At 37.0% G+C, this 141,600-nt stretch overlaps 3 protein-coding genes, 1 long non-coding RNA gene and 2 gene segments (V, D, J or C); 4 read left to right on the top strand and 2 right to left on the bottom strand.

Moving 5' to 3' along the window:
• Window positions 1–18,257: 18,257 nt before the first annotated feature.
• LOC129425384 (tryptase-like) lies at window positions 18,258–24,000 on the top strand. Its single transcript, XM_073863572.1, has 4 exons — window positions 18,258–19,081; window positions 19,176–19,437; window positions 19,564–19,721; window positions 23,548–24,000. The coding sequence occupies exons 1-4, from the start codon at window positions 18,842–18,844 to the stop codon at window positions 23,971–23,973; spliced, it is 1,086 nt and encodes a 361-aa protein (XP_073719673.1). The 5' UTR covers window positions 18,258–18,841; the 3' UTR covers window positions 23,974–24,000.
• Window positions 24,001–25,773: 1,773 nt separating this feature from the next.
• On the top strand, window positions 25,774–26,712 carry LOC141362116 (uncharacterized). The gene is made up of 4 exons (XR_012368094.1): window positions 25,774–25,837; window positions 26,136–26,247; window positions 26,315–26,467; window positions 26,544–26,712. It is a non-coding gene; the product is annotated as an uncharacterized lncRNA (long non-coding RNA).
• Window positions 26,713–31,828: 5,116 nt separating this feature from the next.
• slc12a7b (solute carrier family 12 member 7b) lies at window positions 31,829–94,419 on the top strand. 6 transcript variants are annotated; one of them, XM_055182966.2, is made up of 26 exons: window positions 31,829–32,082; window positions 64,946–65,040; window positions 65,498–65,629; window positions 67,207–67,353; window positions 69,342–69,396; window positions 70,406–70,536; window positions 70,646–70,887; window positions 71,029–71,240; window positions 71,319–71,483; window positions 73,259–73,357; window positions 73,529–73,586; window positions 73,809–73,983; window positions 74,070–74,188; window positions 74,266–74,364; window positions 76,891–77,010; window positions 77,158–77,262; window positions 82,289–82,457; window positions 83,059–83,254; window positions 83,350–83,516; window positions 83,607–83,738; window positions 83,822–83,929; window positions 85,671–85,790; window positions 86,299–86,474; window positions 88,255–88,269; window positions 88,905–89,038; window positions 91,496–94,419. In XM_055182966.2, exons 1-26 carry the CDS (start codon window positions 31,914–31,916, stop codon window positions 91,585–91,587), a joined length of 3,432 nt encoding a protein of 1,143 aa, XP_055038941.2. In that variant the 5' UTR covers window positions 31,829–31,913; the 3' UTR covers window positions 91,588–94,419. The 6 variants fall into 6 exon arrangements, with proteins under 6 accessions (XP_055038941.2, XP_055038942.2, XP_055038944.2 ...); XM_055182968.2 differs by lacking the exon at window positions 31,829–32,082 and adding an exon at window positions 46,166–46,404; XM_055182967.2 differs by lacking the exon at window positions 88,255–88,269.
• A 3,777-nt stretch (window positions 94,420–98,196) lies between these two features.
• On the top strand, window positions 98,197–123,776 carry gfod1 (glucose-fructose oxidoreductase domain containing 1). Its single transcript, XM_055182972.2, has 2 exons — window positions 98,197–99,426; window positions 116,948–123,776. The coding sequence occupies exons 1-2, from the start codon at window positions 99,174–99,176 to the stop codon at window positions 117,868–117,870; spliced, it is 1,176 nt and encodes a 391-aa protein (XP_055038947.1). The 5' UTR covers window positions 98,197–99,173; the 3' UTR covers window positions 117,871–123,776.
• Window positions 123,777–126,323: 2,547 nt separating this feature from the next.
• LOC129425838 (Ig lambda-2 chain C region-like) lies at window positions 126,324–128,666 on the bottom strand. The segment is given in 2 exon segments: window positions 126,324–126,752; window positions 128,528–128,666. Coding segments are annotated over 2 exon segments (444 nt in total).
• An 8,086-nt stretch (window positions 128,667–136,752) lies between these two features.
• LOC141362088 (Ig lambda-2 chain C region-like) lies at window positions 136,753–139,308 on the bottom strand. The segment is given in 3 exon segments: window positions 136,753–137,125; window positions 139,002–139,173; window positions 139,279–139,308. Coding segments are annotated over 3 exon segments (516 nt in total).
• Between the last annotated feature and the right edge of the window lie 2,292 nt (window positions 139,309–141,600).

Here is a 141,600-nt window from a genome sequence, read left to right as displayed (position 1 = left end):
GCATTTCAAATACAAAATTAAAGTAAAAATGAACATGCTGCAGCACGTGGAAACAGGCATACGCTGCGTCCCAAACCACCTACTTCCATTCTATATAGTAGGCAAAGAGTACGAGAAGTAGTGCTTTTCGCCTACTATATAGTATGGAAGTATGCGGTTTGGGTCGCAGCCTATTTTACCCGCAGCTTTTACTGTGTAGATGCTGGTCGCGCGCATTGGTCAAAAATAAAATAACACTTATTTTGAAATGCATTGTTGTAACGCGCACGTTACTAAGACTGTAACAAGTACAATATTACCAAAATTTTATTAGTAATCTGTTATATTACTGCGTTACAGCAAAAACTAATATATTACTGTAATGTATTATATTTTGTAATGCATTACTCCCAACACTGTATATATATATATATATATATATATATATATATATATATATATATATATTTATATAATATAAATGCTTATTTTTTATATATTTCGAAATATACAAGAAATGGCCAGAACATATATGGGTGAACTTTCTGTTGTATACTTTGGAATATATTTAAAGTTATATTAGAAAATAAATGTTTTGCCACATGGGTCTTTTCCAGGCCCAGCGCCATGAGGGTGTCATGTCCTCAGTGTGATGTTGTGTGTATGTGTGTCTGCGTTGTTGTTGTGGGGTTTTTGTTTTGACTGCTTGCCAAGCGCTCTGCTGTCAGTGCGCACCCGCCTCCTCTCCCATTCATTATCCTGTGTAGCTTCGCACCTGTCAGTCCTTACTCTAATCACCTTCTCTATTTAATTCTCTCGCTCTCTCTCTCTCTCTCTGTTGTCAGTCCGTTGTTGTAGCTTTGCCTCTCTGCGCTGATCTCCACAATCACAGTTATTCAATTCAATTCAATTCAATTCAATTTTATTTATATAGCGCTTTTCACAATACTCAATTGTTTCAAAGCAGTTTTACATTAATAGAAGCAGTAAAAACACAGAAAAACGACAGAAAGCATAACATAATACACAATAGCATAAGCAGTCAAATTTGCTGCGGCTATGACGCGACATTATGAGCGAGCATATTACTAATGTAACGTCTAGAAGACGCAGCTAAGTTAAGCCAAAGCAGGCTACCTCCCCGGGGTAAAAAAACCCCTAGGAGAAAAAAAACAAAAACCCTGGGTTGTTTAGCCGAGGAAATAAAAATAAAAGTCCTAGGAGGGAAAAACCCTTGGGAGATATACATGTATATACACACATATAAACGGATAAGGAGCTTAAGCGGAGATTAAGCGGAGATTAAGCAGAGATTAAGCGGATATTAAGCGGGTCCTGCCGGTGGTCGTTGGTCAGGCATCAGCTGGGCATCACATTGAAGGACGACCAGTAGATCAGAGGTGTGCCGACTTTCACATCTACCGGAACTGGGTCTGTTTGTCCCATTGTCCTCAGGGTCAATGGGACCCAGGGACAAGACAGGGAGAGAAAAACAAAATCATATTAGCGTAGGGGCCGTTCACATGTAATGCAAGTGTCACACAGTGATGTGGTTTAAATTAGCTTAGTTTCAGACAGACTAACTATTGAGGCATAATTGTTTTATCCACAGTTGAGGATTTTGCAAATTGGGGGCCCACTGCGACGGTATATATGGTAACTAAGGGTCACCTTCCGATTTTTAAAAGAAAATGAAACCTGTCGACCCGTTTGACTAAGGCCTGTAACCCCACTGCCGTCATTAATGCAGGTTCAGTGGCAAACGGGTCTATATTGCATACTATTCACAAGACACAAGAAAGCGCCAAAATCGCAACCCGACCATACGTGCCAACCCGTTTGACTAAGGCCGGAAGCCCCACTGTCGTCGTTAATGCAGGTTCAGTGGCAAACGGGTCTGTATGGCATACTATTCGCAATAGAAAGAAAGCGCCAAAATCACAACCCAACCATACGTGCCAACCCGTTTGACTAAGGCCAAAAGCCCCACTGTCGTCGTTAATGCAGGTTCAGTGGCAAACGGGTCTGTATGGCATACTATTTGCAATACAAAGAAAGCGCCAAAATCACAACCCAACCATACGTGCCAACCCGTTTGACTAAGGCTGGAGGCCCCACTGTCGTCGTTAATGCAGGTTCAGTGGCAAACTGGTCTATATTGCATACTATTCACAAGAACACGAAAGTTCCAAAATCGCAATCCGACTATAGGTTAAGATAAGGTTTTTATTTATTTATTTGGTTGGTTTGTGTTATGACCGCGAGTGCTTTGTTCCGTACAGATAACTATTTCGAGTTAAGTACTTTTACTAGACAAATTATGCGAATGCTTTGTTGAAGAGAAAAGTTTTAAGTCTAGATTTTAAATTATCGACTGTGTCTGATTCTCGGACATCGGTTGGTAAATCATTCCAGAGCTTAGGGGCTAAGTAGGAAAATGACCTTCCACTTTTAGACACTTTTGATAGTCTAGGGATAATCAAGAGACCAGAATTTTGCGACCGTAGTGTGCGTGATGGATTGTATTCTGATAGTTATTCTCTAAGATATGAGGGTGCTAGGCCATTTAAAGCTTTGTAGGTGATTAGTGATATTTTAAATTGTATGCGATATTTAACTGGTAGCCAGTGTAAAGATGCCAGAATTGGGCTTATGTGGTCATACTTTTTAGATCGAGTAAGTACCCTTGCGGAAGCGTTTTGAACTAGCTGAAGCTTGTTTACTTGATTTGCATGGCATCCCCCGAGTAGCGTGTTACAATAGTCTATTCTAGAGGTCATAAAAGCATGGATAAGCTTCTCTGCGTCAGATGTAGACAGTATATGGCGTATTTTCGAGATATTTCTAAGATGGAAGAATGCTGTGCGGCAGACGTTGGCGATATGACTATCGAAGGATAAGTTGCTGTCGAACATCACACCTAAGTTCCTAACCGAGGAAGATGGTACCACAGTGCAGCCATCTATGTGCAACTTGTAATCTGACATATTATGTTTGTAGCGATTCGGTTCAATAATAAGTATCTCTGTCTTATTGGAGTTCAGCTTAAGAAAGTTATGTGCCATCCAGTCACTAACATCGCTAAGTCAGTCTGTTAGCTTAGAAAACGTGTGTGTTTCGCTGGGATGTGAGGAGATGTAAAGCTGGGTATCATCCGCATAGCAGTGAAAACTTATGTTATGTTTCCTGATAATGTCTCCTAGAGGTAACATGTATAACGAGAACAGGATAGGACCTAAAACCGAACCCTGCGGTACACCGTATTTAACCAGGGAGTGATATGACTCTTCCTCGTTTACATAAACAAAGTGATAGCGATTGGTTAGATACGACCTAAACCAGGCTAACGCCTGACCACTGATACCAACATAGTTTTCTAGTCTATTGAGTAAGATTGTGTGATCTATTGTGTCAAAGGCTGCACTAAGGTCTAATAATATAAGAATTGAGATTTCACCACGATCGGATGTTAATAGGTCGTCATTTGTAACTCTAAGCAACGCTGTCTCTGTGCTATGGTGGGGCCTGAATCCTGATTGGAACTTTTCATACGTACTATTATTTGTCAAGAATGTGCGTAACTGGCTTGCCACTACTTTTTCTAATATTTTCGAAAGAAAAGGGAGATTTGAGATTGGTCTAAAGTTATTAAGCTCTCCCTGGTCAAGCTGCGGTTTTTTAATCAGCGGTTTAATAACTGCTAGTTTGAAAGCTGTTGGAACGTATCCTATTTCTAGCGATGAGTTAAAGATATTTAGAACCGGGGTTGACACTACAGGGAATACCTCTTTAAGCAGTTTTGTGGGAACGGGGTCTAATATACAGGATGATGATTTGGATGATGTAACTAGTCTAGAGAGCTCATCTATTGTAGTAGGTTTAAATGAATCAAGATGTTTGTATGGTAGTCTAGTGTTAAGTGAACTAACGGGTAGAGTGGTGGCTGCCTGGGTAGCTACGATGTTGTCCCTTATAGCCGTAATTTTGTTAGAAAAGAAGTTCATGAAGTCGTTACTATTGTGTTGAAGTTTACTATTGGTTTCTGTTTGTTCTTTATTTCTAGTCAGTTTTGCAACGGTGCTGAAGAGGAAACGAGGGTTATTATGATTCTCATTTATAAGCTTGCTAAGATAGGTAGATCTGGCGGTTTTAATAGCCTGTCTGTATTGTTTAACACACTCTTTCCATGCTGCACGCCATACCTCTAACTTTGTGCTTCTATAATTTCTTTCCATTTTCCTAGTTGCCTTTTTGAGTGCTGCGGTGTGATGATCATACCATGGAGCTGGCGTTTTTTCTTTGATTCTCTTTTTTCGAATGGGAGCAACGGCATCCAATGTGTTAGAAAACCTAAACAATGTCTGTTCTATTACAATATCTAGATTGTCACAGTTATCTGCTACATGTTTCATTTCGGACAGGTCTGGAAGAGTGCTAATAAATCTATCTTTAGTGGTGAAAATTATTGTTCTGGCTAATCTGTAGCATGTTGTGGATTGAGTGATCCTATCTAGAAGTACAGTGTATGACACAAGGTAATGGTCAGAAACTGCATCACTCTGAGGTGATATTTTGATGTCATTAATATTGAGCCCGAGTGACAGAATTAAGTCTAATGTGTGCTTACGAGTATGCGTTGGCCCTGTCACGTTTTGTCTAATATTGAGAGAATTTAGAACATCCATAAATGCACGTCCTAGTGCATCTTTTGGGTTATCCACATGAATATTAAAATCACCAACGATAAGAGCTTTATCTACAGTGACTACAAGCTCAGACAGGAAATCTGCTATTTCTTTAAGGAAATCTGCATGGTGGCCCGGAGGTCTATAGATTGTAGCTAAGGCAAAAGAGAGCTGTTTGTGGTTACGATCTGTTATTTCCATATTTAACAACATTAGTTCGAATGATTTAAATTTTACTTCAGATTTTTGGTTTACTTTAAAAATTTTGTTGTATATTGTAGCTACACCACCTCCTCTCCCCTTTAATCGAGGTTCGTGTTTATAATAATAGTCTTGTGGGGTGGATTCGTTTAAACTAATGTAGTCGTCTGCTTTAAGCCAGGTTTCTGTTACACAGAGTGCATCTAAGTTTTGGTCTGTAACTATTTCATTGACAATAGGTTCTTTATTGGTAAGCGATCTAATGTTCAGAAGGCCGAATTTTAACATTCGAGGTTCATCTGTTAATGTATTGTTTTCTAATTTTATATTAATCAGATTTGTACCAGATGTGGCAAGCGGTGCTCTGTATTTATTTGTTCGGGGAACAGATACAGTTGAAATGTGTTGATATTCTGGTAAGATTGACTCGAAGTGCTGGGATATAAGTGATCTTGACATATCACGGCAGCTAACAGATGGACGGTTAAGCCGATCCGTCTGTTGCCTGACTTGTACCCTGGATAGTCAGACTGTATTCGAAGTAAGACTATTGGTCAGATTTATAGAGAGAATCGCACTTCCTTCCTGAGATGGATGGAGGCCATCTCTCTTTAGCAGGTCAGGTCTCCCCCGAAAATGCTTCCAATTGTCTATAAACCCTACGTTATGCTGAGGGCACCATTTTGACATCCAGTCGTGAAGAGACAATAATCTACTTTAAGTTTCATCCCCCCGGTAGGCGGGGAGGGGACCAGAGCATATTACATTGTCTGACATTGTTTTAGCGATTTCACATATCTCTTTAATATTATCTTTGGTGATCTCTGACTGGCGGAGTCTGGTGTCATTCGTGCCGGCGTGAATAACAATTTTAGAAAACTTACGCTTAGCATTAGCCAGCACTTTAAGTTTTGATCTAATGTCTGAAGACCTGGCTCCCAGTATACAATCGACTATGGTGGCTGGTGCCTCAATGTTCGCGTTCCTAAGTATCGAATCTCCAATGACCAAGGCACTTTTAACAGACGTCTCAGTCGGTGTATTGCTTAGAATATCGAACCTGTTTGAAATTACCAGGGGGGTCTTGGGTGGGCACCGGAAACGACTTTGCCCCCTGACAGTCACCCAGTTAGTCGGCCCCCTTGACTCAGATGATGGAACCGAGCTGTGTGTATTACGTTTAACACTAGGCGCACCCGAAACAGTGTTTGTAGCATTAGCGGTATTAGCGTTTGTAGCATTAGCTGTATTAACGTTTGTAGCATTAGCGGTATTAGCGTTTGTAGCATTAGCGGTATTGCTGTCATCAACTAGCGTTTGCATGCGCGCTTCTAGTTCTGCAATCTTCTCCGTCAGCCTTACTACTTCAATACACTTAGCACAAGTAAACCCCTCTGTGCTGATGGAAGAAGCTAAACTGTACATGTGGCAAGTAATGCAGGTTACAATAACAAGCGGAGTCTTACCGCTTTCATGTTGGGTGATGGCGTCTTCGGTCGCCTGGACGCGGTCCGTGAAGCTGCATCGCGAGGGAAGCTCACTCGCAGCACGCCCCGATCGCCTGCGGACGTCTGTAGCCAGTGTGATGTGAGGCACGCTGAATCTGCGACGGCCGGGCAGCGGCTCCTCCACGGCTTCCCGATCGCTTTCATTCTGGGCGATGGCGTCTCCGTTCCCTCGAGCGCGGTCCGTGAAGCTGCACCGCGTAGGGTGTTCGCTTTTTGCACTTCTCGGTCGCTTGTGGATGTCTGGAGCCTGGGTGAACTGGGCGCTGTACGTCGCGTAGGATCTGCGATAACCGGGTATCAACTGCTCCACAGCTTCCCGCTCAGGTGAGGACAGGTCTGAATAGCATACAGTGGATGAGTCCGCCATTAGATCGGCAAAATGGTAACTAAAACCGGCACCTGTTTGTTGATGCTAGCGGGCTATATGCTAACACTGGGTGTTTAGCAGTGATAAATCGTTTCACGTGGTAGTACTGCTCAATAGTCGACACGGTAAAGTATTCTTGAGATAAACGAATATGTTATATTATATAAATAGGAACAAGGTAGTCAGAAAATAGGATTTGGATGATAAACTCGACGGAGCTCTGACGGAGCTCTGATGCCTGATGGAGCTCTGATGAAAAGTCAGTGTCCTTCAAATGTTTGAATGTTATCTAAGATTTCATGTTACGATCAAGATATTCAAAGGATTCTAGTTAGACTGTTTTTGCACTTTAATTACTCACCGTACCTTGTCTTGTCCAGGCTCCAGGGTTTCACTCATTGTTTGTGCACTTTCAATTCAATTCAATTCCATTTTATTTATATAGCGCTTTTCACAATTTGTGATTGTTTCAAAGCAGCTTTACAATAATAGAAGCAGTGGAAAGCATAGAAAAACGACAGATAGCACAACATAATACACGATAGCAAAAGCAGCTAAATTTCCTGCGGCTATGAATCAACATTGTAAGCGTGCGTATTGCTAATGTAACGTAAAGAAGAGGGTGCTAAGTTAAGCCCAAGAAGGCTGCCTCCCCGGGTTGAAAAACCCCCTAGGAGAAAAAAAACCCCAGGCTCAGCCGGGGAAGTAAAAAAAAGTGTTAGGAGGGAAAAACCCTTGGGAGATATATATTAATATATACATTGAAACGATTAAGGAGATTAGGCGGAGGTAAAGCGGGTTCTGCTGGTGGTCGTTGGTCATGCATCAGCTGGGCATCACGTTGACGGTCTGCCGGTGAGTCAGAGGTGTGCCGACTTTCACATTTACCGGAACTGGGTCTGTTTGTCTCAGTGTCCTCGGAGACAAGGACGAGACATGAAGAAAGAAAAACAAAACCCAATTAGCGTAGGGGCCATTCATATGTATACACATGTACATATACACAAACATGCATGCATGCATGCATGCATGCATGCATAAATACATACATACATACATACATACATACATACATACATACATACATACATATATATACATACACACACACACACATACACACATGTACATATACGTATTGAAGATACAACGTCATCCCAGTGACAGACTCTGCACAGTTTGGTTTAGGGAGAACGAGAAAAATGCACAGGCGAATGTTTTAGGAAATGGATGCAGTGACACCCTTTTAAGGACTGAAGTCCCGCCCCCTACTTCGCCACTGAGCTTTATTGAAATCCGGACAAGCAAGGGAGTAAAGGGGAGACGGGGACGTGACTGCGCCAGCCATCTTCCTGATGCCTGTCTGGGCTTCACAGTACTTCCCTACTCGACTCAGAAACCTCAGGTGGAGGGCCGAACAAGTGATAACATAATGCCATACATAATTTTCAATCACTCCTCTGCGCTTGGCAATTAATGGCCCGATTCGGGGTTTTATTGGTCTAGTGTTGAAGTTTTGGCCTTGTATTGTGGTTTGTATGTGCACAAAGTAGCGTTTCTTTTCCTTATATGTAGCCTTTTCTATTTTATACGTGACATTTGTTTTTGAAAGTTTATGCCTCGGCTCATGGTTTGCTGCACATATGTAAACAAGTAAGGAGAGATTAAACATTTTCTTAAGTTTATTAATAGCATTTACCATGCTTTGAAATGTTGACGAAAATGAGGATTTAGTTTATTTATTTATCAGGTTGTACAAGCTATCTATTGTGAGATGAGTACCATTACTAAAACAGTTATGTGAATGCCTTGTTAAAGAGAAAAGTTTTAAGTCTAGATTTAAAGGTATCTATTGTGTCTGATTCTCGGACAACGGTTGGTAAATCATTCCAGAGCTTAGGGGCTAAGTAGGAAAAGGATCTTCCACCTTTAGACACTTTTGATATTTTAGGGATGTAGTACAGCTGGTATATAATAAACTTTAAGTTTATTAATAAAGAGACACTGTAAAACAATTAAACCTCAGGTGGTGGTGTTAACCCAAATTTAACCCTCAGGTTGAACTGGTTTTAGACATGAAACTCTGTGCTCCTAATCTCTTCATCACAAATGCTTTTGCACTGTTAGCCTTCAGGCACACATCACTGGGTATCTGCTGAAATATGTATATATGTTGTTCTGAGATTGCAATTATATATTTATGTTTGGTTTCATTTTAAAGGTCATGGTGCGATGAGTAAAAAGGTCTCATTTCTATAAGTCTAAGATAAGATGGATCAAGGAATTATAATTTAGTATAAAAGATGCATTACTTGTACAGGTGGGGAATTGCCAGAAACTTCTGGCTAGTTTGACCAGGTGCTCTTTAGTATCATTTGGTACAGGTCAAACTGGATTTTGACCAGGTGTACTTTAGTATCACTTGGTACAGGTCAAACTGGGTTTTTATGTCTTTGTCTCAAGCTGTGTATAAAAGGTGGCCTGGCAAAATGTTCTGGGAGCCATTCTGTACCCAGAAGCTCCCACACTCTGTGTGTATTCAAACTTTATGGAGGCATCCTGTAACCAGGAGCTCCCACACTTTGTGTGTGTATTAAAACATCATGGAAGAAATCTTTAACAAGAATCTTCCTACACCATTTGGGTGTATTATATTAATGATAGAAGTACTCTGTAACCAGAGTGTCTATTGCCAGGTATGACTTTGTAACTTTTGCAACTGTTGATAATTTTAATTGGAATTGAATCATATTCTGTATTATATTATATTCTTTAAGCTGGAACCTGCCTGGTATAATAAATTGTTAAAATTGATTCATTTTAATTCTTCAGAAATTGTATTGATTTATTCTAATTCTTTCAGAAATTATTATGACTAGTATATTAGAAGGAGTCTGGTATTACCGCAAGATTATTCTGTCAGGATATGTTCACACTGGGGTTTTGATGGTCGAATGGAGCATGGGGCACATTCATTAAAACTCTCAGATTTATGTCTATCACCTGCCTTAGCAAGTTGCATGAGAGCTAAACTAAAGTAACTATTTTTATGATCGGAGCAAGCATGGAGCGGCCAGACATAAAAATATTAGTTTTCCCGCCAACCTCTGACTAAGATCAGACTGACAATTTTGTGTCCGTGAGATATACGCAACGGCCGGCGTATACTCTGTGCGATACCAGGTCCCTAATGAACGAATAACTTAGACTATGGGAATTTATAAATAATCAATATCTAAATTATGATCAACAGATAATTGGAATAATACACTACATTCTTACTTATAAATTGGAGTCAGATTATAATTTAACCACAGAGGTCAAAGAAATAAAGTAAATAAATGGAATTATTCTTCTAGAAGCGCTACGGAAGGAAAGAACACGTGATACCTTCACCACCGCATTGGACTTCGACGTTGGGCCAATTGGGTGGCGTCTTACAGGGATAACTAAGAGACCAGAGTTTTGCGAACGCAGTGCATGTGATGGATTGTATTCTGATAGTAATTCTCTAAGATATGAGGGTGCTAGGCCATTTAAGGCTTTGTAGGTGGTAAGTGATATTTTAAATTGTATGCGATATTTAACTGGTAGCCAGTGTAAAGATGCTAGAATTGGGCTTATGTGGTCATACTTCTTAGATCGAGTAAGCACTTTTGCAGAAGCGTTTTGAACCAGCTGTAGCTTGTTTACCTGATTTGCATGGCATCCCCCAAGTAGCGAGTTACAAAAGTCTATTCTAGAGGTCATCAAAGCATGGATAAGCTTCTCTGCGTCAGATGTAGACAGTATATGGCGTATTTTTGAGATATTTCTAAGATGGAAGAATGCTGTGCGGAAGACGTTGCCGATATGACTATCGGTGGATAAATTGCTGTCGAACATCACACTTAAGTTCCTAACCGAGGAAGATGGTACCACAGTGCAGCCATCTATGTGCAACTTGTAATCTGACATATTATGTTTGTAGCGATTCGGTTCAATAATAAGCATCTCTGTCTTATTGGAGTTGAGCTTAAGAAAGTTAAGTGCCATCCAGTCACTAACATCGCTAAGGCAGTCTGTTAGCTTAGAAAACGTGTGGGTTTCGCTGGGATCTGAGGAGATGTAAAGCTGGGTATCATCCGCATAGCAGTGAAAACTTCTCCTAGAGGTAACATATATAATGAGAACAGGAAAGGACCTAAAACCGAACCCTGCGGTACACCGTATTTAACCAGGGAGTGATATGACTCTTCCTCATTTACATAAACAAAGTGATAGCGATTGGTCAGATACGACCTAAACCAGGCTAACGCCTGACCACTGATACCAACATAGTTTTCTAGTCTATTGAGTAAGATTGTGTGGTCTATTGTGTCAAAGGCTGCGCTAAGGTCTAGTAATATAAGGATTGAGATTTCACCACGATCGGATGTTAACAGGAGGTCATTTGTAACTCTAAGCAGCGCTGTCTCTGTGCTATGGTGGGGCCTGAATCCTGATTGGAACTTTTCATACGTACTATTATTTGTCAAGAATGTGCGTAACTGGCTTGCCACTACTTTTTCTAATATTTTTGAAAGAAAAGGGAGATTTGAGATTGGTCTAAAGTTATTAAGCTCTCCCTGATCAAGCTGCGGTTTTTTAATCAGCGGTTTAATAACTGCTAGCTTGAAAGCTGTTGGAACGTATCCTATTTTTAGCGATGAGTTAAAGATATTTAGAACCGGGGTTGACACTACAGGGAATACCTCTTTAAGTAGTTTTGTGGGAACGGGGTCTAATATACAGGACGATGATTTGGATGATGTGACTAGTTTAGAGAGCTCATCTATTGTAGTAGGTTTAAATGAATCAAGATGTTCGTATGGTAATCTAGTGTTTAGTGAACTAATGGGTAGAGTGATGGCTGCTTGGGTAGCTACGATGTTTTCCCTAATAGCCGTAATTTTGTTAGAAAAGAAGTTCATGAAATCGTTACTATTGTGTTGGAGTTTACTATTGGTTTCTGTATGTTCTTTGTTTCTTGTCAGTTTTGCAACGGTGCTGAAGAGGAAACGAGGGTTATTATGATTCTCATTTATAAGCCTGCTAAGATATGTAGATCTGGCGGTTTGAATAGCCTGTCTGTAGTGTTTAACACTCTCTTTCCATGCTGCACGCCATACTTCTAACTTTGTGCTTCTATAATTTCTTTCCATTTTTCTAGCTGCCTTTTTAAGAGCTGCGGTGTGATGATCATACCATGGAGCTGGCGGTTTTTCTTTAAATCTCTTTTTTCGAATGGGAGCAACGGCATCCAATGTGTTAGAACAGACATTGTTCAGGTTTTCTATTACAGTATCTAGATCGTCACAGTTATCTGCTACATGTTTCATTTGGGACAGGTCTGGAAGAGTGCTAATAAATCTATCTTTAGTGGTGGAAATTATAGTTCTGGCTAGTCGGTAGCATGTTGTGGATTGAGTGATCCTATCTAGAAGTACAGTGTATGACACAAGGTAATGGTCAGAAACTGCATCACTCTGAGGTGATATTTCGATGTCATTAATATTGAGTCCAAGTGACAGAATTAAGTCTAATGTGTGCTTACGAGTATGCGTGGGCCCTGACACGTTTTGTTTAATACCGAGAGAATTTAGAACATCCATAAATGCATGTCCTAATGCATCTTTTGAGTTATCCACATGAATATTAAAATCACCAACGATAAGAGCTTTATCTACAGTGACTACAAGCTCAGACAGGAAATTTGCTATTTCTTTAAGGAAATCTGCATGGTGGCCCGGAGGTCTATAGATTGTAGCTAAGACAAAAGAAAGCTGTTTGTTGTTACGATCAGTTATTTCCATATTTAATAACGTTAGTTCAAATGAGTTAAATTTTAGTTCAGATTTCTGGTTAACTTTAAAAATTTTGTTGTATATTGTAGCTACACCACCCCTCTCCCCTTTAATCGAGGTTCGTGTTTATAATAATAGTCTTGTGGGGTGGATTCGTTTAAACTAATGTAGTCATCTGCTTTAAGCCAGGTTTCTGTTAAACAGAGTGCATCTAAGTTTTGGTCATTAATTTTTTCATTAACAATAGGTTCTTTATTGGTAAGCGATCTAATGTTAAGAAGGCCGAATTTTAACATTCGAGGTTCATCTTGTAATGTATTGTTTTCTAATTTTATGTTGATCAAATTTGTACGTGATGTGGCAAGCGGTGCTCTGTATTTGCTTGTTCGGGGAACAGATACAGTTGAAATGTGTTGATATTCTGGTAAGATCGACTCGAAGTGCTGGGATATATGTGATCTTGACATATCATGCCAGCTAACAGACGGACAGTTAAGCTGATCCGTCTGTTTCCTGACCTGGGCCCTGGATAGTCATACTATATCAGAATTAAGACTATTAATCAGATTTCTGGTGAGTATAGCACTTCCTTCTGATGTCGGATGACACCTCTGATCCTTCATTTGCCGCCAGCCGCATGAAGCACCCATTTGGGACCTCTTTTCTCCTCCCGGAAAGAGATTCTGCCCGCTACGGACAGCAGCAGCTTCGCACGCCTTGGTGTGCTTTGATCTTCACGCTTGCTGCGCTCTTGGACTCGGCTACTCATTTGGCCAGTGGATTATTCTTCAGGCTGCCTGCTGTTACCGTCTGGATATAAACAATATTTCTGTCTGGTGTTTAAATAAACTTTGAGTTTTTCACCCGCATTTGAGTCCTCGTTCTGTGAGTCATGACAGAGGGGGCATAAGGGGGCATTGGCCCCTCAGATCAGATTTTTGCCCCCTCTGTTTAATTTTTGTATTCGTGGTTACAAATAAAATTTTCAACCTTTTGAGTTAAATTTAACCTTATCCCCATATGGGATTTAGAATGTTCAGTGACGTGACATTACTGCCATATTCAAATGTCTTTCGCATTGGTAAACGCTGAGCCAGAAGGACGAGCTCATCAGCGCTGTCATATATCAATGCAGTGTTTTCAACCTCATAATTTTTATTTTAGATTTCAAACATTTAAATACACATAAGCACTGGTAAAACAATAGCCTACATTTAGTTTGTAAAATGCACACTGATATCTGTGGAAGCAGCAAAAAATCTATTCAAATAAGATAATAATTTGCAAATAATACATAAATATTATTTTCAAATAATAATAATTTGCCGACGTGTGTTATTCATATCAGACAAACACAGTGGAAGTAACTATAGAGTTTACTCTATTGTTATAAAGGTTATAATGATACCTGTTTGAAAGACGAGGATGTGCACCTGTCAATCAGCTATTACATAACAGAGTGAGGCCAGAGACAAACTCTTAAACAGGAAATAATAATTTGGGCATCTTTGAATAACTGTAAGAATACATTTCCTTTAAATATCATTTTTGTCATATAAACTTTTAAGAGATAATATTTGTTTTATCCACTTTTTTTGCTTATTTAGACTTGCGGTTAACAGCATGTTTGGCGCATTCAGCCTACTTCGGAGTTTATTTCAGTAATATTGCTGTTTTTCCGGTAATAATAATACAATTTACATGTCAGTCCTGCTTCCTTGTCTGTTTATTAATTTCATTATGCTGTTATGTTAAGTTATATGTGGATATTTATTACCATATGAGACGTCCATTGCCGTTATATGAATACTCTCGTCTAATATTCAAATCATATGCGGAATAATGTGTGCATCTTTATAACTAAGAATACAGTTTCTTTGAAAATAATTTTTGTCAAAGTTTTGAGAAATAAAGTTGTGGGGATATTTATTGCAGATGTTTATTGCCGTTGAATACTCTCGTCTATAATATGGAAATCACATAGGAAATATTTAATGTGGTATACTGCACAGTTACCCTGCTAATTTTAATTTATATGTGGAGATAAATAAACCTTTGCTGCTGATTTAATCTATTCATGTCCTGACCACCAGGCTACAGATTTTAAACCTCCTTAATCCACACGTACTACTCTATCAAGTAATATCTCATGATCTACCATAATTGTGAGTTTCTGGTCACCTGTGCTGTGCAGTTGCATATGGAGTGTTTTATGGAGCGCTGCATTTAAAAATATGTCTTTCCGCAGCTAGATCTCACTGTATCATTGATGGTATAAAGTTAAGCCCCCTCAACAAACATTTCATCCTGCAGCCGGGCCTGGTCTTTTCTTATGTGTTTTTTATGCTTTCATGTTTATTTCAGTGCAATTTTATCAATACACAAATATCTAGTTCTTATGCATCTTAAATATTGAAATGCGAATAAACAGCACTCAGTCCTTCTTATTCATTTAATACGGGGCATATTTTTGTGTTGTTTTATGTATTGGTTTTCAAATCTTTGTTGCTTGGGTTTGGGGTTAGAGCAACTAAGCGACCGTGGTTAAAAAATAGACAAAAACATAAAGAAGCCATATATATTAAATTACATCCTAAAGCAAATCCCAAACCGGTTTAAAAAACAGAAACAAACATTGTGTATTAAGTGAACAGGAAGGACTGTGTATCATATGCATGCTCTGGAATTTGGCGTATATATTGAATGAGTTTTCACACTGCGTGCTATTCATACGCATTTCCTAAGAATAGGTTAATTGTGGATGAAGGGTTGCTAGAGCAACTACACAAAGGTCCTAAAGATGTTGGTGCAACAATAAAGGCACCTGCGTGAAACACACACTGTAAAAAAAATGCAGCACAAAGTTAAAACAACTTTGCAATTCAGTTCAATCTATTATTTAAGTTTTGGTTTAAAAGGTTGACTTAACTTATAAATTTAAGTTGAAAATGTTTAACTTTTTTAAATTGAAGTAACATTAACATTTGTGTTGATTTGACAAAATGCTGCAAATTTTTACAGTGCGTGTGTGTGTGTACCTGGTAATTATCACGTTGTGGGGACCAATTGTCCCCACAAAGATAGGATTACCAGTATTTTGTGACCTTGTGGGGACATTTTGAGGTCCCCATGAGGAAGCTTATAAATCAAACAGAATGATGTATAGTGAAAATGTAAGGTATCAGAAAGTTTTCTGTGATGGTTGGGGTTAGGGGAAGGGAACAGAATATACAGTTTGTACAGTATAAAATGCATTACGTCTATAATGTCCCCACAAAACATCGAAACCAGAATGTGTGTGTGGGTCTGTGTGTGCGTGCGTGCGTGCGTGTGTGTGTGTGTGTGTGTGTGTGTGTGTGTGTGTGTGTGTGTGTGTGTGTGTGTGTGTTAAAAATACAAAGCAAAATGTACATATGTACATTAATTTTTTTGATCATTTTTGATGTACTGTAAATTCATTTGTATAGTTCTCAAAATGAAGAAGAGTTATTACATAAAAAATGGGGGGTGTTGTCTAAATACCTCTGTACTGTATAAAGCCTGAGGTACTACAGTAAAGCTGTCATTCATCAGCAGTCAGATCATGAGGATGAGGTTTAACACAGTTTTGTGTGTTTCTTGCGTCTTACTTCTCAATCTAGCAGGTAGGTGTGAGCGCTTACTGAAAATCTCAAACTATAAAAGATTTTTTCATGAATAATAATGGTCAGTTTTAACTAATAAACTAATAAATCCGCTTACCCGCCAGGCCCGGTACTAGGCTTGCTGGACTGGGGGGGCAGTCAGGATTTTTGGGTGGGCAGCCTCGACTAAAATGATTCATACACTAAAATTATGGATGTTTCAATCCAATATTACTTTGCATGTCTTATAATAAAAGGCCATTTATATGTCATTTTGCATGTTCAAATTTTAAAAGTAGATGCAATTAGATTAATGATTTATAATGTTATATTGATTACACTAGTTTGACACATTTAGTCACAGTTAATGAAATCAGGCAAGCAGGTGATATAAATATAAAGCTGTACATATAGCTATATTTTATTAATGTTTACACTGCATTTAATCTATTATTTCACTTATAGATAAATTAAAGCCATTCTTATACCTACCCTACCCAACATATACCTTTATTCTAAATAAACACTTGTTAGGAACTTTATTTCCACTTCTCAAACATTTTCTTCATTTAAAATAATGTATTTTCAATGTGATATATGTGATAAGCTGTACTGTCATTAATTCCTGACCCTATCATACATCCTGCTGCAGCAACCTCAAATATCACAACAAAGCACAACGCTTTAAATAATATATTTTGAAACATCATGTAAGCAATTTGACATGCATGACAAATTTGTCAAAGGTTATCCTGTTTGCCTATAACAGCACCAGACAAAAGCACAAGCCCTAAAATACTGTAAGTGTGATTTAAGACGAGACCAAAGATAAATCACACTGCTTTGTTCATAACACAGCAAATTAGATTTTATAAAACAACGCATTGCAACATTATAAAATACAACGTTTTACCTAACGATGACCTTGCGAAGTGAAAGCGACTCCTGAACTTAAAAGTCTGTAGATTTTTGCGTGTGAAGTTTTTCTCAATCTCGAGCTGAATGAGCTGATGATGAATGACGATGAAAAAACCGCTAAAATTTGATTTTAAAACTGCACGCGATGCTCAGCTGTTACAATACTGTATAACCATCTTATATCATTTATATCTACTATATAGTATGCCACAACCAAACTGCATATTCTAATTTTAATAAACAGAACTACGTCTAAACAAACACATTAAATGCTGCTGGAGACTTGCCATTGGCTGTTGTATTTGCATGAATAAATAATGAGGTGAGTCTAAGAAAGGATAAGGGGCTATTTTGGGCATGTTTTACTATAAAAAGTTTTAATTTAATATGTGTTGGGTTATTACGTTTATGTAATAATAAATTGCATTGTTTTTGATATATATTTTAAAGATGCGTTTTTTTAGTTACATAGAGAACAGTAGTACTTTTCCTGTGACTTAAATACTGCTGAAAAGACCCCCAAGGCTTGAATAAGCTAATCAGACGATAGTGGGCGGGAGCTGTAAACGCTGTAAAATCTGGCAGTAATGTCACGTCACTGAACATTCTAAATCCCATATGGGGATAAGGTTAAAGTATTATTTAACTCAAAAGGTTGAACATTTTATTTGTAACCATGAATACAAAAATTAAACAGAGGGGGCACAAATCAGAACTGAGGGGGCAATGCCCCCTTTTGCCCCTCGTGGCGCCGAGCCTGTGTTGATTTAAATAAAGTAGGGGTCAAAGAGCAATATGACTGATTGAAAAAAATTAAGTCTCTATATGAGAATAAAAGTCCCCATTAATAGTTGTTTCTATAAGTAAATGTGTTACAAAAACTGCAAAATGTACTCATACTTTGGGAGGAGTGGACTACTAGATGCTATTTAGTTCCTTTCAGTGTTGTCACTTTTCAACCAAAATATCAATATCACTTTCAAATCCAACAAAAATTTGGTCTGTTACACAGAGACTAAGACACTCTTATAGTTAATGACCACACTTTGTAAAAGAAGCGTTTAAGGTCAATTTTAAGGTGATATAGATTTTTATTCAATGTGTCTGGTTTGGCCGGTCTGGTTAGCAGACCAGAAAAGCAGATTTTTTTCACTAGCTGTTGAATCTGTTGAAGTTTGTTGATCAAGGATGTCTTGCTGGTCTATGGAAACTAACTGTGTTAATAAGTCCGAATGCATGAAATACCATTGAACCACCCCTTTAACTTAACCCAAAAAGTAAAGTGATATCCTGTGTTTTCTTCTTGAAAACTTCAGCTTATGTCAATCGTGATCATAGCAATGTTCTATTATTGTAAAAAGTAAAAAATTGGATCAACTTAAAATATTACTTCAGTTGATAACACATAAAAACCTGAAAAATAAAGTGGAGGTTTAAGGTAATCTTTTTTAAGTGTTACCAACTGAAATAAGATTTTAAGTTAATCCAACTTTTCATAGTGTAAATACTGGAAAACAGAAATAATTATAAAAAACCTTTCATCAGCTCTATATGTCAGCAGCTGCAGATTTTCTATATTTTTTTTTTTTGTCTGCGAGCTGCATAAACCACCAACAGATCTGTCAAACAGGCAGCATTAACTTTAAATCAGATTATTTGATTTTCTTGTTTTCTTCTCAATATAGGCTCTTTTTGTCAGCTAGATGGTAAGTAAATCTGATTATCAATACTTAAGATGTATTGCACACAAAATCTTTTCGGCACTTTTTTAGTTCTCTCATCTTCTGTTCTCTCATCAGTGTGTGGTCAAGCCCCCTTTAACACAAAGATTATTGGAGGAGGCGATGCAACCGCAGGGTCTTGGCCCTGGCACGTGGGCATTACCTCAGCTGAATTACAAGTTTCTCTGTGTGGTGGGAGTCTCATTAATAAAGACTGGGTTTTGTCTTCAACTTTCTGCATCAATTCGTATGAAGTCACCCAATTAGCTTAAATAAAATGTAAGTATCAAATCAACACTTTACACTGACTTCTATTTATATTGTAGAATGCCCACGTCAGTAGATCAGATTGTGATCTACTTGGGACGTCAGAGCCAGCGCGACCCAAACCCACATCAGATAAACAGAACAGTAATTAATGTCATCAATCATCCTGACTATAACCTAAGCACTAGAGACAATGACATAGCACTGCTTCAACTCTCATCTTCTGTGAATTTCACCGATTATATTCGACCGGTCTGTCTGGCTGCTGCTGGTAGTGTATTTGATGAAGGACTTTCAAGTTGGGCCACAGGATGGGGGGTCAATAGACGGGACATGAACGATTGTAAGTAAATGATGTTGTAAAAAATGACACACATCCAAGATTTGTAAAAGCAAGAAACAATAGTTTTTTTAAATAACGTTGTACAACATTTCCACTGAACTATAATGTATCTGTTTTTGTCTTAAGTCACAGACAGCGATCTTCCTAACATATTACAGGAAGTGGAGATTCCAATTGTGAGCAACCAGAACTGCAGTGTTGCCTATAATGGAAGCGGTGTCACTATCACAGACAACATGCTGTGTGCTGGACGGTTAAATGATGCATTTAAAGGTCCTTGTTTTGTAAGTGCCTTGAGGTAACCTGTAGTTTACAATATTCCTCTCAACCAGAAGATCTCAGTCTTTATCTTGAAACTGAATTGGGATTAAATTACAAACATATTACATCAAGCACTCATAAAAGATTTGATATCACACAGTGCCGACCAGTGACTTATTTTTTCATGGGCACTCGATGCGATGTATGTAGCCCATCATGTGTGTGGTTCTTTTTTCAAAATATGTGTTCTGCACGTTGAGTGAACCTGTGTGCATCACATGTCTTGTCAAAATAAGTGCCTGCTGCAGACGCGTCTAAAGGGTTTATGATAAAAGAGGCGCTCACATTTGCCAGATACTTGCATAATCTCATGCTTAATAAGAGTTTACTGTTAAGGGAGTGTCTTGCATGTATTTTGTGAACGTGAGCGTCTCTTTTATCATAAACGGTTTTGACGCGTGTGCAGCAGGCACTTGTTTTGACAAAACACGTGAAGCACATGGTTCACATGACGCAACAAACACATATTTTGAAAACACGAGCAACACACATCTACAAACACTTTTTTTGAATTAGCTCCCCTCGGATGAGCAGTCACGAGCCGCCACTGATATCACACCTCATTCATACAACTGTATCAACATATCCTCCAACCCATACGATTTGCTTTGGTCAATTGTCCATTTTGCCAGATACGACCAACAGATGCGTTAACTAAATTAGCGCCTCTACCTGCAGCAGGTGAAACTTAATATATTAGGGTATAAAATCATATTTTGGAGTATAATTTTGCTATGATGACATGTACTGGAATAAGATTTTCAATTTAAAGGGGGTGTTGCAGGTTAACCACCACTGTTGATTAATGGGTACATAAATCACTCAAGATATGTATATCATTTTTAAAATGTCTCAAAAATGGTTTTAAAGACCTTTTTTTTACGTTTTTGGTATTAACGGGTTTTTTTTACGGAATTCAGCGATGACGTCACGTTGGAGGGAAGTGGAAAAAGCCTCAGCCAGAGCCATAGAGATTAATGAGACATTTATTGCTGTTTAATACTTACGTATATAATATGGAAATCATATATACATAGTAGGAAATGTATAATGTGGTATAAAGTTACCATGCTAATTATTATTTATGATATATGTGGAGATAAATAAAACTTCGCAATCTGCTGATTTGATCCATTCATGTTCTGACCAGCATACAAGCTAGAGATTTTTAAACATCCTTAATCCACACTTACTAGTCTATCAAATAAAATCTAAAATATATTGTTTTGTGAAATAAAAGGATGCTTTGATATATTGTTTATGCGATCATAACGAATCACACGATCATTTTATACGCATACATACTGCATTTAAGCAGGCGTTCGTTTACATCAAAGGACGACAGGCTATGCCATTTGAGGAGGAACCGCTCATTGATCATCGTATTTTTATAAATCATGTACATGGTTGGACCTGCCGAATGGGTTGAGCACTTTTATATACTTTGTTGACCAGCGGGCTGCGGGAAGCGGCTGCACATCACGCCGCCAGACGGTGTTGCTAATATAACTCGAAATGTATAACTATTCTCTGTCTGCCTATCGCTCTATACTAGCCTATCTGTCTTTCTGTCTGTCTGTCTATATCTATGTATTTATCTATAATCTGCGCTATCTGAATACTTTACTTTACTCGTCTCTCTAGTCAATCTCAATGGTCTCAAGGCGGCTTTGCTAAATTCTCTCCCCAACGTGACGTAATACAGTGCATTGTGGGGGAAAGGAGAATCATTGCAAACCGCTGTACTTTTTCATATTATATTCCGTTTTCTGATACCAAAAAAACATAAAATACAATGGATAACAGTGTAAATGTTTAATATCAACAAGCAATTTGCACAAATTTGTTGAAAAATTTAACCTGCAACACGCCCTTTAAACAATCAGGATTAAATGTATTATTACACATTACTCAGGCATTTAGGGCAAATAACATACCCATTTATTTATTGTATTATATAAACACAGCATACAAAACAGTCACAACTTTTTTCAAAAAGTACTTAAAATATTCCAAGTGTACCGAGGTCAAACGATCGATTTATTTAAAGAAAAGATGCAAAAGTGATGACAATTCGCTGTAAATATCAGATCCGGTGTACACTGATTCACTGAAAAGTGATGATACGTCATCTTTGATTGTGAAATACCATTGGCTCTCGTGTGTCTCATGCCTGGTTGCATCATTACGTCAGCTAAGAACGTGGAAATCTATTGGCTCTCGGCAGATTGCGTCATAATGTTCCTGTGTATGATTGAATGAGATTCAATTGTTTGTAATATAGTTATACTGTGACTGTACTTTTACTGCGTGTTGTGCTTTATATGGTTGGGTTTAGGCTAAGGGTAAGATGCTCCTAAATATCTTTAAATTCATAAATGTTTATGAAACCATTTGTACGTTTACAAATTTAAAAAATTTGTATAATCTGACATATAAGGTAAAAAACCTTAAAACGTAACCCAGGTTGTATAAGATACTGGCGCAAGAGGGCACCAATGCCTTAACACACAACTTTATGTCGTAATAAGGTGCTTGCACAAACGACCTATGAGGTTATTATTTTTGGAGGACAGTCTCTACTGCAGGGCCAGTCACCTTTGGCCGTTTCTCGATCGGGGGGCTGCAGCCTCCGGAGGTCGCATATGCAGACTGCATACGGCATCAAGATTAAGTTAACTGAGCATTACATTCACAAATCATAAGCATATTACAACAATTTATGATTAACTAAGAATAATAGTCAACTTTATAATTATTACAATTCTAAAATAAGACTTAATGACGTATGCAGCCTGGAAATGCGACCTCCGGAGGCTGCAGACTTATTGAGAAACGACCATAGTCTGATTTAAATTCAGCGTGGTTACTTTTACCTTTCCACTGTACAAGACAACACAGAAAGGGGCTGTGTGGGGTACCAACCATCTGCGGGTGCGTAATTATCTGATCCAATTCGAGCTTTGGATGCATTAAAGAAAATAAACTTATGCGACTACTACACCGCATGTGACGAGGCGACCGGAAGTAATGTATTTCAGTGTGTTCCAATCAAAACTGTGTGCAAAGTTAAAATTATTAATTATTTTTTGTTTTACTTTATCAGTAACACTGGTAAGTAAATTATTAACTATACATATATTCGTAGATTAAAGGTTCTCTCCCATGACAGATTTACGATTAAACTACATTTTCATTACGACTGCCACTAGGGGGCGAACTCCCGACAGTTATATCTGTTTGTAATGTACAATGGAAAGGCTGTTTGGATTATATATCTATAAAATATTAAAAAAAGAAAAAATGTAGTACAATTTTAGTCATTAGGAGAAGACTTGGCTATATGTTGTGAGAACTTGACATGTAACAATTAATGAAAGTAAACAGTTATAAAAAAATATGTTTAGGAGTGTTGATCTTTTACACTTTTACTATTAACATTTGGCTCTTACATGTTAAACTGCAATTGTTTTTAAATATTAATAAAGAAAATATGAGTTTTCAGTAATTAAAAGGCTTTTAAATTTCAATTTTTTTTTGAAAATGCATGTTTTTAATGTTTTTTTTTTTTCAAATATACTACAACAAAAGTAACAAAAACGACAACAACACACACACAGACATGGTAAAAGTAAAAAACATATCAAAAGTAAAAATAGGGGTAAAAGTTTGGCCCACGTCATATTTACAATTTTAAAATCTGGCCCCCGAAGAAAAGTAGTTGAAGACCCCTGCTCTACTGTATAGTTTATCTGCAGATGTGTAAATATAAAGTGTTTGTCATTGCAGCTTGATGATGGAGGACCACTGGTCAGTAAGCAGGGATTACAGTGGATTCAGACTGGAATTACCATTATGGATGATGCATGTTTTGATAAAAACATTACTGGTGTGTTCACCAGAGTCTCTCAATATCAGGACTGGATCAACTCTCACATATCCAACGAAAAGCCTGGATTTATTAGAGTCAACTTTACCACCCCGACTCCTAATACCACTCCTGATCCCAATCCCATTCCTGATCCCAATCCCACTCCTGATCCCAATGCCACTCCTGATCCCATTCCCACTCCTGATCCCAATGCCACTCCTGATCCCATTCCCACTCTTTATTTTCCTGATATCTTCAGTGGAAGTTCACCCAGTCTTCAATTATTTCCTCTTTCCCTCACATTCTCCATCTTCTCTCTCATCTTCTGTCTCTTTATTATTTAAAGGTTGATGTACAAACATTGGTTGTGGTTTTTTGATGAAGATAAACTATAGATAAGGGAAAGAGCAGTTTGAACTGTCTTGTAGTTTGTTTTTATTTTCCTTTTTAAGAAAATAACTAGTTTAGATCATTTGATAGAAAACTTTATGGTTAAAATTCTGGGTTAATCAAGATGTGTATCTCAAGAAAGTACTGATTTGATATGTGATTTAAATTTACCTTTTGGAAACAAACTCTTATTATCTCCTTGGTTTAGCTCAGATGGTTTAATCACGATCTGCATTTCTGAGATCTCAACTCAATCTATATGTACTGCAATGTGATCTGATATAGTTTAGATTGTGATTAACTCTTGTTTACTCTTGTTGTTATCACTCAAACAAAATAAACTACTGGTTTTGCCAATGCTTATTCTATTGTCCATATTGTACTGTATGTATTTCACACAGTATTGCACTGCACATTGTGCCAAAAATATATAATTAAACATAAAAATAAAATAATTATAAAACATAAAGGAACATTAGGAATTAGGGAGAAGATTAAACAATCCTCATTTTGCACTGTTGGCATGCTTATTTGTATTGACTTTATGGACAAAAGAGACTTTTGAGATTAAAATATCAAGTGTAAACGTGAATGTGTCTCTCTCGTCCACTTGTGATCCGATCGACAAAAAAGCATCTTAATAGCAGGTGTAAACTGCCTCTCAGCCTCTCTCTAATACATAAAGAGCCACCAGATGTCCACAACACGCTAACAGACTTTAATGTGTAAGTTTTGGGAATATGGTAGAAAACCAGCACCTGTGTCACATATAGTCAAACTCTCTAGGCATGACATGAGCACACTGGAATGCTTAAGTTTGGCTAATGGCGACATTTAAAGTATATTATTCTGAGATAAACAACCAACCGAGCCTCATCCAAGTACTGCGAGTCATCATGACAGATGCAGTTTAATACCTACAAATGAATTCAATATAAATAAGCATTATTAATAACATCATAGAGATTTTATTAACAAATGCATTTTCATCTTGTTGGACTTGAACTTGTTTGAATGCATCTTGGCTTAAATTAGGAAAGGTTTTATTCTCGGAAGGTTTGCATTTATTTATTACAGTAATGAGAAAAAAAGGTAGAAACTAAAAGTACATACTGTAATTCAAACAAATAATTGAGGGGCTAATCCTGCATAGCATCAGGCCACTACGAACCCGTCTTCCTTGTTTCATTTCCAAAATTAGTCTTTCTGTGCTTTACCTATATCTATGTGGGTGATTTTACCAGACGTGGCCAGGATCATATATGATCCTGGCCACGTCTGGTAAAATCACCCACATCCTCATTTGAACAGATCATGCTATTCTACCCGTTTAGTATAATGGCCTAAGTCAAGAGCATGACTTAGGCTGTTTTATTTTTGTTTTAATTTTACAAGCCTTTCTAAATGGCATCTGCATCAAGAAGAACACAAATCTACTCAACCTCTGAAGTTAGTTCCATTTATTTGTGTTTTCTGAGAAACCTGATAAAATTACTTATTTTTAGGAAGGTGACGATATATTAATGTTTATATATAATTATATTTATATATTTATATGAAATTGCAATCAGCAGTGTTTGAAAGGCACAAGGCTGAAATCATTTCTGTTTTGAATGTGTGGTTCACAGTTTTGACAGCAGTGTGTTAGTGTGGCGTGAGGGTGGTCCTCTCGCGTCATGGCGTGGTTAGCCTATTGGCAACGCCCCTGGGCTATAAAAACAGGAGCGTATGCGTCACCTGGGATACGTCACTTGGGGGACTGCTACGTCGTTAACGCGATCCCGTCACTTCCGGAATTGGCTGTGTATTCTCGAGACGGTAAGGAATGGATGCACTGTTAGTTATTTTGTTTATGTGTGTGTTTGGTTACGAGAAGCACACCATCTGTTTTAGTGATGGGCAGTCCGGCTCTTTCCATTGATTCGGCTCTTTCGGCTCAAGCGCTGGCTCTACATTTTAGTGATGGCAGTCCGGCTCTTTTCATAGATTCGGCTCTTCTGGCTCGGCTCCCTGCATGCGTCTGAAGATTCGGCTCTGCTCGTTCGCTACAAAGAATCAGCTCTTAGAGCCGCTCGTTCGCGAACGACCCATCACTACTCTGTTTAATATGCTTTAGAGTCGCTGATTTGTTTGGCGAGTGCTTCCGCATTGATACTGCGTTCATCTTGGCGAGTGTCTCCGCATTAATACTGCGTTCATCACAACAGTCTGTACAAAGAGTGGAAAAGGTAGGATGAATGCTTTGTGGTCGATTAACTGGTAAATGCATAACTTACTAATTCGCTCTTTTTCCAGCTGTGCTATTTCGATAGCTGCTGGCATATTGTGTCTACCTTCATTCTCAGCTGTGAGATCTGATACTAGTGCGGAATTAAGGTGCTCCGTAAGGGCAGTTGTTGAAAGCAACTATTGTTGTCCGTTCGTCATAATTTAACCCTGTGGTGATCGGTAGGTATCTATGCATGCAACCATTGGATGAGAGTGATTTAATTCCAACAGAGTTATAGTTTTGTTTTGTTTATAGGTTTGGGGGCTATCTGGGTCGGGGTGCTCTCTATCCATTTACAGCTGCAGTGCTGTCCTGTTTCCAAAGTTTTATTTTCATTTGACTTTCTTTTGGTTTATGCTGCTTTGTTTTTGATTTATATAGTTTGATTCTAAAGTTGATTATTTTGGTTTCTACTTGAATTATATTTGTGATTTTGTCCTTATTTACTTTATATTTAATTTTTTTTTTTTTTTACATTCCGATTTATCATTTGTTTTACTAGTGACTCTGCTTCTCTTGATTTTTCATTAATTTATTTAGTTGTGTGTTTCTATGTAACCATTTATTTGTTGATTTATTGGTTGCAAAAGTTTGCTTTATTTAAATTTAATTGGGTCTTATAACCCAGCTCCTGAGGTGGCTTTATTTTGATGCATTTTTCTTTTTCGGCAGGGCTTGAGCACCAGGGGTACAGGACTAGCTTTGGTGGCGGTAAATTCTTCACAGTGTGTGTGGTTATCACCGTGTGAGTGTGCGTGTGTACACAGTGAAATGCAGTGGAATGCGGTGATTCACGGACCGGTGGTGCGATCTGATTATTAGCTGCCCCATCCTGGTAAGCTCTAGTCCCTGGCCTGACATTTGCTATAACCCCTAATCCATCGGGTTGAAATAAATGTTGTTTTTTATCTTTATCCTGCTTTTAATCAAGATTTGTTAATAAAGACTATTTTTGTATTTGTTACCCATGTCTCTGGCTCTAATTGGTGATATGAATTTGCGTTCGCCCTTGTACATGATTTAATTAAATTCTGTGAGTGAAATTCCCATAGTGGTGTAGTTGGCTATCTTGTTTGATTCTTACCTTTCCAAAATAAAAGTCTCCTTGTACTCCACGCCACATTAGCATTTGAACAAAGTGTTGTGAAGGTTGTGTTAAAGTCATGGGGTAAGTGTGTAGAGTTTTGAAAACTGTATTCAAGCAATGAAAAACGAACTAGAGTTTGGTCCACATGAACTGCTGCTGTGCAGACTGTAGCCGGAGTTCTGCACATGTGACTCCAATCGTGCCCACTGGCGTTTAGCAATCGAAAAAAACTGTAATTTACATACTAGTCACTCCATTATTTTAATTTTAAATGCTAAGGGGCGTGCACACCAAAGCTTTTTCACGCAGCTGAAAATGCTGACTGGCCGTTTTATTTCAGCCGACTGCCAGCTTTTTCACATGAGCTCTTTAATGGTACTTCTTGTTTGTTTCCCTGCTGAAAAATCCAGCTAAGACCAGCATAAGCTGGTGAGCTGGTTTTAGCTGTCTCCCAGCTTGGTTTTAGCTGGTTTTGCTGGTGTAGGAAGCTGGTTTTGCTGGTGTAGCAAGCTGGTCTAATTGTGTTTTGGTCACTTTTTAAGCTGGATAGCTGGACTTACCTGGTCCATCAGCATGACCAGCTTTGTCAGACTGGGAGGACCAGCGTAAACCAGCTAGTGCCATCTTAAACTAGCTAAAACCAGCTACCAGCTTATGCTGGTCTTAGCTGGATTTTTCAGTAGGGTTATCAGTCGATGTACTATGAGCCGGTTGGTTGTTATGATATTTGTCCTGCCCCTCCTCCACTGTGATTGGACAGCCGTGTGAGAACTGACATTAATGAGCTGAGCATTTTACCCAAAGTTGAATATTTTTCATTTCTCGGTGCTAAGCGAGGAAAAACCGCCGAGCACCAGATTTCAGCATGAAAAAACACACCAGCTGCTGTCTTTTTTGAAAAACGCAGCGCTTCCATTAAAAAACAATTGAAACATATGCCGCCATCGCCGTCATAAAAGCTTTGGTGTGCATGCCCCCTTAAGAATTTGGACAAGCAGATCTCAGCCCGTTCTCATTAAGTGCGTATAAATAGCAGGCAGTGTGAATAGTTGTGCCATATCCCAAATTCCAATTTTGCGTGCATATGATACACCAGTCCTTCCCGTTCATTTAATACGATGCATATTTTTGTGTCATTTTATCTCTCTTGTTTTTTTCTGTTTTTTTTACCATTGTCACTTGGGTTTGGGAGTATCAACTTTTTGTTACATAAAATGACATCCTAAAGCAAAGCACAAATGTAACCCCATTCTAACAAAACATACATCAATGGAAAGCTTATTTATTCAGCTTATTAAGTATAAATACATTTATAAAACGGACCCTTATGATTGATTTTGTGGTCCAGAATCACATTTATGTGCTTAGCAAAGTGAAAAGACTTATTTAATTTATTTTCAAAGTTAAGTTATGTCTCCATCTGCTGTTAAATAAGCCTATTGCAACTGTGGTGCATATTGGCATAAAGCATTTAGATAATTTTAGAAAATCATTGTTTATGTTTGACTTGCCTGACTTATCTGAATGACTGTACCAGTTTGCTTCTGTGGCTTTGAGTACAGCATAACAGTTTAAAACAGATCGCAGAAGGAAAATCTTATTTGATCAACACCAAAATCTTGATATATTAGTACACTGAAATGTTTGTTATGCATTCATACTTTTTTACTTTGCAGAGTAGAAAATAATTTCAAATTGTTCCTGATAAACAATCAACAATATTTAGTCAAATATAATTAGCCCCAGTCTCTCAATTTCTTTATTAATGTCTTTAAAGGCGATGTGGTTAAGGCGCCCTTTATACTGTGTGATCACTGAACCTGTACTAAATTCAATGTTTAAGTTCGTTTTAGTGACAAATTTAATTTAAACTGTACCCAGCGATGCATTTTTCATCAGGCAGGCATCTGTAATTTCTGGTCCTTAGACATTTACATAAACAAATATGCTGGTCAAAAAGGGTCAAACTAAATTAACCCAGAAAACACTTATATTTAAACCAAAAATGCAAAAACTGAACTAAAAAACAACTCAACCCTTTTTAAAAAATAACCCAGCATTTATTTATAATGTAGTTAACACCCTGAATTCAACTATAATAAAACCAGATCAATCAGCCATGCTTGGATTTCTGTTTTTACCAGCAGAGGTAGACAAATACCAGGCTCGCCAATCCACAAACCTGAGGGATGTAAACGTTAGCTGTAGCCCTTCTTAATGATAAACCACATAAATATGAATATTGTTGAATAATTTATTCAATTTATTAATAGCTAGAAGAAATAACTTATCACCAACTTCATCACCACATTGCAGCTGTCCATGAACTTTTGAACCACTGAATGCACACTTTTTGGGTTAGTTATAATTGTTTGTGAAACCAGTAGGGTAATACTTTGTAAAGGTAAAGATAATAATAATAACAAAAATGTATAACAAAAATGAAGGATGTATTTAAAAAGATGTTTATAAATTAAATACATTGTTAAAATAATGTATATTTATTAATTAAATACAGGATGAAGAAATAGGCCACATCTAGTACTGTAAATAATTGAGTGCCGCAGCAGGGATGACGTATTTTTAAAGACTAACCTAAAACACATAGTGGGACATTTATTTTTCCCATAGACTTTTGGATTATTGCAAAAAATAAGCTCTGTGTTTAACAAAAGTTTTATGGGTTAACCCCGCGCACGCCTATGCATAGAAATGTGGGATGAGATGATGAATACATCCGAAAGCTCTAAAATTCTTCATTCCAAGACAGGGAGGCATCAAGGCATCATGTTGTCCCACAATTCTATGCGTGGCCATGCACGGGGAATGTGATTCGTCGAGCCTGGTCAAGTTCGAAAAAATAAAATGGCGGCCAAGTAAGAGTCTTGGGCACAAATTTAGTTTAAATAATGTTATATTTTCACATTTTACACCTGCATTGATTGCATTTCTAGTGAGAAATTATTATTGTAGTTTTCAAATATGGGATTAGTTATCAAAAATGCGCTCTCTGTTTATATTTCAAGCAGAATTACATTACGCTGCCTATGAAGTCTGTCCGAATGCGTTTCCCAGAGCTGCCTTCATAACGCCGAAGTCATTGCCTCATGAGGCAGCGAGGCAAAAAGTCAGCTGCATAAGCTTTCAGACGCAGCCAAGGTATCTCAAGAGACAAGAAGTAAACCAAACATTAGATTCGGACGTGCCTTGATGCTCTCCTACCTTAGAATGGTGCCTCCGAAGGCAATATTTTAGAGCTGTGGGACGCAGCCAGCATGCTTCCCTGTACACAGAAACACCTGCCCCCCCCCCCCCCCCCCGACTTTAGGTGCACCCACTTATTCATGTCAATATACTGCAACCTAATCACAGTATTGCCTCATATGGCTAATGCAGTACACGAGTATGCTTACTGTATGCCATACTGAGATAGCAATACAGTATGAAAAATTCTAAAATGTAGATAGGAGACAAATATAAACACTGCATGAGTTGTAGTTACTTCTACAAGGAGACAAAGCTTAGAAATTGGATTTTGGACCAAACCTTTTTGTTTAGGTCTTTACAGCTCTTCTGAATAACCATGAGGCAGGTGGTCCCATAGAGAGGAACAGCAATGATTACAATGTTTCCACAAGTATGCACTTTTCTCCATCTTCTCTTGGCATATACATATCAGATTTTTCAAACATATCAGGTGGTAATGCAGGGGTGAGAATATGATTTGGGATGAAGGCTTCCAGATTACTGGGGTCACTGTTTAGTTTAAAGCATGGGTGGGGTTATTCTTATATTCAGGCATCATCAAAGTACTGTATGGCTCCTACAAATCACAAAATATCCACTTGTCTATAAATTTAGATCAGTCAATCATCATCCATATTTTTCTTTCTTATGTGTTTATTGTGTCTTTAGTGTGTATAAACTATATAATTAGTTTATACACACTTATGCACATTTTCAGGATCAAGCAGACGTCATCTCCACCCTCACTGTGTGATGTTTTTGGTCGGGGGTGGCATGTGAACCATCTGTCCCTCATTGTCCATCTCTTAAAATGAACCACAGCAGCTGAGACAAAAGACTGTGAGACTGGCAGACTGACCATTTGCATATCCACAGTTTTACTAAGCCTATCATTGTTAAACTGTGGTTACTATAGTGAGGCAATTATTAATTATTGTAAGGGTAACAACACTAACAACTTAGATTTTCAAAGGTGCATTCTGTCATAAAACATGTCATAAAAAATAAGAAACGAAATTAAAAACATTATTTTAATAACATAATTGTATCAATATAAATATTAAATAATTATTATTTTGTACATATTTTTAATCCAAACATTTAAATATCTCCTACTGCATGTGGTCTTATTATATAGGTTTCAACCAATGAGCGCGTCGCCTTCTACGCGTACGCGCCTCACACAAAGCGCGCACACAGACACAACTAACGGATTACCGGAGATGAATCACGGGCGTGAGGAGTCTGATCCATGAAGTTCCCTGAAACACCGGACAGGTCCGATAAGCAACATGAGCGAGAGATTTATGGTCGTGCCGGTCGATCAGGACGACGACGACGCGCGCGCAGGTGCTGACGGAGATTCCGTGTTTTTGGACACAGGTGCCGGTGAAGTGGAAATCGCACGGCGCCGGGGATCAGTGCCCATCCTCCAGTACAACAGAGAGCCCACCAGATACGGTGAGATGCGCATCTGACAGCGTCGAGTTTACGTGATAAGCGCTCAAATCTTGCACGCGTTTACACGAATTCAGTAGATGTCGCGCGCGTCGGTGTTTGACTGATCAGTCAGTAAACAAGATGTAAAAGTGAAGAAAACTTGGTTTAGTATGTATAGAACACATAAAGAGATCTGCGCGTTTACAATGATTGAGTTTATTGAGAGAGTTTTGTGTTTTTATATCCGTTTGTTTTGAAGCGTTACATTTCTCTCAGGAGGTTTAATTCTCTCAGGTCACGTTTCTTCTCTCTCGTCTTCAACACAAACTGATTTAAGTGTTTTCTGACAGGAATATCAAAAGTTGAAATGCTTAATTTGATAAATTCGTTATTTAGTTCACATTGTCTTTATTTGTAGTTTACTGTGTGCTATTAATTCAACTATTAGTATCAGCTGTCAGTCAAATATTGATCAAATATTCAGCAAAGATGAGTAATATTAGACCATGGTAAAGTGTACCATGGTAAATTACTACAGTTTATAGATCTTCTGCTTGTCAAGAAATTTTGCCTTTATGGTCAAGCAGATGTCATGTAGTTGAAGGATTTATTCGGTAAATTAAGTCTGATATGTGATTGATTTTAAACTCATAGGGGTGGTTTTTAGTCCCAGACTCAAATGCATGTTTAAGCTGCCTTCATTTAAAAACACCTTGCACTGGCGTATCTTAACATATATCAGTGTCATTGTTTTGTTTCAAAATGTTTTTATGAGGTATGTTTGTAAAAACATCTTTATGTTGACTGAATGAGAGCAAAGCTTCAGCAGGTCACAGTTTTTTATGAGCCATGAAGCTCATTTGGTTTTGCAGGAATAATTTTGGGCTCGTCATACTCAGCTGTCTTCATGAGTTTCCATGGTTAGACATCTACGTCTATCTGAAAATACTTAAACAAGGAATGATTTATGAGAGTCTGTTTTCATTTTATCTTAAGGCCTTTATTTGTTCATTAAATTGCATTTAAAATGACTGAGGTTAAGTAGTTTATGTGATTAAAAAAGAAGTCTACGTCTAACTGAATCCATCTAATGTCTTTTAAGAACATAATAACTCTCTAACCGGTGTCATATTTTATCTTTAATAGATATGAAAGCTTCCAGTTTGCCTCTCAATAAATTTAGCACTGGCAGTAATCGAAGGACTCTTTAAACTAAAGTGTATCGTGTCTACATTATAGCTCACGTCACAGTTTTTAAAGAAGTCTATAGTAGTCTAATTGTGAGAGTTGATCTCATGTTAATGTTATAAAGGTGGTCCAGGTGATCAGGAGTTCGCACTCACTTCATGTAATTTAATACAGTAAAAAAATCGAAGCTCAAAATCTTATTTCAAAAGTTTTCTTAAGTGTTAATTGTATTAAGGCTGTGTTATCAAAGGTAATTGTTTGTGATGGACACACTTTTTTGAGAAAAACATTAGTGTCATTTGGTTAGCGTGTAAAACGTCCTGCTGTTGGAAAAGTGCAAATAGGTGTCGTCTTCCAGATGGTTGGGCTGGGGGAGCGTTGGGTATGGTAAGCATTGGATTGGGTTACACACTCATTATGGGAGTGAAAAACATCACTATTCATATATTGCAATGCTCTCACAGACCTTTACTCTCAGACCAAGAACAATTCTGAGGCTTTACTTCTGCTTTATGCCTTATTAAGTACAGTTAACCATCATAAAACAAACAGCCACATGATGAATCAAAGTTCATTGTGGCCTCTCCATAGATTGTTGCAAACGCTCTCAGAAAAAAAAGGTACAAAAGTTGGGACAGTACCTTTCAAAAAGGTCCTAATATGTACAATTTTGGTACCTTTAAGCTACCAGCGTGTCTCTTTGAGGTATGCACCTTTTAGGTATAAGTGTACTTTTTGAAACTGTAACTTGTACTTTATTTTCTGAGAGTGCAGTTTTATGCATACATGGTATAAACATTCATTAAACAGCATAAAATGTTCACTGTTAAAAATGTCTGTATAAATTACAGTATTACTGGGTTTTACTGGCAACTAGCTGCCAGTAACTTACTGTAGATTTTTCATTACATTATGTTATTTACTGGCAACAATTTGTTCAAAGTTAAATGAACATGAAACATTTTCAATCTTTATCTTCTACAGTAAGTTACTGGCAACCAGCTGCACAATTACAGTTAATTTTTTTAAAGTGTAACATAAAAAGCATATTGTACATAACTAGTAACAACTACAAAACATTATTTTTGAAATGAAATGAAACAAAACAATTTTTGAAAAGTCATGCAGGCAATTAACTTTCATTCAATGTTTTCACTGTAAATTTTACACCATAACTTGTTTTTAAACTTATAAAAACAATTTTAATACAATATTTTACTGTAAAAGTACATGTGTACTGTGTGATACTGTAAAAAATTAGCTGTAATTATGCAGCTGGTTGCCAGTAACTTACTGTAGAAGGTAAAGGCTGAAAATGTTTCATGTTCATTTAACTTTGAACAAACTGTTGCCAGTAAATAACATACATGTCAAATTTACAGTAAATTACTGGCAGCCAGTTGCCAGTAAAACACTGTAATACTGTAATTTATACAGACATTTTTTACAGTGTATGGTACTTTGAACAGCCCTCCATTTTACATTATATTACAGTAGGGATGCTCATATCAGTTAATTTTCCCGACCGACAACCGTAGCTATTAATCCGAGCATTAACAGTTAACTTATAAGATTTTAATATGAAATTGTCATTGAGTAAAAATACAGTTGATGGTTGTCTGTGAACTAGTAAAAACAAAAGATTTAATTTGAACGTGCAAACAGCAGCGACAGATCAACAACAGAACCAGGATTCATAACATTATCAGATATTCACGCAACATTACCTTATTAAAAAGCACGCGATCAGTCCAGAGGATTAATATCCAAAAAGGGCAGATTGTCTCCGTTTCATCTACCACTAAAGCAGGATGCTTTTCAGAAAGTTTTGCTTTTGCGTCGTCTTTCTCCGTTTGTGCATAAAGAGAGATGTTTATGGACAGGGTCAGAGACCATCAGCGAACGTCTGTCCGGATGTGCGTGAGACGGACCGCGTTATCTTGCGTGGACACGCGCGCGTCTCCGTTCAGCTTCCAAACACGCATACAAATGATTACTTAATCAGACCTTCAAGGCAGCTATAATTTGTGTCATTTACAGGACATTCACAAATTAAAGATAGAAAAAAGTGGCGAAATGTCTGTCGGCTCATGACGACACGCACTATGTATTAACAAATATTTTTTTATTTTAACTGATAATGTTAATCGGTCATAAATTCTTACCTTCGGTTAACGGTTAAACGGTCAATGTGAGCATCCCTATATTACAGTAAAATTAAATGTAATGTCTTTTTAATTCTATCTCTGTTTATGTAAAGGTTTTATGGAGTTAACCAATTAACAGTTTTTACCATTTACGGTTTTATCGGACACAAGTGCGGTGATGCAATTACCCGTCTGGTCCGAACTTTACTTCCGGTTTCAGTTTTTTTAATGTCTGACTAGTTGCTAAACTAAACTCTTGAACAAATACCTTGTTGACAACAACAAATGTTTTGGTTTCCTAGGTAATCTACGTGTTGTTTATTTTGCTTGTTATATAAATAAACTACTTTAGGAGGACTTTGTTGTTATTTATTATTAGCGGAGTTTACCGGAAGTTACGTGTTGACCACGAAAGCTGCTTGTTTATGTTGTTACTGCTGAAACCGTCTATAGCATTCTTATATAATTTTTATGTTAAAATTTATTTTATTTACAGTGTGAGACTTTACTCTGAAACCTCTTTGCACAGGTGTCTTTTATGAACCCAGCACCACGGTATTATACTGTAAATATCCCAGTGCAAAGTTTTACGTGTACAGTGCACGCGTACCATTCTGAAGACGAAATTTGCATTACACGTGCTGTACACGGACCTCGTGTCTGTGTGAAAACAAAACTATACTTCTTAAATACTAATATAAATCAGGTTTGTTTGGGAAATAAAATGACTGTTCCAGGTTGGCATGTTTTGAACCTTGCAGGCAGTAATTCAAACTAAAAAAATATGTTCAAACTGATGTAAATTTGCAGCGAGTATTTAACTTGAGTTGCTTATAAGTTGTTGTGGGTTTGTTTCAAATAAAGTAGGCTGAATTATTTAAAAGGCCATATGACACTGCACATGTTTTAGTAAATATCACGTGACTTTCCAAAGACGTCAGTGCTGATTCAGCAACACTTTACCGAGCCGATATTCCTGAAAGTGCATTATGTTCATTTTCTTACGTCACATGTGTTTCCCGTGAAGTAATTTGAGACGAAAGCTTTACTGGTTTCAGCTCCGTGGGGTCATACATTAGTTCATGATGTCCACGTGTTGATGTTGGATGGATGAGAATGTGTAAATGAATGTGGTCTCCTGTATGTTATGTTATGCTATGATCCCATCGACTGGAGGTCATGTGTTGTTGGGTGGTTTCGAGGAGGGTAAAAAAGTAAAGAGGGAATTTATATTTAACGCATTTCTTCGTCAGGATACTGTTAAGGGCTGACTCAACAATCACATCCTTAACACTTATATTTGTGTTGGCTGTTTGTCTACATGTTCATAACAACAGTGGTGAGGTGTTCTTGTGCATCAGTCTTTCCAGTTTACTGCTAATCTTTTCCTCTCCTCGCATATAAACGAGATGCACGCCATCCAGTTTATTTTTGTGCCTTTGGGCAACGATAATTTTCAAGTCAAGGAGTTGTTTGTAACTTTATTGCTGTAATTGGCATCATACGATGACACATTTCTCCCAGTGCTCGTGTTCAGATGGTTGCTTTTGTTTACACTGGCTCTCTTTCAAACTGTAGTGAAATGCTTACATTGTCAACATTTAATGGCATCATACAAGCGCTTCAGATGCAAATAGTGTTTCAGAATTATTATGACAGTTCAGGTATTACCTTAAAGGTTCATGCTGATGGCAGTTAACAACACTGTCAAAGCAAATGTGAGTTGGCATTTTAAGGTGACGTTCGTGACAGATCTTTGGCTAATTTGTATAGTTGAGCAGACTTAATTTTTTTGCAAATGCTGCGGTGCGATTTGGTAGCTACCAATGGGCGTGCAGACAGCTCACACGATTCATAGTTTGATATAACGTCATACTGTAAATGATTAAGAACACTTATTAGAAACCAAGAGTACATGGATTACACAACATTTTCAACTTTTTACACACAACAAATGCGTTCTTTGGGCCTAAAATTGCAAACTTTTGAAAATGGGTTTCAAGTTTGTTTTTTAAAGAACATCTGATCTCTGTGTAATTGACAAAACGGAAAATTGTAACAACGGTGACAATGTTATGTGTTCAGACATCCAGTGACATCGCCAACTACTGGCCTGGAATGCATAATACAACGTTTTTAGTCATTTCCGGTTGTCAAAATGAGTATTATGCGAAAAACTGAATTTAAAAACTTTTACGTTTTTTACAATATTATTGCGTAAACATATCCTGAGTGACTCCTGTGATTAAGCTGCGTTTCCATCACCCTTTTAATTGCGCAAATTAACATTACAAATTAAAAATATGACCAATGGAAACACGTCAATTTCGCCAAAACTCCCATATATCGCAAAAAGTTTTAACTAGGGCTGTAACAATTAATCGTGTGTCCCATTTAAAATGCCTGTCTGAAATCAATTCTGAATCTCAAGGCTGCGATTCTGTGTTTCATGCACAGCTTGTGCGTGTACTACGGCATTTGGTCAGTAGGAAGTCCTTATCAATCTAAAATCATTATGAGTCTGAATCGTTTATAACGTGCATTTAAAAAAACAAAATCATTCAAAATTATTTATTATCATGAAAATACCTGAAACAATTTGAAGAACAGTGATATAAATATTCCTGTAGACATTTCCTGCAATAACGTTTGTAATGCTACTTCTTCTGTGGCACAAAGGGTGTTTTTGCACGAGAGCCCCCCTGGCTTTTGGATGTACCGGGATTTCACCGTAATTTATTAAAATTCATTCATTGAGAAAACACACATTTGCACGGTTAATCGTTACACCCCTAGTTTTTACGCTCGCATGATTTTCAGGTAATCGGAAATATATTTCGCAAAACCGCAATCGAAACAGTTTATTCACATTTTCAGGTTACCTGATGCAAGTTAGTCTCATAATTATTATTTGAAGATGACGTGGTATGAATCAAACCTCACAGAAACACTTCAATGCCTGTCTGCTCCCAAGTATAAATAGCTTTCCTTGCCGATTATTTTTGGATAACACTCCTACACCTCTTTTGATTTAAAATAATGTAATATTTCCTCCATGAAACATCTATACATTGTCGCTGCTAAGTAAAAGGGGCATTAATGTTTGGATAATAGTCTTATGTTTCCTTCGGTTAAAAATAATGCTTAGCAGTGGCGGCCGGTGACTTTTCGTGGGCGCTCAATGCGAAGTTCATTACAACATGTATGTAGCCCGTCATGTGTGTGGTTCCTTTTTTCAAAATATGTGTTCTGTGCGTCAAGTGCGTATATGTGCATCACGTGTGTTGTCAAAATAAATGGCTACTGCAGACGCGTCTAAAGGGTTTATGATAAAAGAGACGCTCGCGTTTGCCAGATACTCGCATAATCTCATGCGTAATCAGAGTTTAGTGTTAAGGGAGTGTCTTGGGTGTATTTTGTGAACGTGAGCGTCCCTGTTATCATAAACGGTTTTGACTAATTTTGACAAAACACGTGATGCACATGGTTCACATAACGCAACAAACACATATTTTTGAAAACGCAAGCAACACACATGAATTTGCACCCCTTGGATGAGCAGTCACGAGCCGCCACTGATGCCTAGTGCGGTGGATTTGATATTAGTAAACTTACCAACATCAGTCGACAGGATGTTGTAAATGACTTATAGGTTGAGTTTCAGTTGCTTATCATTGGTTAATGGAAATGCCGTTATTTTGCAATAGAAAATTACGTTAAAGTTTTGTGCAAATCACTACAGGAAACGCAGTTTGTGTAAAAGGAGCTTTAGAAAGTTTGTATCTGTGTAGACACAAGACTGCTGACTTGTGTTGCAAGAGATCTTTTGTCTCCATCTCTTCATCTTATAGTGTGTGTCGACTCTGGTTTGGAGACACATTAAGCCTTTCAATCACGTAATGAGTCATTTCATCTGAACTGTGTTAAGTCTTCTCTAAATAAACAAACTGAGACTCGAACTGAGGTCCACGGTTGAGAGTTTCCGCACTCATTCACATCATGGTAAAGAACAGAATGCTCTTGGCTCACGACCCTTTGTTTGTAATGTCTGCGTGCTTCGTCTCGCAAACATTGAAAGGAACTGGTGGTGCTTTATAAAGTTAGATAAACTTGCTGTCAAGATCAGCTTTATATTATATCTTCATTTGTGTTTGTGGATAAGAAGCACTATGTAGTTTTGCAAAATTAAAAGTTCATGTTGTTTCCAACACATATTACTTTCTTTTTGGAGCGTTGGTCGAGTGCGTTTTAAAGGGATAGTTCAACCAAAAATTTAAATTCTGTCATCATCTACTCTCATGTTGTTACAAAGCTGTATAAATTTGTCTGTCTGATGAACATGAATGAAGATATTTTGGGGAATGTTCTTAACCAGACCATTCATGAACCACATTCACTTCCATAGTAGGGAAAAATAATACTATGGAAGTGAATGGGGTTTATGATCGGTTTATGCATGTTTGTAACATCATGAGAGTAAGTAAATTATGACAATATTTTCATTTTTTGGTTGGTTAACTATCCCTTTAAAACCCATGGGATGTTCAGTAACCAGTATGATGCTGAAGAAAGCTGTCTACGTAGGAAGTAGTGAGCTCACTAGGTTTTGGAACACAATCACTGTCTAAAAACAGATCTGTGAGTCATGGCTAAAAATAAGTTGATAAACCTTTAATATCACGAACATGAGCTTTAGTTGTTGAGACTGTCGGGCTGTTTTGACCTTCGCCCTTTCCCCAGCATCCCATCATGTCTCATTTCAGAAAACTTCTCACAAAACTCTTGAAAAAGTAAGACACTGTGTGTTAAGCTGCAGAAGAAGTGTCACCTGATCCTGTCGTGTATGATCCGTGCATCTGTTGTGATATTTGAGATCTGTCATCACCTGGTTAAAGCTGCTCAAATAGTCTCCATCTGTTGACCGTGATATAGTTTTTAATAATTGTTTATATGAGCTGTATGGATTGGTGTAAATTCCTCATGTGTCATGTGAAACTGCGTGACATTTCTCTAGGATTCACCAAGTCCATTTTAGAAACATGAGATGCAGACAGTACACGTCATTTTCATTGCTTGACTGCGAGTCTGATTAAATCTAAAATAACTGGAACATTTGAGACTGTTTTGGTCTGGAAATATTACAGCAAGTCTATAGGATATAACACTGTGTTAAAATATGTGGAAAGTTAAATCAGGATTAGGGTGCGGTTTATAAGTGTTCCCATCCACTTTGTGGTCTCACTCAAGTGTTGTTACTCTGGCGTGGTACAGAATAATCGATTGTAATGAACGTTCAATGAAGCAGAATATGATAAAGAAATACTTGCAGAGATGTTTAGAGACCAGTTTGGTTTTCCATTGACTATCACAGGGTGGCAGCAGAGTTCTGTGTAAAGCAGAGGTCTTCAACCTTTTCAGACCAAGAACCCCTTAATGAATAGAGAGGAGGACCAGGGACCCCAAAACATGTATCAAATCAAGACTGAATTTACATACTTAAAGATATTTATGTTATGAAGATATTTAAAAAATGTTTTTTTGATATACACAGTCACATACTCTTAACATTCTACATACAGTATGGGAACCTTCATTTTAATCAAGTTTTTTATTACCCCGTATCTGGCACTGTCCCGTGAGCAGGACACCTGAGTTTACTTCAATATTTTGCATGTAAATTTTAATCTATCACAATAAATTTTATATCGTTGGAAAGGTATAATAATGCAGTTGTCATTTTTCAAAACCTTTTAGCAGTAATAATAATGCAGTAACAGTCATTTATTAATTTGTGACAATAGTATGCAGCACCTAGTGGCCGTTGTTGGTAAAACCACTGAAAGTGTAACACAAACCTAATTTTTTGTGATTTTTTTGCATAAAATATATACTTTATTACATCATTTTTATTTAGTACAATAAATGTAAACTGCTATGAACATTTATTTAATAGTTTCACCTCCACGAAGTGGACGAAAAAAGTCTGATTTTAAGACCCCTTTAGGGTAGAAAAAGTGCTATACAAATATACGACTCAAATATATTTATGTACCCCTCAATCATCTTAAACTAAGATCTCTCACTTTTATGCTTGTGTTGTGATGAGTGATTGTTTTAGCTTTTACATTTTTATTCATTGAATTCATTGTTTAAGGCACCACCAAGCTTGTCAATGTGGAGGAAATGAGATCAGACCCAACAGGCCGAGCTTTCTGGGCTGGTTTTGGTATTTGTTTGCATCTGTAGGAAGTTAGTTTCCTTTCACAAATGTTCGTCCTGTGGTGTGCACTGTACAGAAATTGCACACATTTGTACCTTTGGACATTTTGGTGTTGAAAGGTTGTGACGTCTATTGACATGAAATGGCACATTTAGATTTCCTCGTAGTTATAGCTTAAAAAATAATGTTGATTGATTGATAACCATGGATTTTATTTCAATCTGCTTTCCAGAAAGTGTTGCTGGCTGCTATACCTCGTGTTTATTTGGCTTTAGTTATAAAAGTGCACAAAACGTTATCCTACATTTGGATATATAGTAATATAGTATTGTACAGTGATGTCATATATTGTGTTGAAGTGAAACTTTGCAGGATTGAAATAATTTTATGTAACTTATGCCAGTTTTAGTTGCACAGAAAAGGGAAGCCCTATGCTTTTGCAATACTCTGACATGTGTTTTGAAATGACTTTGGTGTAAGATTTATGACCCACTTTATGTTCAGACCTCTTCGGATGGATGGACATAAATAAAAACAAAGGATAATTGGAAATGTCTTGGTGTTATGGAGATAAGAAAGCAAAATGTTTCACCTTTGGGCTGTTATGTTTACAGTCATGTGTCTGTGCATTAAATGGAGATGGTACACACATTATTTACCCAACTAGTAAAAAGACGAATAGGTCTGTAGGAAACTTTATGTAGCTTATTTTCATATACAGTACATTTTCTCTTTGTGTTTTGCAGAGAAAAGGAAAATGATAAGGCGTACATTGTTGCTTCCTATAACTTAAATTCAATATAATTCACAGAGGTTTTAAAATAGCTGTTAATGTTGAGCAATAATGGGTTTAAGAACACAGCATCAGTTTGTTTCATAACCACCATGTTATTGGCTGATTTCTGTGTTGGTGTTATTTTTATCATCATGACCTGATGGGTTTGACCGTCAAGTCCTTCAGCAGCGTGATGATGGTGTGATGGGTAATCTGAGGTCTGTCTGCTCTGAACACTGCAGTGTAATTGAATCTCAAGTGCTGGACTCCCAGAACAGCAGGACATGAGTGCATCTTTTGTGTGTGTTACCTCACGAGGGCTCTTTCAGATAAACCTGGTGCCTCACGGTCCTGCTCGGTTGGATGAATGTTCTGCATGTCAGGTTGACTGTGTGGAATGTAAAATAAATCACTACTGATAACAACACAGACTTATCTGCTTATCTTTTCTGGCTTAAAACCTCACGAAACACTTCCTGCATTATTCCTGCTATAGAAATAAATCTTTCAGAGCTTGTTGAGGAGAGATGGGCTTTTCCTTTCCTATATGATTTGGCTGGCAAATGATAAAAAGAAAACATTGGGTTTACATTGATTGAGAAATATAAGGCATAATATCACAGACTTCTGCAGAATATCATTGACATAGCAATGCTTATATTTAAATACATCTGTTTGGATGCATAACAAGATTTACTGGAGTAGTTAAGTGTTGTGTCTTCATTTATCTAATATCTGGTAGAGCTGTGATGATAAATCGCGTTTCCCATTAAAAAGACCTGTCTGAAATTGATTCTGAATCGCAAGGCTGCGATCATGTGTTTCATACGCAGGTTGTGCATAAACTACAGCGTTTCGGTCAATAAAAATTCCTTATCAATCTAACGTTAAAATCATCATGAGTCGTTTATAACGTGCATTTAAAAATAGCAACACTCATTAAACAAAATCATTCAAAATATTCTTTATTATCATGAAAATACCTGAACAATTTGAAGAACGTGGAATAGTGTTTGTAATGGTACTTCTTCTGTAGCACAATTGGAGTTTCTGCACGAGAGCGCCCTCTGGCTTTTGGATATACCGTAATTCATTAAAATTAATTCATTGAGAAAACGTGTATTTGCACGATTAATCGTTACAGCCCTAATACACAATTTGTCCTTAAGGTTTAATATTATACCCCAAAAGGTACAACATCTAAATGTGTAGGTACAAAAATTAACCTTTGAGGGTACCACCCCACATCAGTTAATGTAAAGTTTTATACCTATTTTAAGAACATGGCAGTTTTCCCAAACATGGCTTATCCTAGTCTCAGACTAAAATGCATGTTTGAGCTGCCTTAATTTAAAAACAGCTTGCACCGATGTATCTTAAAGTACATTGCTAAAAACCATGTTATTTTGTGTATGTGGTATAATACAATGTGTTTGCAAAAAACACATTATTCTCCACATACCGTACATTTTTGGAGCTCCAGATATCCCGTCTTCCTGAAACGGACTGTTTTGTACAAAACTCATCGATTTAAAAAGCTCTGTTTCTCTGATTGGCCAGCTAATCTGTACGTTGTGATTCGCACGAATAACTCTGACGTCAGCCAGAAATGTGACGCTCCTTACCATGTTTGAAAGATTCGGTCACAATGCAATACTAAGTAAGGAATAATTATACTACACTTATACCACGGTTACCAAAAACATTGCTCTGGTGTCTATTTTTAAGACATTTAAAAGGTTAGGTGTGTGGTTTACAGAAAAATAATAAACACTCATGGAACATTTCTCAGCCAATCAAAATAAAGCATTCAACAGACTCATGGTATAACAGGAGTTTACTTATAGGCTACAGTATTTACTACGTTACCAATCCCAGGAAGTAAACAATTGCCTATAATCTTACAATGTTTGTTGTAGTCCAAGAAAAGAGATTTAATTTGGAGATGATAACTCACGTCATCATTTACTTTGGTGTTTGTACCTTTTGCATATCATTAACATATACACACTTAATGTACACACCAAAGAAAATGTAAAATCGTGAATTGGACAATAGGTGCTCTTTAACATATACAGGATCAGTGAGATGCACACCAGTATTGTTTTTTTTTTGTAAGGTATGTTTGTAAAAACTACTTAAATGTCCTAATATAACTAAGGGCTAGTCATGGATTAATCTAAACCTTGTCCAGTAAACTTCCCCAAAGAGTAAGAGCTATAAATTCTTGTATAGCAGAGGCCAAGTCATCTCCTTTTAGATTTACAGAGATTACGGAAAATACGCGGAAAATGCATCCGTGATTTGTCTGGGATTGTTTGATTTTTGGTTTATTCACACTGCCAATCATTTTCTGGAATCTGTGCATGCATTCACACAAATACTGTAAAGATCCCGTAAAGACACAAGACGTATTTAAAGTCCTGCACTTGGTATGTTTTTTCCACAGCATCTGAAGTTTTCTAATTACCCGTGATTTCAAGATCATAAGGAGCGTGTGATGTTTGCAGACATTTCTCTTTATAAATGTTGATCTTTGTTGTCAGAGAGCTTAACCATTATTTCTTGTTGCCATATCACGCGTGTCCTCACTACTTCATGCCCCTTACGGCATTGTTTCTGCCTTGTTCACACAGAATGCTTTCCGTGAATTTTACGGTAATGTCTTATTTACAGGAGCAATACAAGAACATTTTCAGGATGTGTTTGTGTTCACAAAAGCCTCTCTGCTAATTTACCTAATTTTTCTGGGAACAAGGTGCTGTGCGAATGGGATATTAAACATGTTATTACATAAATGTTTGATCTTGATTGCTGACTTTCCTTTCCTGGCATAGTTTAAAACATTGTTAGGACATTTTGCTATAAAACCGCATGTTTACTGAGGACATATTGTTCTTAGTCTAAAAACATTGCATTGCAAGAATACAAAAGGTGTTCCCACATCTGTTGCGTAACACTTGAAGAATAACAAAATCCAATTTTACTATAAAAGTTTCTGTAGACGTTTCTCATCATCAGAACAGAATACAGATAAGACTACATGAACATTTTTCTCATACTTTAATTTAAACCTCTCCGTACATTTTTATAACCCACATGTCTATCAGAAGTTAATCTCAAACGTTTCAGGCTGCCAGTGCAGGCATGTCTTTGAAGTGCACGTTACGGTCATAAAAAAAAACATTTTATGTCACGTCACAGATTGTTTATCTAGACTAAACGTTCCTGTAATAAATAGCTATGCTGTTGGACTGCTTTATGATTGACTGTTGTAATCTTGGTCTTTATGTTTTACATGTGAGCAAGTGCCATTACAGGTGTGTGTAGGCTGGCAAAAACTTGTTTATAGCCACCTGTACTGCTTAAAGTGTTGTCATGATGTCATTTCTTTCATTCCAGTTTCATGTATAACAAATAAGTCAGCAAATGCTAGATTGAAAGTGTAGGAAAAAATGAAAGTGAATGGTGAGATTCAGAGCACATAAGTGCAAAGTTTAAAAGTATTTTGTAGTAAAAACCAAACTGAGTCAACTGCATTCCTGCCTAACCGTTATGTTCGTAACCCTAAAGTGATTCTAAATCCGTCTCTCCCGAACATCAAACGACTCACTGGAAGTTTCTTAATCAATAGCTTCCTTTATCTCGTGTCTTGTTGTGTCTGTGGAGGTTCACACAGCCAGAAGAAAAAAAGGAGGAGGAGGCTGAGGCCGGCCCACAGGGGCGGAGAAGTGCCGTCTCCTTATTTGGAGAATTCTGGTCACATGTGCAACCCGGTGTCTATGAGATATGAGCACAACTGAGAACTTCGAGCCACAACTTAAACAAGCCACCGCGAGAGGGTGAAACAGACGGAGGTCAGTTTGTGATAAGAAGTGGTCTCGCTCAAGAGACGCACGGTGAGAAAATGCCCACCAGCTTTACCGTGGTTCCCGTGGATGATGGCAGAAAGTCAGCGCAGGAAGACACGGATGATAGCAACGTCCTGAAAGAGGAAGATGAAGAAACCGAAGGTGAGCCGTGCCCTCGGGACTTTTCTGGAATCCTGTGTCTGTATCCAAACACAGCCCAGCTGGATATGCCTCGGGTTATCCAAACGGGTCGCTGGCTGTGGTTTCTTTGTCTTTGTGTCTCTTTCTCTCGGCATGACGTGAACACGCCTTCTCATTTTTTTCCTCTTTTCACACATGTGTGCTAAAAGCATGTGCTGAAGACAAGCTCATATGGGAGTGTTTTCACTTTGTTCCTCTTTGCTTCACATGTTCATTCATTCATTCATTTTACACACTGAACTTCATCAACTCACAAACTGAATTATGGCAGTATTTGCCTGTTTATCGCATCATTGATGGTGATGTTCTTGATGTGGCTATTATTATATTCAGCAACATGGCATCAGTTGTTGTTTCTGAGTGCCATCTAGTAATATTATACTTTCCTGAGTCAGGCAATACATGATTTTTTTATGATAAATGATTAAGCAGTATATAAAATCATTTTGATATTTATGAAGTAGTTTGTGACTATTAGGATCCTTGAGGAACACATCACAAGACTCATTGTTTGATCTCTGTCTCACATCCCACAAGTACGTTTGACATCGCTTTAACAGCGTCACTCATTTAAACTATTTATGACGTTTTGCATTTACTATTTTGAATCTAGTTATGTTTAAATTTGCGTACTTTAGATTGAAAGAATTCACTTATAAAGCAAACACAAATACATGTGTTTATGTACACATGTATTTTTTAAGCTAAATCGCTCAGCTCAAGTGCTTGCTCCAGGTCAGTACTGCGGTATGCTGATATGGACCAAAGGTCAATGAGTTCATCTGCTAATGAAGATCTCTAAGTAAGCGTAACTGTTTGTCATTGTACGGATTATTTTATGTTTTTTCTCTTGATAATCGATACCATACCTTTCAAATACGGCCTAAAGTTTACAGATTATGTAAGTTGTACGTTGTGCAATGGTTGTTTTTCTTCGCCGTCTCTCCTGTGAGGTGGGATACAGATTGCAGTCAATGTTATTGATCGACCTTGTTTTTGGCTTCCTGTTGATTCCCAATTGGGGAAGTTAAGACCCCACCCATCAAAATTCAGCAGAATAATTGTTTGTGTTTGTTTTATTTTGCACTGCCCAGTTCATGATGTCGAAATAAATTTGATTTCAAGCCAGTTCTCAGGGGTTGATGGGAATCTGGACTAACAGTTTACACTATAACCACAAAGCCTCCTTTCAGATAACTCCCTAAGTTTCTGCCCGATTACACATTACCGAGTCTGACAGCTGTATCCAATTATCCTCCAGCTCCACCCCATGAAAAAGACGACCTGAAATTGAATAACAGGGTAACTGTAAACCGTCTCAGCATCTGCTGTATCTGCTCAAAGCTTTCACGCTTCGGTCGGCCAGAATAAACACGCTCACGTGGACTTTTGTTTGGATTATGGAGTTGTCCAATAATTAAAGTTTGACCGAAACGTTCCGTTCAGGATTGCATGTACGTAAATGCAAATCGAACAACAACAGTGATTGTTGTGCAATAAAGTAAGCCAGCAGATATTGGCATTGTAGAAGGAAAACAGGTTTGGGGAAATCTGGGTTCATGTTTCTGACGTTTTGCTGATTCAGCTGCATGCGTTGACTAAAAACATCACATTTAAGTGATTCAATAGTGATGTATTTATACAGAGTCTGTGTGGGTTATAGTCACGAACAGATCACTTGTAAAACTGTGTCTTTAAAACCCATGATATGTTTATACTCTTTTATGTTTATAGCAGTCCAGATGTTTGTGTCTAAATGTGGGTATATGGGCAGTGGGAGTATCGTGGTATCTGTTGGTATGTAAAGGTCATTCTCTCATAGACAGATATAGCTTGTGCACATGCTTTCATCCCTTCATGTCACTCGCCGTTTACCACAACCGTCTATAAAAGGGAACTCCTGCTTTCTAAATGGATTTGTTTGCTTGTGAAGGATATTGAATAAGACAGAGTTCAAAAACAGAAAGATGTTGTTAAAGCATATGGCAGAAACTTATCCAAAGTGACTTATAGCCTACAGTGCATTACAAGGTGTAAATTTTTATCAATATGTGTGTCCCCAATGCTTCTATCAACCTAAAAAAAATGTAAAAAAACAACCAAGTAACTTAGTTTTGGTAAACAATTCTAAAAAAAATCACCAAAATGAAGTCCTTGGCAACTGCAGCCAGAAATATTTTTGTGATATATTAATGGGAAATTTACAAAATATCTTCAATGAACATACAAAAACAAGAAAATCGAGGTAAAGCAATTATTGTGCGATTAAAACATAAATTGCATGCTGCTGGACTGATGTGTTTGTAAGGCACATCGAAGGCACCACTGCTTTGACTCGTGTAGCCTATTGCAATACTTAATAAAAAGGTTAAATAAATGCATGTTTTCAAGTCACTAAGTAATCATGTTGAATAATCGTAATTATGATTTTTAACAAAATATTCATGTTTATAAATTTTGCACATAATCGAGCAGTCCTAATGGTTGATCTTTACTTGATATTCTAATGATTTTTGGCATAAAAAAAGTTTTACCCATGAATTTTTGCATTTTGCTACAAATAAAGAGTTTGGTTCCAAAACACAATAAATCCATTTTGACTAATTTCGGTAAAAATGTGTTTTCTATACCAAGAAAGTGACAAGATAAAAATCACAATTTTCTGTTACAAACTTTCACATAGCATCTTTAGGTTATAAAAACAAAGGTTTTTTTCAAAATTTATTTTATTTATTTATTTAATGTTTATTTGACATGGACAGATGCATAAAACATTGCTTTATAAAAAATACAAAGTAGATGTCATGCATACAGGTTTATAGCCAAGACTAATTTGCAACCCATGTCCCTGGTTAGGCTTGTAAGGTTAAAACAGAGATTACAAAGTATTAAAGCACAAATTTATAGCTATTAAAATACATACAATAAATACATAAATAATGTTGGCTTAAATAGATGTAGTAATCACTATAAAACAGAATCTAAACAAATTTAACATACAAGTACATTGAGTTGTAGCCTGTATAGTCAGTGTTCACAAAGTGGTTTCAGTTTCAGGCATTGCTTTAAATGTGTTTTAAAAACCTTGAGCTATAAATCTATTGAATCAATATATAAATGTGCATTCATCTTTGTCATGTTATATTCATTTAGTTGACTAGTGGTATACACTGATAAAAAAATAAACATTAATGACATTAATCAAAACGCTTACTTTGTCATATTAAGAACACTGTCATTGCTGCTGTCATCCTTGGGACGTCGTCGCTGAACTTTTTTGACAGCGATCAGCTGTAAAATGTTTTGGTCCTGCTCGATTTCCGTTGACTTTGCGTAAAATAATGAAAAGTTTTTCATAAGATCCTCTGGGGTCAATGTGTTAGCATGACAGCTACGTTACGACACATATCCATACGCCTCTTCATCATGTCACAGAAATGTCATCCACCAGCCCCTGTAACTTCAGCCAGATGTGAAACACGTAATGTAGAAATATGTGACCTTCAATCACACCACACCCGAGTTACACAACATCACAGCCTGCAGCTGCTTTAATACATGAGAACAAAACCAGAATCCATGCCCTCCACCCATACATTACTGTAAAGTACATACCGTGACAAACTGTTTCTGCACCGTCTGTTTTTGAATGAAATAAAAATCCAAATATAAAAACTCTAGTAATATAATGATCTTTAGACACATGCTGTTATTGTTTACTGTTATGATGTTTGGAAATGAACACATTAGCATATGCTATAGGCTCTTACAGTATACTTTATGCTATTTAACATGCATGGGCACCTGACAGCAAACATTACGGTTTTCTTTTTTCAATCTAAATGAAACAAATCCAGGTCCAGATTCTTCGAGAAGTTTCTTGAATAGTTTGATCTGAAGTTCTTGCATCTGTTGTTTCATACCGAACACTTTAGTTCCTGTTTCCTGGCCGGCTGTGTGTCCTCTGCTCTGCCCAACATGTGCTTCAGCTGATAAGAGTCGTTGTGCGTTTCCCTTTCAATCCGGCACAGTGACCTGACCGCTCAACATCCTTTAACACCACTTTCTCTTTCTCACGTTTCTCCTCTCCCGGTTTTCCTTTTGAATCCAATCAAGACAAACAGTTGTGACCCAGATTGTGAAAACCCATCTGGAGTCATTTTTACTTACAGTAATGTAAATAACATTTCTATTAACTCTATATGACGATAAAGTCATGCGATCTTTAACTGGAATGCCGCCCAAAAAACATAAAATTAAGATTACGTAGGGAAATATCATGTTGACTTGTAATGGACTGGATTTTTGACAGATCTGATCACTGCCAGTCTGTTTCAGCTCGATGCTCATTTAATGAACTCTTGTGTCTGTACTCAAATCTTGTTTATATGTTAGACGTGGGTTTGGTTACGGTGCTGCTTGGCTTTATCTGTTTTCACCTAAATATTGTTAGTATGCATTCTGAAATATTTGATTGATATATTAGTCTGAGTATAGGCCTACTAGATTGTATTATTTTTTAAGATAGTGTGAATGGTACTTTGGTAAATGTTCTGGGAGAAATGTTCTCAGAGTTTTCCTGAATTTAAGTCTAAGGAGTTTTTCATCCACGTTATTATAGAAATACTTCACTTTCATAAAAAAAATGCAGATAATTTACTCACCCTCATGCCATCCAAGATGTTTATGTCTGTTTTTGTTTTTTTCTTTTAGAAAAATATTCCAGGACTTTTCTCCATAAATTTAGTGAACCTCAACAGTTTACAGTTTCAATGCAGCTTTAAGAGCATAAGGGTCTTATCTAGCAAAATGATTGTCAAGTACTTTTAAACAACAACTTCTCGTCTTGCACTAGTTGTGTGATGCGCCAGCGCGACCTTACAAATTACATAATCATGTGGAAAAGGCATGTGTTACACATACGAAACACACACTTGTGGATCATTTTAAAGGGCACCTATTGTCCGATTCACGCTTTTAAATTTCCTTTGGGGGTCGTACATTTTGCATATCGTAAACGTACTAACACACACTTACACACCAAAGTAAACAGTGACGCGAGTTATCAACTCCAATGTAAATCTCTTTTCTTGGACTACAACAAACACACGGATTGTAAGCAACACTTTACTTCCTGGGATTGGTGATGTAGTAAAGACCGACATTATAATAATAGGCTTTATGCCCAGCTGCACTACTTCCTGAACTTCAGCCAGCTCCTTGTTTCCTGTCTGCCATTATTGGACAAACTGATTAATCCAGGTGCGTCTGATTATTGTTGTTGTGAGTACTGAGGTCAGGCACACCTGGATTAATCAGTTTGTCCAATAATGGCAGACAGGAAACAAGGAGCTGGCTGAAGTTCAGGAAGTAGTGCAGCTGGGCATAAAGCCCATTCCTCTCGCTTCTGACTCACAGCCTGTAAGTTAACTTCATTTAGCAGCTGTATCTTTCAAACATGGTAAGGAGCGTCACATTTTCGGCTGACGTCAAATGTTTTCAGACCAATCACAATGTACAGTTTAGCTGGCCAATCAGGGACAGTTTTGTATAAAATCTCTGCTTTTTAGGAAGAAAAGGAAATCTGGAGCTACAAAAGTGTACGGTATGTGGAAAATAATGTGTTTTTTTAACCAAATACACAAAATAACATTGTTTTTTAGCAATGAAATAGGTGCTCTTTAAACAATAAACTGACACAAAGACATGAATTAGTATCATGACACATACAACAACATCTGAACGCTCCACTTTCTCCACACTTATAAACACTTCAGCGGTAGTTTCACATACATCATGCATGACCTTTCGATGTTATTATTACATAATATGTAAGATCACGCTGGTGCATTACACGGCTAATGCAAGACGAGAAACACTTTTTTGGCTTTTGTTTTCGCTAGATAAGACTCTTATGTCTCGGTTGGGATCGTTTAGAGCCCTTTGAAGCTGCATTAAAACTGTAAACCGTTGAGGTCCACTAAAGTCTAAGAAAAATCCTGCAATGTTTTACTCAGAAAAATGAGTTCTAGACTGAACAAAGAAAGACATAAACATCTTGGATGACATGGGGGTGAGGAAATTATTTGATTCTTTTAAGTATTCCTCTGATTCTAATAATTTTGTAGGTAAAGTTACATCTTATCTCTTGACCTTTATTCATATCTCTAGGACAAAAACTGATGCATACTGAAGTTTGGCAATCACATGGAAATGTGTACATGAGGTGTACTGTACATACTGTATTCACAAAGAAAGCATCAGTGTGGTCTAAAGTTCGCTCTTGTTTTTCATACAGACCGTCTCTATGTTCTGGTCTTTGTCAGGATTGTAATCATAGACAGTTGTGTAGAGATTTCCAGCATTTTTGTGAACACGTGTAACTGTAATGTAAGCCAGTATATCACTTGATGGATCTTGATGTTGTTCTGTATATTTCCATGTTCTCTGTCAGTAGCCTCTTTTCTTTCGTTGAAACACTTTTTAAATCCTCTTGTTAGTGCCGCTGTGCTGATTCACTGCTCCCATTACCTCAAGATGAAATGACTTCTGCACTTTTACAGCTCTGGCTGACGCACAGAATTCACAGCTGCTTCTGGAGTCAATTAAAACATAAATGACCTTCTCTTGAAAGGAAAGAAATCATGTTTCATGTCTAAAAACTTTCTATAGGTTTACATTTTTAATTCTTTTAGAAAAGAGCAATTTGTTGTTGTACTGGACAGACGTCATCATAATTACAAAGCATGCAAACTACTTACTTACTTAATGAATACGGCACGTGATGTATGACGGTATGATTTGTTGTGCACATTACGTAGTCATCCAGGTATTTAATTCAAAAAGCATAGCATGCATACTACTGTATAATAATTGTACACTAAAAAATCCCAAAGCTGGGTTGAAATTAACCCAGCATTTTTAGGTTAATGCTGTTTTGAAGAGTGCGTATGACTGATTTATAGCTCATCCATCATTCACTGACCCCATCTGCTGGTCAACCTGTGTTGTTTATAGAATAGTTTACTAGTTTTTTTGGCCTTTATTTGGTTAATTGACTGATGCTCTTTGTTAAAATGCATTGCATTGCTTTTAAGTTTCATACAGTATATAGGCTTGTAGACAGCATCTGTATGTCTGATAGAGATTGATTTCTGTTGAGACCGTGTATAAAATAACATTCTTGTCTTCCTGCTCGTCTGCTGCTCGTTCAGAGGAAATGAATGTGATGGAGAGCTCGTGACCGATAAAAGTAATGATTGTTAGACAGATCGAAACCTCAGTGCTTGACCTCAGGCCAAAACCCCACGATGATGAAAGAACCACAGTCACCATTCAACATGACCACTGTTTTCATTACTACTGAAACTACTAAATTATAAATGGCATTTTATGGGAAACATTTATTGCAAATTTGAAAATAAGAGATAAAACGTAACTTTTAAAGGAATTATTAAAAATTATTATTAATAATTATTATGCAATTATTAAAAAAGAAATTAGTTTGAAGAACAAATTTATATATAATATTTATATAAATATTTATTATTTATTAAATGATTATTTGTGGTATTCTGGGGTGATAAAGAAGATGAGTTAACATTTGTAATGCGTCAGTGGTTTTGTATGTTAAGTGTTCTTAAGTGGAGTGTGTCAGATTGCTTATCAACCCCCACACATGCAGCCTCCGCAATCCCAGCATCCTCTGTTATATAATGAGCACTTCTTTAACCTGAAGGATTTTTATACAGCGTCATAGCAGAACCCTTAACACTTAACAGGTATAAATCCAAATACATGATGTATGTTTGATTTACAGTTTTGTGTCAGACTTTATACGTTGTACTTTTTTATTTTTTCATTTTCATTTGGTTTTATTCAAGCACTCCGGGTTCAGCTCCTCATGACACATTTGATGCTTGTACGAGTTATTTTTGTGTCTAATTTTGAGTCAGTTTTGTAAATAAAGTTTTTGTCCTGCGTGGGCTTTATCGGTGCTGCTATGTTTTATAAAAAGGATGGGATTTGGTTAATCTGGTTAAGTGATTACTGCCTAGTTCACATGATAGTGAAGAGACACTAAATGACCAACAGTCAATAATCACAAATGCAAAACTACTAAAATATAAAAACAATGCATTTGATTAAAAAAAAGTTTTTTTTTATTTCACCCATCACATACAGAAAATCTCCCCAGTTTTTTTACCATTAAACAGCTCTCTGAAATATTTGTGATTGCTCAGTTTAGATTTTTTTTTGTGTGTTTTTATGTTTTATGTACCGTGTTGGGTAACACCTTGATGTCCAACTTAAAATGTTTTGTTGCAAATCCGATATCCGAGATATTTATGCTTTTCGGGACATTTAAGTATTTTCATCTATATCTGTAGTGTAGTGGCATGTAGTTTTCTCATTTGTATGTGATTATATCTGATTTCAGTCCATTCAAACACCTAGATATCTCATCATCACTCGCTTGCTCTCTCTCTCCTCCCCCGCGTCCGGGTGAGTGGTTTAGTTCAGGGATCAAGCGTTCAGGGATTGACGTCTGTGTCGTTTCATTGGCACTGTCACAGACGCCGTTCATCCGAGCACACGCTAGCGTAGCGTCGTCCGTACCTCAGGTACCGGGGAGACCCCTATTGAGCGTCTCTTTGGGGACCCTCGTCTGACCCTCTCTCTCTCCATCAGCATGGAGCCGGGGGCAAACTCCCATCCGCAGGGTAAGTGAACGATATGAAGAAGGGATTTATGTTTTTTGATTTATGGTGGCTATATCTTTAAAGCTACTGATATATTCGACAACTTCTTTTGACAATAGATGTAAAACAGCCTTTTTTGAAACTTGTTGTTATTATTTTATCGAACTTAAACCAGTTGTCTGACTTCTGTTCAATTCTAGATTAACATAAATCTTTGTTAACTTCACAGATAGCTGGAAAAAGATATATGTTGGTGTTATAAGCTATTATATAACATGAATGACTTGCAGTTGTTTTGTCGTTCTTTGGTTTTTATAGACATGAATAGACTATTATGGAAACATTGATGATTTTTCTTTAATATTTTAGTTTTATATGCAGAACTGATCTTCATGCAGAGCCGATTTTATAAGGTTTTGAAGGCTGAGAGCAGCTGTGTTACACTAGCGTCTGTACTGGCATACGTTTATATCTGCCCTTATTTACTTTGCCTGACTTTGGTCCTTTAATTTCTTGACATCCGTGTTGGATAAAGGGATTGAAGTGACTCTGTCTGCCTCCGTCTCCTGTACAGTCATGGTAAAACATAGCTACTGTAGGCAGCTTACAGATCAGAAAGAGAGAGAGAGAGCTTAGCTGATATAAATAGAGTATGTGACCATTCATTACCATAGAGACTGTACTGTACCTACCTGTTAATGCCCTACCTAAAGCATCAATTACATCCTTTCATTGAAACGCTTTTGCTCTCAGATTTTAAAAGTGTAGATGTGCTTTACTAGAAAGGAAATGACGGATAAAAACCTCATCTTGTGGGTGAATGGTAAAGCAAAGGTGTGTTTGTGCTTTTAGCACCTGTAGATTTCATCCTGTCAGGTCCATAAATGTGTGCTGATGTTTATTTACAAGTTTATAAATACAATCTGGTATCTATACAGTAAATTTAGGTGTTTACTCATAGGGGGCTTTGAGTTCATCTTCTTCTGGTAGAGTACAACACAATCTCAAGACATGTCGTGGTATAGTCACAAAATATTTGCTTTATTTATTCGCGTTCATGGACACAGTTTTCCTCTTTTTTCATGTCATTGAGCATGAATGTCTTTGTCGTGTAATTTTATGTATTAGTTTCTGAAATTTTTTGTCCCTTCACATTTTAGACATTCTAACCAAACCCTAACCCCAGGTGACAATAGTTTCAAAATCGGATGAAAAAATTAAGAAACCAATACATAAAATGACATCCGAATCCAATCCCCAAATCTAACCCCAAGCGACAATGGTTTTAAAAAAAATAGAAAAACTTACAAACATAAAATTACACAAAAAAGTCATGCTTGGGGACTAAAAAAAAACAATAAATAGAAATTTGTGACACGAAAAAGACATTCATGGTCAATGACAAGAAAAAAAGAGCCAAATCATGTCCATGAACATGAATAAATAAATCAATAATAAATATTTCGTGACTATAGCACTAAATGCCTTGAGGTTGCACCGTAGCAAACACTGTTTGTGCAGGTGCAGGTGATAGTTTTTTAATGAATATTTTAATATTTTAAATTAGATAGTTGGGCGGTGTGCACCTTTAGTGATTGTGTGGTGTCATTAGTGAGTCTGGGTCTCAAATCTCTCGATGTCCAACACAGTGCTTTTGCTTTGATGTGTGGTCTGCTTTGGTCAGTAAATATTTCTGGTTAATTCCACATTTATCTTCAGAAAGTGTGGTGTTTAAGGACATAAATGAAATGGCTTGGTCACTTTTATCATAAAACACCTTTTGAGGAAGAATTAGTGAGGTGAGGATGTGAACAGGTGAAGCATAAAGATAAAGATCATGCTAAAGTTAAACCTCCAAGAAGAAGAAACTTACTAAACTGTATTGTTATTCTTAGCAATATTACACAAAGATATTATCATGAGACTTTGTCTAGATTGAAGCTTGTGAAGAACAAATTTGGAACAGATTTGACACAGTCAAGCTTAAATGGCATTGATATTGAAAACAGTCTTGTGTTTAATCCCTCTTCTGAATGAATGATGCACTGCTTTGCACTTCAGTTTGTTCGGTGGTGTTTAGTATAATTAGTAAGTTCACTACTGACTGCTTATGTTTCTATAGGATGGCCACATTGTGTGTGACACATTTTCTTTAGGATAGTTTTCAGTGGTTTCACTAACTACATTTCCATTAACCTTTGAAAATATGGCCAGTGGAAACATGTACATTTTCTGAAAACTCCCATTTATCACCAGAAAGTTTTTATGCACGCATGAGGTGGTTTTTCAGGCAATTCAGAAAAAGTGTATTCCGGAAAACTGCAATGAAAACAGTTTATTTATATTTTCATGTCACCTGATGTATGTAAGTCACATAATTATTTAAAGATGATGCGGTATGTACTAAAACCTCCCAGAAAAACCTCAATATGTGTCTGCTCCTAAGTATAAGGGGCTTTCCTTGGCATTCATGTTTGGATAACACTCTTACTGTGCGTTCACACCAGATGCGGAAGAAGCGGCAAAAAGTTGGACGCTTGAACATTTTGAGTTTACTCGCTTTATTCACACATGAAATTCTAGTCATTCAAGACATTTGCATCATTGGAGGGGCTGATGTAGCTCAAATTAAGTAAACTTACCAGATTGTTTCACCTCCTCACTCACTTTCTTCCAAACAAGATCCTTTTAATTCCTGTAAAATTGTCCTTTATTGTTGTTTTGTTTTTCTGCCTCTGCTCGCTTCCTGTAATCACGTTACTGCTAGAGCAAGCTCCTGATTGGTTAACGCGGCATGAAAGTTTAGATTTTTCAACTCGATCACGCAGCCATTCTCAATTCGCGCTTACCACGCCACAGGATGCCTATTCGTGTCTTTGCATTGACTTACCATGTAAATCACCTTGCCACCAATCGTCTGGTGTGAACGCATCATTACGTCTCCTTCGGTTAATAAAAGCCTAGTTTAGTGGATGTGATATATTTAAACCTACTAACATCATTAGACTTGATGTTTGGAATGACTTATCGTCAGAGGAAAAAAATTAAGTTTCAGCCGCATAATACCGGTTAATGAAAACGTCGTCATTTTCAAATAGTCTTTTGTCGACATTTAGAAAGTAACACTAAAGTTTTGCGCAAATCTGCAATGGATACGCAGCTACTCTTTGTGGGTGTATGTATGTGGTCAGTCTGATTCCTGTTGTAACATCAGCTATTTCCCATCATATGTGATGTCTATCAATAGATGTCTAGAGTCTACAGACAAATTTGACTTCATTTGACTTAATTTTAATGGAATTTATAAAGCATCACTGCTTGTAATTTGTTGTATCTGGTCGGCGGTAAGCAAGTAATCTCCTTGGAGAGAGTGTTGCTATATTTGATCTTTAACTTTATATGATGTCTGTTTGTAAAGACTTAAACCACAGTCCCGTTCATGCCTGGAAAAGATGCTCTCAAGCCAAAGACATACAGTGTGTCTGGGCTGATCGGATGAAGCGTGATCTTGTTGGTTATTTTGGCTGGTACCATCATACTGTAGCTGGCCAGTCCTGCTGTAATCTTAGCACAATGTGTAGACCGATCATAAACTTTTGACCAATTGAAAACTTTCCCTTTGCTGTTGGCTATGAGAAAATTGTATGCATTTTAGATAAAAGCAATTAGGCCACATTGCAGCAGGGTTGAAGATGCATTTGTTTGTTATCGAGGGATGTTGTGTTGTGTTTGAGTAATTGGTGTTTGATCATGAATTGGCACGGCTATGCATTTGTGACCCTGTACATAAAATCCAGGCTAAAGTTTGATTTCAATCAATGATTTTACTTTAATTGTAATCTTTGACATGACGTTACTCAGTCCATATTAAAAATATCAAGATTATATTTGCACCGAATGTACATTACTTATGTTAATGATTTGTGCATAAACAGTAAATCACAAAAAATTACTTTAGACTAAGTCACGTTTTCAGATGTTTGACCATGCAACGTGAAATGTGTTTGTAAACATACTGTATAAAGACAGAACAAAACCTGTAGACAAATATTCCGTTAATTTTGCTTTCTGAATACATTGTGTAGCGTGTGAACAGTTGAATGAAGCGACCTGACATGAGCAATGATGTAAGCGTCTCTCTAATCCAGGTCATTTTCTGTCACATGTAAATGAAAGTGGATCACATCTCTGGAGAATTCACTCTACTGTATCAGCATCTCCAGACAGTCACAGATGGACATCTGAATGAGATTGTACAATATACTGCATGTGAAAGGTTTAAGACATGAAGGATTTCACTTTGAAATGTTTTAATCAGGTCAGACATTTGTAAGCAATGCAAGCTATTTTAATTCCAGGTGTAATATTATTACTACTTATTTTGTGAGATAATCCTTTAATCTGAACCTAAAATACTGGATAACAAAATCAAGCACTTGCTGTTACTATGAATGTGAGACAATGAAATGCTCGATATGGCCGCTCTGACTAATGATTCTCTGTGGGAGGAGCTCTGTACAATCACGTGAGGTGTTTGCTAATCCATGTGCATGGGCAGTTACTGAAACAAACTCGAAAAAGCTACATTTTTATCACAAATTGAGCTTAAAGGGACAGTAAGTAGGGTTTAAGTGTTTTATTAATCAAAACCAATGTCTTTATTCATAAATATGTCCTCGTTGGTGTCAAATGACCTCTGCCAGTTATCTGACTTTTCTTTGTAAGCTTAGAATTTCTTCTCTTTACTTACATTGAACGTGTAAGTCCAAGATGGCTTCCATGTCGTTTCGCCGTATTGATAAACTATAATAGCAGAGAGTGACAAAAAGCACTAAAAGCGTTTCCATAACACGTTTTCATTCAGAACATGTGAACCAGCCAAAACAGACAAGGAGATCATTCATTACATAACGGCTACCGTAGTTGCAACACGCATTTGGAAAAGCGAGGCACTAGAGAGCACTGTTTGTTTGAATGCAAAATAAAATTTCCCCACTAGATGGGGGTAAATCCTACTTATTGTCCCTTTAATATGTATGTTATGGTACAGTTGATGTCAGGTTTAAATGTTGTTCAGAAATATGTTATTTAATTGTGATTTTAGCATGTGATTTTAGACATATGTCTTTCCCCATTCAAATAGATAAGATTTTTGTCTTGCATGACTGAAATAACTGCCGGGAGGTGTTGCAAACATCGCCTAGTGCGACTTTCCTAAACAGACTTTGTCCAAACTTAGTCACAATTAAATTGAACTGAAAAACTGTATATATATATTTTTGTTGTGGTATTTTTTACAAGATACTAATCCGTGAGCTTAAAAAAAAGCATGTGCCCTCATAATCTTTAAACAAAAACTCAAATCTCCTACTCTCTTCTAAACAATCTCTCTTGACTTCCGGTCATATGGTATGGCAGGTGGGCGGGGTCAAAGGGAAAAGATCGTAGTGATTAGCAAATAGCAACATGACCCAACATCCAACAATCCAATCAGTTCTCGATGGACAAATACAATTCCAGCCCTACCTTTTAGTATTTCAGAAGCTGTTTCACTCGGATATACGTTTCCACGGGGAAAATAAGACAATCACTACTTCAGTTTCATGGCGACTTTAATTGAAAATGAGCATTAACTCTTTCCCCGCCATTGACGAGTTATCTTGCCAATTAAGAGAAAACATTTACATGAAAAAACGTGTTTCTAATGAGTTTTTATGGTTAACTATAATACTGTGATTATCCACTAGCACTTACCCAATATATAAAAACCTGAAGCAAAACATTTTTTATAATCATTCTGAATCTGATCTCTAACAAAATTCCTTCACAAAAATGCAATTATTTTAGCCTTTTGGTTATATTTAAGAGTTTGGATATAGATAGGAAAATATAGATAGAATGAAACGTTTTTTTCCTCCACATTTTGTTTGTTTGTTAGAAAGCAAAGGGTCTGTTCTTTCATTTGATATATTTGTATGTTTATCTATTTTTAAAAGAAAATTTTCCTGGAAGGCATTTTGTGAAAATCACAAAAAATGCTGGCGGGAAACTTTTAAAAAAAGGCTGGCGGGAGTGAGTTAATCTTAGCTTTTCTTTCATAGAAAATGTGGAAATGCTTAAATTTGCTTTAATGTATTTCTAGATGAGTCTTCTTATTGACTTTTGAGCTCAAATGTTGTTGTTTGAAATTGCGCAATAAACGTCATGTCGGCTGCACAAGAGTTCATGTAGTCAAGTTTAAGTTGACCTGTAGTAACCCGTAGTACAAATCTCTGAGACTGCTGAAGGTTTGTGTTTACTCTTCTGCTAAACCAACAGCTTTTGAAACGTTTGCTTTGCGCAGTAGTGCTGATAAAACACATCGCTCATGTCTCAGTTTGGTGTTAGGATGGTTTTATGGTGGAGAGCTGTGAACTTTAAGTCATCAATAATAACAGCATGTAAGCATCATAAAGAGTGATGAATGTGTTTGTTCACACAATATATTGTGATACTCTGACAGTTCTAGTGCACACATGAATGATATCCAATCTGGTGAACGGTCACAACATTGATTCATAGTTGTTGGCCTTTTAACATGTACCATCAGTTGTACTCTTGGACTTTATTTAACAAAGTAAACTTGTCAAAGATATGTAATGTAGTGCGACCCTTTTGACTTCAGAAATGTTTGATTTAGGTTCTTGGAACATGACTGCAGTTTAAGTACATCACTGAATCTGAATTTTACTGACCGAAGAAACGAATAAACAATTTCATCTGAAAATATCAGCTGGACTGGTGTAGCTCAGTTCAGCTGTTTATTTAAAATCACTGCAATTTTAAATCTATTATAAGCTTAACTAAGTCATACAGTACATGCACTGTGAAATAAAGGAGCTTGAAAGGTTCTTCACAGTGATGTCATAGAAGAACCTTTTTGGTTCCCGAGAGAACCATTCATTATAGAACCATTTAATTCATACCATTATATAAATACAGAAAGGTTCTTCTGATCTTAAAGTCCACGTACAGTCTAATATTAAGTGAATTATGCTCTCAAATGGTCGGGGGGTGTTCACTGTAGGCGCTGAAACCACACCCACCACCGTTGTCATGAGCAATTGGGTCTCCCCCGAGGGGAAACCCTTCCGATCTCTCTGATGAAGCCAATACGGAAGTGACTTAAACTGCAATTCATCGACTGGCCGCTTGAGGCTGGCTGCAAAAGGGAGTTAATTTCCATATACCACCATGTTAAAGATGGCCGACTTTACAGTAGAAAAATAATGTTTACAGCCTGGTACACAAATAGTTTTTGGTCTGTATAGCTAATTTTGCCCTTCATGACAACTGTGAAGGGGGTGAATTTTTTGTAACTCCTCAGTTTAAATTATATTAAGCTTTAAAGTTCTGCATAATTAAGGGTGTGGCCACTTGAGTGAGGGGTGAACATCCACTGCCGTCACTAGAATCAAGCTAGATGGGCGTGGTTTCAGCAACCAGACATCCCACCTCTTTACCCACATCCCACCTCTTTACCCATTTTCTGCAAATGCAAATGATGCGCAATGACGCGTGGCCAAGATGGCGATGCCAGGCAACACCTACTTTAAGCTTCAAAAACGATCTTCAGAAACCAATGTGTGACGTCATGGACACTACGTCCATCTTTTTTACAATCTAGGGCTGTTTCTCAATTCCAAGAATGCAAAGAACGGACTTGCATTCTCATGGAGATTGGTCTTGCCAGCCGACCTCGGAAGAACGAACTCAGAAGGTTGCGAGAACATAGAACTCACTTGTGAGAATTGAGATGTGTGCGATCTTCCTGTTGGTCACCTGACCTCTGCCATTGTTTTGCACTCCATGCATCCTCGATATCAAGAACACATCCTGGTATTTTCTCGTGTCCTCTGTACTTGCGTTCTTGAGAATTGGAATTGAACTTCGATGGTTAATGATGATGTAGAGCGAGAACACGAGGACGCAAGATCGCTGAAGAACGCATATTAAGAATCAGCTTATGGTCTCCCCTGACATTTTGGAACCCCGACTGGTACCTAATGCCTGATCAAAATTTGTTTCTAATGGCTAAGCAAAGCTGCATTAGCGGCTATGGGTCTAGCATGCTAAATACTTTGTCCAGATGACAATCATTTAAATATTGTTTTAAAAAAACTTACAATTTATGTAGCAGAGACGTCAGCAGTTTGTTAGTCTGGTTAAAAATAATATTTTTGATTATATTAAATTATAAACGTACCCTATGAAAATTAACCATATTTATTATAATACTAAAAGTGTAGTAAGTCTCGTAAATTATCATTTTAAAGCATGGTTAAAATATATTATACCCATTAGTTGTGTGCTAAGCTAGTACGTAAAGCTAACTAAAATTATTTTATTTATTTGTTTAATCTCACTACCAATAGCCTAAATCATATACTACAATATGAAACACATAATTTAAAGGAATCAGTTGTAATTTTAACAAAGTTATAATAACATAAATCAGAACGTGATTTTGTAGGAATTGTAATTCGGCACTGAAAACAGTACCCACTAGAATTTTTTTTCAGCCATCGGAATCACGCAAGGTCTTAAGAAGACCAAATTGTCAGTGGAGACCCAATTGCTAATGACACCGTCTCTCTCAACCTTTAAATAGGCTACCACTACAATCTGAATGGATCCTTTGATTGTATTAGGGGGGGGGGGCCATGCTTGGTAGCTCCAGTGCTTCATCCAGCCACTGTTTTAGCCCTGCCCAAATAATCCTGAATTGTAAAAAAAAAAAACTATTTAACGGTGTAACTTCACAATTCAGTACTACATAGTTCACAGACTTTGTAATGACTTTATGGCCATTCAGCCATAAATTCTACTATGGCATCATAAAGCATCTTTATTTTTCTATGTGTATATTGTTTTTGTGAAGTTCTTTTATGATGTGCTGTTTTATGATGCGTTTTTGCATTCTCTTATACATTATACATGTACATCACTTTGGTACAACATCCTGTTGTTGAAAATGTGCTCTATAAATAAACTACTACTACTACTACTACAGACCTGCATGCACCAATCAGACAGAAAGAAACCCCGGTGGCCTCGCTCGCACCCTATTTGGCTCGCTGCTCCATTTATTTTAATTTGTTATCTTACGACGACACCAAGGTAACGCTACAGTGTGTATTTAAAATTGATTGACAGGTCTGGCACAACAAAAATTAACCTATCGCCCAGCACACAATGTCACAAGTGGTCTTGGCAAACAGAGATGGGGTTGAAAAAGGACTCAATGCACACATGCCAGATAGTTCGGACTTCTTGGGTCCATTTGGCAAAAACACATTAATTTTAAATTCTAGTGTACCCTTGAGGTTTTCTAACGGGGTTAAACTGGACTAAAGCTGCTCTGCTGCTTTAAACATCATTGAAGTTTGACCCGCGGATGATATTGATTTCCAATACAGTATGTTCCAAATATAGAAGAATCATTATGACCCAGTGCATCTGAACTGAACTCTGAACTCCTGACAATAACAGACAATAAACATCTCTCATATCCATACATCATTTTATACATCTACTGTATCTATCATCTTCTCTTTCAGGTTCTCTCTTCATCCATTACTCATTTTATCTATTAATGAAAATTGAGGATGGTTTTATCATAGTAAAGTGCTGAACTATGGTTACTATAGTAAAAACAATGGTTAATTTAGGGTTACTATGGTTTAACTACGAGTGATGGTTGCATGAATACTTTTTGTAAGATTTGTTTATTTTACATTATTTTTTGTTGTCTTCTTTAGGTGATGGAAACCCGAGGGAAAGCATTCCCTTCTTCCATAACACAGAAGATGAGAAAGGAAACCTCTATGATGGGAAAAACATGGCACTTTTCGAGGTACAGTACTGTCTGTGAACTTCACACAAGTCTTTTTTTAAATTAAAGTAATAGATTTTTTTACTAATAACTTTTTACTAGAGATGCACCGATATATCTGCCAATAACATGTATTTTTCATACTATAGGCTAAAATTAAAGCAGCTCAAATATGCATTTTGGTCTGGGACTAGGATAAGCCCTGTCTGGGAAACCACCCCTAAATGACCTTCAAATGGGCTTTAGTTTATATTGAGTTAAAACTCTCTAAACAGATCTGATGGGCATTCCTTGCCTGTTTTTTAAAGCATGGTTTAACTCTAGTCTGATGTCCTGACCACAAATAAAAGTGTTTATAGGTCATGGAGTTTCCTTTTCTGCATTTTAAGACTCGAGTAGAGCTGTTATTATGTCCTTTGATGATAAGACACATTTTAATGTCCTGGTTTTGTGACACACATGACCTTCACCCTTTCAGGAGGAGATGGACAGCAATCCCATGGTATCGTCGCTCCTCAGCAAACTGGCCAACTACACGAATCTCACGCAGGGCGTCCGGGAGCACGAGGAAGCTGATGAAGATGAAGGGGCCAAGAAGAAAAAAGTCAAGGTAACATCCATCAGCTTAGAGACGATTCATGAAAATGAGGACATGGTACAGCCGGCTGAAGTAAAGGAGGTTGTGAAGATAACTTAATTTGAAACACATGTCGCTTTCTGTCTGTGGTGTTTGAACTCGGTGTACAATATCATTGTACTTTAATATGAAACGACGCTTGCATTTTTTACATTCTTTAGGCCTTTGTTGTCTGTCTGTAGAAAATATGACAGGAAATTAAAGGCGGTTTTATTGTTTGATGTGAAATGATATCCAAGACAAAAACAATGTGCCAAATGTAGTAGTCAAAGAAACCTATAGACCAATAGAAACCCATTGTAGGCTAAGTGACTGAAGACAGTATGGCCTTGTACATACTGCAATTAAATTTGGTCTTCACTTCACCGTTTAGTGCTTAATGCTGTTTTGTACACACACTTTAGTAATTTACGGGATTGACAAATGCATGCTACAACCAAATTAACTCCCACAAAATGTAAAAAGTAGTGACAACCGCATTTACAGAAACTCTACATTACAGATGTTTACATAACTGAACTAAACAACTTGTTGTTGATAAAGTATTTAAACGTATATCATGGACCTAATAGTTTTTTTTTTTTTTTTTGAAAAAAAAAATGCCTAGGAGGGGAAAATGTCTTCTGTATGTGCGGTGCAGAAAATGAGAGAGGCACAAGCATTTTCTTACTAGTATTGCCAGATCTTGCATAAAAAATACAGCGAACAAGAAAAACACAATAATAAACCGAAATAAATCCAAATGCTTTTCCTTAAAGATTAAAATATTATGACTGGCAGCCAAAATACATAAACAGTTAAGCGCTAAAACGGTATGTACAAAAAAGATGAGGATCTGGCAACACTGCAAAACAGCGCTGAGAGAAGCAGCCTCACAAATGCGTATAACATGCAATGCCAAGATGGAGGTCTATTGCAAAACATAACGCTGTAATATCATTTTGGTCAAAGTTGTAAATGATAACCAAGCGAAATGGCAAAACCTTGCTATAGTTACCTCTGTGTCAATCTTCGCAGTTTCGGGAGTGAGTCTTGTTCAGATATTCAGATGCTCAGATTATGTTTTAAACTGTAATTCTTGTAAGGGATCAACGTTTGTCCTCTTGCATGAAATCAATCGATTTACTACTGAACTGAATCATTCTGGATTCAAAAGTGAAATGAACAAACGCAGTACTGGCTCTTGACCTTATAAACATTTAGTAATGTGCATTTATTGAAGTTATGCATGAGGCTTCTGGTTATGCACTTTTGTGTTTGTATTGTAATTTTTATTTGAATAATTTAGGCACAACTTGATTTGATTGGCAATGTTTGTCATGGACTATAAATGTAGATTATACCTTGAGTGTCCCGATTACATCATTTATGTCTTTTTTAAAGAGTAAAGCTGTCATTGAAAATCATTTCCATGCACATCCGCTGTTAACATTATAAATTCATCTGTTGTGCTTCATGTCTCATGCTGTAATGGTCAGGCATGTTGATGTCCCCATTAATCCCAAACAGGTGTTTCTTTAAACGCTGTTGTGTTTGTCTCTCATCTGTAGAGTCCACAGATGGGGACGTTTATCGGGGTTTACCTGCCCTGTCTGCAAAATATCCTGGGAGTGATTCTGTTCCTGCGAATGACGTGGATCGTGGGGACGGCAGGAATCCTGGAGGCCTTTATAATTGTGTCCATGTGCTGCACATGTGTAAGTTAAGGTTTTATTCTTTAAGAATTTACCAAATAAAATGAGTAAAACAGATTCTTGAAACTCTACAAATTTGACTAAAATGATCAGATTAAGATCTGTATCCTAATGTCATATTCTTCTTATTAACTCCTACGACTGGAGTTTGTGAAATGGGCATGTGAATTGGGATGGTCATGTGTTAATGGTTTAGGTTTGTGATGTCACAGCAAGCGGTTGTGGTTTAGTTTTTAATGAAAGGAAGTAGTTTACACAGGAGGACTGAAAGTTTCAGTGTTTTCATAGCACAATGAAGATGAAAAGAAAATGTGATTCCTGATGATATGATTTCTGTTTGTGTGTTTGTGTGTGTAATGGATCAGATCAATCAGTCCATCGATTTAAACCTTCCTCTGGTTTGAAGTTATGTTTGTGTGTCTGATGTTTGTTTATAAATCACATCAGACGTCTAATTCACATCCACCTTCACTTCCTGCTGACGTTTAATGACTCAAGTCATTTATAAATATATATTTTTATTATTCATTAACAATATGTATATTTAATCATTTTCTTCAATAATAACCACACAGCAACACCCTAACAACCAAGACGTTTACCCCGGCGTATGTTTTTAATTGTTTCCAATGGAAGCGTCGTGCTTTTTTTCTGCGCTCAGCGCTGAGCACCCAGAGTTAAAAAATGTTGAACTTTGCTTAAAATGCTCAGCTTGTTAATGTCACTTCTCACTTAGCCGTCCAATCACAGTGAAGGAGTGGCAGGACAGATATTACAACAACCAATCGGCGTATGATTCAACGTCTGAAAAACAAAGCAGAAGTGTCACAGCAACCAAACCCTTAGCTGAAAAATGCTGGCAAGCGCCCACAATCGGCGACCACCTGGTGTTTTCATCTGCGTTTAAATGTTTTGGTGTACACACTCCCTTGGCAGCAACATCCTAGCGACCACCTTATAATATATCATGCATATTGTTATATCATGCTAGCATTGTGCTAAACATCTCAGCCACGGCAAGCACCACTTTTTTAATTTAGACAATGTAGCTGTCTAGTTATAATATATTGATAATTTTGTTTAAACGATTTAGTTTAAAGTTAAATAAACATGAAACATTAACAAGTCTTTATCTTATAGAATAAAACTAAAATAACAGCTTCATGCAAAGCATTCTGGGAACTAAAATCTGAAGTAAAAAAGAAAAATGTTGATGTTGATTTCTGGTTGCTGTTAATTTATTGTTTTATTTTTTAAAGATAAAGACTTATTTGAAGAAACTGTTTCCAGTAAATAACATACAATTAAATCTACAGTAACTTACTGTCTATAACTACAGCGATTTTTTACAGTGCATGATTTTGTACCGTTACAGTAAAATGAAATCCGATTAAACAGATAAAAGAAATGAAATGAGTCTTGGTTAGTAAAGATGAGTTAGTGCCGGTTTATTTCGAGCATTAAGCTTGAAGTACATGTACTCTGATTGACTCCGGTCCAGAGAAAGAGATGCAGGGATTTACTGTAAACATGAAGCTCAAGGACATTCAAATACAGTGGCCAGGTTACATAACAGCACTGACCTTTATAAGCACCAAATGTTCCTGAAAATCATTATTACTGTAGCTTTATATCATTGTGTTCAAAGTCAACATATCATTGGAAATGAACCATTTTGGTTTTATATACCTGTACAGTAGTCCTGTTTTTTGTGTTTGTGTGTGTTCTGTCCTCCACAAACCCACAACAATTGAAAGACAAAAACATTTTAAAAGGTTTGGTCCCTGTTTTTTAATTTATAGATAATAACAAGTAAGATTTCAATAATATTTTGACTATTCAACTACTGTATGAAATGTTCAACTTCTGCCGCAGGCGACGGCAGTGACGCAGTGAATGGGAAGCGTGTGAATGTACTGTAACACTAAATATGATTTAGTGTAGTGATATTAAATTTGACACTAATAATATTTACTTGTGTTTGCTTTCAGACAATGCTCACAGCTATATCAATGAGTGCCATTGCTACAAACGGTGTTGTTCCAGGTAAAATACAAGAAGTTTCCTTATATGAAGTTTGCATGCATTTAAACTTGTAAACAGCATGCATGAGTAATTATTGTGAATTTTTTGTAGAAATGCACATTTGTATGGTCTGTCATTGTATGCAGAGTTATGATGTTTAGGTCTTTATTGTGATCAGCATGTGTAATGGTGTATTCACACAGAACATGAATTCAATGATTTGCGCAAGTAGATTGCGTATAAAGTCAATGCAAATACGCAAATAGATGCAGTCTTCATACTTTTATAGAAACAGGAATATAAAGGATCTTGCTTGGAAGAAAGTGAGTGAATGAATTAAACGTGCAAATGAAGCAGATTTCACACGCAAATGAAGCAAGTTACCGTACTTTCCGGACTATAAGCCGCACTGGGGTATAAGCCGCATCATTCAAAGACGAGACGAAACATATATAAGTCACAGTGAATACGTCGCGTTTATTTAGAAAATTATTTCACAAAATGGAAGCCGAAGAACAGACATTTAATCTGGAAAGGCAAGTTATTCAACTAAACAATAGCAGACAGAACAGCAGGCTGAATAGATGTCTGTATGTTAAAGTAATAATATCAGTTATTTAAACGATAAACCATAACATACAGAACTTACCTGGAAGGTTGAATAGTCTAAATTAACCGAACAGGCCAAGTAGCGTGAAGTTTGCATTCTCATCATTCCACATCACTGAATCCATTGAATTACATAAATACAGGAGCAGCATATGGCGAACTCTCATGGATGTAGTTGGTAATGTTGTCTCTTGCCTCATAAATGTCAAAATTAATTCATACTGACTTACAAGGCGCACCTGACTATAAGACGCAGCACCAGCCAAGATATGAAAAAATAAACGCGGCTTATAAACTAAAAAATACGGAAACTTAAAATGTTCAAGCGTCTAACTACACGTGAATAGTGCGATACTTCGTGTCTGGTGTGAATGCACAGTCAGGGTTCCAGTATGATGATGTTTTTGTGTTCTCACCAAAGCTGGAGGTTCTTACTACATGATCTCCAGATCTCTGGGTCCTGAGTTTGGAGGCGCTGTTGGACTCTGTTTCTATCTGGGTACCACATTCGCCGGGGCCATGTACATCCTCGGTACAATCGAGATACTGCTGGTAAGTGTTGAATTCATCCCCCTTCCTCTACTCAATCGTTTATGTCTTCCTCCTCTTTACACGGTTTTGTAAAATAACGTCTTTATGCTGTTTGTCTACTGTGTCACAGACGTATATAGTGCCCAATGCTGCCATCTTTAAAACAGATGATAAAGAGCTGCAGGCCGAGGCGATGCTGAACAACATGCGTGTGTATGGCACGTGTTGTCTGGCGCTCATGTCTCTGGTGGTGTTTGTCGGAGTGAAGTATGTGAACAAGCTGGCCTTGGTCTTCCTCGCCGCAGTCGTCCTCTCCATCCTGGCCATCTACGCCGGGGTCATCAAAACCATTTTTGAGCCTCCGGTTTTCCCGTAAGTTAGATGTTAGAGAACTTCTTTTTAACATACATTAGAGTCTGACCTCCTACTTTAATCGCCACAATTCTCCTGACAATAAACTCAAATTGAGTGCATCTTTTAAGCTTTTTCAAAACTCTCTTTTCTTATTTTCAGAGTTTGTTTGCTGGGCAACCGCACCCTTCAGAACCACAACTTTGACAAGTGCTTGAAGACAGAAATAATCGACAACGTGACGATGACCACAAAACTTTGGTCGCTCTTTTGTAAAGGGCCGGAGTTGAACGCCAGCTGTAATGAATACTTCTCCATGAATAACGTCACAGAGATTCAGGGCATCCCTGGACTCACCAGTGGAGTTATTTCAGGTCAGAGGACTTTAAGTGGATATCTAAATGTTTCTGAAATGAAAGATGTTGAATGCAGATTGTGTTTGATGTGTACAGAGAACATGTGGAGCAGTTATGGTCCTGCTGGGATGCTGGTGGAGAAATCTGTATCATCAGAAGAGTCGATTGACACATCACAGGACGTCTTAATGCCGTATGTCGTCAATGACATCACCACATTCTTCACTTTACTCGTGGGAATCTACTTTCCTTCTGTCACAGGTACAACAACATACATACACATTACATCACTCTCTCTCTCTCTTTATTTCATTTGTTTGTCCATTTGTTCATTCTTTTCTTTTTTAATTCATTCATTTTTTCCTTGATTTATTTTTTGTTTGTTTGTTCATTAGTTTTTTCCTTTGTTCATTCCTTTCTTTCTTTCTTTCTTTTTCATTTCGTTCGTCATCCGTTCTTTACTCTCATTCTTTTGTTTGTTCTTTCTTTTGTTTGTTCTGTCTTTCTTTTATTTGTTTGTTATTTTTCTTTTTTTGTTCATTCGTTTGTTTCTTCATTTATTATTTATTGTTTGTTCTTACATTCATTTGTTCTTTGGTCATTACTTTGTTCTTTTGTTCTTTCTTTCCTTCGTTCTTCATTTAATTTTTTCTTTTTTCTTTTGTTCGTTCTTTCTTTTGTTCGTTTTTTTCTTTCTTTATTTGTTCATTTGTTTGGTCATTTATTATTTCTGTTCTATTCTTTCAATCATTTGTTATTTGGTCATTCCGATCCTTCTTTAGTTTCTTCTTTCTTTTGTTCGTTCTTTCTTTTTTGACTTTGTTCATTTGTTTGTTTCTTCATTTATCGTTTCATTTTGATTCTTTCAATCATTTGTTCTTTGGTCATTCCTTTGTTTTTTCTTTCTTTCATTCATTCCTTCTTTCGTTCGTTCCTTCTTTCGTTCAAATTTTTTTCGTTCATTCCTTCTTTCATTTGTTTGTTTGTTCCTTCTTTCATTCGTTTGTTCTTTTGATGATTCTTTCTTTTGTTCGTTTTTTCCTTTTTCTTTGTTCATTTGTTTATTCATTCGTTTGTTCTTCATTTATTATTTCTTTTTGATTCTTTCAATCATTTGTTCTTTGGTCATTCCTTTGTTTTTTCTTTCTTTCATTCGTTCCTTCTTTCGTTCCTTCTTTTTTCGTTCGTTCCTTTTGTTCATTCTTTTTTCGTTCGTTCCTTCTTTGATTCATTTGTTCTTTTGTTGATTCTTTCTTTTGTTCGTTTTTTCATTTTTCTTTTCTTTGTTCAATTGTTTGTTCATTCGTTTGTTATTCATTTATTATTTCTTTTTGATTCTTTCAATCATTTGTTCTTTGGTCCTTTCTTTGTTTTTTCTTTCTTTCTTTTGTTCGTTCCTTCTTTCGTTCCTTTCTTCTTTCGTTTGTTCCTTCTTTCATTCGTCCCTTCTTTCATTCGTTTGTTCTTTTGTTCATTCTTTCCTTTTTCTTTTCTTTGTTCATTTGTTTGTTCATTTGTTTGTTCTTCATTATTTTTCTTTTTTATTCTTTCAATCATTTGCACATTCCTTGGTTTTTTGTTTTTTCTTTCTTTATTTCATTCTCTCTTCTCTTTCTTTTGTTTTATTTCATATTTTTCATGGACCGGTTTGGTCTGGTTCTAAATAGAGATTAGTTTTCTCACTGATATTGAGCTCAGCATGGCCGTGTGTGTGAATGCTCTGTAAACAGAACGATTGAGTTTCATAGTTCGCTGTATTATCAGCACATGTTCAGGACCTTTAGTGTAAAAACATGAAGTGAACTTTTGTTGAACCCTTGCCTTTGCGATATAAATTATTATTTGTTTTATCTTAATCTTATTCTTGTTTTTAATTTAAATATTAAGTGATCTTGATAATATTATGTGATGAAAATAGTTTTAATTTTCCTGTTAGACACCTGTTCAATCCTGACTAATGTAAAGTCTTCGTCACTAGAGGTTAATGAGGTTGAAAGCAAACAGATGTAATGTCTCTTTCCTCTTGTGTTCGGCAGGTATCATGGCAGGATCAAACAGGTCTGGAGATCTTAGAGATGCTCAGCGCTCCATTCCCATTGGAACAATCCTCGCCATAGCAACCACCACCATCATCTGTATCCTAAGTTTAGACCTGACGCCTTCCTGCTGAACATCCATTACATATATTAATGGAGCTGTAATCAAATCATTTAAAGCTATTACAAAATTTTCTTAAGTATATTCACTATATATAACTTTAAAATTGAGTTTCTCTTCAGAGTTGTTTTCTTGAGCATGTAACTCAGATCTTTCCTGTGTCGTGTTTTTTGGCGCCTGCATCGAGGGTGTGGTGCTTCGAGACAAGTGAGCTCTCTTTCTGTTTCTTGTTTTCTACCGTGTCCTCCTGGATGAACGTACAGGAAAACCACATTTATATAACACCCGATTTCAGTGGAAAACCTGTTTACAGGCATTTAGATGTTGTTGTGCAACAGTTTCCTCACTGCAGTCAGAGGACTCTTTATACAGCATAAAATATCCCAAGGTTTGAAACGCTGTGTTTACTTTATATTTACATCCTCTTAGGTTTGGAGATTCAGTCAAAGGAAACTTGGTGATTGGGACTCTGTCTTGGCCTTCGCCGTGGGTGATCGTGATTGGTTCATTCTTCTCCTGCTGTGGGGCGGGGCTTCAAAGTCTCACCGGCGCCCCCCGTCTGCTGCAGGCCATCGCCCGAGACGGCATAGTGCCTTTCCTAGAGGTCTGAACTAAACTCATACAATCTAGCACACATACAACCCTTACATACATTTACTACGGTTTGACTGTCATGTGATCGTTCATCAGGTGTTCGGTCACGGTAAAGCCAACGGAGAACCGACCTGGGCTCTCCTCCTGACGGCTTTCATCTGCGAGAGCGGGATTCTCATCGCTTCTCTCGATGCCGTCGCTCCCATCCTCTCAATGTAAGACTCATCTAAAGCTGTTTTATATTTACCGTGGTGACAGACCGTGTTTTCATGGTATTATTCTCTCTCTTCAGGTTTTTTCTGATGTGTTATCTGTTTGTGAACCTGGCGTGTGCTCTCCAGACACTGTTGAAAACACCAAACTGGAGACCTCGCTTCAAATACTACCACTGGTAAGATACTGAATACTTTACCAAAATAATAAATAATATTTGTTAAGATTAGTAAATGCCAGTGTTTTAGTTGAGACCACATAAACCAATACCAACAAAAGACCAAGATTAGAGGATGTTGAGACCAAGACAAGATCAAGTCCTTAAAAAATGGATGGAATCACATCTTGGATATTGTGGGCCTTTGTATTAATTTTGTTCTTTTTGGACAATCAGTACAGCAGTAACAAAAGATTTCAAATAAGTCAATAATTGCATTTTAAAGCCAGAAGTTTTACATCCAATCACATTAATGATGTTAACACAAATCAAACAACGCACCAGCAATTTTGTGTAATTCCCGCAGTTGTGGTCTTGATTGAGACCAAGTCTGAGATTAAGGCAAGACCGAGATTGAAGACAGTCGATACAGATACAAGACCAACACAATGGTCTTGAGACCGGTCTTGAGTACTACAACACTAGTAAATGCATTAGCTCGCATGAACTAACAATGAGCAGTATTGGTTTTTAGCATTTCTTAATCTTAATGTTAACTCTTGATATCAACAGTCGATATCAAGAATTTCATTTTCTTACTAGTAACAATCCCATTCATGATATCAGACATTAAAATTGTCATTACTGACAATTGAATTGTTGATATCAAGAATTAACATCGTTACTAGTGGAAATGTAATTCTTGATATTAACAATTGAATTTGAATGGCAGTCTATGGTGAGATTTCACTAGTGAAAAATACAATTACTGATATCAAGAATTATCATTGTTACAATTGGAAATGTAATTCTTGATAACAACAATTGCCACTGTTACTAGTTGAAATGTAATTTCTGATATCAAGAATAAAAATTTTAACTAGTGAAAATTGAATTGTTGATATCAAGAACTCAACAAATAAAAGTTACTGTTAGTTCATGTAAGCTAATGCATTAACTCATGTTAAAAAATACAACATTGTTAACACAGCTAATTTACAATAAGATTTTGAGCTAAATAAACAAGCTTTTTATTGATGTTTAGTTTGTTAGGATAGGACAATATTTGACCGAGATACAACGGTTTAAATATCTGGAATCTGAGGGTGCAAAGAAATCAAAATATTGAGAAAGTATTCGCTTTTAAAGTTATCCAAATAAAGTCCTTAGCACTGCATCCACTCACAGAAATATTTCATATATTTAAGATAAGAAATTTACAAAATATATTTTAATAACCTTGACATAAAAGAAAAATCTATCATTTTGTGGCTGTATTTATAAATGTATTTATGGCTGTTGCTTCAAATTTACACTCTTAGAAAGCATGTGTTAATTTTTACACATCTTTTTTTGTTAAGCTTTTAACACATTGTGTGTCATTTTGTGTTGATAAAATAAAATACAAAATGTGTATTTTTTTTTTTTCAATAGCAATAGTTTCAATAGTAACACACAGATAGTGTGTTGTCCCAGAATGTGTTGCTTTTAACACATTAGTTCTAATAGTGTACCTGTGTGACTTAAGGCTGGTTTTGTGTGCAAAAAACGATGAGGCATACTAAAAAGTGATCAAATATATTTTAAAACAAACATTAAGGTAAAGCGCTTTGACGGCCTAATACAAATGGAGTTTGATCTCTCTTAACCTCTGAACTGTTACGGCTCATTTCATCTGATCTGGTTGCCAGAGTGACTTTAAAAGTCAGGCTTTAAATGAACAGAGTCATTACAGAGTCATGAATCTCTCTGAGGACAAAAACACATACGAGACACAGACTGTTTTATGCCAGCTAGAAATCTTATGGGTAGGTTTGCACAAGCCTTTTGTAAGTTGTTGCATGAAGTCCACACCAAAAGCTTACTAACTTTATAACCAGTTTGTTATTAAATCTAAGTTTGTTGCAATGCAAAAATACGTAATAGTGCATAAGTTAGCTTAGTTTTGATTTAAAGAGGTACTAAGTTAAGCAACTAGTCCCTAAATATCAGTCTCATAAACTAAAAGTCAACATGTAATTAAATTCAAGGCCTTTTCTAGGCATAGGCATACCAGGCAGTCGCCTAGGGCGCCACCTGCTGATCACAAATTTACTATGTGTCACCATAATAACAATGGTATTTAATTTAATTAAAACTGTGGTGATAAATCTGCTGAACTCTTTGTTATATATGATCTTGTTTTGGGGGTGCCGATAGGGGTTTTGCCTAAGGCAGTGCTTCCTAAAGCTGGTCCTCGAGCACCCCCTCCTAAAAAGTTTTAGATGTCTCCTCTTATAAAACACTTGATTTAACTTATTAGTCTTCTTCTAAAATGGTAAACATGTTTCCCTAACAAGCTGATGAGTTAAATCAGGTGTGTTAAATAAGGAGACATCTAAAGCATTCTGGGAGGAGGTGCTCGAGGACCAGGATTGGGAAACACTGGCCTAAGGCATCAAAATGGCTAGAAACAGCCCTGTCTCCATTTGTTTTTAGTTTAAACACCCAAGAGAAACACATGAGATGTTATGTTTTAGTGAAATGCTGTACACCTGCTGTTCACAGGACTCTCTCATTTCTGGGTATGAGTTTATGTTTGGCTCTGATGTTCATCTCATCCTGGCACTACGCTCTGGTGGCGATGCTCATCGCTGGATGCATCTACAAATACATTGAATATCGCGGGTAAGAGCTGCAGGACGTCATTACAGCCCACGCCGCGAGTCTGTCTGTGCTTCAGATCAGATAATCCGATTACGGATGACGCGGCTTTAATCTCACAGAGTAAATGTCTGTCGTCAGTTTAAACTGATGGTGTGTCTGTGCGTGCAGGGCAGAGAAGGAATGGGGCGATGGGATTCGAGGTCTCTCTCTCAATGCCGCTCGCTACGCTCTCATTCGATTGGAGGAGTCGCCACCACACACTAAAAACTGGAGGTGAGGAATGTAATACACAAATATTTTACATAAGTTCCCATAAAAAGAGAAAAAATCCACACTGATAGGGAATAGGACAATATTTGGCCGAAATACAACTATTTCTGGAATCTGAGGGTGCAAAAATATGAAAATATTGAGAAACTCGCCTTTAAAGTTGCCTAAATGAAGTCCTTAGCACTGCATCCACTCACAGAAATAAAATTTTGATATAAAATATTTTCATGAAACATAATCTTTACATAATATCCTTATCCTGTGCTTTTGGTCATATAGCGGTGTTTGAGACCCTCTTTCTTTGCAACAGATAATCTGGCAGAAATGTACACTGAGGTCCAATCAGCTTTTAAGTTGTGCATCTGTGTATTTTTTTACTTTAATCATATGCTTTTTAATAAAGACGATTGTGGCATCTCACAGGAGGCTTTGACGTGCATGAAAAATGTATTCCACTTCTTAGAATATACCGGGAAACTTAGCGTACAACGACATTCTTCCCAAAATTTGTGAGATATGAATTTTGCTCTATATCACCCAGCCCTAATCTAAAGTATGATTCTGTGCATTCAGCAGATGTTTATTAGTATAAAGCCATATTCGAACATAAGGTATTTTCAGCATTTACAGGGGTAGTCAGTGGCTATGTTTACATGCACAAAATTTTATCAATCCGATTGAATTTAATTTAATGGTTACGACGATACAGTTTACATGCACCCTAAACATTGTAATCTGAATCAAATGTTTGTTTACATAATCAGATCTGTTCGCACAGCCAAGGTTGCCAGATTCGCATATCAAAACCATCCCAAATGGACATTCAAAACTAAACCAAAAGCATCCCAATGACTATTCACAGCCCAAATACCAAAAACTAATGAATTAAATACTTTCATCTTTAACCCGCAGAAAAAAAACAACAAGTGGAAACAGTTTAAACAGTAGCTCAAACCTAAACTCGAAAAAAAGCAGAGGACTTGGCAACGCTTCGCTGCGGACAGCATCTCTCGTCGAGTTCACGCTTTATCTCTGAATTAAAGTCAAAGCGGAGTTGGAGGAAGTTGTTCTTAAGAAGTTTTCACATATAGGTGATGTTTTAAAAGTCACAAAGCTATTTTATTGCTTTAAGTAGCCTAATGTTTTTAAAGTACATATAAATGCTGCAGAATGTACATCGCGTGACCCCATTAACGTTACCTTAATAATGCGTAATGCCACTATTGCATGTTTCTGTGATGTGAATCATGTGATATAAGAGTTTAATATAAGACGTGAACTTGAGCACAAATGTTCTGTGGATCGTAGTATTTTCTCAATCGGATGCAAAAATTCATTTTGCATCCGATTGAGAAAATGCTATGATTCACGCGTTTACATGTGTACTTTTCTCCTGCGGATCGGATCACAGATTGGAGTACACCACCCCCTTCAATACGATCCAAATTTGCATCCGATCGTCCTCAATCGTATTGATTCAGGTGTTTACATGAATGCTTTTCAATCCGATTGAGCCATCAATACGATTACAAACTTTTTATTTTGTTGCATGTAAATGTACCTAGTGATTTTATTGCCATCTGAATCCAGAATATCAGTGTTTTTCTCCGACCATCTGTGAAAAAATCTGCGGTTGTATAACCTACTGTTTTTTAAAGGACACCAAGGTCGTGTGGAAATTTAATTGCCGTCCGAATCCACATCTGAGTTTATTAAAAGGGATTAATGCAAAGTCATTCTGCACTTCCTTTTAGACCACTGAAAAGCACCTTCACGGACTTTGCGTTTATTCTGCATCAGTGAAGCGTCTTTCTTTGCATGCATTTCAAACATTGACACCTTCATAACGGAAATGATGAGAAGTATAAGGAACAAAGTTTAATCATCGCTCTTCTACAGCGAATGGGAACTGATATGAATAAAGAGAAGAAAATCACAAAAACTTTTAAAATGTTTATTATCATCAGCAACAAGTACTAAATACAATTTTAAAATGTATTCAATCACACAACATTGTTTATATACATATAATCAAGAATATGCACTGTAAAAAAAACTTTGCTGCCTTAAATTTTTTTGTTAAATCAACTCTGTCAACAGAAATTAGTTGTCACAACTTATAAATTTAAGTTGACTTTTCTCAACTATATTTTATAAGTTATAACAACTCACCTGTAGTTTTAACAACTCATCTGTAGTCAAGATAAATAAGAGTAAGTTGAAATGACTTGTAAATCCAAGTTGATTCAACAAAAAATTTTAAGGCAGCAAAGTATTTTTTATAGTGTGGGTCATGTGAATGATCATGCAATTCAATTTGTTTTGAATTATAAATTTGCACATCCACCACAAATGTATCTTCATCCGAATGCATGAGTTTTAAGGCAGATGAGACATTCAAATCTATTTTTACAGACATCCTCATTAAAAACAATTACTGTGTGAATAGGGCTTAAGAGATATAAGTGTGTTCCTGCGATTCAAACTCTTGACTCATATGTTGTTGACGTATATACTGTCATACCGCCAGCTTTAGTCTCCATTACTGTAATCCTCTGTGTCTCTCTTTATATATTGTCATCCTTTCCTCTGGCCATAATCCAGAGAGACTATCAGTATTAAATCTTTCCTAAAGCTCCCAGTAATCCTTTACTAAATAAAATGATTAAATAACGTCAGATCTGCACCGTGATACTGTAGATGATTTGTGTTTGGTTTGAAAGAGATCCTTCGTTCACAGATTTTCTGGATCATCATTCAGTGATAGTGTTTGTGTCACGTCTCATCTCGCTCTGTGTTATCAGCGTGAGTTTATAACAACAGATCCTGATACTGTCAGAATCTCTATGAGGAGTGAAACATTAATGATGATAATGCTGGAGATCCTGCTGAACTCGGGTTAACATCATTCACATGAAAGCATCACAACAAAGCATCTTTATATTGTTGTGTATAATCTATTAATCCCCTCAAATACAATGACAGTTTAATTTTAGAAAGGAAAATCTGTTCCAGTCTGTTCCTGTTATTTAAGCATTCAACATTATATTATAATATCCAACCTGTTGTTGAAATACTGCACTCTTGGGTAGGATTGGGTACCGTTGACATTTTAATCAGTACTAGTACCAGTATCGGTGTGTGTAATTCAGCAACCGTACCCAACGATTATAAGCAGCATTTTGGGATAATTTTGTGTCATTTTAAGCGCAAGAAAGCATGAGCTCAGTTAGACTTTGTGTGCTCTCTGAAGCCTTGAGATGCAGATTTCCAGGGGCGCGCACACAAAACTCACTGAGATCTAGGGTTAGGGTTGGGTTAATATTTAATATTTCAAATTGCCAAAGCATGCACTGTAAAAAAGTTGCTGTAATTATGCAGCTGGTTGCCAGTAACTTACTGTGGAAGATAAAGATTGAAAATGTTTCATGTTCATTTAACTTTTGAATAAACTGTTGCTAGTAAATAACATAAATGTAAAATCTACAGTAAGTTACTGGCAGCTAGTTGCCAGTAATACCCAGTAATACTGTAATTTATACAGAATTTTTTACAGTGTGTGAAAAAATGAAATGTTTGTAACGATCCAGCACATTTCCCTAAGTTGCAACCAAGTATCAAGAAATTACGTACCTATAGTCACATAAACGCAAAAAAAGTGTCACGAGTCTTTTGCGTGACACTGACACGGTTTTTTGCCTTTTTGCCTGAACATGTCATGCATTTCTGTTTACGTGTCACGTATTTGTTACTCAACTGTTTTGTCCTATTTTCTTACCATTGTCGCTTTGGTTTAGGGTCAGATTTACTTAAAATGACATCCTTACCCAAACCCAACTCTAACCCTAATGCCAGGCGACAACAGTTTAAAAATCATAAAATATTAAAAAAAATCAGGTATAAATCAATACTTAAAAGTGACATACTAACGCAAACACACAAAAAATGACGCGTCAATGGTTTGAAAATAGGACAAAACAGTTGAGTAACAAATACGTGAAAGTGAAACGTAAACAGAAATGCGTGACATGTTGACACAAAAAGGCGGAAAAAGACTCACAAATTTACGTGACTATAGGTACATAATTTTATGATACAGGGTAGTAATTTGCAGGGGTGACATCACAGAATCTTTCTACATACCCTTTGTAGTAGAGGTCTTCATGGGTCTACTTATATCCAAAAACTCGAGGTCCGACCTGAGACCTGAGCTGGTTTGGGTCTAAAAGTTTTGCGTTTGCTGTATACACGGGTCGGGTATAATAATAGCAGCATCGGGTCTCTGGTCATTTTAAATGAATGTTTTTTGACGGACAAACCCGAGAAGAACTATCTCACGTGTGTGCATTGAGGTCTTTTTTAACCCCTCTTCTGTTTGCCAAGAGCACTTGTGACATTGTGTGGCTGGTGGTGGGAAATTTTTTGTTGAGACAGACCTGTCAATCAATTTTGAATGCACATTTATACACCACGGTTACCTTGTTGTCATCAGATAATAAATGAAAATGAATGGATGCAAACTGGTTATATTCGGGTCTAGTCCACTGGTAAGGGTTGGACTCGGGTATAATTTTCTCGGGTTTGTCTCGTTTCAGTTTTTTTTTACAGTGTTCCTTTATAGCTCAGGGGTAAAGTATTGCGTTTACAGCGCAAAAGGTCATGGGTTTTAGACCCAGGGAACACACAGACTGATAAAAATGTAGGCTATACCTTGTAGTGCACTGTAAGTCGCTTTGAAAAAGCATCTGCCAAATGCATAAAAGTAAAATTAAAAAAAAAAAGATTTATACACGGTGGGTTTGGGTAAATAGTAATTTGGGTCATTTCGGGTCAGGTACATTTTTTTTGCACCCGAGAAGACCTCTTCTTTGTAGCTCTCTCTTGCACAGTGCTCTGTAGTAGTATCATAATTCGGTCGATGCTCTTAAATATGCCAAGTTCGATACCCAACTCTGCTCTTGAGGTTCTGTGTTTCTGTTCTGCTGTCTCAATGTTTTGCTATCCTGAAGTTTTGTGGTTCTGTTTCCAGGCCTCAGCTGCTGGTTCTGTTGAATCTGGACTCGGAGTTCACCGTGAAACATCCACGTCTTCTGTCCTTCACCACACAACTGAAGGCTGGTAAAGGTTTGACCATCGTGGGCTCAGTACTGGAGGGAACTTTCCTGACCAAAGAGGCCGAGGCCAAAAGAGCAGAACAGGTAGAAAATCCTAAATAATCTCAGAAGGATGTGTGAAGGTTTATCAATGACTGACACATGATTGATTTGTAACATAAACAGTATTGATAAAAAAAGTGCACAGGGTCAGGGTAGATCAGGGGTTTTTAAACTGTTAGTCAAGACCCTGGGATAAGGTGGGTCGGGCAAAGTTGCTGTGAATTACACAACGCATTTTAGTCTAGTTAACTAATAACTAGCATTGACAATGACTTTAATATGATATAAAATAATGTATTTTGATATTGCAGTTAAACTTGCATTTCATAAATATAATGACAAGGAAATTAAAAAACGACTAGCTTATAAAAGAGAAAAAAAGCGTTTCCTCATATTTCTATAAAAAAAATGTTGGTGGGTCCTGGGAAAGATTACACCAATGTGTGTCGCAAAATGAAACGCTTGGGAACCCCTTTAGTAGAGTTAGATATAGATGTAGCTGAATAGAGTTGCACTGACATCTAGTGGCAACAAACAGAACTACTGTTTCAATCTTTGACTCATGTGAATGTTGAAATAGTTGATGATCACAGATGAGTGACGTATGCTGTATAACATATGAATAAAATATTTATTACCTCAGAACATCAAATCTGTCATGGCAGCTGAGAAGACAAAAGGTTTCTGTCATGTTGTGGCGTCGTCCAACTTGCGTGATGGCATCTCTCACCTCATCCAATCAGCCGGCCTCGGGGGAATGAAACACAACTGTGTCCTCATGGCATGGCCTGGGTCATGGAGACAGTCTAATGACCCACAATCATGGAAGAGCTTCATAGGTTTGATTGTCGCCTAAAAATAATTTACGTATAAATTATCTGTCTGTTTTTAATATGAGAATGTCCAGCAGCATTAATGTTTTGTCCCTCTGCAGAGACGATTCGAGAGACCACAGCTGCCCATCAAGCCCTGCTGGTGGCCAAGAACGTGGACAGTTTTCCTCATCAGGAGCGTCTCACCGAAGGCACCATCGACGTGTGGTGGATCGTCCATGATGGAGGAATGTTAATGCTGCTGCCGTTTCTTCTGCGACAACACAAGGTGTGATGTCATCACGATATCATCATCGTGAGCTTTAGTTTCTGTTCGTTTAATAAAATAATTAATCATTCATAAAAAAATGATTCTCAGGTGTGGAGGAAATGCAAGATGCGCATTTTCACGGTGGCACAGATGGATGACAACAGCATTCAGATGAAGAAAGACCTGCAGATGTTCCTCTATCATCTCCGGCTGAATGCTGAGGTGGAGGTGGTTGAGATGGTAAGTTGTGATGTAGTTAGTTGTGTTTGAGGTTGTGTTGTGCTCAGGTTGGTTTATGTGTTTTTTTTCTGTCATTTATGCAGCATGAGAGCGATATCTCGGCGTTCACGTATGAGAAGACTCTGGTGATGGAGCAGCGCTCGCAGATGCTCAAACAGATGCAGCTGTCGCGGACGGAGAGAGAGAGAGAGGTGACGTTTGCTTTATATTTATTTATTCATTCATTATGCATCTGAATGGCATGAAGTTTTAATAATAAGTGACAGTTTTGTCACTTATTGTGTGATGGTGTGTGATGCTACTGAACTACTTCATAATGAAGTTTTTACAAGCTCAAAAAAGCTACTAGACAAATAGTAGAAACATTTTAGATAAATAGTAGAAGAAAGGTTGAAAAAAGTAGAAAACAATATTTTTTTAAAAAGGGTAGAAAAACATACAAAACCAGGTAGAAAAAAAGTTAAAAAAAATGGGTAGAGAAAAAGTAGAAGAAAGGTTGAAAATTAATAGAAAACAGGTAGAATTTATTTAGAAAAAGGTTGAAAAATAGTAGAAGAAAGGTAGAAAATAGTAGAAAACGTATAGAAAGAAATAGTAGAAAACATGTAGAAACATTATAGAAAATGGGTAGAAAAATGCTAGAATAATATAAAAAAGATAGAAAATAGTAGTAAAGAATTTTTAGAAAAATAGTACAAAATGTGTAGAAAAATAGTAGAAAAAAAGGTTTAAAAATAATAGAAGAAAGTAGAAAATTAGAACAAAACATTTGAACCGGTTGAAAGTAGTAAAAAAAGTTAAAAAAAAATTGTACAAAGCGTATAAAAAATAGATGAAAACGGGCAGAAAACTAGTAGAAGGAAGGTAGAAAAAAGTCAGCCCAGTCTCACGAAATTTCGTTATATAGTCACATAATTTTTTTATTTTTTTTTCCTGATATTTTTTTCTTTTTTTTGTGATCGTATAACGAATTTCTGTTTTATATGATCATCACGTATTAGTCCTATTTTCTTACCATTTTCGCTTCAGTTTAGATTTACATAAAATGACACTCCTACCCAAACCCAACCCTAACGTCAGGTGACATATAAAAAAATAAATTAAAAAAAAAAAAATTCTAATGCAAACGCCAATTCTAAACCGAAGTGAAAATGTTTTAAAAATATGAAAAGCTGTTGAGTAACCAATACGTGATAATCACACGAAAACAGGAATTCGTTATAAACGGTTTCATCGGACGCACGTGATACACGTCTGGATCCTAACCTTACTTCCGGTTTCGTTTTTTTTAAAGGTCTGACTAGTTGCTAAACTGATCTCTTGAACAAATGCCTCGTCGAAAATAACAAATGTTTTGGTTTCCTAGGTAATCCATGTGTTGTTTTTTTGCTTGTTATATAAATAAACTACGTTTAAAGGACTTTGTTGTTATTTATTCTTAGCGGATTTTACCGGAAGTTACGTGCAGCCGCTTGTTTATGTTGTTACTGCTGAAACGGTCTATATGATCAAGAAAAACGCACAAATTCGTGATAATATCACGAAAAAATAATCAAAAAATGCCGTGACTATATCATGAAACCTCTTTAGACTGGGTAGAAAAATAGTACAAAATGGGTAGAAAAATACTAGAAAATAATACAAGTAGAAAATAATAGAAAAAAAGTTGTTTTTACAAGCTCATATTAAGCAAAGAACTTGTTCGCTTATTATAGTTTCTGTGTAAAAGGACCATGCAAATTAACTAATGAATTATAATCTCAAAATAAATCAGATGAACTGAAGGTATTTTGAATCTCCAGCTGTTATTGTTCATCATCAGATCAGTTGTTAAAAATGTAAAAAGGCCGTGGACCCCTCACCCTCCATTATAGGTTTGTGACTTTTGGTCCCTTTTTTATTTCTGCTGCAATCGGGGAACAAACCTCTCAGATTCAAAGCATCACTGATGAATCACGTAGCTCCATACGGAGGAAGAAACGAACCAGCAGCGTTCACAGCACGGGCGTTCATAACCAGAGCAGCCAACTAGATGACGATAACCCAGATGAGGTAGAGCGTCCTGGATTCAACACATACAAGTACAGAGTCATACCTGTAGCCATTAATAAAACAGATGATGTCAGTCTGTGAGGCATTGGTTTTGGTTCTGTACCTGTACTGGTGTGGTCCAGGTGTCTCCAGAAACCCTTCTCCCATCATGCATGTGACCCTAAACATCTGTAATCCCACATGATTCACCCTCCTTCAATTCATTACTGTTTACTCTGCTAGCAAAAACATCCTTTTATGTCATTTTGGGGTTTATTCGCTTTATATTGCATGCTGTCAGTCTTTATTATGTTATGTGTTTAAAGACTGATAGATTGGCATGTACTGTACAGTATGCTATAGTAAACAAACTAAAACATTAACCATGCAAATGTTTTGGCATCTTTGCAGTATACTTTAAAAAAGCATGTTTATATAATATGCATATGATCATATTGGGGTAAATTGTGGATAAAGAAATTAAACAGATTCTTTTATTAAAGTGTTTGGTGATGTGTGATGACCACAGGCACAGCTTATCCATGACAGAAACACAGCGTCTCATTCGGCAATAAATGACAAGGCTGACGCGACGCCTGACCGAGTCCACATGACCTGGACCAGAGAGAAGTTCTTGACCGAACGCAACCGGAACCGAGAGGCCAATGCAAACATGACTGTGCGGGATCTTTTCAATATGAAACCGTAAGTCTACACTTACTTTTGGGCACTATTGTTATTGTTTTATATGAATATACTATTTTTAGGAAAATAAAGTGTGCATTTAACTTTATGTATTAAAATATCTGTTCTTGTAGAATAACCTGCGTAAAACTAGTTGAATAAAGTTTTTTTGCTACACCACATGCTGAAGGTTCAGGTTTAACTCAGATCTGTAGCGTGCATGCTTAAATGAACTTCAGAGCCTGCTGGGTATTTACACAGGCTGTGTCCAAAATAGCCCTAAATACCCTTAAAATAGTGCAGTATTTGGAGAGGCACTGAGTGCACTCATTCAAACCTATAATGCACTGCAATAATGTACAGTAAAATACAACCAAAGCTTCTTCTTCACAGTGAGGCGCTGTCACATGAACGCCTGTGTCTTGACACAAGATGGCGCCCGCAGCACTCCCAGAGCACTCAGTGTCCAAATCCATTTTTATTCAAGTGAACTATATTAGTGGACTAATGTAGGGAATAATGAATGAGGGTATACTATAGGGGGCTATTTCGGTCACAGTATGCATGCGTGTGCTGGATAATGACGTCACGCAGCATGAACTCAATGTTTCATCATGACTAACTAACGGTCACGTCTACACATTTGTCCTGTTTCTCTTCACAGATTACCGTTATTACTCTTTATTATTAATTATGTAAAAACATTTGATTACTTAGTGTCTTATTTTGCATAAAATAGTAGAAAAAAGGTAGAAAATGGTAGAAAAATTGTAGAAAAAAGGTAGAAAAATTGTAGAAAACGGGAGGAAAATGGTAGAAAACTGATAGAAAAATAGTACAAAAAGGTAGAAAAATGTAGAAAACGGGAGGAAATTTTAGATTTTATGAAAATGGGTAGAAAAGGGTAGAACAATTGGTAGAAAATATAAGTTTTTTTAAATGGGTAGAAAAATAGTAGAAAAAAGGTATGTAAAAAAAAAAACAGTACAAAAAAGGTAGAAAAATAATAGAAAATGGTAGAAAACTGATAGAAAAATGGTACAAAATGGTAGAAAACTTTTTTTTAAAATTTAGAAAACGGGAGGAAATTTTAGATTTTTTTATGAAAATGGGTAGAAAAAAGGTAGAAAAATGGGTAGAAAAGTAGTAGACAAAAGGTAGGAAAATGGTAGACAACTGATAGAAAAATAGTACAAAAAAGTACAAAAAGGTAGAAGAATAGTAGAAAAATAGTAGAAAACTTTAGAACTGCAGAAAGCGGGAGGAAATTTTAGATTTTATGAAAATGGGTAGAAAAAAGTAGATTTTTTTTTTTAAATGGGTAGAAAAATATTAGACAATAGGTAGAAAAATAGTAAAAAAACGGTTTAAAAATGCAGTAGAAAATGGAAGGAAAATATAATTGATGAAAATGGGGAAGAAAAAAGGTAGACAAATTGTGGAAAACGGGTAGAAAAAGAGTAAAAAAAGGTAGAAAATTTGCATTGTGATTTTAATTGTATTGTATTTTTATTATATAAAAATGTTATGTCTGTTTTTATTTGTTACCTGTTTAAATGTGCAATTAAATATGATGCAGAAATTCACTGTCTGTAATACTTTATTTTTAGTTTAATTTCAAAAGATTCCTCTGACCAAATAAACTCAAATGCATTGAACATGACAGTATATTAAAAATAAGTGTTGTGGTATATACATCGTACAGTATATATATATATATATATGTGTGTGCGTGTGTGTGTCAGCCTGAGAAATCGTCTAAGTTTGTCTTTGTTGTTTTGTCTTGTTTTTCTCTTTTTAGAGAATGGGAGACTCTGTAAGTCACATATATCTGTTTTGTAGCTGTGTCTGTGTTTTATATATGTGCCTGTATGTGTAACTACTCAGACTCAAAACCCTTTAGCACGCTTGATAATTTAAGCATATGTTTGTGTGTTTGTATGTGTATGTGTTTCCATCCCATCATGTCCTGACTGAGCTTGATGCATGTAGGATGATGGATCTGTATCTCATGTAGTAAAGCTTGTGCTGTCAGGAGCGTTTCACCTGCTGTGCGAAACATTTATATCAGATTTTAGTTTAGTTGATCCTATGTTAGATTTGGTCTATTAAAAGCAGTTAAAGTGGCAGCAGGTGGCGCTGAGAAGCACAAGTTTATATTAAACTGTGTGTTTGTGATGTGCATATGAAGCTGTGCATGTTTCTGCAACTAATACATGATCCCAATTTGGCTTGAATAAAAACATAACATTATATCAAATGCACGGCAAAGCTTGCGTATAATAACTAAAGCTGCTCAGAGTCTTAAAATAGTTGAAGTAGTGCTATCATTACAGTTAATGTTGTACAAACAGTGAAGTGATGATAAATATCAAACATAGCCAAAGAAGCATATAAAATGTTGGATTTGAAGTATTGTAATGTGTTTTGTGTTGTTTCATTTTGGAATAGGAAGCAGTCGAATGTGCGCTGCATGCACACAGCTGTTAAACTGAATGAAGTGGTGCGCTGTAAATCACAGGACGCTCACCTGGTGCTCCTCAACATGCCTGGACCTCCCAAAAACAGAGATGGTGATGAGAACTGTATCCTTTTGTTCATAACAAATTTTTTTTTTAACCTTTATTTAACCAGATGATCTCATTGAGATTTAAAATTTTTCAAGAGAGACCTGCCAAAATGGCAGCATAATTTCAGAACAAAGTAACACATACAAATACCAAACATACGCACACAACAAGTAACATTTAGACAAGATCCTCAAAAGTACATAAACAGTTAGCATTTGACTACTTAAAAATACAGTTTAACTCTACCATAGGATTAAACAATTAGTTATTTTAAAAACAGTGACAACACGTTGTTTAAATTCACCAAGTTTGTAATTGCAAATCAGACTGTAATGTATTCCAGGAGGCTGTGGCTGCGTAACTAAAAGCCTTTTACCAAGCTCTGTACGGAACATAGGTACAGATAATAAGTAAAAATCACTGGAGCGTAAATTATAAGAGCTGATGTTACATGACATGTAGGAGCAAAGATAGGAGGGAAGCATATTCAACAAAGACAAAGATAAGCCAATGTATGAATAATGGTATTGTCCGCATAAAAGTGGAAATTTGCGTGTAAGATGCCATCACCCGCATTATTAATATAGATAGCAAATAAAATTGGACCCAAGACTGATCCTTGCGGTACACCACAAGGTACACTCAGAGTTGATGATTTGCAATCATCAAAATAAACACACTGAGTTCTATCTGCCAAATAATTGGCAAACCAATCCACAGCATGGTCATTAAAACCAATATTATGTAACTTTGCCAATAAAATGCAATGGTCTACTTTGTCAAATGCTTTGGCCAAATCTACAAAAAGAGCTACACAAGTGTTTACATGTGTATACTGGTCCAAAGCTGACATTTATCAAATGAATAGGACTTTTCATCTGATAAGCCTTTATTATATTCAGTGTTTAACTTTTATAGTGAGACAGTGTACAGTTAAGCTACTTTGATGTTATTTATGACATCATATTCTAGTTTGGTTACCAATGATGCAATAAAAATTTGCATGTATGATTTTACCATAGTTAAGAAGGACTTAAACTAATAACATCAGTTAACTGAGGTAAACTTATGCCGAGTTCAGACTGCATGATTTTCAAACTAGTCAGGTCACCTGTGGTTTCACACTGCGTGATTATCTGGGGTAGCGTTCAGTCGCTGCTGTTTCAGACTGCATGATGGATTGGTGACAGGGGTTTTCATACTGCATGACTTTTCTTCTTACGGTATCGCCGATAACTTTTTCCCGGTCCGCAAACTACGTCTCACAACCAAACGCACGCGAGAAGTGACGCGAAGGAAACAACGCGAGGTCACGCGTGCAAGACCGGAGTTCTCACGTGAGACTGGGATTATTATTAAAAATGGTCACCCGCAAGAAGTTTACCATACAAATTGCATGTGCGCTCATTTGCAGCAGAAAGAAGAAGAAATAAAAATTATGAAGTAGGAAATGTTTTGAGAGACTCCTCCCCGAACTTCCAGCTGTCCTGTATGTTGCTCTCTCATTGGATGTAGGTCATCGCCGATGTTATTGTCAGTCAAAACACATTTCACACGGCATGATTTTGAATCGCCGACCGGTCAAGATATTTAGCATGCCAAATCCTCTCAGAACGCGTCTTTTATAATTCACACTGTGTGATTGTCACTCACGTGCACGAGCATCGATTTGCCTGTGATTTCGGGCATTTGTCGGCGATTTCTCAAAACCTGTCGGCGAGTCAAAATCAGGGAAAAAGTTGTGCAGTCTGAACTCGGCATTACTGTAACCAGAGGCATCATGTCCATTCAAACCGAGGTGGCACATGCTGCATCCTTGTCACTTTTCAAAGATTTTCGCTGTTTTGATCATGTTACATTATTCAGGCGCTGCAGATGCAACAGCGCAGTTGTAGTCGTCATCAACGTCTCAGCGCAGTCGTGGGCTGCTTGCAGCTGCATTTTGCTTTCTGAAGAATTCAAACATGGTCATAAACGCTCACAAAATTTGCAAACCCCAGTACGGTAATGCACAGTTAACCTCCGCTGTGTAGAAAATATGCTTTATAAAATGTGACTCGATGTTATATTAGTACATTTCTAGATTCATTTTAGTTCACATATGCTCACATATAAGGTCAAGTCTAATGCAAAAATGCGTACCTCTAATAATTTTATATAAACTGTATTATAAAAAAATCTATATAATATTTCTTTTAATGTCTGTGTATGCGCACATTTCTGTGAGCTGTGCACACTGTGCCCCCTTAACCTATAATAGATCATTACAGACAGCTGTGTTCATGTAGCTTAACTGTTAGCCGTGTAAAGGTCATGGCTTTGATCCCCAGAGAACGCACATCTTGATAAAAAATGCATAGCTTGAATGCACTTTAGATAAAAGCATCCGCCAAATGCATTAATGTGAAGTACGTGAACATTAGACAGAACGATGTGTTTGTGTGTTATTGATCTTTGACTGACTCGTCTCAGACATGGAGTTTCTGGAGGTTATGATGGAGGGTCTCAACCGGGTCCTGTTGGTGCGTGGAGGTGGCCGAGAGGTCATCACCATATATTCATAAAGTCACGAGCTGCCCAACGCCATACTGGCAGGAATTCTGTTTATACGGGCATCTGGGAAAACCTTACACTTGGTTTTATACTGACTTTAAGCCCGGCTGTGAGTTTGTTAGAGGACGATGACGTTTTTTGGGTCTGGTGAAGCGCCCATGGAAACGGAGGCGATGCACACGCATGATGAGAAGACCACAGGCTCATAACTCATAACGCTGCATACCGACATGTTAATTTATGCTCATTGACTCACTTTCTGTTTGTTTTCTGTTGTTTGTTTGTACAGTCTGTGATACTGTAGGTTTTTATGTCTGTTCGTTGTGTAAAATCGGCCTTTGGCAATGTGTCCACAAACTGTTTTTCATTTGGTTGGTTTTATGAAGATGATGAAGAGTCTTCACGTTGCTTGCACAATCGGATGGTTTTAGCGTTTGTTTTAGACAATGTTTTTAAGAGCTGCTGTACGCCGGAACGTTTTTTACTTACTGTTGCTAAAAGTGTTTCTGCAGAACCTAAAAGTGATTTATGCAAAAATAATCCTGACAGTTCATTGTTGAGAACTTGGGATGTGTTTTTATTTGCATACTTCAAAATTATTTTTTTCGATACACAAAAGTACATAACACCCAAACCAGGCAGCATTCACAAACATTTGATTTTTGCAGTATAATCCATGATCTAAGTTTTAAAGGTTCTTGTTTAGATATGAAGGGAAAGTTTTGGCTCAAAGTCATTGGTGAAGATGCTGAATGTGTTTATGTTACTGACTATACTGAATTATATTGAATGTGCAATACCTTTAAATGTTACGAAGGCATCACTGGCCTAATAACATGCAGTTACTAACCTAGAGTTTTGTATTACATTAGTTGGACTGTTTAATACTAACAACAAAAGCTGTGGTCTCGTCATGAAACATTCATGAATCACAGACATCTGTTTGATTTCAGCTGGATTTGCACTTTTTTTGTCTTTGTAAAATTGTATCATAAGAGCCGAGGGCACGGCTGCTGTGTGTCTGATGAGTCTGAACCAGCACTGACCATCATCATATCATCATCATCATCACTGCAATAAATGTGTTTCTCAACATAAACTGAAACAACATTTAGTGTCTGTATTGATGTGTATGTGGAGTATGATGATCTCCGGAGGTGAAGCTCAGTATTTGTCGAGCGTGGATGATCTTAAGCACAAACTAATACTTAGTTCTTGCTTTTGCACTTTATTGGTCATGTTAGCTAGTCACATAAACTTTAGCACGCTGTAGATACTATATACACGCAATAATATATTAGCATGAAATTATAGTTGCAAGTCTTAAGTAATAATACAGGTAAATATTATAACACTGCCCAGACAAATTACAAAGCAGCTGTTCCAAAATGAGAAAATTGTTTTCTTATGGGGCGTACACAGCAAACACGAATTTAACGATTTGCGCAAGTAATGCGAAGACGCAAATAGACGCGAACTCGCGCGGGCGATGTGAATGACACAAATTGGGTGGCGCATTTGCTACGAAAACTTGCACTGTTCACCTTAAACGTCTTTGCGCAAGTGGAGAAAATATTTAACAAAACATAAAAAATCGCATGACACAAAGTTAAATCCTGCGAGTAAGGATTGCGATGCTTAGGATTTGGGGTATACGCAGCATTGTGGGGGGTACACGAAACGCGATTTTAAAGATTTACAAGTAGATTACATACAAAGTCAATGCAAAAATGCAAATAGATGCAAACTCACGCTGTTTAACGCAAATTGTGCGTTGCGATTGCCGCGAAAACATGAGCTATTCGGCTCAAACTCATTTTCTCTTTTTTTTTATATTCAGCTTAGAATTTGGTGTGTATGCAGCATTGTGGGGTGTACACACGAAACGTGAATTTAAAGATTTGCGCTAGTAGTTTACATACAAAGTCAATGCAAAGACGCAAATAGACACGAATTGGGCAGCATGATTGACTTGAAAAAACATTTGCCTCAAATGCGTTTTTGCATATAATATTTAACTTGCATGACACAGTTAAATCCCATGAGTAAATTAAGGGAAACGCAATGCTTCACGTTTGGTGTGTACGCAGCATTAGATTGAAATAATCCTAACTTGGCACTGTGTTTGTGCTGGGTAGCTTTGACAGCTTCACATTTACACAGTTTTGGGCATCAAAATCCTTCAACTATTTTTTCCAGCAAACATATAAAAGACCTTCATGTATGGAGTAAGGACTATCAGATATAATAAAAGTGACAATGGTGATAGATGTGGAGGTATAGAAACATCTACATATGTATGTTAATACTGTTAACACTGTGTTTACATCTTTTGCAACTTCAACAAAGATGTGAACATTTTTATTGCTCAAAAATATAAAGTGAGAGAAACTTGTAAACCATACACACCAACACGTAGATCAGCAATATTACAATCAATATTAATGATGGCCATGCTGATAGCTTGAAGGAACAGATTTGAGTTATTTTCTTCAGTTTTGTGCATTTTGTAATCTGAATCAGAAATATGTGGAACATTCTGTTGGGGTCTGATGGACGCCCCCGAGGTTTAGAGGAAATCATATCTCAAGTTTTAAAAAAGATGAGCCCACATCTCTGTGTGTACTGACAGTTTCTTTAAAACCTCTGTTAGCAGTGCAGTATTTTGTTACCAGAACATTGTATTTTTTACATTGTAGACACAGTATGGTTATTGATACGGTTAGATTACAGTACCTTATATTGTTTAAAGTTGTAGTTTCTATACTGTCAGGCTATTGTTATACTTTAGGAGATACTGTATTGTGCACGACATGGGAATAATATTGGCTGGGTTTATTGCATTTGTTTATTGTGTGTTGTCATTCTTTTACAATTACGTCATTCATAGTTTATCATTACCAGCAATTCTGAGCTTTCTTAGGGTCTGAATTTGAAACCGACCCCACTGTGTCTTTTTCTCTGCCTTTTTTGAGATTTTAAATCATTTAAGATGCACTGAATGGTGTAAAGTATGTGGAAGACCCTTCTAATATATTTATAAAAAATGTATTTATATTTATAAATGACTATATAAATGATATATAAATATAAAAATTTATTTACACATATATTTGATGTAAACAAAAACTTTTATTCTGCAAAAGTTTAATTACGATTCATCGTTATACAGCCCTGCTCTTATAAGGACCTGGATTCAGATATCTCATGAGAAATTTTCCACATAGGTTTAGTGTTTGGATGTCCACATACTTTTGACAATATTGTGCAGTGAGGTATGTGTGCAATGTGTGATAATCTCAGTAGCCTGTAGTAGTGCTGTATGGGGACGATTAAAAGAGTGTCGTTTAAAGCAATGATTTTGAGAATTAAGTAGGTCATAAAATGTCATCTACCTCAAAACAGTTAGTGTGATAGACCCACGTCAAGTATGTTTTAATTAAAACCATGTCATTGGGATGTGATCGAGTGAGTGATCAAGTGAGTGATAGAGTAATGAGTGAGTGATCGGGTGAGTGAAGAAGTGAGTGATCTATCTGAGGGAGTAAGTGATCGATCGATCGATCGAGTTAGTGAGTGATTGAGTGATTGATTGAGTGAGTGATCGATTGATCGATTGAGTGAGTGATCGATCGAGTGAGTGATCGATCGAGTGAGTGATCAAGTGTGTGATAGAGTGATCGGGTGAGTGAACAAATGAGTGATCTATCTAAAGAAGTGAGTGATCCAGTGAGTTATCCAGTGAGTGATTGATCAAGTGAGTGATCAAGTGAGTGATAGAGTAATGAGTGAGTGATCGGGTGAGTGAACAAGTGAGTGATCTATCTGAGGGAGTGAGTGATCGATCGATCGAGTGAGTGAATGAGTGATCGATCGAGTGAGTGATCAAGTGAGTGATAGAGTGATCAGGTGAGTGAACAAATGAGTGATCTATCTGAGGGAGTGAGTGATCGATTGAGTGGGTGAGTGAGCGAGTGAGTGATCAAGTAAGTGGTCGAGTAATCGAGTGAGTAATCTATCTGAGGAAGTGAGTGAACAAGTGAGTGAACAAGTGAGTGATCCAGTGTGGAATCGATCAAGTGAATGAGTGATCGAGTGAGTGAGTGACTGAGTGAGTGATCGAGTGAGTGAGATCAAGTGAGTGTTTGAGTGAGTGAGTATGTGAGTGAGTGAGCGAGTGATCGAGGGAGCATTTGATCGAGGGAGTGAGTGAATGAGTGAGTGATATATCAAGTGAGTGATTTATTGAGTGAGTGGGTGAGTGATCTATTGAGTGAGTGATCTATCAAGTGATTGAGTAAGTGATTGATCGAGAAATGCAGTGCGTGTGTTTGGTAAATATCTCAGGTCAGGTTTTCGTTAGATGGGAAAATGGGGATGCACTGATACAAACTTATGCCATTTCCAATATTCGATTAACTTATGACACCTACAGATAGCTTTGCTTTTTACTCCTTGTTTCAAATGATTGTGTTATGAAATCCCAGAAGTGCAGAGCATAAACACTGCAATTCTGTTAATTGTTCTGATGGATTTTGATTGTCAGGATATAATCTGCCCTGATCAATGTCTGTTTTAAAACAATCTGCCAATGTCCGATAGTGGAAAAAATGCTTTTATCAATGCCGATTATAGGCTGATATATTGATGCATTCATATGGGCAAACTGGTTATTAGAAGCAAACTTTTCCTGTAATGACAAGAAGTATTTAACATAAAACATCTATAAAGAAAGACTGTGGTAGGATGTTATTCATGGGTGTAGTGAAAGATCTCAATTTAAGTAAAATTTGTGCCTCTGAGTCATTTAAATAAAAGTGCAACATGATACCAAAACCTGTGAAACACAAATCTGCCTTTTTTATTTGATGTGCATGTAGCCAACACCAGATGGCGCTCAATATGTTCATTCCCCAGTTTATGTCTGTAACTGTGTCTGTATAATGTCAACAGTTATTCTCTATGCAGATCCATATATTGACTCGTTATAATATGAAGACCTTGACTGAAGTCAATATTTGTTCTTTAGTCCATTTGCTTTCAGGACACATGAACAAACAATATCAACCCTGCCCTGCATTTACAAACAAACCTTGTCTACTACTGCAGTAGCATATGAAGAGCTCAGATGCAAAAGCCTCTAAGTGCGTCTGACATGTTTTCTTGTAAATGAGCATCAGTTATTTCTGAATGACCCAAGGCCGGGATTAAGCGGATTTGAACCGAAAGTATAATATGTGCACAGAGCATTTGTTTAATATCAATATCTTATTTTTTTACTGAGGTGTCGTTTAAAGGGCTTTTGCATCTGAGCTCCTCATATTTTTGATGTATTTTTAATGTACTGTGTATGAGAGACCCCACAATGTACTGTAAGTTTACACTGCAATTCGTAAATGTCCACCAATATCCAGAAGAGATTGTATGCGGGGTTATTTAAAAAGAAAAGCTTAAATCAGTCCAGATCACATAATCCACAACATCAGCAACACGAGGCTCTGATTAAATTAATATGAATATAAACACAAATCACCCTGTATTACTGTTTACCACACTATAGTTTAACTGGAAGTATGCAAATGATGCAAAGATGTTAAATCAAAACTCTTATATTTCATATATATTTATAAATCAAAATATCTGCTTTCTATACATCACAATTCTTCATGTTTTAAAGAAATAGTTCACCCAAACATGTCATCATTTTCTCATCCTCATGTTGTTTTAAACCTGTATTGATTTTTTTGTGAATACAAAATATATTTTAATAAATGCTGTAAGCACACAGCTGATTGTAACCATTGACATCCATAATAGGAAAAACAAATACAAATGGAATTCAATGGGTACAGCAATTTAATCTTCATCATTTATCACAATACTTCTATAATATTTGTTTTCCTACTATGGAAGTCAATGGTTATGGCAGTTGTGTGCTTACCATCATTTATCAAAATATCTTCTTGTGTGTTCACCCAAAAAATATACAAGTTTAGGATAAGAAAATGATTTTTGGGTGAACTATCACCCTTTTTAAATAATGTATGCTTGGCATTTTGCTGACTGTTTTTTCTTCTTTCACAAAGTAATATTAATAAGCCATTTAATTATAAATGTTTATTTGTAATTGTATGTAGATTTGATTGTAACAGTATATGATAATACAAGAGTCGCCTTATCTGTCCGAAATCAAATTCTGAAGGACTTTAAACTGTTTGTCATGAACAGAATGTACACAGGACAAAGTGCAGTGTTGTGTGTTTCAAAATCAATGTGAAATGCAAACAGTTCATCCTGTGATCAATGATCTTCATCATCATCAGCACTGCTGAGCTGAGCCACAAACTCAACACCAGCAGTTATTGACTCACTGCTATTGCATTTTCCAACTCATTATTGACGCATGCTTTAATTCTAGACACTGACATTTAAATAAAAGCTATTTCATAATTTTAAAAATAGATTTAAGTTTATATTATAGATCGCACTAAACAAAAACTGAAATATTATACTAAAAATAATAAGAAGAGAAAGAAGAAAAATAATGGAATGGCAACAATAAACAAACAACAAATAAATAAAAAATATTTTTTTGTGGGCGTTTTATTATCTTAAAAGCTATTTGAAAGTGTTAAAAAAATGATTTATTTATTGTAAAGAGTGCTGCTACTGTTGGTCATTGTGTTCTCGTGCACCGCAGTCTCCTGCTGTGATCTATCGAAACCTACTACTGCAAAGGATTGCCTTATAAATATTAATTTCCTCATTCTGTCATTGCCTGGTAACCTTCCTTGCATTTCAGTTACGTCATTTAATTAATATTCATAAACCACACCCATTCCACTCTATGATTTGCCAGCTGACCCAGCGCCCATTTACCAGCGCTAATCAGATAGTTCTATTGACCGTACGTCACGATACGTAATTAATATTCATAAGTTAAGCAGTTGCCATAGTATAATTGGCTGCTTCGCTCTAAGTTTGGTCGTGAAGGGGTTAACGGGGAGGGCGGAACTCCGCACCGGCCGCAGCAGTAGATGATAGCGCGAGGTGTCGCGACGCTACAACGCTCCTCAGAGATATCAGAACGACGAGTTTGGAAATTACATCAGGATATATATAACGCTGCGGGATCGTTTATTTCGCGCCTGTGCGGAAACGTCACATCATCGCTTTACCTCAGCAGAAATGCGCTCACGTCCATCTGTATGAAACGGAGGCGACGCGACGCGAGCTTTGCGCGTCGCACAGATTGCAAGGCGGACACAAATGAATCGATATTGTGAGGATAATATTATACTGTCACGTCTATACAGACCGGCGTCGTTCAGAGACGCGCGCCGCTGCAGGTGGATGATGATGATGACGTGAATTCAGTGTTGCTCTTATAATAATTTATTGAAAATAATAATTGATTAGTTATTTGCCTCACATACAGTTCATACATGACGGGTTCAGTCCGGTCTGGATCAGTGTTTTGATCTCGGGTGCGATGGTCATAGTTCACGGATCCGCCCTTGAGGGGTTCGAACCCGCTGCCGTAGGGTGACCCGCGTGACGTCAGGTGTGAGAGACCGTTAGGCCGTGCGGTGCAGACATGTTGCCCGGGGTGGGTGTGTTCGGTACCAGTCTCACGGCTCGGGTCATCATCCCACTGCTGAAGAGTGAAGGGTTCGCGGTGAAAGCGCTGTGGGGTCGAACACAGGAGGAGGCGGAGGAGCTTGCGCGAGAGATGAACGTGCCCTTCTACACTAACCGGATCGATGATGTGCTGCTGCATCAGGACGTGGACCTTGTTTGCATCAACCTGCCTCCGCCGCTCACGAAACAGATCGCCGTTAAGACACTGGGTGAGTGACGCGCACACACACCTGCATGCATAGATACACACATACATACACTTGCATGCACAGAAACACGCACGCTTGCATGCATAGAAACACACATACATACACTTGCATGCATAGAAACACGCAAACATACACCTGCATGCATAGAAACACGCAAACATACACCTGCAGGCAGGCATAGAAACACGCATACAGACGTTTGCATGTATAAAAACACACAAACATACGCATGCATATAAACACGCAAACATACACCTACATGCATAGAAACACGCATACGTACACCTGCATGCATAGAAACACGCATACAGACGTTTGCATGTATAAAAACACACAAACATACGCATGCATGCATAGAAATACGCTTGCATGCATAGAATCACGCATACATGTACTTGCCTGCATAGAAACACACAAACATACACTTGCTTGCATAGAAACACGCATACAAACATACACTTGCATACGTAGAAACACGCATACACACGCTTGCATGCATAGAAACACGCATACGTGTATTTGCCTGCATAGAAAAACGGCCACATACTCTTGCATGCAAAGAAACACGCATACATGCGTACACTTGCATGCATAGAAACATGCATACACACGCACACTTGCATTTATAAAAACATACAAACATACTATGGCATGCATAAACATACATACACACGCTCGCATGCATAGAAACACGCATACACACGCTTGCATGCATAGAAACACGCATACACACACTTGCATGCATAGAAACACGCTACGTACGCTTGCATGCATAGAAACACGCATACACATGCTTGGATGCATAGAAACACGCATACATAAACTTGCATGCATAGAAACACGCATACATAAACTTGCATGCATAGAAACACGCATACATACTTGCATGCATAGAAACACGCATACATAAGCTTGCATGCATAGAAACACGCATACATAAACTTGCATGCATAGAAACACTCATACATACGCTTGCATGCATAGAAACACGCATACATATGCTTGCATGCATAGAAACACGCATACATATGCTTGCATGCATAGAAACACGCATACATAAACTTGCATGCATAGAAACACGCATACACATGCTTGGATGCATAGAAACACGCATACACACGCTTGGATGCATAGAAACACGCATACACACGCTTGGATGCATAGAAACACGCATACACACGCTTGGATGCATAGAAACACGCATACATACACTTGCATGCATAGAAACACGCATACACATGCTTGGATGCATAGAAACACGCTACGTACACTTGCATGCATAGAAACACGCATACACATGGCTTGGATGCATAGAAACACGCATGCATAGAAACACGCATGCAAACATACACTTGCATGCATAGAAACACGCTACGTACACTTGCATGCATAGAAACACGCATACATACACTTGCATGCATACACTTGCATGCATAGAAACACATATATTTAGGATGAGCAATGCTGTGTCAGCTGATACAGTAAAGGTACCATAGTACTACTATGATTTCCATGAATGGCGATACTGTTGTATTGTTTTGTTTAAGTACCTTGGACTATTATGCAAATGCTGTGGCATATGAAAATAATTACTCGGTACAAATCACCATATTATTACCTTCTGATACATCACTGTACCATTGCACCAGGCAGCATAAATACTATAGTAAAGTGATGAGATTAGATGGTAATCTCAAATGTTTACCATATTTATGCACCATGGTAGTTACACGGTGCACCAAGGTATTGAAAGATTACTTCGGTAAAGTACATGTTTAAAACGGCATAATACCATGATGGATGTCAAAAAATACTTTTTTGTAATTGCAGGTATTGTTTTAGTATTGTACGCACACACACACACACACAGACACACAGACACACACACACACACACATATGGTGGCTAAGGAAATAAACGCATATGAAATGAGTGCTGTGTGTGTACCATGAGCTATATTTGTTTTATATTTTATAATTCAATATTTCAAGCTGTGAAATAGGCCACAATCCAATATATCCAATGATATTTATTTTGTTTCATCCGTTGCTCAATGTTTTTCTGAAGGAGGGCAGATATATCAGGTCTTGTGTTGTCTTGTTAGATAGAGTCAGCTGTTGGTTAGGTGTGGCTTCACATCCAACACTTCATTTCATCAGGGTTGTAGCCTAGCGTTAAATACAGAAGTTCATATTCATGGTGAAACAAATTTAGTCATCACATAACAACACGCTGAGGCACGAAGTAGAAGATGTTAAATGTTGATATTGCACCTATAGCAGCATTTTAGAAAAAATAAGATTTGTTAGTGATTTTGCTGCTTCTCAGATGTTTCTGAGAAAAGGTAAAATTACATGTGAATTTTTACATAGTTTTGAAAGTGATCCTAACAGTGTCAGAAATTTGCAGTCAGAAGTCAGAGACTTAAATATGAATGCAAACATGCTGTGCAATCCATATGATATCCATAAAATAAATTTCTAAAGTCTTACAGACTTACTGCATCTTTTTGTTCCTCCATAGAAATTTTAAGATAAATATCTGAGATGTAAAGTTAATAAAGTCGACTGCTTTGAGTCACCTGAGTTATGAGCAACATTTTCTGAACATGTTCCTGTAGGAATGAACTTGTGAGGATTTTAGCAGTGATTCATGACTACACCCCTGATCTAATGTGGTTTATCATTACAGGGCGTACACACCAAAGCAAATTTAACGATTTGCATGAGTAGATAACATACAAAGACGCAAATAGAAGTGAACTTCCACAGGGGCGATGCAAAAGACGTGAATTGGATTGCGCGATTGCCGCAAAATGCGCTATTTGCCTCAAATGCGTCTTCATGCAAGTTGAAAATATTCAACTTGAGCGAAAAATTTGCATGACACAAAGTTAAATCCTGTAAGTAATCTAAAGTAAGGAACGCGATGCTTTGCGTCTGGCGTGTATGCAGCATTAGGCTGAATACAAACTGATATCACAAGACCTTCAAGAACATCTCAGACTTGATTTATTTGTCTGTTTCTGTTATGGCAGTCGAGTCGCTCTCATTCGAAGTTTTGACCAAGACCAGACATAGCTGGATGTGGACTCGGTCTTGACTCAGACTTAACACTCTCTGGTCTTAGATTCAAATGAATTGGGCTTGAATGCAACACTGTCTTGGTTTGGTTCTCTAGGTCTGTTGTCCTGTCTGTAGAGAGAAACGCACATAAACAGACATGACAGGTGTCTAATAACGGTCAGAAATAACCCACGAGTATTATTCATCTGAGGATCAAGAACATGATCCCAGAATAACCTCTGGATAATTATCCTCTCTGTCAGGGCATTGACATGCAGTTGCTGAGTAGTTTTTAGTGTTTCTATGCAATTTCTATCATAAAGGAGGCCAGCTGCTGTATAAAAGCTGTGCCAATCTTAACTGTGGGTTCACACCAGAAGAGTTTAGGGGCGTCAAATTCGCGTCTGCCGCGTGTAGTTGGACACTTAAACATTTTGAGTGTACTCACTTCATTCGCGTGTGAAATTGTAGTCATCAAGACATTCACATGGAAATTCGCATCATGGGAGGGGCTTCTGGGACTCTGCTCGCTTCCTGCAATCACGTCACTACTAGACAAGTTCCTGATTGGTTAACGTGGTGCGTATTTCCACCAATGTTCAATTTTATCAACTCGCTTGTCTCTTGTGGCAACGATCAATTCGCGTCATACGCGCGAATGAGGCGGATTGGCATCTACCGTGCCACGCAAAAAGCCTCATTTGCGCCGCGAGACCTCCAGACACGTGTAAACGAGTCTTTACATTGACTTAACATTGAAATCACTCACGCTTGATGTCTCTACTGCGGCTGGTGTGAATGCAGCATAAGAGATCATCAGCCTCCTTGTGAAAATGATCATGAGTTCGAATCCTGCCCAGAGAGAGTTCAAGTAAGGTCAGCTGCACTACAGTGTTATGGGTGTTTCAAGCTATTGCTAAGCAGTTGATAGGCTATTTTGGATGGATGCTAGGATGTTACTAGGTGCTTGCTTACTGGGGTCCAGGTCAACATCAGTGTACTGTCAGGATGTTTTGTAGTTATTCTTTATAAATACAGAGAATTTAAGTTTAATAAGACAATAGCATCGTCTTCTGTATATCTGTAGGGCATCATTAAAGTCACTTGACACGAGTTCCCACATGCCTTTAATATAACAGCATGTTTGTCTTGTATCATTCGATTCCTTGACTCGGATTAGGCAAGATTGTTCTTGATTCATACATTACAGAAACTGTGGCAGCGTGTGTTAAGCAATCAACGTTTACCCTGGTCAAGTTGTGTCAATAGTAAAGAGTTGGGTTTCTGAGTCTACTGCTAAGTAAACATGTACTTTAGAGCAAACATTTAAGCTGTACTCATTTTATATTGTTGGACTGCATTTATATAGCGCTTTCATAGACCAATGGCCATCCAAAGCGCTTTACAATTTTGCCTCACATTCACCCATTCACTCACACATTCATACACCGACGGCGGTGTCAGCCATGCAAGGCGCCATCCAGCTCGTCGGGAGCAGCTGGGGTTAGGTGTCTTGCTTGTTCCCGGTAATCCGAATGGTCAAATATGATCGTGTAACTTGGATATACCCAGCAGATCTTGATGCCCAATTCCAATTTGTTGATCTGCTTACGTCATCTTTTATTAGGGATTCATATCCGATGTCAGCATTTACTCTAAACACTTGTCAAACAAGGTAGACATACTGACCCAGAACAGCTTAAACCACAGAGGAAGGAAAACATTACAATACGCAATAGACACATTACATGATTATGCACTCTTTAAATACAAGATTATACAGCTTTATTGTTGTAACAAGATGTGAAACGTTAGCATTACTTCACTAAGTGGAGCGTTCGTCCTTCATTGCGCTACTAAGATAAGTCATGTGATTGCTGATGCTGTCCACCCGAGTTGACATCATTTGCCAATTTTGCATTTTTAATGACGTATGACATGATTTGACACCGGAATATCCAATCTGTCTCCTTAAACTGCATGTATCTGATTCATATACCATTTATTTCCACATATGCATAAGGCCTAAAAAAATATCAGAATCTTTTTTCCTGCTTAGACATTTATGGGTCAAATCAGATCTATGCTACATGAGAGAGAAAAATTGGGATTGGGTCACTTGAAATATGATGTGAACTAATCAGTAAGAAAAAACTTTTTGTAATGGAATAATCCATATAAAGGGTCATCTGTGAACAGAAGCAGTGATGTTTTGCACAATATTAAGTGATCATTTTCCCAAACAGTATGAAACTATCATGACGCCTCACTTCCTCTTTGGGAGCTGTTATCATTTCACAGTTTGCCTGTTTACTTTGTGTGGCGTGTCGGTAGAGATAATGAGTTGCCCGGAGCTGGAATGCGAGTTTTTGCTGATCTCACATCAGATCTAACGAGATTGGCCGTAGTGGCAGAAGTCCATTTAAAGTCACTCAACAACAGCCTGATACAACATGATTGCAGATTCATGTGACACACGTGGTCACATTACGCCGTTCCTGTTTGTCCTGCTGGGTTGCATTTAAGCAACTGGTTCCTTCTCTTATTACTGGAGTTTACCGTGTTGTTCTCAAGTCTTAGATGTCTGCTCATTATACCCAAAGCTGGGTCTGTGTTCGTTCTTCATGTATAGCTGTTGCTTTATGTAAGTTTAAGAGATGACAGTATCTGTTTGAGCTTCGGTGCAAAGCTCATGAGGGCCATTGGTTTGTCCTCCATTTTTGGCTGTCCTCTTTCAGGTCCTCTGCTCCTCACATTGATTTTAGGGATCATGTTAACACAAACAACAGTTTATAAAACTCGATGTCAATGTTTTGTCCTTGACAGCATGTTGAGCTTCGCCCCATGATGGGTTTAGAGCATTCAGTTCGGCCACCTACAGTCCTCCTCCAAGTTGTTTTTGGCCTTCCTTGCTTCCTCTTCCCAGGTGGTTTGATCTAAAAGGCACCCATATAACATCAACCATCTTATCAATGCTTGTAGTGTCAGTCAGTTATTCTCAATCAGATTGAATCTTCGTGATTTAAGGAGATGTGCTGTGGAAACTGTTGTGTGGTCAGTCAGATGATACTGCTTCATCCTGTGCTTTAGTTGTGATTCATGCATGTAATCCCATTGACTCTTGCGGTATTGTGTGCCTCGGGCAGACGGTGATCCAGCGGTACAGTGGGGTATCAGGTGGCAGACTGACTTCAGTTCACCAGTATACATATACACTCGCTCATCTTTGCAAAGATTGAGGGCACCTAAAAATAAATCAGTTTCAAATGTTTGAGTTTTAAGGCTGGTCTAGACATATTTTCAGCCCCAGTTATGATGGTATATTTGACTGAGTGGTTATTTGAGGAACCAAAATGGTTCTTCTATGGCATCACTGTGAAGAACCTTTTACGCACCTTTATGTTTAAGAGTATATAAATAAATTTAAATTGATGTGAGTAATGCTATTAGTTTTTTTTTTCACATCCCAAAATAAACAAACCCCCTCCACCACATGGATTTAAAGTACAGGGATCTTTGTTACGGTCCAATGTTTGAAAACCAGAGTTGACGGGCCGCCTTAGGGACCCCAGAGACAGACTGATGCTTCTGTTCTTATACGGCCACTGAATGCCAGCACTTGTTCAGGGAGTTCCCCGTCCACCACGTTAAACCACTATTTACATGCTAATGGATGGAGAGAGAGAGAGAGAGAGAGAGAGAGTGAGAGAGTCTCAGAGGTTCTGTGAAATTGTCTTTGTTCGCTCAATTGAATCGCTTGGCGGAGCTCTTTCAGTCTGCTGTCTCCAAACACTGACAAGTGAGCATTCCTGAGCTAGACAACTTGTGTGGATGATGCTAAAGAGAGACGCTGCTTTCCTCCATAACAGTCTTATCTTCAGAAGATTCTCATCTGCTTTTTTTAAGTGAAAGTGTTGTGATTGCCAAGTATGATAGCCCATACTTGAACAACACAAAAATAACATTTCTACGCTCCTCGATTTCAGTAGTGTGACGTTAGCATGTTGCTAACGTCACATTGCATTGGCCTAATAAGCATACCACATAGTACACATTTAAAATGGGTAAAACTGTCTTCCCAGAGAACAAAGATACTATACTGATAAAATGCATTGCATGTATGATAGGGCTATTGAGTATAATAGTTTTTATGATGCATTGCGATGTTTCTGTGAGCGATAACTGCATCGATGCATAAAAACAAATAATTGATTATTAAAAAAGCTGTGCTCTCTCTCTCACTCTCGCCCGCAAAAGTGTAAACAGACCTGTGCAGTAATATTAAAAATATTTGCATCGTGACGCTTTGTGATATCGGATTGTTGACATAATAATCGTAACCGAATCGAATCGTGGGACCACTGACGACACACACCCTAATGTTTACCCCAAATGCATAAATGTTAAATAGTACATCGTAGTTTACTCGATTTATGTAGGCATTGAGACCACATATACATGTAGATGGGTATTTAGAGAAACAAATATTTCCCCGCCTCCGTTTTCAGTAATAACCTCGTGCACACAAATTTTTTTCAAAAAACTTGGCATTTACATCAACCCGCATAAATACACAGTCGAGCGCAATAATAACTATGCCAAACCTATGGGTGGCAGTGTAGGGAGAGGAATAAAGCCATGCAAGCCAATCAAAATCCCCAGAATCGACACCAACGAATAACACGAGCCTGTTCCTTTCAAACAACGCTAACACGACGTTAAGCATTTTCTGGCGCATAATGTGATGTTTTAGAACCTAAAACCCAGTTTCTCCCAGTTGACATCGCAACACATAACCGGGGTTATCAAAAATCTCCACTTTGGCTGGAGGTTTTAGAAATAATTGTTTTTTGTGATAATTGTCACAAAAATTGTTGGGGCATGATTGTTTCTATAGGCTGCTGAATAGGATGTGGAAAGCAGTCATTTGCTTTCTTTTGGAAGTGAGCTCATAATCATAAATGTACTTGAAGCTCATTTGGTAGAGCAAAGATCATGGGTTCGATCCACAGGAAACACAAATGGATAAGAATGCTCTGTAAGTAACTTTGGATAAAAGTCATAAGTTACATACAGCATACTCTCATAAAACATATAGTGCTGTCCATTCACGACGCTGTAGAAGAGTAGATATACTGTTAAAGATTTTTCATTTCAAAGGTGAAGCCACATTCAATCTCACTTCCTGTGGTCTGTGACTACATCCTGTTCTCTGAGAGTAAAGAAGGGACTAGTGTTACCTTTAGGAGAAGTGTGTGTATGAGTGTGTGATGTCACAGGAAATGGGCGGCAGGATGTGTTAGTGGCGAAGCTGCTAATGTGATCTGCAGGCTATGAGTCAACTTTTGCTATGCTGTCATTGTCTTAATATGGAAAGATGGCCAAACTTTATTCAAGCCACAATGTCTGATAGCATCCTTCCTGTTCTCGGGTTATTTTAAAATAGACAAAGTTTCATTTTGAAATAGTAATACAATTATAAATACACACGTATGTTAAAATGTAAGATTTTTTATTTATGTATTTTTTATGTTAATGTTTTTTAAATAAATACATACACAAGGATGGAAAACCATGAAATCACACAAAAATCAAGATATCAATCTGAGATGCTATCAAGCATGTGTTTTACAGCTTTGAAAATACTGTTTACTGGAAAATACTGCTCATGAAGACCTGTTCCCATCAGATGGACAAACAACAGAATAAAGATGTCTGCTCATTCTAATACAGTACCTCTCATTTACACATAGTTACATTTATAGATTATAATATTACATGTATACATTGAGGATTCACAGACCAGTAGGGCTGGCAAGCTACCGTTTTATCAAAAATGACAGTACAGAAGTGAGGAACAGCAAGCCATTTGAAGTAATGCAGTAATATTGATTGTATTCAAGCAGATTTCATAAATATACCCGTTTACCATTTGTCAGGCATTAGCTTATGTTAATCATTCAGTACCATGCTATACCTCAAAGTACCACGGTATTACCATCTCACAACATCACTACAATAAAATACTGTATATTCTCATGTAGTACAACAGAAGACATTCATCTGCTGTCAGGATGGCATCTGTCTCACGTCTCTGAGGGCCAGTTAACCACAAACTAACCTTTATCTTATAAGAACCTCACGCTTACTGCAATAAAACATTAACCAGACATACAGAAGGATGCAGATACGTTTATAAATCACTGAAGTGACACAAATAATCAACATTATTCAAGACAACCTTGTAATCCTTTATCATGTAAATGTGCAGACAGTGGGTGGACACGATTAGCTTTGTGCAATCGCTGCAAGCCGTCTATCTTTAAATAATCCAAAACAAAAAGATCTTCAGCAGCAATGAAACATCATTGTTGCTGGCATTCTGGATGAAAGATCTCTTCATGCACACATCTAAAAGGTCTTGCTGTGAACAATATTTCATTTCGGTGTTGTAGCGATGTGTTTGCATGACTGTCCATCTGTGTAATGATGTTCAGCATCTTATTCATCTTCATTGTGTACATTTTAAACTATTAAACTTGGAGGGCTGAGACCCCAAAGCTTTCAGGACACAATGCCAGCCATGTAATTTCTGTTATGTACACAATGAAGAACAAAAACTCTACAGTAACTGATGAAATATGTAAAGGGTTAATGGAGTATGTGAAATTATTACATTATGGCCAATATGAATCAGTTTTACTTCTGTTTAGGGCTGCACGATTTGGGTAATTTTTCCCATTGCAGTTATTCATGCTAATATTGGGATGTGCGATTGCGATTATAATAAATTGTATCATGAGTCAACTTGATGGGTCTTAAGGAAAATCCACACACAGTTTAGTGATAATGCTAAAATGTGTATTTGTAAAACTAGAAATGTTTCCGTATTGCCACGTGATGTAGCAACTGCTTAGTGTCAGTAATCCTAAATCCAAAATACCGCCATACAACAGACGAAGGGGTTTTTTTAGCTACCAGATCACTGTCAATCTCCTCTGCATCCATCTTCGCTCTGGTATTTCCGGGCTGCGCACACACAAGTGACGATGCACACCACACACGTGCATGCCACACATGCATTGCCTTTTTGTTCGTTTTTCTTTCTTTTTTTAAACAGCAAGGAAAATCATCAAATTGTTATCAGAAAGTTTGTGTTAACAAGTCCACACATTTATTTATTTAATATAATTGCAACATTTTGCTGTCATATAATCGCACAGGCTGACATCGCGATTGCGATGCGATTAATTGTGCAGCACTACTTCTGTTATATTTCTAAACTTTAGCGAACACCCTGTAATCCTAATCTCATTCTTATCCCGATATAATGACGCAGCGGATCGCAGGATGTACTGTAAATATCAGCTGTGGATTACTGAATCTCATCCTGACAGATTCGCAGTTAAAAAGAAATTAAGTTAAGAAGAAAGTCTTAATGTCAAAAGAGAAAAAAGCATATGACAGTTTTCTGACCCCTCATTGTCTTTTATGTTTTATTATTGTATAATCAGGAGTGCTTCACATTAACCTGACGTTGCCATACTCAATTCTAGTCAGAATTTGAGTCTGATACCGCTCCATTGAGCTATAATTATGAGGCGTGTCTCAACCGAAAAATGCCTCTGCACTCAATTGGATAGACCTACGACCAATCAGAGCAACAGAGTGTGTGATGTATGTTGAAATTACGTCTTTGCAGCCTGACCGAACTGCTAGTTATTTCGCTACAATGACACTAACATTGTGATTATACTGAGTTAGCGAATGTACATCAACACCTATTATGTTTACAACATTTCGTTTATATCACAACATGAAGTATTTACTAAGTCATAGAGTAAGACTTTCTCTTACCATTTGTACGTTAGGTGAACTTCATCCACGACGATACCATTACGTTTGCTTGAAAATATTGGAGGCTAGCATGTCCCTCCACTTATTCAGCAACCACGATTCCGGGCTTCCGAAAAGAAGCTGTCAACGACCGCTAATTATATCCATCTCGTCGTGCACGCAGAGTTGCATCGCCGTGATAACGTTAGCCATTTCAGTTGCGACCAACTTTTGCCGAATAGGAAGGACGGCAAAAACATCAACAAATGCCCTGCTCGCGTTTCTCTGTTCCTCTTTTAAAATCAATGCTCTGTCGATATCTTTTAGAACAGACTCAATGTCAGAATCCACACATCTGAACTCTACAGCAGCAGCCATTCAACACACGCGTTCTTTGGTGACGTGGTTCATTACGTTACTGTTGATTATCTGTCCATCATCGTATAAAACCCGCCCTGACAATTTGATTGGTTCGACCAGCATTTGTCCTAAAATAGTAGCTCCTCAACGCAGAAACCCCAGACCCATCTTCCCGTTTACAAAATCTTGTGGGCGGGGCTAAGATCGGCTGGCACCCAGGCTAGCTTCACATGTCCTGAAAAGTGAAGTCCAATCATTTTCTTTGCCCCTGGTGGCTGGCTGCAGTAGTAGTGCAGTAATAAACTTGCTTTCTCCATGCATGTACATGCATGTATGCATGTATGTATGTATGTATGTATGCATGCATGTATGTATTCATGTAAGCATGTTATTCCTGGCATTTGATGGTAGATTCAGACCATTGTGTTGTGTCCTGAGGAAAACAAATCTGATGTGTCGCTCACTGTCAAGTGACAACATGAAACATTCATAATTATTACACAACGTATATCACAGATTTCTGTTTGTCTTGTGATAAAGCTGTATGTGTGTGTTGTGTGTATACTGGTGTACAGTCAGTCTCTCCAGAGATTTGTAATTTAATCTCAGTAATGGTTTCTTGCTGGCTGTCAGATGGCTCTCGCTGTTGTTTTATCGTTGTAGCTCTTATATGATGCTGTGGGCTGCGTTTATGATTTCTCAGTCTTATACACATGTGATTGATTCATTTTAAAGTGCTATTTTATCATATATAAGCAAACAATAAATTAATACTGTGTTGCTTAAATAAATGTACAACACTGTGTGTTAGATGTGAATGGTTCATGACCCTTTTGTAGGGCTGCAACTAACGATTATTTTCATAATCCATTAATTGGGTGATTATTATTATTTTTAATTGATTAATTAAAAACAAATATTACTCTCGCAGCTTTTAAATAGTAAAACATAAACAAAACAAATTGAGTCTTCAGAGATGTGCTTGCAGTAGCGGCTCATGACTGCTCTTCAGAGGGACGCAAATTCAAATTGTGTGTTCGGAGTGTCATGTGTGTTGTTTGCGTTTTTAAAAATATGTGTTTGTTGCGTCATGTGAACCATGTGCATCACGCGTTTTGTCAAAATAAAAAAAAAAAAACAATTAAACAATCTCACTTATATTAAAGGAAATTAAACTTATTCGCCAACGTTCTTTTGTGCTTTTGCTTCCGTCATTGTCCTGTCCGGGTTGCCAGATCCGTGTAGCAAAACCAGCCCAATGTTTATTCAAAATTAGCCCAAAAGCAAGCAACCAACAACTGATGAACCAAATCCTTCGATCTCTAACCCACAGAAAAACATCAATCTGCAGAAACAGTTTAAAAGTAGCCAAATTCAGAACTTAGCCGAAAGGACCTGGCAACGGTGAGAAGCAGCAGCACATGCCTGACTTTGATCACGCAGCTTGACCTGTATGAAGAAACAGCTCCTGACTTTAACTCATTCACCGCCATTGATGAGTTATCTCTTCAATTATGAGTTAATATTTAACTAATAAATATGCCTTTCTGGACGAATTTCAAAGTGAAAGTGTAATACCGCTTTTATCCACTAGATTGCGCCAAACCGAATCTATCAAAAACGGAAGTTAAAAAGATTTAATGATTTATTTTAACTGCCTTTATGTTTGATAGTCATTCTGAGTCTGATCTCTAACATAAGTTCCTTTACAAAAACGCATTTTTTTAAGCTTTTTGCTCAAAATGTTGTATTTTTGAAGAGAAATATCCATATTTCAGTAGTTAAATTAAGTGGAAAAAGTAAATATATAATGAAAAGTTTTTTCCCCATTTTGTTTGTTTGTTTATTGTTTGTTTGAAAGCAGAGGGTGTGTTCTTTAATTTGATATAATTTGTATGTTTGTATATTTATAGAAGATAATTTTTCCTGCAAGGAATTTTGTGAAACTTTTGTTAAAATCACAAAAATGCAGGTGGGGAACTTTTCTCAAAAAGGCTGGTGGTGAATGAGTTAATAATAAGGACACAGTTCGAGCTGCATGAAGCGGGTGGTTAGTCACAGACCAACTAATCAAAAATGAAATTGTTTGACAAGGAATTTATTAACGATTTTTATCGATTACTTGTTTGTTCTAAGGACATGAATAACAGACAGATGTTTGTCAAACTAGCGATAGAGCGTTGCCTTAGCAGTGCAAATGGTCATGGGTTTGAACCTAGCGAACACACATGTTGATAAAATGCATTGTAAGTCGCTTTGGAAAATGCACCGGCAAAATGAATAAATGTGAATGTTATGTGTTGTGATGCAACAGATCAATTCATTCACGGGTTGAGACAAAATGTAAATGTAAGATCAGACTGATTGACTGTTTGAAGGAATCTGTTTCCGTCTCATAGTCAAACCTGTTTTACTCGCTTATACGTTGATGCTTTTGGTTTTAATGTTTTAAACCCTCAGGTAACAGGGTCAGGTCAGGTGTGTTTAACATCATTTACTCTCTCTGTTTCTCTTTACACATGCTTTGGGTTTCATCATGAGGTGTTATGTAGGTTTTTTATCTTCTCATGTCTCATTTCTATCTCTGTCAGTGTTGAGTCTCTATTAAGATCTTGAGTGTTTAAATCGATCAAATTCGTTGACTGTATAACAGCATTGATGATCTCAACCGAGCAGAACCACTGAATGACTTCACAATCAATTAATATCTCACCCACTTCAAAAAAATAACGAAGCAGTTCATGTTTATTTCCATTTCAAACTTTTTATAAGCTGTATTTAAATGTCTCACTTTTGATTTTCATCTAAAGCTGAGTTCATGATTTCAGATAAAACTTCATTAAATCTGAGCTTTGAGATTAAACACATAATTCATCATTCTCAACCAAAACCGGTCATAATTTTATACACTTATTGTAAAGCTCTTCAGGACATTGTGTTGATGTTTTATTTTGACTGATTTGATTGACTCGTCACTAACACCAGAAGTCGTGATGCTTCAGTCTGTCTGTTGTTACGTGTTCACTGAAGTGTTATGAGTTGATTTACTGCATTGTTAGGTAGATGTTTGGGCTTTGGTGTGAATTACAGTTTCAGATCATCAGAAATTTTTTGATGAGAAATGATGTTTGCTTGTCTAAGTGAACACAGTTAATACAGTATAATCCACAGGTATGACTTACAAGTGCATCACAAATCAAATATTTATTTTTGGTGAATAAATATTGAAATATCGTTTACAATAGCTGTCATATGACATAACACTGAACACTGTGTGTGTTTTTGTGTGCGTTTGGGTGCGTGCGTTTGCGTGTATGCGTCTGGTTGTGTGTTTGCATGCATTTGCGCATGTTTGCACTAGGGATGCACCGATAGGATTTTTTTGGGCCGATACGGATTCCGATTTAAACAGACAGCTTCTGGCCGATACTGATGTCGATACCGACATTAAACACTTGTATACAATACTATACAGTTGGTCTATTAGCTAGTTTATTTCTGCATCAAATTATTTTTACTGAACATGGATTGAATCTAATTAACATTCAACTGACCAACATAATAAGAGAGGCACAAATTAAAACAAATATAATAAAACAGCATGACAACCTTCAAATGTGGTTTTTGCTATTCAGCATTTATTTTATTAACAACATTAACTAATTTTTTACATATAATGGATTTCTTTATGCAGTTAATTAATAAACAATCGGTATCGGCCTGTCTCGTGCTATTGCCGATATGCCGATGGTTTCAAATTCATCAAAAATCGTCCGATAATATCGGTGGTCGATACATCGGTGCATCACTAGTTTGCAATTGTTTGTGCGTTTGCGTGCGTTTGCACTTGCTTGTGTGTTTGTGTGTGTCTTTGTGCGCGAATATGTGCGTTTGCACTTGCTTGTGCGTGTGCGTTTGCGTGCATGCGTGTGGGTGTCTGTGAGTGTGTGTGCACAATTGTGTGTGTTTGCACTTACTTGTGCGTTTGCATGCATGTGTTTGCATGCGTTTGCACTTGCTTGTGCATTTGTGTGTGTGCGTGCGTGTTTGCATGCGTTTAGACGTGCTTGTGTGTGTGTTTGTGTGTGTCTTTGTGCGCATTTGCACTTGCTTGTGCATTTGCGTGTTTGCGTGCATTTGCACTTGCTTGTGCGTTTGTGTGTGTGCGTTTGCGTGCATGCGTCTGTCTGTGTGTATGTTTGTGCGCGTTTGCGTGTGTTTGCACTTGCTTGTGCGTTTGCGTGCATGCGTGTCTGTCTGTGTGTACGTTTGTGCGCGTTTGCGTGTGTTTGCACTTGCATGCGTGTTTGCGTTTGTGTGTTTGTGCATGTATCATGTGCTTTAGTGCTGTTGAGAGAGAAGAACTGCAAAGCATTAACATCCACACACGCTATCTATCTCTCTCTCTCAGTAATGTTATAGTCTGAGTGATTATATATGCGGTAGGGAGTTCCTGGATACATAATTTTCTATAAATGATGTATATAAATATATAATAAATGTATTTATACAGTATATGTTAATTTCATCTGTACGTAATCAGTCTGTTAGCTGACATGCAGTAGACACATTTCTTCATCAAACAGGCTCTTCAGGAACAAACAGGTTATGTGATGAAGGTGAACATTCCAATCCCTCTGCTGGCCATCTTGCTTATTAAACCAGCTATACCAGTTAGTTTAAATATCAGTTAGTTTAAATATCAGTTAGTTGGTGTAGTCACATTAAGATTATGTGCATCCTAGCTTGAGTTTCTGGTCAGATTTGGTCAGATTCACCACCTTTATTAGTATAATACATCTAATGCAATTGAATTATAATATACAAAGTAAGTTAAAGGGATAGTTCACCCAAAAATAAAAATTCTGTCATCATTTAACCACTCTCATGTTGATATAGACCTGTATACATTTCTATGTTCTGAAGAACAAGAATGAAGATATTTTGAGGAATGTTTGTAACCAAAACCGATCAGAATCCCCATTCACTTTCATAGTAGAAATAAAGAATACAATGGAAGTGAATGGGGCTCATGAACGGTTTGTACCATGACACTGAGTAAACGATGACAGAAGTTTCATTTTTGGGTGAACTATCCCTTTAAGTATTCATCATAAGTGTTTATCTCATCACACATTTATAATATTTCTACTCTGAAGCTAGCTAAGTCACTTCTTAAATTAATATTTAGGAAAAGTTTGCCCTCTACAGGAATGCAGAAGTAATGCAATGAAAGTTTGATTTGAGCTCTTTAAATGTCATGTGGCTTCAATCCTTCCCTTCTTCCCCCGCATTGCCCAATAGAGAATAAAATCACTCGCTATGCCCACTTTGTGTCCTAATAGACTTTATTCAGTCCGCTGCCATGTTGATTTTAAACCGAGGATTGTGAGGGATGGACGTCCAGAGCGTCCCCTTTAAACCTGTTGTTTTGTATCAGGATGCTGCTCATTTAGCCATCAAAACATAGAAAATACATCGTTTTACAAATTTCCACAAGACAAGAAACTCAGAAATCATGGATTGTTAAAATGAAAAGAACACATGACCTTATTTTGAGATAAGAGCAGTGCAATGTGTACATAAAATCTGTTTTGTTATTAGCATGTTGGCTAATCGCTAATTTCTCATGTTGTACGCATGTTTACTTTTCCTTAAAACACTAATATAGTCATTTAAGTAAGTACATATCTCCAATTCATACAGATTACCAGAGCACAAGGCATTGTGGCATTCATTGTACACCACTTTGGGGGTTCATATGGGGTTTTGTCAATGTTCATATCTTGGAAAAAAATAATGGAGAAAACACAATGATCTATACAAACTGGAAATGTATACTTAGTTGATGTCATAAAATATTGTATCATTGCACTATATTTGTGTTTAAAAGAAAAGTAAACATGCTTACAACATGAAAAATTAGCGATTAGCCAACAGGCTAATATCGAAAACAGATTATGTACAGAATGTGCTATTCGAATGTCCCTTATATGTCCCTTCGAATTTTAACAATGGATGTTTTCTGAGGTTCTTGTCTTGTGGAAATTTGTCAAATGATGTGATTTATGTGTTTTGATGGCTGAATGACCAGCATCCCGGTACAAAACAATAGGTTTAAAGGACATCCATCCAACATGGCGGCAGACTGAATATATGAGTGTATATATGAAAGTTTTGTGATTCAAGATGTTTTATTTGTTACACATACTCAAATTAGCCAAATGCAAATCTTTTAAAATAAGTTGTTCTTCTCGTAGGTATTGGAAAAAACGTAATATGTGACCGGACGGCAACGCCCCTGGACGCCTTCCAAATGATGTCAGCGGCGCAGTACTACCCTAAGCTGCTGAGCATCATGGGTAACGTTCTACGCTTCCTCCCCGCTTTCGTCCGCATGAAGGAGTTGTTGGAAGAAGGTTACGTAGGGGAGCTGCTGGTCTGCGAGGCGCAGGTGCACGCCGGCAGTCTACTCGGCAAGAAATACAACTGGAGCTGTGACGACCTGATGGGCGGAGGTGGACTTCACTCGGTGGGCAGCTACATCATCGACCTGCTGACGTTTCTGACCGGCCGGCGTGCAGCGAAGGTGCACGGCTTCCTAAAGACCTTCGTCAAGCAGACCGACCACATCCGAGGCATCCGACAAATCACCAGCGACGACTTCTGCACGTTTCAGATGGTGTTGGACGGAGGCGCTTGCTGCACGGTCACGCTCAACTTTAACGTCCCTGGTGAGTTTCGTCAGGAGGTGGTGGTCGTGGGAACGGCCGGTAGGCTGAGGGTGAGCGGGACGGACTTGTACGGACAAAAGAACGACGGCGAAGGCGGTCAGGAGCTGCTGTTGAAGGATGACACGTCCATGGGAAACGCATCTTTGCCTGACAAGGCGTTCCGGGACATCCCATCTCCGTACCTCACAGGCACCATCTGCATGGTTCAGGCGGTACGGCAGGCCTTTCAGGACCAAGAGGATCGTCGCACGTGGGACGGTCGGCCGCTTACGATGGCCGCCACCTTTGAGGATTGTCTGTACGCGCTTTGTGTTGTAGACACGATTAAAAAGTCCAATCAGTGTGGCGAGTGGCAGAACATTGTTGTGATGACAGAAGAACCGGAGATAAGCCCCGCCTACCTGATCAGCGAGGCCATGCGACGCAGCAGGATGTCACTGTACTGTTAATGCATCTCAACGGATTCACCTACAGTTGGAGAAAAAAGGTTGGGAAAATGCAAGAAAGCAGGAAAAATGTTCAAGAGGTAAAAGAAAGTTGGATTCACAAGTTGGAGAGATGTCTACTGGGTATACGACACACTGAACGCATGCTAACAGTGAAATATGCGTTGCAAAGACTTCGGTTTGGGCTTCATTGCATCTCCTGTGTTTTTGTAATATGTGCGTATGTGTGTGTGTGTGTAGACCAGTGGTTACAAAAGTCCATTGTTGGGGCTCTTAGAGACCCACCGGTCAAGTAGTCAAGTATGCAATAAATCTGTCTAGATAAGCAACACAAGGTCTTTGTTCCTGTGACATGTCTGTATTTATATCGCAGTGAAACAAACATTGTAATCCAGTCGTGCTCTTCAGTATGGCTTAAGTTTAATGGTACCAATTTGTTTGGCATTGTTCGTCTGAGCTCAGATCTTGTGTTAGCATGAGAGTGTTTTACGTATTCATGTGAATATAAACTCTAGCAGTCATCCAGTGTTTGGACATGCATGAAATCTGCACTAACACTCTTTGAAAAAAATGCTGTTTTGTGTAGTACGAGGTAGACGAAACGCAAAGCATATCGCTTCAGTCTGGTTCAAACCGTGTATGTACAGTCTCAGCATCTGTATGAGCTGCAATAAGACATTTTGGGTCATTTGAGTGTAAGTGTATTGTAGTTTTACATCCATTCATTTTCCGCCTGAACGATTCAGAGTCGTAAACCCGAGCTGTTTTGTTTCAGGACCAATATTGGACATCCAGGCGACCGAACACAGCAGCAACACTCTTTAGCATACAGAGACAACAAAACTCTCCGTTACATCAAAGATTTTAATAATAAGAAGAACTACATATGCCTACATTTTTTTAAATGACATAAAAATTACAGTAAAACGGTGAATGACTCGCATGTAAACGTTTCTCTGACGTAGTTCATATAATCCGCTTTTAACGTTAAAATCAAAAGGACGTAGGAATCATTTTCTCCTTAATAAAAATTGACAAGTGTGTGGTATCATAATTCTACACAATTACACAGTTAGTTGGATTTTATTTCTTCTGTGTGTGAGTCAGTCTGAACTGACCTGAGATCAGTGTTTGGGTGGCAGATTGGGAGTCGCTGTTTTAAACTGTTTCAGAACGCTGCACTTTCTCGAGGGCTATTTAATATAAAGTTATTATTGAAAATGTTTAAGGTGCTAGACTGTCATGAATGTGTGCTGTCACTCTGAATATATGATGCCTGTATCGTGAGTTCATTCATATTGTCACATTGATTTGTTTTTAAGCTTTATAATGTGCTTTACTGTCAATGGATAATTTCATCCCTGAATCAGTTTTTGTTCTAGAGAGCCACGTACACACTGCAGATAACATGCTGGTTCTGTACACACTGTATTGTGAAATTACTCTTGAAAAATTCATTAAATGTTTGTGTACAGAAGCAACACGAACAACTAGTTAATAATGCAGTGATGTCACTTTCATCCAGATGTTTGAGATGACGCAATATCACAGAAACATTGTGTGAGTTTAGATCTTTACGGAAATTTCTCTAACCAATCTATACTGTAGTTTACTGTAGTTTCTCCCAGCAACCTTTACTGTAGTATACTGTAATCTAGGGATGGGACGGTATAAAAATTTAATATCATGATTATAGTGACCAAAGTTATCACGGTTATCAATATTATCATGGTTTTGTTAAAATGAGATGGAAATGTTAAAAAAGAACTGACACACACTGATTTTTTTTTTTTTTTTTTTTTGAAAATCACAATTAAATATGTCATGTCCCTGAAATTATTTCTCTTGTAAAAAAAATATATGTCTAATAAGTTTACCATGAATGAATACAATACATTATCCCTTAAATGTCTTCTTGTGCAAAAAACTATGTTGCATGTGCACGCCTGCGTCAAACTGATTCTGGCTGGACAGGATTTACAGCAAGTTTTCAAAATCACAGTAATCAAACACGCTTGTAATTGTAAAGGTAATTACATTTTAAACGATAATACTAATCGTCAGGACATTTTATCGTGGTTAATCGTGAAACCGGTAATCGTCCCATCCCTACTGTAATCTTACTGTATTTCCCAGCAATCTTTACTGTAGTTTACTGTAGTTTCTTCAACCAGTCTTTACTGTGGTTTACTGTAGTTTCTCCCAGCAACCTTTACTGTAGTGTACTGTAATCTTACTGTAGTACCCAGCAATCTTTCCTGCAGTTTACTGTAGTTTCTCCAACCAGTCTTTACTGCAGTTTACTGTAATCTTACTGTAGTACTTAGCAGTCTTTTGTGTAGTTTCTCCCAGCAGTCTTACTTTAGTTGGAACTGGAATTTTCAATATAGAACTCACGAATTTATACTGGAGTTTCTCTAACCAATCTTTACTGTAATTTCTTCTCTAATCTATTCTGTAGATTACTGTAGTTTCTCCCCGTAATCTTTACTGTAGTTTACTGTAATATCACTGTAGTACCCAGCAATCTTTGCTGTAGTTTACTGTAGAAATATTGCTGGAAAAAACTATAGTTTACTGTAATTTCAATGTAGGACCCTCTAATTTTATTGGAGTTTCTCTAACCAATCTTTACTGTAATTTCTTCCAGCAATCTTCAGTGTAGTTTCTTCTCGAATCTTTAATGTAGTTTCTCGTGGCCGTCCCGAGTCATAAGTTACAGTAAAACATGTCATGCAATGTAAGTCGCTTTGGATTAAAAGATCTGTTTACAGTAAACGTGCAAGAGTGACAATTTTTATACGCACACTGAAATATTTTTATTTAAATATGGTTGTGTCACTTCCAAATGTTGCGGTGTGTACGTGGACAAAAGTAATAACAACAATTATTATGGTTATGTGTTTTTTTAATCATACCCTTTCTTTTGAACTGTTTTTAGTCTTAAACAAGATGTCTTGCAGAGCTTAATGTTGCTGCAGAGTTTAATTAATTGATTTAAATCTGTTCAGTGTAACATCTCAGTAAAGACAGATTGTGTATCTGCTGTCTGTATTATATCACTGTGGGACTGCTCACTGTGTCATGATGGCTCTTTTACACCCTAATGATAAAATATTTTGCAGAATTACTTTTTTATTTGTACTGTTAAATTAAATACATGGCTGTATATGTTGTATGTTTTTTTATTTGCTGCTTGGTGTACATTACTGTAAAGATGCTCTGTGCAGTGTAGGGATGTATTTATTATTTTCCTGAATGTTTTACATCACATTATGAAGTATACAGTATGTCTTTTGAGACAGAAATAGGCATTAATATATTACATCTGAAACTCATCCACTGTGATCTCACGATCATATAAAAGTCAAACACAAACAACACTTCAGACACAATTACTCTCATCAACATGTGGGATGCATAAATTATGAAACATAAACAGTGCTTAACAAATTTAATCAACCCAATGTAAGGTTTGCATCACAGTTTTAATGGCTTAAATAAGTTTTAATGGTTGAATGTGCCGACTCAAACTCAAAAGTGAATTTCAAAATAATGGAACATCGTGAACTTTCATAAAAGGAAAGAGTTGACATTAAAACACTTCATGATGCTGGATGATCTTTAGACGAGTGATCTAATAAATCTGTTAAGCACTGTACAAGTAAAAAACATCTCTGTAGGACAAAAGATTGAGAATAATTAACTTAAAACATATCTCTGTTTATATCTTAATAATATTAAGCGTGTCATCTCATATTTATTTGAATGTGTCAGATGATTCCTCTTTCTTCTTGATGTTATTCATGATCTGTCTGTGAATGATGCTTTTAGATTGAATGTTGTGTTTTAGGGACTGAATATCATGAGTGGATGAATCTCACTGGGTCATGTTTCACCCTAAAATCTAATAAAATAATTCAATTTCTTTATGCAAAATTATTTTATTTTCTTTCTATTGGGGGATTTTAGTGTGACAGATTCTCAATAGTTTTGATGAGTTAAATGCTGTTTTATTATCTTGAGATGTTTTGAAAGCTGCTTCAGATGTAAAGATGACGTTTAGATGTTTGTCATGAATAATTGAACAGAAGACATTTAACTGAAGTCACACCTGCTGTATGTTTAAGTCACTTGACATGAATCTGTGGAAAACATTACAACTGGACATTAAAACTACATGAATGTGAGGTCTTTATTCTTCTGATGGGCAGTGCATGCAAACACACATGAATGTTTCAATGATCACATTAAAGACTTTATAGTTTAAAGGGTTTTTAGCGCTCTGCCTTTGGTGAAAATTCAGTTTAAGTAGATTAAAAAAAGCAATCATTTTAATAAAACCCCTAATAAGAAACACTTAAACATTTAACATCAAGACTTACCAGGTCATAAAAGCTTTCAGAATTTCTGAGCCGTTTGTTTTCTTAAATCAAGAAATAAGAATTCATGCACATAAAAAGTCAAGCTTATTTATAGTACTGTTTATAGGCTTTTATTTTACTTTATTAAAAATAATTCCATTCTCAATAATAAATTATGTTGATTTATTTAAATTTAAAGTACAATAATAGGTAACAGCATAGTAGTATTTGTTGTGCTGCTTTGAATTTATGATGATTTATAATAAAATCTTCTCAGACAGGATGGTTTACAGCAGTATACTCATGAAGCTTAAAACAAATAATCCAGACTTTTTTTACTATAACCAGAAGTCATATTTTAGCTCTCATCAGCTTTGAATGGGTGGAGGTGAAAATGACAGACATGTTTTTAATACTAAATCTCATCAACCGTGTGCCAACTCAAATCTTAAACATTTACACCTCTTACTTGCCCCAATGGTTTTTATGTGTTGAAGATATCATTTAAAATGTTCATATATCTCAACTTCATTGTTGCTTTATAATGAATGAATGATTGTGTTAATGAAGATTTATACACTAAACCTTTAGAGAGAGACATCATCTATCCAAACAAGAAAAATAAACTGACAAGAAAAAAATCAATTCTACAAAATAGATGAACGATAAACGGCCCGAATCACTTCTTTACAAAACCCTTACATGTGTCACTTCATTAATTTATCAACATCCTAATCAATACTGTAGGTCAGTGCTGCTTAAACTTTTTCAGCGTGCGCCCCCCACCCCTTGTGTACAGTCAGTGAATCCTTTAGTGGTACCCCAAAGAAATTTTATGACATATTAAACATTACAAAACTTAAAGTTTGAATTAAACAAAACATATTAAATTATACAATGTAGTGCTGTTGGTTAGTAGCTTTATTTATCTGAGGTTTAAATAAACATCATTGATAAATTAATGTATTTTATAAAATGTTTCTTCCCTGGAACAACAACACACCACCAGTTTGAGAGCCACTGCTGTATAATGCATTATTTTTATTAAATCATGTCTAAATAAATTAGTTGATGTGATTTTCTGTATTTCCCCAATGAAAGATCAAAACTATTTCATGTTTAGTTTGTATATGTTGCCCATCAGCAGTGCTGTATTGTCAGTTGCTGTTCATTTCAATGTTTTATGAATGATTTTGATGATATTTATTGTATTATATGTATATTGTGGACTCTTGTATATATTTGAGAGTGATGGACTGACTCATATTTATGGCTGTAATAATGTACTAGCAGCATTAAGTTTGATATTTTCTCTGCTGTATGATGGATGGCAGAAATGACTCGTGACTCTGTTCAATGTTAATTATAAAGCTCATTAAAGTGCATCATTGGACTGTTCTGAGAACAGCTGTCAGTGTTACACTGCATCATTTATGTACACAGATGTATGATGAAATGTGTTTCTGAGAGTTCAGAAAGTCTCTGAGATGGTTTACAGTATCTGATGCTGTGCTTTCTATGAAATAAATTTAAATTCAGACCCTTGATGTTTTCTGGATCTGTTTCTTTCTTATACTTCACATAAAGTCTCTAACTGATTCATTGAGCTGTGATATCTGTCTCACTAATGAAATAAACAAACATAACTGATATTGTTCAGCCTTTGAGTATAGCCGTGTTTACACACATATAATACTTTAGTCTATATGTTTTATATTCTTATATTTGTAATATAATTTTATTATACACAAGATATATTTCTGAAGTCATTGTTAAGAGGGTTCCTATATAAGTTTCCATTAATGCTGATCAGGTGAACATCTGATTGATGATTATTGACAGCTGGTCACAATAACAAGGTGATTAGTTAGATTATTTAAAGTGTTCCTCCTGAACTTTATTAATAAAACATCATTAAATCTGTGAGTTTACTGAACAAATTCTGATATTGCAGCAGATTAAATGAAGCTCAGTGTTTGTGTGGAGTCACCCCATATGACAAAAATATATTTTCAAATATCATTTTAAATATATTTCAAAATATACAACAAAAAAAATGGTTTCAACTCCGTCATTTCAACTTACTGTTATTTACTACAACTTATAAAATATTGTTAAAATAAGTCAACTTCATTTTACAAGTTATAAAAACTCATCACTAGTCAAGGTAAATAATTTTAAGTTGAAATGACTTAATCAACAAAAAATGTAACAAAAAATAAGACAGCAAATAATTTTTTTACAGTGTGCTGAAGTATATCTTGAAATGTATGTTTCACATACATATACATATACATATATATAGAAATTTTTTGTCTATTTTGAAATATAGTTGAAAAATAAATATATTATGAATAAAAAATATTAAATTAAGCTTTAATTTCAACAAAATGTATTATATACTTAAATTATATTTTGTTCCAGAGAAATTTATTTTTTGGCATATGAGACAGGTAATGTTTTGTGAGGTTGTAATGGACTTTTGGATTAATTAAACAAGTTCACAACAATTATTTACTAACTCACTGTAAAAAATGCAGCATGAACCCACTCATATTTGATCACATTTGATGATATTATTTTAAATTCTCAATGCTGTCAGTAGGGGGGGCTACAACACATCTAGTTATCATGACCATGATGCTCTCAAGAGGTTTAGTAAAGTCTGATCACTGCTTTACATCTCATCACACGCTTCAGTACTCTGTGTGTTTATAACAGTCTGACTTTATAACACAGTGCTGGAAAAACAACAAATACACAAAATGAATCTCTTCATCATCACCTTCATCTGGATTCTTGGAGGTTTTATTCAAGGTAACAGAAATTCATCTTTATTTGTATAGAAATTATTTTAACTCTTAGTTTTCTTTTTTTGCACAAACCTGTTTTCTTCTCAACAGAATCCAGAGGAGTTACTGTAACTCAGAGTAAAGCTCAATCTGTTTCTGTTGGACAAACCGTCAATATAAAGTGTACAACTGATACTGGAATATATGGCGATAATTTATCTTGGTATCAGCAGAAACCTGGAGAAGCTCCTAAACTCATCATTTATGATATAAATACTCGTCATGTTGACACTTCACAGAGATTCAGTGACAGTGGAGAAGATTGGGGTACAGATTTTACTCTGAGCATCAGTGAAGTTCAGACTGAAGATGCAGGAGATTATTACTGTATGAGTTTACACAGCATCAGTGGTAGATTAGTGTTCACACAGTGATAAAGAGTCGTACAAAAACCTCCTTCAGTCAGACTGCACAGATACACCTGACAGATACTGCAGCTGCACACACACACACACACACACACACACACACAGCTGGTCTGTGTTTGTGTATAAAACAGCAGAGTGCCTCAAATCTAAATAAGTTTAGTTTGGCTGAAACTATAATCAATCATTGTGTTTTGAAGTGAAGACTATCAGTGAGTTCAGACAGAAATCTATGAGTGTCAGATACGAGCGAGTGATCTTTCTGTTCAGTCTGATAAAATCACACACAAGTCTTCTGTAGTCTGATAACTAAAACTGAGAAACTCATGAGGAGCTTCTTCATTCAGACCATCAGACTCCTCAACATTTACATTTATAAAGTATTCATCTTATACACAGACTATAGAGAGTTTGTCAGATTTCACTGCTATAGTTGTGTATTTATATATCTGTGGATGTGAGAAATAAATCTTGAATGTTGAAGTGCAGGTTAAAAACATTTCTTCATTTGATCTTCTCTAAATATTCAATATATTAATCTGACTTCTAAGATCAGACTCATTGTGAAGTGTTGAATCTGATCAAAGCTCATTTCTTCATCCATCAGTTAAACTCATCAGCGTCTCATTTCAGAGAATAAAGAGTCAAAGAGTGAAACTGAGAGTTCAACTCATATTTGTATCTTCAGGATGAAGAGATTCAGTTACTCTCAGAACAGAGCAGATGTTCATACACAAGAGTTTGATAGATAAATATAAACTACATCTGCAGATGTATTCATTCTTAATTGAGTGAAGTTTATTTAGAAACAAACACACGAGCCAATGATCAATATTCTCTTTGTTCAAATTCAAAAGAAATCACAAGACAAAGAATCAATATTTAATATTTCTTTATTGATTAGCATAGAGAATGAATAAAGCAGAGACACAGAGTGTTGATGTGAGACATGAATGAGAAGAAGAGATGAGAAGAAGAGAGGATCTACTCAGAACACAGATCTTTCTTCACTTCTCCAGTGACTGTCTGACCTTCCCGACTGATCTCACAGATCACTGAGTCTCTGTTGATCCATTCTTGTTCAGTGAGAGTCAGACTGCTGCTCCAGCTGTACAGACCGCCGTCTTTCTGTAGGACTCCAGCTCTGTTCTCCTGAGATCCTGACATCTTCCCATTCACTTTCCAGCTCAGACTCCAGTCTGAAGGGAAACCATTGCTGGCCACACACATCACTGTTGCTGTCTTCTTGATGGAAATCTCTTCACTGGACGGCGGCAGGACGATCACTTTAGGACGACTTACACCTGACATACACAGATGCAAAGAGAAAAAGATGAAGAAATTCAAAAGAAATCAAATAAATAATAAAATATATATTGTGTTTTTGAGTTTAATATCATATCATCAGTTAATATCATTTATTCTGTTAATACACTACACTTATTATAATACAAACACAGTAATAATAAAACAATATTTTATATGAATGTTTGCTTCTTGTGACTCAAGCAGCAGTAACAACAAGGTCATGAGTTTGAATCCCAAAATCTGTACAATATCTTGACTGCATTATAAATCACTTTATATTAAATCGTCTCAAAAATACATAAAAATGTCAAAATACCAGAATTTCTTGTCAGTGATGTTTGAATGTAAAATATGTTTAATGTGATTTTATCCTATCATAGTGAATCTTATAAAGGTTTGTAACAGAAGTTTGTGTAAATATTCAGTCGGGTCTCACTGCGCGTGCGTGGCGTTCTGTGATTAGCGTTTTAATCGCGGTTTCATCTCTTGTTGTTTTGTTATGCACTGACACTTTTATTTTTCAAAGCCACTCTGAAGATCTGATAAATCAACAAAGCAATATAATTAACAATATAACAATAATCATTTATAAATCTTATAAAGTTACTTGTATCTCTTACAGTTTCTTGTTCGAGTGATGTTTTTAATTTCTTTATCTTGACTCATCTGAGCTTGTAGTTATTTGTCAAGTTCACTTTAAAATTAATACTGACTTTATTTGCTTTGCGTCCGAAAACTCAAGGCAGTGACTCGTTGCCTCGCTGCCTCATGAGGAAATGACTTCGGACTCGGAGGCATGAAGGCAGCTCAGAGAAAGACTTTCGGACACACTTCAAAGGCAGCATGTTTGGAATATAAACAGAGAGCGCCTTTGTGATAACTAATCACATATTTGAAAACTACAATACTAATTTCTCGCTAGAAATGCAATTAAAAGGTGTAAAAAGTGAAAATCTACCTTTATTTACACTAAATTGGTGGTCCAGTCGCGTCTTTGGTCGCCATTTAATTTTTTCGACTCGACCGGGCTCAACCAATCACATTCTTATTGTACGCCCACGCATAGGAGACAGGAAGTAAACCAAACATTGAATTCGGACATGCCTTGATGCCTTCCTGCCTTGGAAAACTGCCTCAGAGGGCAGCGATTTAGAGTTTTCGGATGCAGACTTGGTCAGTACGGAGACTCAAGATGTCTTCTGTTAACACGTGTTTATATGAAGTGAATCTGCGCACCACATGACAAAAATTTAAGTAGCGCTGCTGTCAGACACTTTGGATCTTAAAATGTGTTAATAAAGACAAATAAATTAAGATTTGACCTTCTTCTTTAAATTCAGCAAATTTATCCTCAATACAAAATGACTTCAGTCTAGAAAAAAATCTCATAATATAATACGATTCATTTTAAAACCCATTAACTTGAAACGCAATAAGGTAAAGAATTTATTATGAAATATGTTATTTCAGTAAACTTGCCTTGCTTTAAAAATTTGTTTTATTTTAATTCTTATTTTTTTCTGGAAACTTACACATTTAATTTTTGCATGATAATAATTTTAATACTGAAGTGTTTGATTTTTCTTCTCGTGAGAATTTAAACAACATTATGTTTATATCACTAAATTACATGCAGTCTTCAAAAAAAATCTTGATTTATATTCAAAATGCTCTTAATGAGAATTAGAAATAATAAATTTAAAAGAAATAAATGCTACATAAAATAACTGCATGCTAAAAAACAAAGTTAGTATATATTTTTTGTACTTACTGCCGACGTCGAGTCTCGTACCGGTGCCAAACGTCCACCACAGTGATAGAAACAAAGCGAGCAGCTGTACAAAAACCTCTGAACGCTTCACTAACTCTGACTCTATAACAAACACATTTAACATAATGATTAAACTCTTTATGAATTGTGCTCTGATATTATCAAATATTTCTGAAAAGGTTTGAAATTTCTTTAATTACTCATCTTATTAAAACTGTATTATTTTATTAAATCATCATCTGATGAGTTTCTTCACTACAGAAGTTGTTTGGATGAAATGTTTCTCTCTGGATTCTGAATTAAAATTCTTATAGATGACAAAATCCATTAAAAAAGTTATAATGAGTGAAGACTCAACATGAGATCATTGTGTCAATGAACTGCACAAAATTGTATTAGTTGACTTAACTTTTTAGCTAAACAACAAAATACACAAAACATTTTTTTCGATTGCTATTACACATTTTTCAATACTTTTAACAAGTTTCCAAAACTCTTAATGCACCAACACAACTAAAACACAGAACTTGCAAAATCATTAATTTCATGCTCAAAATCACACATTGTAAACTAAACTCTCACACTGTTTACAAAAACACTGTAAACATGTCCCAGAATCAACTAGTTATACCAGATCATCAACACATGTTCTCTTCCAACAGAAACATTTAGTCAATCATAACACAATGTCATAAAAACACAAACATAAGATGGAAAAACAAAAACGGCATTCATTTATGTGTCAGTCTGTCCTTATACAATAAACAGTAGATTGTATTGAGTTTTGCACTGCAGTTTCTTTTGAAAACTTTATATTTTTGTTTAGTTGGGTTTAGTAAATCCATGCATTATCTTTGTTTTGCTGCAGAAATTCAAGACAAAAATGAATCATCCATTTTAGAATACGGTTTGTGAAAAAAGTAGACAGACAGAATTGGTGCAGTAAAGACTTTACAGTATTTACAACATGACATTATTACAAAATAACAAACATATTCAATATTACAGTTTTTAACAATTGCTATGACACTTTTTTCAATACTTTTAACAAATTTTCTAAACTCTTAATGCACCAACACACCTAAAACACACAACTGACAAAATAGTTCATTTTATCCTCAAAATCACACATTGTAAACTAAACTCTCACACTGTTTACAAAAACACTGTAAACATGTTTCAGAATTAACTAGTTATACCAGATCACCAACACGTGTTCTCTTCCAACAAAAACATTTAGTCAGTCAATCATAACACAATGTCATAAAAACACAAACATAAGATAGAAAAACAAAGCTGCATAAGTTTATGTGTCAGTCTGTCCTTATACAATAAAGAGTAGATTGTATTGATTATAGACTGAGTTTTGCACTGCAGTTTCTTTTGAAAACTTGGTTATATTTTTGTTTAGTTGGGTTTAGTGAATGCATGCATTATGTTTGTTTTGCTGCAGCAGTTCAAGACAAAAATGAATCATCTATCTTAGAGTACAGTTTATGAAAAAAGTAGACAGAATTGTTGCAGTAAAGACTTTACAGTATTTACAACATTAAATTACTGAAAAATAACAAACATATTCAATATTACTTCCATTTACAGTAAAAAAGTGCAAATAAAAAAAATACAAACAGAAAAAGGCACTGAAAAATAAAGTCAAAAAAGAAAATATCATCATCTACTCTCTTGCGTTTCTATTTGGCCACATGTTCTCATTCACATTACACCTGATATCTTCTCTGGCAAGGCATCTTGGATATAATCTTTTGCCATGTCTTGTCTTATCCACCTCTGACAGTGTTCAGGTGTAATGTCTGTGAATGCACCATCTATTGCATCCAGGTGGGACTTGAGGAAAACTGTCCTAGTGGTCTTCCGTTGACTTGTGTAGACATATATCTTTTTTTTGTGTGTTGCTCATATTGTTCCTTTTCCACACAAGATCGACCTAAAGAGGTTCTCCTTTACTCTATTGTATACCATACAGTCATGCAATTGAAAGAACCTGAGTGTCACCAGGTGACGATTTGTGAGGGCGGAACCAAAAGTATGAGAGATGGGTTCCGCCCGACGATGGTTCCGCCCGGACAACTGACTCCGAACACCGGAATTTCCGGGGTTTCCCCGAGGGCAAAATCAGGCCATATTATGCACAGGTGTGGGCGATTAATGCAGTGATTGCTGATAGGCCAATGAAGAGGGAAAGCAGAGTATAAAAAGACCTTTGAAAACTCAAACGGGGTGCTTTTTGGTGCGTTTTGATCGCTGCTGTGCAGGCCTGGGTATGTGCTGGAAACCGATCCCTTAGGGAAGGAAGCGGAAACTGCTGACGGTGAAACCAGAAGAATAGAGAGGAGAGGTGACTGGGTGAAGTTGACTTATTGAAACTACGTGACAGGATCAAGTAAACAGTGAGAGAACTACGGAGCATTGTGGGGATCTGAACACGTGAGTACAGTATACATCTTTGCAAGCGCTACGAAATAAGGTGTACTCGAAGCGAGTTGTGAGTGTGCTAGTTTGGAATGGCCCTACGGGGAGGAAAACGTAGGCGAGCCGGCAGCTAGCATTGAAGACAAGCTGGAGATCTCTTCCCGGGGTTAAACCCTACTATACGTGAGTACCTCCACTATTGCCATACGGAGTATGGTTGATGCCAGTCTGTGTGTCTAATTAGTGTTTTGAGTTTTTCCGATCGAGTGGCCGGCCCCACTAGACGAGTGGCGGGTGGGTGAGCCGAGCGAGGCGTATTTGGCACGGTGAAGAGGTCTCACGACTACTACTACGATCCTTTCCTTTTAGTGCTGGAGATAGCGCCCATCGAATCCCCCTCCGAGAGACCTGGGTCGAGTTGGGCATCTCTTTGTGTCACGTAAACGTGTGAAGATTGCTGTGGGTCCTGAACTTTACTTTGTGGGTGTGTGCACTAAAACTTGCAGTGTGTGCTGTGTTGGTAAAAACAGGTGCCGCCCTCAGTCCAGAGTATCCGTGGGAGGTTACCAGTGCGTTGTGGTCAGACCAGCGCAAGGAGAGGTAACCAACAAAGTGGGACCCCGGTGTGTCAGCGGCCGCCCATACCGATCCCGAGCGAGGGCAGTGGGGGATTACACCTGGGAGACTGTGTGAGTAGAAAACGCTCGACACCTATTGTGTGGCCCCGTGGTCATTATTTAGTGCAGTTGCATGCACATCCACCATTTTCATACGGAGCATCTTCAAGAGTTCGCCCCTGTGCAGTACCCCCAGTACCAGAGAGGAGGGGGGAACTAGGGAAGCGTTCAGGCCCGTACGCATCGTACTCGGCGTCCCCTGTGTGCAACAGGCGCCCTGAAGATCCACTGCCCCCCTGGAAACGTGTTGGGTGAGATGACTCATAAACCTCTTACCTCTGTTTGAAATACCTTACCTGTGTGGTGTAACTTACCTCTGTCCCCCAGCACACTTTGAAGAGGAATGTGAAGTCCCAGTGTATTAAACCCCTTACCTCTGTCTGAAATACCTTACCTGTGTGGTGTAACTTACCTCTGTCCCCCAGCATGCCTTGAAGAGGAACGTGGAGTCCCAGTGTATACGAACCTCTTACCTCTGTCTGAAATACCTTACTTGTGTGGTGTAATTTACCTCTGTCCCCAGCATGCTTTGAAGAGGAATGTGAAGTCCCAGTGCATACGACCCTCTTACCTCTGTCTGAAATACCTTACCTGTGTGGTGTAACTTACCTCTGTCCCCCAGCATGCCTTGAAGAGGAACGTGGAGTCCCAGTGTATACGAACCTCTTACCTCTGTCTGAAATACCTTACTTGTGTGGTGTAATTTACCTCTGTCCCCAGCATGCTTTGAAGAGGAATGTGAAGTCCCAGTGCATACGACCCTCTTACCTCTGTCTGAAATACCTTACCTGTGTGGTGTAACTTCCCTCTGTCCCTAGCACGCCCTGAAGAGGAATGTAAAGCCTCAGTTTATGCAACACCTTACCTCTGTCTGGACTACCTTACCTGCGGACGTAACCTACCTTTGTTCCCAGTACGGCCCGAAGAGGAATGCCAAGTTCCAGCTGGTAAAGAACCTACCTCTGTGTGAAGTTCTCACCCATGTTGCATGTCCCACTTCTGCTTTTAGTTCTGGCCGGGAGGAGGCCCGAGGAGTTCGCCAGTGACCTTAAGGGGCGAGAGAAGAAGCACACATCTCAGACCATTGACAGTAACAGGTACCGAAGAAATTATCAACCCAGCACTAATTTGTCTTTTCTGTTCTGCCTCAAGGAGAAGCGGAGGGCGCCACGGATAGTAGAGACCCTTCAGGAAAGGAGTCCTAGCCCCCGCTCTACTTGGAGTTGTCCTGGAGATCAGAAGAAGCTGCTTTTAACTGCCATTCCCCCTTTCCCCCTACCTTTTTAAATATTTAATAAAGTTGTATTTTAATTATAGTATACTTGTCTGTCTGGTCATTGGGGTGGTCTTGGGAACCTCCTTGAGGTGGAAACTAGGAAGGGGCGTGACCCTTTTAGCTATCTCGGGTCCGCTCCGACCTGTGACATGAGTGTGTTTCCTAGGTAGAATACGTTGTTTTTCAATCCCAATGGAATAAAATACAGGGGATATATTTATGTTTCAATTCATCATATAAACAGCTGTTTACTTTGACTATAAGTGAGGTTTAGCACATGATGTTATCTGTTTTGACATGCTGTGTGAAAGCATTTGTAAAGTTGACATTTACAGTTTTTTCCAATTGCTAACACACTAAAATGACATGAACAGCACAACTATTTAAACTGACACACAGAGCAACACCTCTTCTCAAGTCTCCAAAAGTCTAAACACATTTTCTGCTTTACACACATTTTGCAATTCACAATGGCACCTTTTAAATGCACTGAACACGGTTCTCTGCACAAGACACAACAATCTGACTTAAAGTCACATGTTTGCCTTTTCAAAACATTCCAATTCAAAATGACACTACACAAACTAAATGGCCAATATATGTGCCACCTGCCCAAAAACATGAATGGTTAATTGTTAACACTTCAATCAGGATGTAAGCACTAGAAAAGACCACAGGAACGTCATTGGCCACAGAGCCATTATAGATGTTCCTGGCTAACGTGGTGGGAACATCACAATGTGTGCTGCCATCTCCAATATGGATGGTGTCCTCCACCGTCATGCCAACCTTGAACCATACAAAACAGCCCATATTCTCACATTTCTAGAAAGACTCCACAACATTCTCATACCATCAGAGTGTATGAATGATGTAGAACAAAGAAACCGGTATGTTGTAGTATGGCACAACGTGAGCTTTCATCGTGCAGCCCCAGTCCAAAACTGGTTTGCTGACTACCAAACATTTATCGTGCAATACCTCCCACCATACTCGCCATTTTTGAACCCCTTAGAAGAGTTATATGGAAGGTATATGACCAGCAGCCCTTTGTGCGCATACCTCTTTTGCAGGCTATGGAAGAGACATATGATGGGATTGATGTTGGGGCAATTTAGGGATGGATAAGCCGCTCAAGGCGCTTCTTCCCAGGTGTGATGTGAATGAGAAAATGTGGCCAAAAAGAAACGCAATAGATTAGATCAGATTTTCTTTTTTGCTTTATTCTTCAGTGGCTTTTTCTGTTTGTTTTTTTATTTTCACTTTATACTATAAATGGCAATAAAACTGAATATGTTTGTTATCTTGCAGTAATTTCCTGTTGTAAATACTGTAAAGTCTTTACTGCAGCAATTCTGTCTGTCTACTTTTTTTCATAAACTGTACTCTAAGATGAATGATTTTTTGTCTTGAATTTCTGCAGCAAAACAAACATAATGCATGGATTTACTAAACCCAACTAAACAAAAATATAACCAAGTTTTCAAAAGAAACTGCAGTGCAAAACTCAATACAATCTACTCTTTATTGTATAAGGACTGACACATAAAATAATGCAGTTTTTGTTTTTCCATCTTATGTTTGTGTTTTTATGACATTGTGTTATGATTGACTGACTAAATGTTTCTGTTGGAAGAGAACATGTGTTGGTGATTTGGCATAACAAGTTTTTTTCTGGGACATGTTTACAGTATTTTGGTAAACAGTGTGAGAGTTTAGTTTACAATGTGTGATTTTGAGCATGAAATTAATGATTTAGCAATTTGTGTGTTGTAGGTGTGTTGCTGCGTTAAGAGTTTTGAAAACTTGTTAAAAGTATTGAAAAATGTGTAATAGCAATCGAAAAAACTGTAAATGAGACAAATGAGATGAATATAATAATTTAATAATATTGTTTTTTTCCAATAAAACTATGTAAAATTTCACTAAAGGGAAAACAAGAGCAAACTGTTCAATCTGTAGTTTCCCCTCAAAACTAAAAGTGTAAAAGAGTGAAAATATTAAATGAAATGAGTGTTTTTGTTAAAAGTTATCAGTCCTATTCCTAACATATGAAACCGATTGAGTTTATTAAAATGTTGTGTGTAGAGGAAGTGATTTTGAATAAAGAGAGGAAATGTTGAGAGGTTTAAAGTCTGGATGACTCTGTGATAAACTTCATGAGCTGTTTTACACACAAACACACAACCATGACTTCATTCATCTTCATCTGGACACTGCTGATCTTTATTCAAGGTATATCATCATTATACTCTCTGATCATATTAGTTCATGTGATGATTTCAATGTAGATGTTATAACTGTGATGAATGTTTGTATCAGTTACAGATTGTCAAGCTGAGATCACAGTGAATCAATCTCCATCAGTGACGACTGTTAAAGTAGGAGAAAAAGTCACTCTGAACTGCAGGACAAACACAGAAGTTCACTGTTGTTACAACCGGGGTAGTGCCAAATCCGGTTCTGTTATGAGTTGGTACTTACAGAAACCTGGAGAAGCTCCTAAACTCCTGATATATCTGACAAATGGCCTTCATTCTGGAACTTCATCAAGATTCAGTGGCAGTGGAGCTAAAAAAGATTTTACTCTGAGCATCAGTGAAGTTCAGACTGAAGATACAGGAGATTACTACTGTCAAAGTGAACACTGTTCTTATGGCAGCTGTGTGTTCACACAGTGATAAAGAGTCGTACAAAAACCTCCTTCAGTCAGACTGCACAGATACACCTGACAGATACTGCAGCTGTACACACACACACACACACACACACACACACACACACACACACACACACACACACACACACACACACACACATTCTGGTTTCCATGTTTTGTGGGGACATAGACGTAATGCATTTTATACCACACAAACTGTATATTCTTACCTACCCCATTCCCCAACCCCAACCATCACAAAAAACTTTCTTCTACTTCACATTTTCAATAAACATCATTCTGTTTGATTTATAAGCTTGTTTCCTCATGGGGACATCAAAATGTCCCCATAAGGTCACAAAAATACTGGTATTCTTATCTTTGTGGGGACAACACACACACAACTTTGGTTTAGCTGAAACAATAATCACTCATTGAGTTTTTCACTTCCAGCTGAATATTGTGTTTTGAAGTGAAGACTATCAGTGAGTTCAGACAGAAATCTATGAGTGTCAGAGACGAGCGAGTGATCTCTCTGTTCAGTCTGATAAAATCACACACGAGTCTTCTGTAGTCTGATAACTAAAACTTCTTCATTCAGACCATCAGACTCCTCAACATTTACATTTATAAAGTATTCATCTTATACACACACTATAGAGAGTTTGTCAGATTTCACTGCTATAGTTGTGTATTTATATATCTGTGGATGTGAGAAATAAATCTTGAATGTTGAATGTTAAAAACATTTCTTCATTTGATCTTCTCTAAATATTCAATATATTAATCTGACTTCTGAGATCAGACTCATTGTGAAGTGTTGAATCTGATCAAAGCTCATTTCTTCATCCATCAGTTAAACTCATCAGCGTCTCATTTCAGAGAATAAAGAGTCAAAGAGTGAAACTGAGAGTTCAACTCATATTTATATCTTCAGGATGAAGAGATTCAGTTCCTCTCAGAACAGAGCAGATGTTCATACACAAGAGTTTGAAAGATAAATATAAACTACATCTGCAGATGTCTTCATGCTTCATTGAGTCAAGTTTATTTAGAAACCACCACACGAGCCAATGATCAATATACTCATTGTTCAAATTCAAAAGAAATCAAAAGACAAAGAAGCAATATTTAATATTTCTTTATTGACGTTTATTAAAAGCATAGAGAATGAATAAAGCAGAGACACAAACTGTTGATGTGAGAGATGAATGAGAAGAAGAGATGAGAAGAAGAGAGGATCTAACACAGATCTTTCTTCACTTCTCCAGTGACTGTCTGACCTTCCCGACTGATCTCACAGATCATTGAGTCTCTGTTGATCCATTCTTGTTCAGTGAGAGTCAGACTGCTGCTCCAGCTGTACAGACCGCCGTCTTTCTGTAGGACTCCAGCTCTGTTCTCCTGAGATCCTGACATCTTCCCATTCACTTTCCAGCTCAGACTCCAGTCTGAAGGGAAACCATTGCTGGCCACACACATCACTGTTGCTGTCTTCTTGATGGAAATCTCTTCACTGGACGGCGGCAGGACGATCACTTTAGGAGCAGACACACCTGACATACAGAGATACACAGAGAAAAAGATGAAGAGTTTAAGTGACAAATTAAAAATGAGATTTAGATATCAAACATTGTTTCAAAGTTTTGCCTAAAATGATCGAGTTTATGTGTTTGTGTTCACTTCTTCAGTTTCATGCATGGCTCTTCGTTGCAACATTCAGTTTTAAAGGAAGGCTATTTGTTAAGAAAATCACTCCCAAAACATAATATAAAACTTATTAAAACAAACAATAAAGATTTAGAAACTACAAAATTCTATGATTTTTGTCCCATTAATGCTCTGTATTTAAAATTATATAAGTTATGAAATAACATTCTTGCATAAATATTTGATACCTTTATCTCAACTGTTAAATAATGACGATAAGAACAATAACGTAATTTATTGCCGATGATCAAATCACTTCAGATAAATGCGTCTGCATCTGCTGGATTTTTAGGGCAGCCACCATATTTTACAGATTATTTTCAATTCAATTGTGTCGCACTACAATAACATTACAGATCAATAACACGAGATTCTGTTTGTATTTGGTGTGATATTTATATGCAGAAGTTACCTTATGGGCATATGATACACACTGTTAACCCCTTAGTTATGTTTAGTTGTGTGTGTTAAGTGCGTATATCTACACGAAAAGTGTGTTTTATTTTCACACCAGAAACTGCACACACACATAATCTTTTCCAAGCATGCAAAATACAAACATCCATTTTGTGTAAAGTGATGATTTTCCATTTGTTGTGTGTTGGAATATGAACTACATTTGTAAAGGCACAAAATTGGTCTTGAGTCCTGAAAAATCATCAAAGCAACATCTACAATCCAAATACGTGACTATTTCACGTATGGACCAACGTGAAAATGACACGTTTTGCCCGCGTTTGGGCGTGAGCATGTCACGTTTCCTTTTTGTGTCACTTTCACGTTTTGGTTGCTCAACTTTTTTGTCCTATTTTCAAACCATTTTCGCTCCGGTTTAGGGTTAGATTTGGTGCTTTTGTTATATGTCACTTTAAGTATTTGTCACTTTAAGTATTGGTTTATATAAAAAAAGATACAAGACTTATTATTTTATATTTTCTAAACTTTAACCAATTGTCCCTGACGTTGGGGTTAGAGTTTGTTTAGGTAAGGATGTAATTTTATGTAAATCTAACCCTAAACCGAAGCGACAATGGTAAGAAATTAGGACAACAAAGTTGAGTAACCAAAACGTGAAAGTGACAAAAAAAGGAAATGTGACATGCTCGCGCTCAAACGCGGCAAAACGTGACATTTTCACGTTGGTCCATACGTGAAATAGTCACGTATTTGCGTGATATAGGGTTGCAAATTTTTGTGCCTCTTAATGATTTCTTGTTCTTCTGAGTGATATTTTCAATTTCTCGCTTTAATTTAAGACATCTGAGTTTAGTTATTCATTAAGTATTGAGTTAATCTTTAAATTAATACTTAATTCCTCCGAATGGTTTATCATCCAAACTGAAGCAAAATCTTCCTTTAACTCGTGTTTTATATACTGTAAAGCGACTTGTGACACGACAAACCTGAAAGTAGTGCTGCTGTCAGATACCTGATGAGCACAAAAAGAAAAAAAAGGCAAAAAAAAACAAAACAAAGGTATTTCGACTTTTACAACATTATTTTAATTATCGAGGTGTAAATAAAAAAAACTTATCTCTGCCTTTTTAATACATTACATATAGAGCAACACATAGTCTACAAAAGAAATTCATATTAAATACTCAAAACACCCTGACTGAGAATTAAAACAAAGTAATAAATAAAAAGAAGGAATGTAAGATGAAATTATTTTAATTATTAAAAAGCAATTGCAAGGAAATATTAAGATATTTTTGTACTTACTGCCAACTTCCAGTCTCGTGCCGGTGCCGAACGTCCACCACAGTGATAGAAACAAACCGAGCAGCTGTACAAAAACCTCTGAACGCTTCACTAACTCTGATTCTATAACAAACACATTTAACACAACACAAATTAACAACGCTTTAATTATTTTATTAGTTTTTCTATGACACTATACAAAAAGAACAGAATTTCTAAAAGTAAATGTTTGTTGTAATCAAACCTCAGCTGAATTTTAAATAGTCAGTGATAAACTGAATGAAAGATTGAATCAAACATGAGTTAAGGTTTTCAGTCTGTAGGTCATCAGGTAACTGACTGCAAGACTTGTTAGTGTTTAATGTTCATTTATCTTTGAGATTTAGTCGAGTTTCTGTTTCTTCTTTGAGTTTTTTTACCATCATTCAGAAAAGTGCTGCTTGTTTATAGACAATACGTGACATGAAGAAAATCATGATGTGTGTTAATTCACACAATGAGCAATAACTCTGCTAATGTCAGTACTGAGATCAGTCTTTTCTTACTTGCTCATCATGTGCTATGTAATAATAAATATGTAAGGAAAAGAAGGAATTTTACGTGACTAAATCAGGAAGATTCAATTAAAGATGTCAGCCTTTAAAAGTACTTAATGTTTTAGTAACAAAAGTAAACATCACATATTTTTATAGTGTAATTTAACTTTGTTTAGTAAACTTAAGTACTTATTTGGTCATTTAAATCAAATAAATTTTACTTAATTATACAAGTGTGAAATTTACTTGAAAAACCTGAGTGCAAAAACTTGCAAAACAAAAATCGAGTACATTTTACTTGTTATTTTTTCAGTGTAATTCCAATTAGAGTTTAACAAGAGACACAAAACCTTCGTAAAATGCCCATATATACACTGCAAGTATTTTAATTAAATCAGATCAGATCTCATCTCTATGTACTGTTTATGAATATCTGAAAGATAAAAAATAAATGCTGGTCATAAGAGTAGACAGATAAAAAACTTTAAAACAATCAATATTCCAGCACAAATGTGTCTTGTGAATGTAATGATCAGGGCCCGGTTCCTCGATAACGTTCACTCTTAGCGCGCTAAGAAGACCCAAAAAGATATATCTTAGCAAAGTTGTTTATGTTCCTAAGTGAGTTCCCCGAAGTGTCCCTTAGGAACTTCCTAACACGCTGCCTCTAAGTTCGACATAACAATGTTGCTGTCCCAAGTGAAGGTGCTGAATTATTTGCGATCAATCACTCAGGGATCGATTTTCCACTTCACGTGAATGGAACATTACTCAAATTATTCCAGTAACATTTATTTTAACATAGTTTAGTTATCCGTAAAATATAGACTATTAATTAAATTATCAAAATGTCAGTAATATGGGTAGACGAACCGGGTATCCCTCGCTATTTATCCAATAAAAATCATCAATACAAAACAACCTATCTACAATAAACACAGAGTTAGATAGAGAATATGGTCTGAGAAGATCCAGCAGCTCCATAATGGGTTGTCTTGGGAGGCAATTTTTGTAATTTAGCCACGTCAGGCAAATTGTCAAAAGGTTTAAAGTGTTACAGAATAAAAAAATGGCATGGACTAAACGGTTACGGGGTTACCGGTGTTGTGTGGTCTGTTCCCCCTATGTTTCCCTTTAGTGTTTTTATAGCGTTTTTATCACATTATACGTTTATTCTTTATATACATTGAACGTTTTAATGGCTACTGAGATGTGTGTGCATTTATGTAATGTATCTTGACTGTTCTTGATTGTAAGTCAATTATTTTTATATGAATCATATTATATGTATAATATATATTTATTATGTATGGAAACATAACAGTTTTAAAACAAACAGTAGAGAGAGAAAAAAGGAAAAAGACAGGCTATATGTAAAAAGACATAAAACTGTCAAATATGAAATATTTAATAAATTGTATAATAGAATACATGATATTATTGCTTTTTAGTATAAGCAATTCAAATCTTTAATCTTTTTAAATAAATTATAAATGTAAACGCTAGGGAACAGACTTTGATGGGACAAACACCGGCGCCGTCTTTGATTCATTAGTTCTGATACCAAATAAAGTCAACTGCATAAATAGCCCTGTATCCATTGCAAACATATTTTATTTTTAAGTCTCAAAATGTCCATAACATAAAATCATTGTCAGCATACCATAGTTTGACTTGTACTGCGCTTTGCTGATTTCTAAAGACTGCGGCGATAGCGTTTTGCGCTCAAATAACAACATGGGGTGAGACTGGGTTGGCTCAAACAACGCTAAGAGAGAGCTTACTAATGGTCCAGACCAACCTTACGAAAGTGTGACTTACAGAAGATATACTTAGCGTACAAACGTTTTGGGAATCGTGCCATAGAGTTAAGAGAGAGGTTAAGGAATAGGTTAATTAAGAACTACTTATAGCGATAGGAACGTTTTGGGGAACCGGGCCCTGATTAATATAATGAACACTTCATTCATATCTTACACATCTCTTTAAGTCAGATTTCTGCTGCATTGAGCAAGAAGATTTTCATAAAGTGTTTGCATATCAGATGAGATGCTTCAGATCTCTGAGAGTTTATAGTGCTGTGA

The sequence above is a fragment of the Misgurnus anguillicaudatus genome, chromosome 25 (genome assembly GCF_027580225.2).
Source record: "Misgurnus anguillicaudatus chromosome 25, ASM2758022v2, whole genome shotgun sequence".
Classification (NCBI taxonomy): domain Eukaryota; kingdom Metazoa; phylum Chordata; class Actinopteri; order Cypriniformes; family Cobitidae; genus Misgurnus; species Misgurnus anguillicaudatus.
This window is presented reverse-complemented; position numbering and strand designations above follow the sequence as displayed.

Excerpts from the sequence above, each read along its gene's own strand:
- LOC129425384 (XM_073863572.1), top strand. The coding sequence starts at position 18,842 with ATGTATTGCACACAAAATCTTTTCGGCACTTTTTTAGTTCTCTCATCT. Across the intron at positions 19,438-19,563 it reads TAGACGGGACATGAACGATT|TCACAGACAGCGATCTTCCT; the intron begins GTAAGTAAATGA and ends TTTTGTCTTAAG. Across the intron at positions 19,722-23,547 it reads CATTTAAAGGTCCTTGTTTT|CTTGATGATGGAGGACCACT; the intron begins GTAAGTGCCTTG and ends TTGTCATTGCAG.
- slc12a7b (XM_055182966.2), top strand. The coding sequence starts at position 31,914 with ATGAGCGAGAGATTTATGGTCGTGCCGGTCGATCAGGACGACGACGAC. Across the intron at positions 65,041-65,497 it reads AAAACATGGCACTTTTCGAG|GAGGAGATGGACAGCAATCC; the intron begins GTACAGTACTGT and ends TCACCCTTTCAG. Across the intron at positions 74,189-74,265 it reads GTCGCTCCCATCCTCTCAAT|GTTTTTTCTGATGTGTTATC; the intron begins GTAAGACTCATC and ends CTCTCTCTTCAG.
- gfod1 (XM_055182972.2), top strand. The coding sequence starts at position 99,174 with ATGTTGCCCGGGGTGGGTGTGTTCGGTACCAGTCTCACGGCTCGGGTC. Across the intron at positions 99,427-116,947 it reads GATCGCCGTTAAGACACTGG|GTATTGGAAAAAACGTAATA; the intron begins GTGAGTGACGCG and ends TTCTTCTCGTAG.